Source organism: Vanellus vanellus, assembly GCF_965231255.1.
Source record: "Vanellus vanellus genome assembly, chromosome: 14".
Taxonomy (NCBI): Eukaryota; Metazoa; Chordata; class Aves; order Charadriiformes; family Charadriidae; genus Vanellus; species Vanellus vanellus.
The window spans coordinates 7,826,662-7,970,840 of record NC_138919.1 but is presented as its reverse complement, the minus strand read 5'-3'; the positions used below and the strand labels follow the sequence as shown (position 1 = coordinate 7,970,840).

Here is a 144,179-nt window from a genome sequence, read left to right as displayed (position 1 = left end):
TACTTACCATAAATGTGAGACAAGTTCATGTGTGTGGTTTTAAGTGATTAATACCCAGGGAAGAGCAATTTCCTGAATATCAGGCAAATTGCTAAAAATTTCTTAAGGATGACTCGGACATTGAAGATAAAAGACCTAACATTTCATGTTGCAATTTGCTGTTTCTTGGGCATGCTCTGATTCACCTCTGTAGAATACTTCATATACTATAGCTTTAACTTGACATTTCTATCACGACACCAACAATTTGCTAAAACAGTGATTTCCCTCCACACTGAGTATCGCTAGCTCTTAAGTCAAATGTATACTGTCTGCTTCCATCCCTGCTCTCTGTCTCAATTATTATTTTTATGAAGATAAGAAAATCCCATTTTTACCACTGGAGAGTCAGGCTGCTTAGGTCACAAGATTCTCTTGGCTTAATCCTTTAGTATGAATCATGAACTTTCCCTAATAAGTACTGGCATTCTTCAGATGATCAAGCTAGCTTACTAAGGTTTCCAGAGCTTTCCACATTAATTATCACCACGCTTAAAGTATCAAAAGCAGTAGCTGATTAAGAATTATTAAGACTGTAAGTTTTTTATTCTTACTTTTCCTTTCTGTCCTCTATTTCTCACTCTTACATGGATTGATACTGTAAATGGCAATAATAGAAGTCAGTCAAAAGAAAACAAAATATGAAAAAGATGTCAAGACTGAAAAATATGTGACAAATTGGGAACAAATTCAGTTGCTTTCTACACTACATGGCTCAAAAATAAGCTAACAAATGCCCACAACTCCAGTTCAGAAAAAGCTTTTTTCTCACATTTAATATCAGAAAATTATAAGATAACCAGACTAATAGCAAGCCTCTACTCTGCAAATGACTTATAACCCCTGCAAAAGAATCATACGCTCTACTGAGAAGTCATAGTAAATGCTACGTGATTGAATAAGTGTTCTGTTAAGAAATAAAAATGAAGACCCTAAAAAGAAACCACTTCTGGACACTTAAAGTAGAAACAGAATATTCACTCTAGATTCAGAGCACGGAAAATTGCTGAGGTAAGACTGGACTCTACTTAAAGTACTTTAAATCTGGAAACATGAAGAACCTAAGTTTTTATATTCATGAACCAAATTTAGATACCAAATCTAGTAAAAGTGGAACAAATACGAACCTATTCGGTTTAGCTACCAACAGTATTTTTGTATCTTTTACCAGGATTAGCACATCTGAATAAAGATTGAGTAAATTCCTCAAACAGTGATTTAAGTGTGGCACAGAATGACAGGATAAAAGTATATTTAATATTTGGAAAAATTAAGGAGGTTTTTACTTAACTGGCACTTAATTAAACAATGTGTATATCTGGGCTCATTATATATGTATGAATAATAGGACACACCCAAATCATACTCAAAATCACTTGGGAACTTTTATGAACACAACAAATATTTTTACAATAGCAATGATTAAGCCTGAAAATAAAAGCAGAAAACCCTGAAAGAAAATCAGGAGTGAGTCAAAATCACCAGTGGTCACTCTCATATTTATCATCAGAAGTGAGTCAAAATCACCAGTGGTTACTCTCATATTTATCATTGTATAAACTGTAGTACAAGAATGCAGGCAAGAGGAAAAGAAAAAACAAGATGAAAAGAGCAAACAATATGAAGAGAGACACGTCTTTCTGTCCAAAGCTGAGAAATTTGAGAATACTACTAAAAGTAGTATTAAATAGAAAATGCTTCTTTGAGCACTAAAAAGAATTAGTTCTCAAAAAAGAACTAAAACCAGTGAAGTAACATTCTAGTTTGTTTCTCAGAAATATAAAAAATACCTTTGAAATCAAATTTACATAGTGTATTTAGGTATTTACGAATGTTAAAAATAAACAAAAATATCTTAAAGGTTCAGTACAGCCCTTTTTTGCGGCATGATTTATTGACATACTTGAGCAAGAGAGTAGCTGAACCTGAGTCTTACTTCCACAGACTTGCATAATTTAGCACCCAAGTATGGGAAACGACTTTAAGTAATACCAACCTGATTGAGTAAACTATTTGAAGACACAGCATACTGAGCATTGAATTTAATATTTGCTATGTACTTTATCAGATAAATAGAACCTTTCTCCAGAATGTAGGTGTCTCTGCAGAAAGAGTAAAACATTCTCTAGTCCTATTAACTGTTTTTCTAGCTGAGTATGAAATACAAAAGTTGTGCAGAAGATATAGCATGGATGGATAGAGATCTATGTCATTCTTGTCTTTAAAAAAAAAAAGGGTTCATACTGGAGTAGGCTTACTCAAACATTATTTATCAGACACAAGCTCAAGCCACTTCAGTGAGAGCTAGACATACATAAGCAACACTTCCAGAAAAAATCTTTAATGTACTGTCTCCAGACCTGGTGAAAAACACTGCAAAGTCTTATAAACACTTCATAATATCATGCAAAATTTAAACTAAAATTTTAGGCTACTACTGTGATGCGTATTTATAGGAGAAGTTTAAAGTTTTCCAGAAGCTGTACTATTTGATTGTTAACTCTTTTTGTCCTGTTCCACACTACCTCTGAAAATATTTGAATATGTTTTGTTTTTATGGAAGTGTACAGACGTGCAAGAAAGCCTGTTTAACAATTCATATTAAAAAAAAAAAAAGCTCTGCATTCACAAAGCACAGTAGAACATTTTAATCTAATAAAGTGTTGCCCTACTTTCTGATTTGCAGACCTCAAAATAGGAATTTAAATATTTTACTTCAGCACTGGGGCAAAATTACATCCTAAGACAAAAACTTTGAAAAAGTTATCTTATCGGGGTACTCCTTCCAATCCTACACTAGAAACTGTAGAATGAGAAACTGTTACCGGACATGATAATGTACATGATGTGAATTAGTAATAGGAGCCATATTCAATTACTATTGTACAATGGCATAAGTAAGCGGAAAAGAAGACAGAAAAGAAACTATTTCCAATGTTGGGTTTTTTTTTTCTTTGGATGAAATGAGCTTGCACAGAACACAGTGTTACAAAAAAAATGAGCTAAAACTATAAGGCCAGAGTGCTGGCATGGCATGCTCTTACGAAGAATCTGTCCATTTATGGCTTCCATATGCTGTACAAATATAAAAATAACAATGTATCTGAGCAAAAAATACAACTTTTTATTTATGAAAAATGAATTATTGATAAAACTATTTTCTGATAGCACTATAAGCAAAGATGATAAAAATAAAGGTAAGAATATAGCAAAAATGAGACAATTTTGAATGCTAGACAACTATAGAAATTACTTCCTAAAAGTTCCATCAATTACTATTAAGCATGCCATTCTTTATGACTCATCTTTGCTCAGATAGCTCCATAATGAATCCAATGCCGATCATCAATTAATTCTTCATATTCTCGATGTAGGACTATATTAGAGTATAGAAAACTAGCAATCTGAATTGTAAAATTTGGAAAATTACACTCTTCTGTTGAGTGTAGATATACACACAGGGCTTACAACATCTTTCGCTTCAGTCAGCAGCTACTGTTTGTTTTGTTTAGCCTCTCAAAGGGACAAGGGAAGGAGAACAATATATTTTCTCTGAAAAATACAGCTCTTAATATATCATTTCTACTTCCAAGTATTAAATTCAACCTAGTATACGCAGTGATCAATAGAAATGAACTTTATGGGGCAGGCAGCAAGTCAGTAAGGCAACAGCAATGAAACACTAACGTAAGTCACAAGTACTGTTGGCGGATGTTCTCTGTCTTTCTACCCTAAGGGTTTTCTCTTGCATGATGTACTAGTAGCTTTACATTGTATACCTCACTGATTTTTTTCTTATATATTAAAATGTATTACATGCATATGTTCAGCAGTGGCAATTATGTAAGTTTAATGTTCAAAACTTATCCCTTTTAACTGTTTCCTCTTCTTCTAAGCTGTTCATGATCTTCATTTAGATATCTTATTTATTATCGGATAATGCACACGTACATGCAGAATTCTTACCACATCCCACCGTTTAAAAATTCAAAAAGCAACTGAGTTAATTCTTTCTTCATAACAAAGAATGCAGCATGTTATTTTTATGTACTAGGAAAAAAAACGATAAAGAGGAAATGAAGCAGGGGAACAGAAAAACAAAATAAGAAATGAAATCCAAGTCTGTAATGCAGCAATCTAATGCCAAGAAACTGCTCCAGAGAAACTGATTAACTGCCAGCTTTTCTACCTGTTGCCAAGAAAACATTGCTGTGTTCACTGATCCTGTAATTAAACCGAGTATGTTCTGAAACAACTTCTGAATTGTGCCATCTTCTGTAAAGGGGGAGGGAGCTTCATTTCTAATATACACCAATAGAAAGATGGTTCTTCTCTAAAAAGTAGGTAGAAGGGCAAGCTTGGTTTAATCATGTACGCACATTCTTTAAAGAAAAAAAATTAACATTTGGAAAGAGAAATCTTGTTGCCTACAGACCTTTGGTGCGAAACAGAGGACTATAATTTGTGTCGTTCAAAATACTAATGTGCAGGGCAAAAAGTCTTAATTGCTATTCTTTAATGTCCTGTAATACCAGGAGTCTTGCTGACTCCTGTTGTTTTCTTTATCAAAATTTAAAAAGTGAGTTCTTAATTCTAGTGCTTTGTAGTATTTCCTTGCTAGGACATTCAATATTTAAGTTATGACAAATACCCATGCTAGTTAAGATATTTGTATACAAGTATGTCAATAAAACATCAAATTACACAAGTATATTTCTCCTCCCACGTTTTAACTTGTTCAACCCAATCTTGTTTAACCAAGATTTCGTAAAGGCTGACTGTAACGTACCAAAATTTTCTCTTGTACACCACCACTTAGACGATTTCTACAAAGGAGCCAGGGAGAAAAATAAACAGATTCCAGAGTATAATATTAATGGCTATCAAGCTCCACTATTTCCAGTTTTACTCATCAGGAAAATGGAAATTATTTAACTATTAAAAAAATATAATGTAATTCAGAGTGCAATACAAAACAAATTCTAAGACAGGGATACACAATGTAAGAAAGAGTTCTAGAAAATAAACATAGCTTCACAGACAAGAATAATATTAATCACTGTTGATCTTCTCTACAGTGACTGTAGATTGACCATTAGCAAGGAAGGTTGAGAAAGTTGGCTGAGGAGAGTGTGTGTATGCTTGAAGGCCAAACTGGAAAAGAAAAATAATAAAGAAAAAATTACAGATAGTCCCCAAAGATGTCAAGTCAGCACCTCTCACGTGTGCTAGCTGGTATAAATTTTGAGCTAGTCTGTTCATTGCTTAGGAACAATCCCATCTTCAGGTCAAGGAAGTAAAACATACTCTGTTAAGCACAACACTTCCAATCATACCCAAAATTGATCTTATGGACTACGGGTGTCTCTGCTGGAGACCTAACCAAACACAGTTTTTCATTCCTGTGCTGGCCAGAGGTTTATCTGATGGCACAGAAAAGCCAGAGCTGAGAATATTCAGCCCACGAAGCATTTTAGTTACAATCCCTTCACTCCTCTTCATTGCTATATCTCTGGGACAAAGAGGGACTTGAGGGGACATAGAGCTGTTGCTTTTATTTGGAGCTAAGCTGAGAAACCTTTTGTACCAGAGGCATTCTCTAACTGTCAATAGCATCTATAACTGAGCTCCAGCCACTGCGTGACTCCAAGCCAGAAAGAGAGCTACTTCCAGAGGCATCTCAGACTTTAGGAAGGCTGAGCCCTGAAAAGTTACTTATTCTGAAAGTAACTTTCTGATGACGACACAAGATCTAAGAGGACTACGCTGAAAATTTACATACTAGTACCTAAAATTACGTGGGATGAGATGTGGTCTGTGAATCACTCAAGTTAACAGAAGAATGTTTCCTCATTAGTGTATGGAAGTATTTTTCAACTTTTCATAATGATTTTTTTTGTTCTTCTCACATAAATGAAACTTTTGGAGTTGAGGACTCCAGAAGACTTTATCTGTGTTGTTCTCAATATCTTTTTCTTTGATCCTCTTCCCCACGTCTTGCATTAGCAGCTGTCAGAACGTGCAGGTTTAGAGCTGACAGATTCACTCTGGAGCAAACAGCTGAGCATAGCTGGCACCCACACTCCACTGCATTTGGAGGTGGTGTGTTGCTTTGTTTTTCTTCTGTTTTGGCTTGTTTAGTTGACGAGTAACAGCAGAGTCATTCACCAGAGAGAACTCTGCTACTAACCTACCTCCAAAACAAACTCAGAAGCTGAGCCAGGTCACTCTTACTTTCCTGGCTTGAATGCGTCCTGCTCTCTATGGCTGATAATATCAGCAATATCCACTGATACCAGTGGATGTGAATATGCCCAGGTGGCACATTAACAATCATTGCTTCTATTCCTGACATCAACTAATTAATTCTTGTACTTGTAAGCCAAGATTTGCTTTTTCGACAGTTTGTTTAGCAGAGAATGAACAGTTAGCTGTTGGTGCTGATTCATTCTTCATCACCTGTTATTTCTCAAGCTGTCAGCAGTGACTCCAAATGCAACCCTTTCACTGTTCAGCAGTTTTCAGATTTTCATTCTTCAGCAGTTCCACTCGCTGCGGACTAAGCAGCAAAAAATTATCTATAGTGTTATGTCTCATTACCTAATCAACCACTTTTTTTGTAACCCATTCTGACCTTAGGGCAAAATATTAACAGGACAACTCCCAGGACGAATAACCCAATAAGTACATATTATGAAGCTCCCCTTGTGGACATCCCTGAGATTATGATTCTATAAGGCTCTCTGGTGCCAGTGTGCCTTAGGTGTTCTCCAAGATCTCTACAGAATCTTTCCTGCCATCTGTTTATGGGCTTTATCTTTTGTTTGGCTGTGGGTTTTTGTAATGTTGTTTTTCAGGTGGATGAGTTCCCTGACTCAGCTCCGTACTAGCCCACGGATAGTTATGCCAGCATAACACAGCAAAAAGGGTGGCACAAGAGTTGGAGCGGAAGAGAGCTGCACGAGCAGCAGGAGCGGAAAAGAGAGACTCTCTAAGTTTGTTTGACCAGCACAGTTTCTTTGTGTGTCATCATTACCTGAATTCAGTAAACTACTCAAATACTCCATAGTAAAAGATGGAAACCGCATTCTGTAAAATCATGGAAGTTTTCAAAAATGTGCTTCACAGGAGACAATTTGCAGGTATAAAGAAACCAAGCCAATTTTTAAAAAGATGACTGGTGTGGAGGTGCCTAATTTAAAAGATAATAGCAGTTCTGAAAGGCTAGCAGGAACAACAAACAGTAGTATAGCTGCTTAAAAGGCTATGGCAAAACTCCCACTTTTCCTTTTTAATAGCAGCATGATACAGTCTATTTCCAGTGTCTTATAACATTGAGATCATTTTCTATATAACCCTCGTGGTTATTTTAAAAAGTCTATTGCAATAATACTGTCATGTGGTTTATGAAAACTGTTCTTTCTGTTCTAATGTATAGAAGAAAAACCTGTACAGCTACACATTTAAAAAAATAAAAAAAAAGGTAGTAAAACCTTGAGCTTTTGGTTCTAAGGCATTCAAAAATATCAGGACTTCAGGCAAGCTTTGCAACAGGTAAAATTGTCTTTGAGACTGAAAGACACACCAAGCTTTTCTAGAGTGCTAGAGACATTAAATCATCTTGCTGTGAGCCAGGTTGCACACCACCCATTGTTTTATTAGTCTTATGGGTTAAAATTCATTGATTGTCACAGAGAGTTCTGAATTTCTTTTTAACTTCAATCTACAAGTTACTGAGACTAAAACTGTATTTTCTCTATGGGTTTTTATTTTATGTATTACCACATACACTGTTTGGAATATAGCAGTAAGAAGTGTTTTTTACATACTCAACTCAAAAGCATTAGTTTATAAGAAAAGATTTGACACGTAGCATATAGGTTAGTTCAACTGCTTACTTAACCACATTGATTGTGAAATACTGAACTCAAACCAGCTCACACAGGATTTGTTTTAATTTATCTCTGTTGGAAGAAATAAAACATATAATTTAAGCCAAATTCCAATGCTTTGCTCTGAGTTTTACTAGTGCATGCCATCTAAAATGTACTAATAATGCCAAAAAATAAAACACTGAATGTTCCTCTATTTATCCTCCATGTATCATTTTCTCGTGTTGGTAATCAGGCTCTAAAGTGATGGTAATTAAAATAATCCAAAACATAAGTTTTTCAAAGCTACCTTGCCCACCTTTGTAGTGGGGGGTTTCTTTGTATGTACATGAAAAAAAAAAAAAAAAAAGTCTTGTCATGACTCTTTTTTGACCTACAACTCCCTTATTTTTACTGAAGACTCAGAAAGAAAACTGTGGTTTTCTCCCTAGATCTCCTGGTAATTATGGCAAAAGCATCTGTTTAGAAAGATGAATATGCTTCAATTACGAAAAAGTAATATTGGCACACATTTTTTTTGGACCTGAATTATAACGGATTAACTATTACATTTAGAAAGATTTCTGGACTGTTACAGTAAATGCTTCTCTGCTCAGTGGATTTAGATGACAATTTACTGAGTAAATCTGCATGCTCATTCAATTACATTTGTAGAGTGAATTACAGAAACAAGTAAGTGGAATTCTTTCTGGACAGTGCAAAAGAAAAGGTCTGTCTTTTTTTAGTTGCTACCACATACACATATTTCACATGGGCTTTGTAAAAATGACTTTGCCTTCATAAAATATTAATTGAAAGATTTTTCTCAATGCTTTCTATCAGTGTATGAAAAAAAGGCAAAAGAAGCAGGACTATTCCTATCGTGATTCAGGTGGGATTAATTTGCTGTAGATGTGCAAAAAAAGTTGTTTGTCTAAGTATACGCTCTCTGTGCAGCCTGGGGAAAGAGAGAAGGCAGAAATACTGCCATCTGGAAGTGCCTGTTTTTGAGGGGGGAAAGAAAGTCCCTATTTTCTACGGACTGACTTTGAGGGGCTCTAGAGTAACCAGCCGAGACATAACAGCCAACTTTTGAAAAGATGGGGTGAGAACATTGTCACAGAGAGATTAAAACTTCCTCTGAGTTGAGCAAGGATCAGAACAGGTTTTGGTCACAGAAATTACCAGGAAACTGGTCCATCAGGGATAGATGTTTGAATACATACACTTCACAGCTCCAAAATTAATGTATTTCTTCTTAATTGGCAGTTTCCTAAAACCAACCCTACAGAACTACAGACAGCTGCATACCAAATGTAAGCCTACAGACAGTAAGCCAATTTGTATTATATAGCATATCATGCAGTGTTGAAGACTATTATGGCAACAACACCGCTACTACAGAAATCTTTTTAAGCATAACAGTAGCAAGAAAATTATTTTAAAGTAATGTTTACTCCTCAAGTTTGCAACTAAATGTAGCTTTCACCTGAATGGGCACGGGGTAATCTCACTGCACCTCCCCCCAACAATCACATGAAGGCTCACTGAATCATAGAATCATCTAGGTTGGAAAGACCTTCAAGATCATCGAGCCCAACCATTAAACACCACCAAAAACACTACTAAACCATGTCCCTACACATCGCATCTACACATCTTTTAAATACCTCCAGGGATGGTGACTCAACCACTTCCCTGGGCAGCCTGTTCCAATGCTTGACGACGATTCAAGTACACAATTTTTTCCTAATATGCAATCTAAACCTCCCCTGGCACAACTTGAGGCCATTTCCTTTTGTCCTATCACTTGTTACTTGGGAGAAGAGACCAACGTCCCCTACCTCACTACAACCCCCTTTCACACAGCTGTAGAGAGCGATAAGGTCTCTCCTCAGCCTCCTTTTCTCCAGGCTCAACAGCCCCAGTTCCCTCAGCCGCTCCTCATAAGCCTTGTGCTCTAGACCCCTCACCAGCTTCTTGCCCTTCCCTGGACACGCTCCAGAATCTCAATGTCTTTCTCATAGTGAGGGGCCCAAAACTGAACACAGTGCTCGAGGTGTGGCCTCACCAGGGCAGAGTACAGGGGCACAATCTCTTCCCTAGTCCTGCCGGCCACACTATTCCCGATACAAGCCAGGACGCTGTTGGCCTTCTTGGCCACCTGGGCACACTGCCGGCTCATATTCAGCTGGCTGTTGACAAACACCCCCAGCTCCTTTTCCACTGGGCAGCTTTCCAGCCACTCCTCCCCAAGCCTGTAGCGCTGCATGGGGTGGTTGTGACCCAAGCGCAGGACCCGGCACTTGGCCTTGTTGAACCTCACACCATTGGCCTCAGCCCATCCATCCAGCCTGTCCAGGTCCGACTGTAGAGCCATCCTACCCTCAAGCAGATCAACACTTCTGCCCAAATTGGTGTCATCTGCAAACCTACTAAGGGTGCACTCAATCCTCTCGGTCCAGGTCATTGATAAAGATATTAAAGGGAAGTGGCCCCAGTACTGAGCCCTGGGGAACACCACTTGTGACCGGCTGCCAACTGTATTTAACTCCATTCACCACAACTCTTTGGGCCTGGCCATCCAGCCAGTTTTTTACTCAGCAAAGAGTACACCCATCCAAGCCATGAGCAGACAGTTTCTCCAGGAGAATGCTATGGGAAACGGTGTCAAAGGCTTGACTAAAGTCTAGGCAGACAACATTCACAGCCTTTCCCACATCCACCTTGTCACAGAAGGAGATCAGGTTAGTCAAGCAGGACCTGCCTTTCATAAACCCAAGCTGACTGGGCCTGATCACCTGGTTGTCCTGTACGTGTCACGTGATGGCACTCAAGATGATCTGGTCCACAACCTTCCCCGGCACTGAGGTCAGACTGACAGGCCTGTAGTTGTCCAGATCCTCATTTAGGCCCTTCTTGTAGATGGGTGCCACATTTGTTAACTTACCTTACAAAAAAATTGCTGAAAAGTTTAGACTCACATTCTTCACAAGTCAAAAATGTTCCTTAACTTTAACATTAAAACTTTTTCATTAGAAGTATACAAATGAAGTACCTACCACAGAACAAGTGTGATTTTAAATGCATACTTGCATATAAATAAATGAAACCAAAATTATTGGCAACAGTAACACCATGTTTCCACAGTGCCAGGCTTGTGCACAGTTTAGAAATCTCACATTACTCTTCATATTAGTATTGTAAAATATTCAAATGGCACTGCTCATCACTACAGCCACATTTTTAGTCTGGTTTGCTCTGCTGCCTTAAAACTCTGCATGGTCCCAAAGAGAAATTTCAGTCTAAGTAAGTATCTTTAAGAATGGCACTTTCTTTCTACTATTTTAGAACTTTAGGACTATGCTTGGGTTTTTTTTAATTGCAAAGCTAGAAGTGTCTCAAATACTCTATGTCATTATTTTATCAATAAAGCTGATCAAAATCAATATGCCAGGAAGCCAGCAAATATGCTTTTAAGTACCAATATACCTCTGAAGCCTTAGGTGTTACTCCTGGAAATTACAGTCTTGTGTGACAATAATGCTATTTTAAGATGCACCACCTTCTGAAGGCAGCCCTGGACTGATTCAAGAGAATAACTGTGATTACTTATATATATGCACTAAAAGGTACCCAACTATTCTAATCTTGTCCAACTGTATCCATTCAGACTTCATCTTTCATATAACACAGCTAGTTCTCTATTGATATTATCTTGCTGCTTTTGTAAACTTTGACACATTTTTTTTACTGTTCTATTTTCTTCTTGACAAGAGTAGCTCCTTTATTCTGTTTGATAGAAGCAGAATGCTATGACTAACAGTGCATGAATTTAACCACATTCCCAGAAATATCAATTTCAAGGACTTTTATATGTTAATTTGATAATATACTCATTTCTATGCATACTGCACATGTTCAAGGATAAATAAGATTTCTAATAAAGAAAGTGGATAGAACTACATGATATGAAAATTGCTAACAGCTGGAGGGAAGGTGCAGTAATGACAACTGGCCATCATAAGACAATGTAGAAACAAGGAAGAGGCAGGTAAAAGGTTATCTGTCCAGAGACAGATTCCCTTGAAATACAAAAAGCCACAAAAAATAATAGGACAGGTAAAGAAACATAAATGGATTTTTAAAACAAAATTCCAAGCACTATTGTTACAGGATAAGCACAAGGTAGAAAGCTGTCAATAAATCATCTAGACAAAAGTAATTGGATAAATATTAATAAAACTATGCATATTGTGTTATGATATCTATCTATTGTAGTAGCATTTCAGAAAAAAGGAAAATACGTCCTCAAAATATCATGTTGGTTTTAATATGAGGTAGATGTTTTTTCAGTATAGTCAAATTTAAGGGTGCTGATTCTGGTTCATGGAGCAATCAAGGTGTGGCGGCTGTTGCAGATTACCACTTCCCTACCAAAACCAGCAAAATAGGAAACATGCATATAGTTCAGCAGATCCAGTTGTGATAAAGTAAATGGAAGTTAATCAAAGGTAACCAGAATTCTTAGAGGAATAGCATCCATCTCTATATTCCACAAGAATACTCCATGCTGTACAGGAGCACTGCATTCTCTTTTTATAGACACAGGAAGAGCCAGGAGATGCCACTGTGAAAAAAACACTTCTTAACAGGGAAGTCAGAGTTCCTGGTATCAGGCTCTGCACACAAAGCATGACTGTCGTATGAAGATGGGGGCTGAAAAGTGATCTATACAATGAACATTTTAGATTTTGCGCAGCAAGCTTACAATGCAGATTCTGATGGGTGAGAAGAAAATATAAAGAGAGAACTAGAAGACTGAAAACTTGTCCTACCAGACATGAAGAGTTACAGAGACGAGGAACAGCCATGCTGAATGTTAAGTGCCTATATATTGAACATCAGAAAGGGCAGGTGATGAGTATGCCTACTATAGATGCTGCAATGGTAAACAGTCTTCAACCTGTGCCATACAGCATGTGTACCCATTACCAAACCTTGAAGTTAAAAGCCAATTTTACTGATTTAGACTACCATGTCAGAAAAACTGAAACAGCCAAGGCAGGTGCTTTTTCTGTTCAGCTATGTGGGAACAGCCCAGGGTAGACAAATAAGCCTGGGGCAGAAAAGTAAGGATGGCAATCTGAAAAAAAACATAGCAAGATTTACCCCACTGTATTTAGCATAGCATTTATTTCAAAGTAGTTTGAATATGTCATGGGACAGAAAAACTGAGATTATATAGCACGTTAGTGCTGGAAGTCTTTTGAACACAAATGCTTCATTTCCTGCTGAGTTATGTGGGTTAGTTTGGACAAAACAATTATCTGCCTAAGAACAGGATAAGCTACAGGGCACATACCAGCTTGTGTAGCAGCTCATGTTCCTGAAATTTGCTAATGCCAAGCAAGTGCCTGGGAATCACCTTCCTGAATTCATAAAGGCGTAAAACTCTTCCTACTGCTCTGAGAGATCAAGATAGAAAAAAGTGTCAAAAAAACCCATCCTCTTATATGCAAACACTGGTTTGCTGAAAATATAAGATAGCAAGAGCATACAGTGATTCACAAAGGCTCCAGGACTTCTTTGGATTACTGGGAGTAACTTTCAGCAGCAAGTCAGTATTTCTCAGTAAGCATTCTTGATTACAGTCATGGCTTTTCTCTCTCTCTCTTTTTTTTTTTTTTTTTTTTTTACACTTTTTGGACCTTTTCTATCTGGGACAACATTTTTGTATTTTGTGAGCTTCCAAGGATGAAGGTTTTATTTCTTTCTCTCTCCCAGTTCTTGTGCGAGTAGGACAAATTCTTTGGGAATGAATAGAAGCTATTTGGCCTACAAAACTTGTCCTTTTTTGGTTCTGTCTTTCTCACATGATGTCATGCAGTTATTTTTCTGAATGACTTCAATGTGTTCGCCTCAACAAGTCTGCTATTTTATTAATATTATTATACTTTTCATCTTTTTAAAAGGAAAGTTCCACCCTTTCATTTAAAAAAAAAAAACGAACAAAACCCCCAAAACCAAAACCCCCATATTTTTCTTTTCTCTTTTTCCCTTTTGGTTTTTCATAATATCTGGGAGATGCATTATAAAGAACATATAAGATTATAAGCACTACATGTGTTCTGTAAAAATCAACTCTGCATCTCCTGCTACAATTTCTGTATTGAGAATCTCTGATAATATCAAGCTGACTGTAAATAATTAGCAGGCATCTTACATAATTTCAGTCTTACAATTTTTCACTCTGTTATTGTCACTGTCTTTCTACTCCATTACACTATTTCATTGTTATTAAGAAAGTATGATTATATTTGATAGAATTGTAGTAGTAGAAATTAAAGAAAGATTCCCTAAAAAAAAAAAAAAAATTTTGTAAAAGAAAGGATTCAAAAGAAAAGGAATTCTAAAGGAATTATAAAGACTTCTCTAAAGCAAAGAATTCTGCGGTAACTGGAAATATACAAACTCAACAGACCCTCTCACCTGGCATCACAAGTGAAGGGGACAAATTCCAGATTGCTAAAATGGAAATTTGGATTGCTAAAATAGAGTTTAGCAATCTGGAGTTTGGAACAGCCGTGTTGGACAGCAAAACTGAATCTGATAAGCAGATAATTCATGACACTGACTACCTTTTCTGCCTAGCTTCTTGGTAAAACAAATCTGCATAACCTGATTGTTGGCTTCTCAGTACTAAAATAACTGCAAAGTATTTCCTGAGAACCTTGAGGAAAAGCATTGTGGTTGTATCACGGCACTTTTTCTCTACTAATGAGAATTTATAATAATATTTCGTCCCTTGAGCATATATTGAATTTAAATGGCTATTGTGTACACGTTCTGTTACTTTATGGTGGATACAGTCAGAAAATACCCCAGCAAGGTATCACAGAATCTACGCTAGTAGCAGTTCTGAACTACTGAAGAGATGTGTCTTTTCCAAAGCAAGCACTCCGTTTCTATCGGATGGCTGTTTTTGAAGAGGAAACAACATATATGTAGGTGACTCAGAACAACTCACATGGCTATAGACTACAACACTGTGGAAAAGCGCTCGACTGGAAAGAGTACCCAAGATGACTCTACAAATCTGTCCCTAATATCTCCAATGTACTTTGTGGCATTGCTTTAAAGATGGCATGTGTTATTTATTTAGTACTTAAAATACTTACAAATATTCAGTTGCTGTTGGCTTATTTTCCCTTTCTCTACTTGAGCCCTTGACATACCACAGCTGTTCAAAGGTGCATTTTTAATCTTGAAATTATTTTCATATTAAAATTAAATTCAAAACCACACATATTCACCCAATTTTTTGGTGTTTCTCACTTTCTGAAAACCCTATGCAACTGAAATATATCCAGTATGAATTTTAAACCATTTTGACATCAAAGATATATTCTTCTATACATCTGATAACTGATGAAATTATATGCTTTTGCAAGGTCTCTTAACAGTTTTAAAATTTGAATAATTTAAAATAAAAACATTCAAATTAAACGCTCCACGAAATCCTGACTAAGCTCCAGAAATCTTAAACAAGACTTTTAATTCTTTTTCCATAGTCCCGAATCACATGTACAAAATAGTGTCCCTCTGTTGGGACTTCTGCTTTCTGAAACTCTTTGCTTACCTCCATTATTGGCTGTTGCTTTATTTGTATTATCTATAGTGTGTGCATTTATAATACAGCAGGTAAAGACACTGAGGACTACTGGTAATTAAACACGAGAAACAGAAATCTTTGGGCTTCTTTCATGTTCTTCAATACCTGTCTAGGGAAAGCCCAGAAGAAATCCACATTAGAAAGGCATAGAGGAAAGCTGTTAAAGATTCTGACTAGGCAAAGAAAGGACCCAGAAAACCTAGCTGCACAAATATTTGCACTATGGGAATGTGGTAAGTGATTCAATCTCTCTGATTATCAAGATAAATTCTGTTGTAACTGCCATTTCTCTCATTCTCTAAGTTCTCAATGAAATTCAGCCAGCTGGTTAAAATCTAATCTTTTCCAACAGAGATTCTCAGATTGTGGTCTGCAAGAATCACAAGATGCTCTATGAAATAACTACAATTTTTTGTTTGTTTCTTTTAAACTTATGCACTTTCATTCCCACTCATGCAAAAAAGAAAACATCCCACTCTGCAAGGGATAACATAAGTAATGGAATCCAACATTTACACTATTTTTTTCATTTATAAGTCAATGCTTTATGGCAGCAATGCATGAGATTGTTTATGTATTTCTTTTTCCACTAAACTGAGAAATTCTGCTTTATGTTTTCTTCATGTATAAAATACAACTCTCTTCCCCACTACCATAAACTCCCGTTAACATACAAAAAACTGCTTTACTACTTACTGGAATATATATCAATCCATTTGAATATTTATGCTGTGGAGTAGGGGACAATGGAATAATTATTCACTAAATGGAACGTTTGAAAAAAAGAAAGAAATCAGAAGCACAGAAACCCCTACATGCTTTCATTTCCTCTTCTTTAGTTATATTTTTCAAATATATTGACCGTACAAATCAACTGATATAAGTGACAAACTGTGAATTTCTTTAAGTAACATGTTATCTATTAGTAATTTCATATTTTTAACTTATAAATCATCTTGCTCTTTTCAGGAAATATACTGTTACTGAAGAGATGTTTTAACCAAAATATTTATGCAAGACAATTAAAAAGAAAAGTGGCAAATTGAAGCTGATACCTTTCTTCAGTCTTCTGTAATTTCCAGAATCATTGACTCTGATGAATATCCATCTTTCTTAAGTCCAAGACACTTAAAATGTTAAGCATTCTCAACTAGAATCTTTCATGGGAATTAAAAATTGCTTAACATACAGTAGCCATTTTGCAGAATCTCACTTTTATATGTATACTAAAATGGAAAAAAATGTGAAACAATAATGAGAATCCTAACCCACATAAAAAACTCACAAAATTTCATAGCAGAGAAGAAAGCGAGGTGTTGCTATTATTATACTTCATGGTACAGGTAGGCATGAAGAGAATTTAAAGCATGAGAGCCGGTAATAATTTCCATGATTTTGAAGAACACTATGAGAGTTATAAGACCTATTGATTTAATAGGTTTCAAATACAGAGAACAAATACAAACAAGACAGTAAATTCTTTAAAAAATAAAGGTAGTGAAATACAGCCGAGAATCACAGGGTGCAGCGGGATGACAGAACACAGACCAGCTCAACAGCTCCCCTGGAAGGGCTTCCAGAAAAGCAGGATGCAAGAACCTAAGGTAATCAGTAGCTCTGTAACATTTTCAACTTTTCCTTATCTACAAGAAAAAAGGGAAGATAGTGCTTCCAACACTACCATGTTGCAGGGAATTAATCTCTCTACCACAGTTTCCATCTGCCTCTTTCTGGGGTTAATGTTCCTTCTGAGTCCTATTTCTGGCAATTAAAGAGGGTACACCAGCCTAAAGTAAGCTTTGGTATAGCATGTTAACTATAATGGTTTTTATTTGCTGCATATGAACATGGTTCAGTAATGGTATCCATATTCTTTGGAGGATTCACCAGTAAATACTTCAAATATGTGTTACAAATCAGTCCACAGATGTTCTCTTTGCTGTAAAGACAGCATCTTCTCTCAAGATGTTAGCTTCTGATTGTAATACCACTGCCACAAAACTCAGACGGTTAACAGTAATGTTTCTCCCAAACTATTTCATATTGTCACTCATGCTTAATAATGGACTCACGGAGAAATTCTATAAGAAAGTGAACATGCCCAGCAGTCTAAAGTTAAATTCAAGGCAACAGGAAATAGAGAAGAAAATAAAAAGCAAAGGAAGATAGAATATTTCATAATTTTAAAAAATGGGGGGGAGGGGACAGGAGGCAGAAATCAATAAATCCTTGATCTGTGCAAAAAGAATAATATGTAAAAGACCTTCACAATGCAAACTGCATGATCACCCATTAATTCTCAGCAGGTAAATACTGCTCTAGAAAAATCAAAGGTAACAGCCTGCAGAGTGTGGATGAAACTGTTAAACATGAAACTGCAAGTCAGATTATGCATCTGTAAAATAACGTTCAGGTTATTCCACAATTTATTTGTAAGAACAACCTTAAAAATTAATGTTTGCATTTTAAGATATGTATTAGAAGCTGAAAACAAATGCAGCAAGACCTCCACAATTTAATGTTTAAAATGAAAAGTGTAATGAAATTTGCTTCCACCTCCCTATTGACAGAGAAGACAAAATCTCCAGGATTCTGGACCATGCGGATTTCATACTAAATGACAAACTGGACTCAAGTTGAATCCAACAAAAGCTAAGTAGGCTTCTTTTCAAATAATGTATTTTACGAGGAAAGTGAAACAGTTGATCTCGTTCAGGTAAGAAACACAGAAAGCTAGACAGTAATTGGTGCATGCCAAGAAAAACTAAAAAGCAACTAGCTTTGCGCAAGCATAATCAACTTACTGGTTTTCAGAAGAAGAGCCATCCTGGAATCTTATTCACTGAAATCAACAGCAAAGTTGTTTGCTCTAACTTTGGTTAGAGCAGAATATCAAAGCTAGAGTCTGTTCCAAGCCAGAAATGTACCAACACAAAGTTGTATTTTTACTGAGGTAAACAGAATGTAACAGAAAAAGGTGGTATTTAGATCCAGGCTTAAGGCAAGGAAAAACTTTAGACAAATGTTTGGCTATAGCTACTATGAGAACTGGAAGAAGTAAACTCACAGAACTCTCCCAAGGTAGAGAGAAAGAAGATACAAGAAAAACACAAAAGCGTAATCAAGCACTTCACATACATTAGTTTTAGACTAGGTAGAAATTAAATTAAATTTTTGCAAAAACCTCATGACGTCACCCATGACACGCTAAATATACAAGTTTAAGGAGTAAAGTAAGTAGAAGTAAATGTACTTGTATTCTTTTCTCTATAGCTATATTTCTATAAGTAAACCAATTATTTCAAATAGTTCAGTGGCTGCTGCTATCGCTGGCTGTTGTGTTCATAGTAATTTGGTAAGCTACTTGCTGCAATGAAAGGTGATGAAGTAATGCTTTTGCTTTTAAGTATTTCCACTATCACCCCTAAATCTTTTATGTACTGGAATACAGGGCTCTTTCAAAGACCTGATGTTAGAAACTTAAGTAAAGCAACATATATATTTGAACAGTGCACAAATGCATGCCAGTATTATATATCCAACATGTTTAAAATACATGGCTGTAATCTCTGAAGAGAAAGGAAATACTTGAGCAGAATTTAAACCCATACTCAGATCCACCATTCCATAACTAATGACGCTTCTATTGGGTTTAAAATAAGTGTTGGAAACTGCAAGATGCAAAGGATGCAGCAAACTCACCAGAGTTTAATTATGGCACTGGAATAACTTACCAGAAAGTCAGCTACCCAAAACATTTTGAGTTACTAGAAAAATGAGAGACTTACAGGAACTGAAAAAATTGTTAGCACAACTGGGGAGAGTTTTTAGCAGACAAGCAAAATACTGAGGAGCATGCTAGAATCCCAGAGGTATCTCTACCAGTTTGTCATACTCATTATGACAGCATTATACATATAATACTCATTATAAATCAACAGTAAGGAAAAAATAACACTTGATTTACAGAGGATATTTTTCTACGGTATAAGCTTTGCAAAGATTCAATATGCTCAGGAGATAAATATAACCAATATAAAAAAATTGTTTAAATGTAGATTATTTAATTTTAAGTATTATTTTTATATAAATTAAAACGAAAGCATAAAATAAAAAGTATCTGGAATTAAAAGGTAGTGATTTTTTGGGGCCTTATTCTCTCCTTTATGGCACTTCATATAAATATCCATTTCTGTGCAAACTATAAGTAAAACTAAGATTGTCTGCTCAGTATTTCAGACAGTCATTTGCACTAATTTTATCTGTTATCTAACAGACACTGAAGATATCACAGGGGGCGAGAGGTGACTTTTACTTGTTGATCCCCTTTGCAAGTTACACGTTACTTTACATGTGCGTTTCTGTGTACTTATGAGACGATTGGAATTTGCTGCTCGAGATTGCAGTTTTGTCTGAATGATGAATTCTTTCTGCTCTCAGTTTAAGATGTAAGCACCAAGACTGCTTAGTCATAGTGCACTGAGGAACCCAGTATTTAAACAGAGTAATCATAAATAATTAGTCACCAAAAATGTTAATTATCAAAGATGATTAAAGTCTTAGGAAGGTCAACATTAATCTGATGTTCCCAGTGAATGACTTCCTTTAATTACTTTTTTTTTTTTCAAACATCTGAATTCTTACAAAAATCTTAAATTACAAAATCATTAGTTAGTACTTATTTAATAACATACTACTACAGAATACAGTTAGTACTTATTTAATAACATACTACTACAGAATACAGTTAGTACTTATTTAATAACAACTACTACAGGAATTACAGAGAGACTTGAAAATAATTCATTCATACAGCTACTTTACTGTAACTCATGTAAGGTGGTTCACATGTAAAGCTGATACTGTAAAGAAAAATCTCTAATTTACAGGTACAAAGAAAGTTCAGAACTTCCGCAATTCAGTGGTTTTGCAGAATCCCTTGGACAGATTTATGTTCCTTAAACCATCATAAACACATATAACTATCACGTCCCATAACCCTCTTAATAGCAGGTGAAAAGGCTGAGTAACTGCAAATGTTTTATAACCATTAACTGTTGGTAACATCAAATAAGGCCAAACTTTTACACACTGTACTTTTTTCATGCTAGCCACATCTACAGCTTAGGTCCGTAACTTTTTATGCTAATTCCTCAGAACAAAAACTGGGGGAAAATCTACTGCAGTTCATTGCTAAGCATGTGAAATTAAGCTGCTATTTGTTAAATTTTAACATACAGAGCTGTGAACTGCAATGACCTCAAAGCCAACATTCCTTTGGTTCTGCAGCCCTGTTACAGGACACACACTACCAGCTGAGTTGCAGAGCAGACAGATAGATGTAGTAAACTCTTTAACCAGCTTGCCAAGAAATTCATCTACTGGGGCTCTCCAGCTGTGGCCAAACACTTCAGATACAGCTGTCACAGTTTTAAGATGTAACATCTTTTACAAATTTTTTACCATCTTCAAGTCCCAGTAAGTGAAATGGACTTCCTGAGCCAGTTAGGTTCAGTTGAATCACCTTCAACAATCATTAAAGGTGACCAAATTCATTATGCTATCAGGTCTACATTGAAAGGGGGAGGGGATCTCCTCAATGCTTACAAATATCTAAAGGGTGGGTGTCAAGAGGATGGGGCCAGACCCTTTGCAGTCGGGCCCAGGGACAGGACAAGGGGCAACAGGCACAAACTGGAACACAGGAAATTCCATCTCAACATGAGGAAAACCTTTATTTTGAGGGTGACAGAGCACTGGAACAGGCTGCCCAGAGAGGTTGTGGAGTCTCCCTCTCTGGAGATATTCAAACCCTGCCTGGATGCGCTCCTGTCCAACCTGCTCTAGGCGAACCTGCTCTGGCAGCGGGGTTGGACTAGATGATCTCTGAAGGTCCCTTCCAACCCCCACCATTCTGCAATTCTGTACCTGCAGTCTAGTCACATTAAGATTTCAAAGGGGATAGAGTGTACCCAACATCTCTGTGGAACTGATACGCACATACTCCATGCAGAGAGAGGATATTGGAATAATTAGGGAATAGAATTATCAAAGATTTTGCTGTTAAAATCTAGCAAGCAGAAATCATACTAGGAGTTATGCCCAAAAGGGTTAAAACTTGGTTAAATATGTAGATTTTTCACAGAAATAACAAAAAGCACATGCTCAACAGACAGGCCACTTTCCTGCCAACTTCAAATGTCAATTCCAAGCCTTTGGGTCATTCCAGTATTTCAAAGCAAAAAGGTGCCAGACCTTTGTTTTTTAACAAGGATGATACAGAACACTGGCCCCTAGCTTAGTTTTTTTAAAAAATTAAATAATTAAAAAAAAAAAAACAAAAACGTTTACCATGTTTACACTGGAAATAGAAAAGATTTCTGTTCTATGGTCTCTCCTTTTTAATAGTTAATGTATTATTAATGTAAATCATTCTACAAATAAAGAATGGGTCAAAGTTTATTTTCTAAGTTTTGGTTGTTGTGTTTTTCTGCAGTTTTTGTTGGGTTTTTTTGTTGGTCTGTTTTGTTTGTTTTGGTTTTTTGTTTTGTTGTGGGTTTTTTGTTTTTTGTTGTTGTTGTTTGTTTGTTTGTTTGTTTGTTTGTTTTTTTAAGGTTTGCTACAGTATTCAGAATTAGCTAAACTAAGTCCCAGGCTATCACATCTGGATATTGGGTACAGCAAAATAACTTCTAGGAATACTTATTTAGAATATTTGAATGCTCAGACTAAGTACCAAAACATTAATACTGCACAATCTGAAACTTACTATTTCTTTCATTCTCAATTATATTCTTAATATGCAAAAAATATATTTAATGTTATGAGATCACAAGCAGACATAATAAAATGTACACTGATGTAAAATTGGAACACGTAAAATTGCCTCAGTAATTTTTTTGTTCTAAATACTCTACTGTACATTAATTACCATTCTTCACTTTTCAAAACTCAGTCAGTCATTTGATATCTGAAAAGTTTTTAACACTATGAGTCTTAGCTGATAAGTTCATACGTGTGTCTGGAAAAATCTAAGTAAAGCAAAGTAATTTGAAAATGGTCGACGCGACAATGCAAGCGTGGATGATGGAGCTAAGTCAATACAATGACTTGGGTGCTCACATAAGGGGTTTCCCTTCACTCTGGCCACACATTCTCATTTCCTTGCCTTGAACCAGCACCTCCTGACAAGACCCTTGTCAGAAGGACCCTTCTGATCTTTTTCAATAAGTTCAGGGAGTGACACAAAAAAAAAAAAGAATATCCTTACAGAAAAGGAAATCATCTTCTGCCAGATTAGTTCCCTGAACTGGTGTAACAGAGGGGCAGGAATCCAAAGCCAGGATCAAGATGACTGTTCCCAGCTCTTAGGCTGGCTCAGCCAGATGTGTAAACTGCACACTAAGGGTATCACAAAACCAAGCAGAAGCAATGCTGTTCCTCAAAGTACGACCAATGTTGAAGTTAGAGCAGGTTTCTCTGGAACATGTCCAGTCAAGTTTAGATTCCAACCACACCAGCCTTTTCTGGGGAGAAAAACACTCTCAGTGTCTCCTTGCATGCCTTGTTCCAGTACTCACTTCACCTAGGTGGTCCTCTGCTGGTCTCTCTCCAATTTTTCAGTATCTCTGGGGAGCCAAAACCAGATGCTGTATTTAGATGCAGATTCACAAATGCTAGTGACAAGGGGAATAATTCCTTACCTTATCTTCTGCAGAGCCAGTTGTTTCATCACAGAAGCCAGCCAGCTTCGTCAGGCACAGTTTCCATGAGCACCTTACCTTGAGACCTATGTTTACTGTCATAAAACTAAGCTATAATGCTGATTATTTTAAATGTTTGCAGTCCAATAAGTAACATCCATATTAATTTGAGATACACGTTCTAGGTTTGTAACAGAAAATTTTAAGCCAGATTCACAACCTTCTTATCAGTTATCTTATGAGCAAACACTGAACTGTTTAAATCAAACCTAGAAAGATATGGAATAGGCTTTTGTTGCACCAGTTTTTTCTCATGTTTCTGATTCACAATCAATGTACGATTCTTCTGTTCAGAGAAGTACTGGCTGTATCATTTTAAGATTTATATAAAGCAGCTGCTGGCTTTGTAACTAACCGTTCTACTTAAAAGTTGTGTGTCAGTTCTCACTTTTCATATTTTATTCCTCTCTAACACCTGTTTACATACTCTGCACATAAGCAGCAGTCAGGTGAATAAATATAGTGTGAAACGCAGAATGCCATCAGTACAGCTTGTGGGTAAAATACTGAAAACTGTTAAAAAACTACATTTGAAACAGCTTATCTAGGGAAATCTATCCCTGTACAAAGTATGAATCCTGGCTGTGGTTATGAAATTGCTGTATCATTAAATACCTCAGAGGATGTGAAGTCAACCATATGCTGTCAGGGCTGAGTCATGTGTATCTCAGACGTGGGATTGTGAAAAATGTCCCACCCTACCAGCTCCCAGTCAAGAGGGAAAATAAAAGGACAATGGGGCGCCTGAGCCAGACAGCAATCAATTCACCCAAACTCCTCCTGCAAACCAGGGTTAGGAGCTATGGAATTACCCAAAAAATGAAAGGAAGATCAAATATTACCACTGGACCTCAAAAGCTAAAGCATTTGGGAAATGCCATGAATCACAGAGAAAAGAAAACTTGTGCATGGAGACGGAACAGTGAGGCATGCTTTGCTAACTGTAGGCCAGCCAAGTGAGAAGGAAATTGGCTTCAGAATTCTGACACAGACATGCATGCAACATAACTTAGAAAAGTTATGTACAGAAATGGATGACATGGAGTGCACAGACTATGCCCAAAACAACATTCAAAACTGAGAAAGGGAAGCGTACACAGTATATTTAGTGTTTTCTCATCTGTATGATATTTTGTGTCAGCTAATATAAAGAATCATTGATTTTATCGAATTTTTACATCTGTGCTTGTCTAATTCAACAATCGCATGTTTCCAAAAGATGAACTGTAAACCCTGAGCAAGTAAAAAGGGGGCTAAAGATGTGCTTAATCTTTCAGAGAACCTAGGGACACAGCTGTCAGTACTGATCCTTGGGGTGGGGGGAGCATGTGCAAGTAGCTACTAAAGTCTCATATTTACCAAGGAATAGAAGACAAATAATCCTGACTGGAAACTGAGCCAGAAAGAAACCTGCTTCCAGCTCTGACCAAACAAAACTTAAAGTACATGGGCTTAGAGAGCTAGAATTGAAACAAGGCAATCCAGTGCATTTTCAGCTGATGGGACATCATTAAGCCTGTGACACGCCTGTGTTTCTTCTCACTACAGCATTAGTTGAAAATTGCAAGTCAGTTGTCTAATTTTCACTTTCAATAAAAGACATAGTTACAATGATTTTAGAAAACACTCCATGCAGTCATATCTACAAATGGCTCTTCACTACCTGAGTGCTCTTCATTAAATAACTAACAAAATTTGAGCTGCTATTTGTTTATTGCTAGCCTTCCTGTGCTCTTAGCCAAATACCTGAGGTATTTCCTAATGAAAATGCATATTCTTCAACATACTGTAAAATCACACCCAAGCTACTAAACTGGAATTTCAAACCATTTGTAGCTATACCAAAAATAAGATGAGGAAAACATTCAGAGCAGTTTTCTTAACATTATAGGTAACTAATACTGACCTTGACTTCTTTACTCATAAGAATCATTTGACTGCAACTTTTCAGGATATCATTTGCATTTTTAATATTTTCAACTCCTCTTCATTACTATGTATTCCTAATGTGCTCTTAGGACAAAAGTATGAGGGTGCATTGTCATTGTCTTCTTATTTTCTGGGTGGAGAACCACAAGCAGAAACTTTGGAAATCACACATTAGCACAATGTTCAAGTTAAACCACGGCCAAATAGCTTTGACTGCTATGCACTTCAAAGCACTGGCAAGCCATCACGCAGTATTCTTCCAAGCTTTGCTTGATTTCCATAGTGGTGAATCATGACCATAAAAGAAGCTGTGTGAATGTGTTGGGTTTTTTTCTCCACACAGGAAACAATAAAACATTAATTAAAAATAAGGTCAAGAGAGAACTATAGAACTGTTCTTCAGCGAGATCTAAGCGGCCAATTTTTTCCACCTGGGACACCCAGTCAAAACATTTGTTATTAGAGGCGCCCACTGTGCCTCACATGCTAAAATTCCAGGTACAGATTTAACTCACTCCTAACTCTCTGACAACCCTCTATGTCACCAAATCTGATGAAGTTTGGCGTAACTCATTCCAGAGCATTCTATCATCTCTTGGGCTTATTACTTAGAAAAAATTCAAAGTATGGCAAAATCCTTATCACTTAGCTCATAGAAAATTAAATGTTTTGGAAAATTAGACATCAAAGCTAATGAAGGAAGTATTAACATATACAATGAATTTGCATTGCCACAAATTCTGATGCAGCGATTATGAAATCTTTGTCTTTTCCTTTGAAAGGCATTTCAAGGCTGTCATCAGATTCATATTAACTGAGAAGATCCGCATGTCCTCAAACAAAATGACTCATCTGTCCAAACTTTTAAAAGCAAACCATTCTTTAAACTGTATGGAGAAAGAAAAAAAAAAAAAAAAAAAAGAAAAGACAACTGCTTGCAAAAATCTTGATTTGTAAAATACTTCTCCAGAAAGATTTCCTCTACAGCGTTTCACTTTTTTACTTACAGATATAAAACCGATTTTTATTCCAACTATATAAAGGAATGTACTTATTTCAGTGTAAGACAGGAGATGCTCTATTACATCCCAACATCATACCCCTTCTTAAAAGAAAAAAAGAACTATGTAAAGCACATACCCATTTAATTATAGTAAAATAGCCTAGTCCTGCTACTAGTGCTCAGAATAGTACAGGATGCATTTTAGTTTTTTGCTTTACAAATATCTATTTGAGAATACATTTGAATTGGAGACTTGAATCTCAAGGCAGAAAAATGAGGAAAAACAAAGCTGAGTGAAATATGAAGTTCAGACATCTTTTGGAACTCTGTGTTCATTTAGAAAAAAAGCCCTTCACTTCAGGGTGGCAAAGTCAACACCTGAGATCTTTCACCAAATTACCATTTTTGTACACCAAAAGCATGCAGCAACAGTAGTTGCTGTGTACTAACTTTCAAAAAAAATCTGTCTTAAAGGACAGATAGTCAGGTATGAGAATATTATGAAGTTTAAGATCTTTGTGCACCTTCTTTAGTAATCCAACAAAAGGATGATTCATCTCAAGGATGAATTGAAGTTTGCAATAAAAAAACCCAAACCTTTCCTTTGGAATATTTCTATCTGTTTCTTAATATTTTAATTAGTAAGAATCTTAGAAGGACATTAAAGTTTCACTATTCCAGCCACAAACTCTGTAATATCGAGTCTCACAATGCAATAGTAAAAATAACACCAGGAATTTAATGGATATGCATGACATCTTCTGGTATTTTGTCAGACAGTGTAACAGAATGCCTGTAATTCCATACTGTGAAATGCCTGAAACCAACCAAAAAACCCTATAAGATGGGTATTTTCAATTAGTTATGAAAATTATCAAAAGTAAATCATAACCAACAACTGCAAACAATTACTATGTAGGATCAAACAGCAATGAATTGCATAGTTTCATTTCACAAAGAGAGGCATTCTGTCTAAATTGTTCACACAAATCTAAGTAGATGTAAACACCGATTTTACCTATTACAGAAGTAAATAATGTTAGCATATTGTGCTGACAGTAAAAAAAAGTAATTGGCCCAGTAATGACATGTAGAATGTTGTGAACATCTAATGACAAAATGATTAGCACACAAGACACTAAAATAAAAATAAACAAAACCAAACACTAAAGAGCGCTCAAAATGAAAAAAATTGTAGTTTTTACTCCAGTTATACTAATGATGAAAACGAATGTTGGGAGTCTACCTACGACAAATTCATCTTTTACATATTTACATTAAAAACATCATAACATAAGGATGTAAACTGCAGAATTTCTATCACCTATAATTTTTTTGTGAACATAACAAACCGTATTTGTGAGAGATTAAAAACTTCTCTTTCAATTAGTTAAGAAAACAGCTCAATGTTACAATAAAAATTATGGTTAAGAAAAATGAGATAAATGAGTTGGACATAGCAGAGTTACTTCATAAGATTATATACAGTATGCTGCCATATGTGTTGCATGTCACCTTTTAGCAGTAATAGTGTGTCCTTCTTAAATTTTAGACAATGCATTACAAAGAGAGGGTAAGATTAAAGCGTTGATCCTTCTTAGCAATGGAATCCTATCAAGATATAATTATGTCAAGTAGCCTAGTAACTAAACAAAGGCTGTATAACACACATTTGTTCTGGGTAAATGTTTCTGAAAAAGAAACAAATTCATCTCTGTTTCAAAACAATTTACACAAATTACAGCAACAAATGACTTGGTATAAAAAAAAAGTTATATAACCTAAGGTTTATTTGCAGGAATTAAAATTTCTTAGATCAGTATCTTGCTAATCTGTTGACATAATTGTCAATTATCACTTATCTAAACTCAATGGCGAGACACAAGAATTACAATTCTTTCAAACTACTATTTCATTATCAGAAATAAGAATGCTAGGTAGATGCAAGTTGAACCAGGCCTACATGTTAACAGTTTTTGCATCTGGGAAATGTCTTATAGAGCAGCCTAGCAAAAGTAACTGTAATGGTAATAGTACAAATGTGGGTAACATCTAGCTTTCTTTAGTCTCACTGCCCACACATCAATAATTCCTTCTCACAAACCTGTCTGCTTTCAGGCAGCCAGTGCTGCGATCTGAAGTTGTGAGCCCACTACTGGGCAGATCACCACCTTTTCTACTCTTTCTGCACCTGGACAAAGCTTAACTCAGCCATCCTTCCTGGACTGCTGCGGGCAGGCTTGTGCCACACCTGCAGCTAACCCGGGGTTTCAGAACCTCACATTTATTCTGAAATAACCTGGCAACAATCTAGACTCTTCAATTATTTCTTTCAGCCACTCATGACCCACTGATTTTGCATCTTGACTCAGGAGAGATTACACGGACTTCTGTCAGAACAGAACTGAACAGATTTTTTGTTTATTTTTTTAAGGATTAATAACATCGCTGTCAAGCTCTGGAATAATTAGGGAAATTTAGCTAATGGAGGTGTAAAAGAATAAGACACAAGTTGTGAAAGCCAAGTGAAAGAATAAACAAGAAGCTTTTCTGTTTGGAAAAAAGGCCATTAGGAAAAGAATTAAACAGCAAAAAAGTAATGACAGAGCATGTGTGTTGATGTATTTCATAAACATGCTACTGCCTCATTCTCCTGTACTGCAGATCAAGCATTGCTGACACAATCATTTCAGAGTTTGGTTTTATTTTGGTTTGGTTTGGTTTAAAGTGAAGGCAGCAATTATGGCATTGCTTTTGTTTCTGAAGCATGTCTATGCTGTTTTTTTAACCAACAGATGTTTTCCTATTCTAAGAGGCCCAGAATCAGTTATTTTATTTAAATTGGTCCATTCACTTTAATATACTTTAGGACTCAGACATCCTGTGGATGCCAGATTACCTACCCTCCTCATCTGAATTTATTTAATATTTTTCCCCCTTTCGTTCCACCTCATTTCTTCAGAAATAGTTCTTTTTAATTTGCTAACCAGCAGCCAGTTATCACATTTATCCAAAAGATAATAGAGCAACAATGTGAAGTTAGACAAAACTTAAAAGCTTATTATTTCTCAGTTTTTTCAATTAGATAAAGTACTTCAAAACTGTACATTACATACAGGACAAGTGTCTGCTTTCAGTGGACAAAGCTTTGTATGAATTTCTCTTCCATACAAACCCACTAATCCCAGTCTAATTTCTAGGAGAGCATTAAGCAACCCTTCAATTAGAATGCTTAGTTGATATCAATAATTGTATGAATACAGATATTGCTTTGCAGATTCTAGCACCTGTATTACCTTACTTTCTCGTAATTCTCAATAGCTGATAATATGCTGGCATCACTTATTAGTTAGTTGGTAAAAAGTTTAGGCATGGAAAACTACTTATAAGCCCAAGACCTGAGTTATGTTATTATTGTCTTTCTTCTTGGGAAGGAATCTGAGGAGATAATACAGTTCAAAATACACCAGATTGTCCCAAATATGTACTGTCTCTGAATAGAAAGATCTGAAAAAGATTAAGATATCAGTTCCTGTTCTACACAGCCAGTGTACACCATTTGTCCTACAAGTGTTGCTGTACACCATCTACCTGTAACTACAACTCACACTGCAGATGAACATGCATTTGGTTCCCTGGAGATAATCATTATCTGATGACTTTAAATTATTATTCTGCAAAAATAGCAGGAAATACATTTTCTGAAATATCAGTTACATACATGAAAATACTGTAATTTGGTTTAAGTACAGTCTTACAGTTTGTGCAAAGAATAAGGCCTGGATGGGCAAAAAGATTTCGTGTAGTTGGATGCTGAAGTCCAAAACTCTGCCGTTCCTTTTAATCACCTGAACAGTAGGAACCCAAAGTTATCACCTGGACAAAGTTCCCTGTGCATCTAAACATTTTTCAAAAGAACTCAAACTGAACATCAATGGATCAAAGGCAAATAAATAAATGAATAAATGCTTTATTAAGTATACACTTCCCGGGAGGGACAGACATAAGGTCAGCAACACGGATGAATTCTGGACTGATCTTCCCCTGCTCCTTGCCAGCGTGTGATGTTTAGGTAGAGTCTGAGTCAGAGAGATGAGAACACCCACACTGATCAGCTCTGACCAGTGCAGAAAGACAGCTGTCAGGGGTCTCATTTGGGAAATACTAAGCTTTTATTGTGAATTGGCTATAGCTAATGACAGCTTTCAAGTTGGTTTTCAGAGTGACTGACATAATGACAATGTCTCTGTTGATCTCTGTGGAACCATGAGTGATCACCAAATGGTAAATTTTTTGCACAAAGACAGATAGTAAGAAAAATAAAAGAAAAACAGATAAATAAGTAGACCACATATATAATCTACCCATTCATCTGCTAGTTCTACTCACAAACCTGTTTTTATTAAATAACATTTAAAGTAAGCATTAACCTAACAAACAGCCTTCAGTAGACTGAAGTTCTACAGCTTCAGTTCTTGTCTAGATTAAGAATATTCAAATTTAAAGATCATAAAAATATAAAAGTAAAGCTGTAACATTTCAAATAAAATATTTCCTATTTCCAGTGGACATGTATCCATACAAAATGTGTTTGCTGTTGACAGGAGCTGATGAGAACCAAATGGATTTAGCATTCATTTACAATTGTTTCAAACATACAGAATACAGAATATTATGCCAAGATCAGATGAGAACAGAAAAGCTCCTTAGAAAATACAGCTGTGCTCAACAATTTCCATTAAGTTGTTTTTTGGCACCAGAAAGATTCCTATGACCCAATTTCCACCTGCTTATTGGCTTTATATACCATCCAAAATAAAGTACCAAATGGGAAACTGCTAAGTAAAAGGTAACAAAACATGATTTTTATAACAGTTTGCCATGTGTATGACATTATTTCTCCACTTAAGAAAAAAAATAATTATGGGTTAGGAAAGTGATGGAGACTGTGTACATTACAGTTCTTTAAGAACTGCAAGTTAGCAGACCAACAGATTCTCGTTTTGACAATTTATAGCAGCAAACAAATATTCACAAAAAGTTATTATAATTAGCATATAAATTCCAAGATTTATATATCCCTGCTTGTAGGTTTCACATAATTAGGAACACAAGACTCAACAATTCAGTAACAGGTAATGTAGACACAAATATTACATTCAAAGTCCTAGATCATTTTCAAACAGATGGCTTCATAATGGTTTGGTTTATTGAAGTAAAATTTTGCTTAAGCTTGTCAGGGAAAGATCATTTAACTGAAACCCTATTTAATAATTTCTAATTGTATACGTGCAAAATAGTTCAAGCTAACGGATGGTAGCTTAGTAAAATTCATGCTGCAAATGTGACACAATATTGGCAAGTTTAACAATGGCAAAGTTATAACATTTCAAACAGAAAATTTCCCCAGGAGGTAAAAATTGATGTCTTAAAATTCTGGGAAGAAACACACTGGTGACTCTCCCTTGTGTATAGCCTTTCAAAAAGCTTTATCTGTCTCTCTCAGCCCCCTAAGAAATGTCAATAATCAAATCCATTCAAGCCATTTAAATTGCACCTGTTTGCAGCAGGCTTGAACTCTAACTTGTTGTCTGAAGTTGATTTAGTTTCAAAATATCTCATTAAATACTTTTATTTATTGGCCCAGTCATTTTGAAGATCTATTGGTTTACATGGGCCTGTGCAAAGGTAAAATTAAGCTCAACCCTAAATATTTGTGGTTTGGGTGTTTTGTATATTAATTTTGTCTTTTTATTAAAATGCACTTAATAAAAAGCATTTATTTACTTAGTACATACAAAGTCCACAAAGATGCACTTTAGAATTTTTAAGTGGAAGTCAAAGAAATTAAAGTATCCTTTCGTGAAAGAAATATTAAAACCAGCATGTGCTTCTAGTAAAAATTTTCAGGAAGGTCAAACCAATGAATCTTTGGAAACCATGGACTTAATGTCCTAATTAGGTCATCCTACAAAAAGTTACAAAAAGTAACTTTTTACATCCTTTGGCTTTTCTGCAAGTGAGGATGCTATTTTCTTAATTCCCATTTATTGATTACGTATTTTGATGCTTTAATAATTGTTAAGAATCAGACTGTCAAGGAAAACTTGCTTTGTACTTAAAAATTATTTTAAATAGGTGGTTTAAATACACTTTCCCTGCCTGCTACCTTAAATCAAAAGGAAAGCTTGCTATCATCTACACTATCACGCTAACGTTTTAACTGCACTCACATTTTGATGTGTTATCATAAGGGAATCCACGTATAACATTCCGAATTCACAGTAGTGAATTATCAGTCACAAGGTCCAACTCTGTTGCATGTGTCCACCCATAAAATCAAAATAATTTAGTATTTGCATGGGTTAAAGGTTAGTCTGATACTTTTTATTTTAATGGGAATAGCTCACCTAAGATATAGCTATTTCCTTTACAGAAGATGAACAATTCCTACAGTATAGTTTGTAGCATCTTCTTATTCACTGATCTTGGAAGGAGTCTTGATCCCATTTATGTGATCTGCACCAAAGAAACTAACTGAATATTACTTAAAAGAAAAAAAAAAAAAAAAGGTATTTCTAAGTGTTTTTACTTTATATTAACAAATCTCCTCTTTGTATATTTAAGGAGAAATAACCTCAAACTGACGCAAGCATGTTAGGTGCAATTCTGTTAATCAATTAGTCAATCACGCTTGTTCCTTCTATCCCCCCTTTTCTTTACCTCCAAGGCTTCACAAGGTGTTCCAGTTACTTCCCATCCACACTCCATTTCCGGCAACGTCTTTTGTCCCACTGTCACACAAGGGTCCAACGGCCTGGCACTAGGACAAGAAATATTTTTTTAGAAGTTCCTCTGATAGTGAAGTCACATGCATGTCCACATACTACTACTTCTGTCAGGTTTCAGTGGGTATGAAGAACAAAACCTGAAGCTTGAAGTAACCAAATCCCTCTGTTTACCACAACAGTACAAATCATAGAACCATAGAATCATAGAATGGTTTAGGTTGGAAAGGACCTTGAAGATCGAGTTCCAACCCCCCTGCCATAGACAGGAACACCTCCCACTAGACCAGGTTGCCCAAGGCCACGTCCAGTCGGGCCTTGAACACCTCCAGGGATGGGGCCTCAACAACCTCTCTGGGCATCATATTCCTATACATTCAAGAATAATCTATGTCAAGGCACAGCCTTCTTACATGAGCATAAGCAGATATTGGGGCGGTTGAAGTCCTACATGTAGACCAGGGCTTGGAAACCTGAGGCTGCTCTTACCTGTCTGCAGAGGGCCTGAGCCGCTGGTTCTTCCAGGCCAGGTGGCCTATAGCAGACACTCACCATAACATCACCTTTATCTGTCCGCTTTTTAATCCTAAACCATAAGCTCTCAATTGGCTCCTCATCCATCCCAAGGCAGAGCTCCATGCACTCCAGCAGTTCTCTCACATAAAGGCAACTCTCATGCCTCATCTTCCCATCCTGTCCTTTCTAAAGGTCCCATATCCCTCCATTGCAACACACCAGTTACGGGAGCCAACCCACCACGTCTTCATGATCCCAACAAAATCACAGCACTGCAACTACGTGCAGATCCCTAACTCATCTTGCTTATTCTCCATCCTGTGTGCACTAATATAAAGGCACTCCAGGAAATCAACTCCAGCATGTTGAGTTTCTGGAGAGGGTTTGGGGGATTTCTCCATAATGGTGTCTTGTAGGCACTTCCTTGCTTACATGCAAGCGTAAGCATGCAAGAGCAGCTCTTCTTGCTCTTTTCAATATTTTGTTATTCATTCTTTAGAATTAAACAATGACATCCAGAGAAGGCATAGCTTGTTTCTTGAAAAAGGTAGTATTAACAGTACACAGAAAAAGCAATGCCTAGCTGACTTCCCTATTTCTCTACCTTGATTTCCTGTGGTTTTACTTACGTTTATGACATCCCTGTCTTTCCAAAAGCCTTTCCTTAGCAGACAAATGATTAAGGTGCCTCTTTGCTTTTATGATCTGTTACAAATTGCTTTTCTTTGCATTAATACTGATGTACAACAGTCTGCAAAATCTAAAGGAGAAAGAACCAGCACTGTTTACTTTGTTTTACTATGTTATGTTCTTCCCCTGCTACTAGCGTAGAACAGCATATACCGTCTGGCTTCTCCTGTACTTTACCAAGAATAAATTGTTATTCAGGTTTTTCACAGTATCTTAGAAGGTACCAGACTTTCCAGACATCCATATTTCTCACTGACATACTATAGATGCAGAAGCACCACTACTGAGTCAAAAATTAATTAATTAATTCAGAGACCGAATTAAAATCCTTGACTGTGAGATGCCACAGACTTGAGCTTTTTTACCACAGCTACCACTTCTGATTAATTCCCGTTTGGGCACTTTGGGTAGTTTCCTCTCAAATAAATTGTCATTTAAAGGTAAGATCAGTTTGCTCTGACCACTGCTTTTGCTCTGCAGCTGACGGGAAAAGAGCTGGGTAGCTCCAGGAGACCTGCGCTAGTGTGAGATGAACCATCCTCCAGAACGGGTTGTTCCTGCTGAAACTGATGAAGCTTCAATTAGGTGTTTCAGCTAAATTAATCCTTCTCTTATATTTGGAATACGAGTACTTCAGTCTTTTATTTAGGAGTAGATGTTTAAGTGTTTCTCATCCTTAGAAACAGCAGACAAATTAATGCAGGAAGAAAAAGTCTGGCAACTCATTTAGACAATTTAAAATTTTGAGAGAAATACAAACTTTGCCCATCCTAAAGCTTATCCATGCCTAACATGGGGAGGCTCCTGGGGAGCTGAGGAAGGGTTCACAAATTTTGTAACCTCCCTCTCATCGGCAAAAATAATAGCTGTTACTCCTGCCTTCAGGACAAAGGAAATAATGTGAAAACTAAATTGTTCACTTCTGAAATTGAGATCATTGTGTACACAAAGATTCTACAAGCTTTTAAATAGAAGTTTTAATTACACTATTTCTGTTTATAGAGGTGATTTTCTCTTGCAATAATCTAAAACTGCAATTCAGAAAAAAAAGTCAGTTGAAAGTCAGGAAACTATAAATGCTGAAGTTAGTCGGCACAAAAATCCCTCTCTTACCATACACATTCAACATTTATGTCACAGAAAAGTATTGTTAAAGTTTACACTGTAACTGAAAAAAAAGCATAAGTGACTTACGTATGTTCAATTTGGCTAAATTATTTTGGACCATATTACATTCAAGTAATGACTTGCTTGAGGTGCTTCTATTATAGAGTTGAATACTGCACTTTGCAGACAATGCCTATAATACATGAGGAATTATATCCTGAGCAAGTTAAAAATATTGTTTAGAGTTTGCTACCTTTTTTTTTTTTTTCTTAGCTCCAGAGACTTTTTCTGTATACTCAAAGAACTCTCTCTCTGCATAAATAATGTATTTTATGAGTTTCTATACTGCGTGGTCTCTAAACCCCAGACGCTTTCAAGCCACCTTTATAAACCTTCTCCTGGAGATATCTGGCTCACCGACAATATTCTTAGTTGACAGAATGTACGTGAAAAAAAAAAAATCTTTACTTTTTACTTAGAATTCCTAATAAGTCCAAACAAAGCACAAGATAAAACATTCTTTTGGAATGAAACAGAACAAATTTAGTTCAAACTTAAAAAGAAAAAATTAATCTTGAAAGTGAAATTAATGTTGAAATTTTTATTTAAAAAGTAAAACTATAAGAATACAAAGAGAGCCTAAATGGAAGTTGAAATAAAAAAAAATAAATTGAGGCATTGTTTCTACTTTGGTATGCTCTCCATTCCACACACAAACTCAAAAGCAAAAAGAGGAGGGCAAATTAGATTGCTGCAAGGAGATACTTCTACTCAGGAGAGTTCAAGAAAAAAAACAAACCAATGAACCAACAACACCCCTCACTACCACCCCCCCAAAAATATTCAATTTACCCCTATATTAAATATAATCAGAGCAACACAAATAAGTAGACTGGACCTTGGTCTATCTGTTATGGAAAACCAAACGCACCAGATATGAAGTGAAAGAAATTCCTATGTCTAACAATGCTGACCACATGAAAGAGGATAATGCTTTCTCTTTGTGCTTACATGATGTTTTAAACTACATCAGGAAAATATATGAAGAGAACTGTAGCAGATACTGAATGTCACTGGAAAGCATTTTTGCATATTTACTCAAGAAATAGGAAAAGTAATGCCTTTTCCCACAAATATACCAAGATGAAAAGGGTATGCTGTCCCACAGATCTCCATTCCTACACAAATACTCAGTATTAACGAAGAAAACTTGGACTATTATTTCAAAGAATAGCTATTTACTTCATTTCCCCTGTCTCCTCCCAGCTGGATTATTCCTGTGTGGTATTCAAGCTGCATAGAAAAACAGCTTCTGTATAGCAGTGTAACTACACAGGTTACATTTACAGTGAATATTTAGCTGCTTGAACTTAGACATGCTTTCATTGGTTACTGTAGTGAAAACGTTTCAAAAAGTAAGAATTTGTCTTTTTTGCCTAAGGCAACTTCCCAGAATCAACTTCTGTATGAAATCTCTTACACAGTAATTAATTTCCACACGCACAAGGACTTAGTACACATTGTTCAAACTAATATTCTCACTGAATGAACATACGTTTCTAACTTCACCCTCTCTGTTGGGATTTCACAATACCCGGAAAAGCTGTACTATAGGTCTTTTCAGGACAATATAAGATGGGGGGGGGGGGGGGGGGGGGGGAGAGGGGGAATCATTCCATAAACTAAGACTCTATAACATAACACCATCCTTATGCATTTAATTAGAACACAGAATAATACAGTTTAATTATAACACTGGGGAGGCAGAGGGGAGAGAAAGGATCAAGACGGTAAAACATACTATTTCACAGTGAAGACAGATCCTGGAATGACTTCAGAAAGACAAATGAGGCAGAGTATCTTTAAGTATGTATGGTCTTTATCTGTCAAATGAAACTGAAGAAAACTGTCATACCCGATTTTGTCAAACACTTACTAACAGACAGAAAAACACTTAAATTCCCATGGATTGTTTTTATGGACAAAGTTTACAACATCTTGGGTAAGTACTCATTAAATTCATGTAAGTAATGATTCTTTTCATATGTAAAAAAGCCTCACATAAAAACACAATATACTCCTGGATCTTAACTGAATTCAGTCTCAGAGTACTAATATCAGATACATAACTATTACCTCCATATTACAGATGGAGAAACAAGAGACACAGATGGGTTAAAACGAGTTGCCTAATGTCACACTAAAAATTGGTGGCTAAACTGAAAACTGAAAAAAAAAAAAAAATCAGATTATCCAGTGCTGTCCTACCGGAGGGGGGGGGGGGCGGAATTAACTGTCTCATAAATAACAGAGCAGCTCAGAAGTGTTTCTCCACTTTGCCAACATTGTGGATAAATGTTGGCAGTGTAAATGTGTGGAATTTGGCATAAAGCCTCTCTCCTTACAATGTGTCATTCATCCTCATTTTTGGCATTTCAGTGGCTGTTCCTTTTAGGTGGCTATTAAAGGGAAGAAAAACAGAACAAAACAAAACAATAGAAAGAATACACTTATATTACACTAATGAAACATAAAAGTTAAGCAAAGCATCCTCTTCTAGCTTTGTAGCAGTAAAACAGCTCTACAATATCAATTAAATGCTGCGGTCAGTCCACCCCTGGGACCTATAAAAAAACTTTTCATTTTAGTTTGTTGGGAAAATGTGAAGTTCTCTGTGATATGATTTTATGGTAAACTGAAAGAAGAGAAGTGCCAGTAAAATACCAGAGCAATCACTCTATATAGAGCTAGCAAAAATAGGAAATATTGTACCGTCTCCCCTCATAATGCTGTAAACCTTCACAGGTTCACTAAAGAACTATCCTCAACCAGAAACTTGAGCTAAATATGATACTAAATTAACATTTAGAAAACTTTAAACCTATGTGGGTTTGAGTGGCTGAGCTTCATTCTATGCACTGTCCAGCCCCACACAAATCAATGTCCTGAGATATACCCCAGAAGCTGTATAACGAGTAAGTCAAAATCAGAAGAATTTTATCTGTCAGGAAGAATGTCAGAACCCTCTCTGAAATTCACCAATATTAAGTATAAACTAATGAAAATATTAGCTTAACTTAAATGAGCTTTGCTAGAGCAACACAAGCATAAAAATGCAGACTTTTCAGGAGGAAGGTTTTATCCAGCTCATGGCTAAATATAGGTACCCCAGAAAAAACCCCAATGTTTAATCTCTGAGATTGGACTGATTTTCTTTAAATACAAACTAAATCCACACAACATATTATCACCACAATGGGAAAAAAAATCTGTGTTTAAAGCCACCATTATCTGTACTAATTATGCAATTTAGCTCTTAATAAATATTATTTATGAACTATATGCATTGCCATAAGACACTTACTTATTTAAGTGTCCCAGCCATAGCTACTTACATATAGTTCCAGCAATTAAGGAAGATTTCTGTCTTTTGAGAATGAGATCGCGTTGCAAGAACTAAAAGCACTGTGAAGGCAAGTAGGGAATCCCTTAAACTGGATCTTATTACACAGTAAGTTTGAAAATACATTTGTGAACTGTTCAGGGTAAGTTTTATGCTGCTGTATAACCCTCCACAAAGCAGTGGAAATATAAATTAACTAAATGAGAATAAGTCATTCATATTTGTGACAAAATCTGACGTAAGTGCATATAAAAACACAGACCAAAATGCTTGCAGATTCCCACCAACCACGCATTTCAGTGTTAAAATGCAGATAAATATCCCAGGATGGAATACAGACAAATCACTCTGTGAAGAATTACTATAGTTTCAGACAATTGATTTCTAGCAGCTTTTCAGCTTCCAAGTTTAGGATTCTGTAAAATATAATATTCAGCAGCACGTACTGCATGAGAATTGGACAGTGTACAGGGGAACTTCTGCAGCTGCTTAAACTCTGAGGCTTGCATTTGTAGCTCACAGTCAACTCAGTGCTAAAAAAAATAGTCTTTCAGAGCATGAAAGGTGTGAGACAGTTGCAGACACGTGAGAGTGAGCTGGATCCCAGAGAAGTGCATGAACTGGCATGTCTGAATATGATTAAGTGTCAAGCAGTTTTACAGTGATTTAAACAGGGCTCAAACTTCAGGAAATGAAGGGGGAGTGGGAGACCGTGCTTTTGAATGTGGCATAATATTACTTAATCACTAAGCCAGTACCTACTTCTAATGAAATATAAGTAAAGCACTCAAGATTTTCAACTCAACTATGTAAATTCTCCAATTATTCTTCTGTTTGGATATTTGGAATTTTATAAGGGTTGTTAAGTTCCCGCTTTAGTTTTATTATTAAGCAGATGCCATGTATCTATGATTATGGATGCTTTTACTTATTTATATTACCCATTTTTTCCATTCCAGTTTCCAGTACTAATTTCAGTTACCTAACAGCCCGCCAGAGCATGCTCAAATGAATCCACCCACCAGGATCAGTGGCATAGTTCAGGTTTTCTCTCAGGATCATTCACTCCAATTTCTATTCCACAGAAAAAAGTCTGGAACACGGTAGCACTCTGTCAGTTTGTTATCTACAGTGATAATTCTGTGCTGTTTGCACTACAAGCTTTGAAAATTCAGTGTGTCAATTTTTTTTATTTTGGATGTGGATAGATCTCAGTAGGGCTCTTCTAATCTATGGAGTAAACATCTACGTTAAGTAAATATCTAACCTCTGTTAGGTTCAGAATACACAGAGCCAGAGCAGCAATAGAGAAAAATAGAAAAAATGTAAAAGCTAATGCAACAGTGCTGCAAATTTTTCTCATCTACTAAGAGTCCCTGTATTTCCATTTCACTACAGTAAACATTTTTACTTTCTGTCTTTCTATGTTAGATTACATTAAACTTGGAAACCAACTCCCTCCTCCTTAAACAAAACTTGAAAATGACCTCACCATTTTGCCAGACACAACTCTAAATCTAACGTGCAAATACATTTTAGCATTAAAAACAAACAAACAAACAAAAAAAACACCAAAAAAAAACAAAAAACACCACCACCAAAAAAAACCCCAAGTTTCCTGAGCGTGAGTTAGCTAGCACTTAAGTTACTCAGAACACTATATGAGTGTCAGCTTCCCGTTATTTTTTCCCAGAAGTTTCTACAGTTGAACTACTAGCAAATATAACTTCAGTCAGACTTACAGGCCAAAAAGATCATTTACTCTGTTCTGTTTCCCACAGTATTGAGATGCCAATGCTTTGCATTATTCCTCCTGTTCATATCATACACCCATTTGATTGCAGTCATGAAATACTTACATTTAGAGCTAGACAACACGGTTTCATATTTTATTTTTAGAATGTGCCTTGCAATACAATCAAGTCCCCCAAAATCAGAATGGAATAGAAATTGAATATTCTTTTCAAAGAAGGCTGCTAAGACAAACATGTCCTGTTGTAGTGATGCCTCTCTCTCAAAAATCCAGTAACACTCAGTAATTACCTTTAAACTGAAAAATTAAGCAGAAAACTGAAAAACTTAAAGAGTATATACATGACTCTTCCAGCTATCCCAAAGAAACATACAGACAGTAAACCTAGCAGGAATGCTTGATATGAAAATATTGATCACTGTTACAAACTGAAATTAAATGCTTAAGTGAGGTGCCCAGGTTCTTATTAAGAATGTACAAAGAAGCAAGAAAAGGAATTCGTATAATACAAACTATTTGGTTCTTTCATCTTCCAATATCTATTCAACTAAATGCTTGTATATTGTTTTTTAGCATTAAAACATGTAGATACTTTGTAAAGGTTTGTGATATAAATATCACGCTCTTGGCATTTAACAGAAAATCTATGGGAAATAAGTAGTAACTTAAGCTTCTTAGACCAGTACGTGCAGTTACAGACATGTGAGTGACTGTGTATTAATTGCCCCTAACGAGAACAAGACACCTAAACAGAAAGTATGATTCTGCTCTGTAGGACATCTATATCCTGTGGTCCAGCTGAGTACTCAACACTTGGACTTTGCACTATTAATACAGATGCATGTTGTACAACAAAACATGAAAACACTTTTATCCTTTATGTGTCATGTTTAAATGTTTGCTAGTCATTTCCTCATCAAAGGGCATCACCAAACACTGCCTACGTGAGGTCTTATTTGCATAAGCCTTTTCAGTTCTATTTAAGATGTACTCAAAATTCTAACAATTAACTTCTCATGTTTACCGATATCCTTTGTCCATTTTCTTTTAGTGTATTTTAGGAGCTTTTAGGTTTTGTGTTAGCTCTTCAGCCTCCACAGAAAAATCTCTTCTAGTTTTCTGTAGCTTTTATAATGTTTGACAATGTACTGTTCTTCAGGCTGTTATATGAGCAGTTTGGCAATGCCTCCAGCCTTGGCTTGCAGAAATTCCTTTGCACTGGTGGTAGCATGGCTGAACAGCCACACATTGGTTCCACAACCCTTTGCAGTATGTTAAATAGTCACCATGCCAGATTATTAATTTTATGTTCCATTTCATGTAAATATTCTGCATGTGGAAATAGAGTGCTCTATCCATTAATACATGGAGATTACACAGATTGCCTGAGTCATAAAACAGCCTGTGAGAGGTAGAGAGACTGTAATTTCAAAACACAGTGATAATTTCAGTTCTTGCAGAGGGAAACAAGCTGAAATCTATTTGCCAAAAATGAGTAATGTAGATCTAAATACTGATTACAGTTCACAAATCTACCTTAGACTGTATGCCTATATTTGAAATTGTACTCTATGTTCAGTATTTTATCCCAATAATTTATTCCTAAATATAAAGGAAATATACACACAATTACAACTATATGTACTGTAAACATTAAACATTTTTCAAAGAGTTCTGCATGCAATAGTACAGCTGTGTTTATGTGTATGTTTGTTTTTCAGGAAAGTATTCAAGGAACAAGAAAGTGTTTGATTTCTTTAACATGAGTGAGCATTTTAGTAAATAGATGAGAATGTGGTAGCCATAGTTAAATTTGATGTGCATTAACTTAAAGTGCTGATGTATGCATGAGAAGGAAAGCAGGGAACTACCTTTATTTAAGAAAGAGGAATTCAGAACGTATCACAACTCTGTCTCATCTGAGCTCCTGTAGAAGCAAAATACAGAACTTTCCAAATTCCTTATTTAAACCAAAAAAAAACCATCTACACTAGATTGAAAAGCATCTACTGATAGAAAATCTTTTGTTCCACTAAAATACATTGGCCTGAAGGCATGTTTTGGCAAGACAGAGTAAGAAAGCCTGCTTTTTAAGATACCGGAGCATGCGCATAAATGCTTGTAGCTCTTGCTTCTAACACACATACCCTAAGATTATGTATCATATACACAAGAAGAAACCAGACAAATTCTCTTCTAAAAACACAGACCTGAGTCTGTGTATTCATCAGGTCTTTGAAAATTGTCAAACTACAACTGGGAATCCTCTCATAACACTGCATTCCTTTTTTGCCATGAAAAATCATGCACATTCCTCAGAAGAGTGCTATTTTCTACTGTTACTTATTAAACTTATTTTATATGTTGGAGTAATAATTTTAGAAGTATCTCTTTCACAGATTCCTTCCAAGGCGAAAAAATAGCTCCACCTTGCTAAACTTAGAGTACTACTAGAATGGAAATATATTAAATTAAGCATCATTCTATTATTTAGTCTTCTTATACACTCAAACAGTTTCTTAAAGTTTGTAGCTGCTATTTTAAGGTTTTTAAGATAAGCTACATTAAATTTAGATTTTAGTATGAGCTAGAACTCGTACACAATCAGCCTATTACTACTGTCATCACAAGCGTTTAAAAACGTCTTTCAGAGCAGTTGTAAGGAAAATAAGTATTTGTTAAAACTGTAAGTTTAAAATACTGTTTCATATTTAGTTTGTATTTAGTCTAATTCTTCCTGCTCTTTCCTTAAAAAAAAAAAAAAAAAGGCAAGGCATAACAAGACTAAAGGGTACTAAACAAGTAACTCTTCTACTGAATCTCCATTTTACTTTAGGCACATCCTTCATCAGACTATTATGCAACTAACAATCTGTTAATACAGTGTTCCTTTCTGTACACTTGGCTTTGTTTTTCGGCAACAGGACTATGTTTACATTTACATATAGTTTATAAAGTTCTAAGCCGAAGGCCTTTGAACGGGACCATGGTAATACTTGGTGTTTTGTACCTGATGTACTACACATGTACCACATTAGGACAGGTTGGTTGTTTGTTGGGAAGGAGTGGGGTGGTTTGCGCTATTGCTTGCAGACAAAGGTCAAAAATCTCCTGGATGGGACTGTTTTGCTGACATGCGAGATGAAGCACAGGAAGAAAAGATGATTCTGTTGAAACCTACTGATAACTTATCTCAAATTTCATGGTAGGCGTGTATTAGATGATCAATTAGATGTTAAATTCCTGTTCTTGGACATTATTCAAACCAAAGGTATAAGTCTCAAACATTCCTCCGAGCATAACTGATAACTGCAAATATACATGAGAAATTACTATAAGCACTTTAGAACTCCTTAGAGTTGCACCCTCTATGAGATCGAAGAATTTACTTCAATTAAAAAGCAATTAAAGTATTGAAAATACAGTGATCTGTTTCAGGAAAATGGAATATTAAACATTTCAAGCAGCACCTCCTTTACCTCCTAAAATTTACCAGTATAAACACTCCCCATTAACTTCTTCACAGACTAGTCATTTAGTACCACCATAACCATTCCTTAATCTATTTCAGTAACAACAATTAGAAAGCCCAGGCTAGTATGGCACAATCTAGCAGAAAGGGTTATTAGTCTACATGTGAGGGACTGCAGTAACATTGAGGTGAAAATCTCTGGCAAATAATCTCTTTGTAACACTGCATTATTAGTTGAAAACAATATGCTTATCATATCAAATATTTTTTAAAGGCGCTTTATGCGTATCTATTAAAGCAAAAACCATCTTAATTACAAGTACAAGGACCCTATAAATCCCAGCCTTACCCACCATTTATTGCTCCTCATCCAATGGAAGTGTGGCAGTATTTTTGTAGAGCACACAGCTAATGTTAGGTTAGCATAAGTTTAAAGCTACAACACTACAATACAGACAAGTAAGTGTTTATTCATTTACTAAATGTACTGTGGAGTAACTTGAGGAATCTTCTTCAACATAGGCATCTGGTCAGTTGGCAATAGTCTAAAGACTTCAGAAGCCAAGAACTTTTGATTACTGGAGTCTTGCATATGCTCTGAAGCTGGATTGTCTGCATTATGTTTAATTTTTTACGGACACCATGACAGAACTCAAAGGCTTAAAGAAAGAAAGAGTTAGAACATTTATTTTTTTTTTTCCCCAGATCACTGGAAGTTTTAGCTTTCTACCTCTCTCTTGGTTTCTCCACTGGATGGATAGTTAAATTCAGTCCTCCATCTAAATCGTTTGAAGCCTTAAGCTTTTTACTCCAAAGCATAAGCTCAAAACTGAGACCAAAAACAGGTTATTGCACTGCCAGCAATCTTAATTATACATGGGATACTTCATTCTCCCTTAGTCTTCATTCTCTCTTACCTGTCCCTGTTCAAACCCATGCTACAAGGACACTCACGCTCTTCCCTTTTACTCTACGCAATTACCTTTTTCTCCATATTTCTTGTTTAGCAGCAACTTCCTGTACCCCATGCTGTCAATCCGGTACATTCTGACACAGTTCAATACTTCTCACACATAAATGCTTGAGACAGATTTGAATTTTTTTACTTTAAATACAGTTCCAACTTGCTTTCTGATGCAAACAACGAAGCACTCAATCACCATTGATAAACAATCATTATCAAGTTTAAGTTTCAGTCATATAAACGCATTCTTATTCCTCTGAAGAGGCAGGGTTTCAGCCCACCTACCTCATTTGCCTGCTGAGATAGGCTTACCGTGTTTCTCCACACCATTTCTTCAGACTGTCTCATATTCAGGTTTACGTTCCCGAGTCTTCACCTTTTCTTCTCAATGTTACTCACAAAATTCCCTCATTTTCTTCAGCCCCTACATCCAGCACTTCTCTATATTGTTGTTTGCCGCTTCAAACATCCTCCTTAGCGTCCCCACCACCCCGACCCTCACGCAGCTCCCAACTCCCCACCCCACAGGCCACTGCTCACCTCAGCGCAGGCAAGGACAACCTTCCACAGGACACCCAGTTACAGTCAAGCCCCTGGCCATTTCCTGAAGAAAATATTTCACTCCAGTACTACAAACAGGGAGGTAAAGCTGTCTGGTTTACACAGTTGGAAGCAGAAATAACCCTCACGGCGGCAGCAGCCCCTGGCCCCACAGGGCTCACCGCTCCCGGCTCCCGCCACCCGGCGGCGCGGGGACCGGCCCCGCCCGCGCCCGACCGGCCCTGAGGGGCGGCCGCGCCGCCACAGCCACAGCCACAGCCACAGCCACAGCCACAGCCACAGCCACCGCCGCCGCCGCCGCCCCGCCGACAAACCCGAGGGACAGGAGAGGGTCCTCCCGCCCCGGCGCATTTTGCAGGGCGCTGAACCAGGCGCAGCCATCGCTGCTCCTCCAACTAGAAAGCAAAACAATGGCTGTAAAATTGAACAGATCCATAGGTGTGTCCCCCACACCGGGGAGAAAAAGGGAATGAAAGGGGAAAAAAAAGAAAGAAAGAAAGAAAAGTAATTCAAAAAAGTAATTAAATCAAAGTACTACACAGATGCATCTGACTTTTTACTGGGCCGAGCCCTAGCCCCTGGGCAGCTGGCCAGCTATGGCGGCCCGTGGCGAGGCAGCCAGGGCCACAGCTCCCCCCACCCCGGGAGTCCCCCAGCAGCACACCAACACCAACATTGAACCCAGGAACCTACGCAGCCCCGCGGACTAGCGACGACAGCTTTGTTTCTCAGAAACAAATGCCTTACAGATCTAAAATATATGCACATATTTCAAACATACGTTAGGAAACAAATGTGGATCTAATTTAAGAAGCTACATTCTTTCCCTTCTAGAATTAACGATTCATTGAAAACGAAGAGAAGTGTACCAAATCCCCCACAATAATGAGGTTTTGTGCAGTATCAATGGGAACAGTTCTTTCTTAGGACACCATCCGCCACTGACCCCTGAAAGTTCTCCACCCAAACTTAGTATTATAAACATTACAGCCCCACATTCACTCACATTTTATTAGCTTACCTAGGTGTTAACTAGCAAAATCAAACACAAGACTAGAACACCACTATTTTCTGAAAAGGTATTAATTACAGGTAGAGATAAATAACATCCTGCTCCTCAACATGACAATTTGGGAAGGGAGGAAGGTAGAAGTAGTGGGAATATCTATTAACCTTTGTAGTTCAAAGAAGGATATACATGGCCTACTCTGAAGAAACAAGTTTTTAAGGGATCGTATTGTAATGCAATTAAGACTTACATTTTCCCTGCAGATATGTAAGCGTTGCTGCTTGAGAGTGAAGTCAGTATCATACAGATCCTGAAGGCCTCAAGGTAAAGACTTCATGTGGATTCTCTTCAGCAGCACAGGCCTCTATAGCTCCTGAGCAGGCTTCCATGCCTCGACCTCTGACAATCGCTTTAAGTGCTTTTGTATCCTTTTGCCATCATGACTCTAACCTCCCTCCCAAATCATGACATGTCAGTTCTTCAGGATACACAGTTAACAACACCCCCCCCCAACATTTGGATAGAACATCATATAAATTACCTGAATCATCTCCAGAAGAGATGAATATTTTATACAACTTTACTTTTTATACAACTTTATACAACTGTTGCATATATTGTGAGAACTAAATTCGCAGTTTATTTGTAGGTGTGGATACTCAAGGTAAAAGCATTTAAGTATTTACTCCTAAGGTCATGAGTCTCAGAGAAGAAAAGTCTCTGGATCCTTGAGAGCAGAAGAGTTCTGTTCCTAATTTCCCCTTGCATCACTAATAATGCTGTCTTTCTCACATTTTAGAGTGAGCATATGATGATCTGGCTGCTACTAAGAAAACAACAACTTAATTATACTAATTCTGGTAGTATTCCAAGGTTAGAAATAAAACATTCGACATTTAACATCTTTAAATTCTTTTCCCCTTTGCAATGCAAGTTCAAGATAGCTCTCACAATCATTTAAAAACTCATAAATTTTTGGCATACCTTCAAACAGGTTATTGCGTTGTTTACATGACAGTGGTTCCCACTCTAATGTAAATACAATTTGATGAAGCCTTCTAATATTCCACTCTTCCGCCGCAATGGTTTTGAACTCGCTGATTTGTGGAACTTCCTTCGCATCCCCTCACCCCCCTTTCCTCCCCTCCTAAGGGAAATGCATAGCTATTTAAAGCTTGTAACAATAGACTTGCTTTTCTTCGTTAAATTTAGCAAATATCTTGAAAGTAGTCCATGGACCAAAAGGGTCTGCTAATCACAGGCTGACAAAAAACTTGTTATATTATGTTCACTGAAAATATTTCAGAAGCTAATAAATAAAAATGAAGCAGTTCCTAAGAAAATGTCTTTAATTTTCATTTTATGGAAATACATCTTTTGGTTTTACTTCCATGATACAAAAATGTTAAATATCAAACATTTTCTGAAATCTACTAATGCAGATCCTTTTTTAAACAAATAAAGGGCTGGTGCAGTTAGCAGGTTTGTCACAGGTACCAAAAACATTTTTACAGAAACCCCACAAGCTGGGGAAAAAGGAGGGAAGAAAAAGATCAAGACTTGAGTGAAAACAGCAATAGATGTGAAAACAAAGAAAAACTACCTCCCACCAGGAAATTAATGTTTGAGAAACTTATAAGTTACAGGTTTTTGAAAGGTATGTGTAAAGTTGGTATTGAGATGAATACTGGCTGCATAGGGGGTGGGGGTAGAGAATGGAAAACTAAAAAAGATGTCCAGATAAAGTAACTGGTAGAAAGCAGTATGCGAAACTGCAGTTCCACCTGTTTCAAGAATGCTGACAGCATACTGATATTGCCTGAAAAAATAGCTAAAGATTAGGAGATTTGTGGTAACTCCCCTCAAGCACAGGAAACAGCCTAGCACGAAATCATAGAGTGCCAGTTCTTTTTGTACATTTCATAGCCAGCATGCCAAAGTAGGTGACAAAAATACATTTAGTCTTGCTTCTTAAATCTAACATCATTTACGACAGCAAGGACTTCACATGATCAACAACAAATCATACACTAGTTAATATACACACAAATAAAATTGACAGTGATTGTTCAATAAACAGTTTAAAATAATTAAACTGATTTTAGGACACATACTGCTCTGTTAACACCACTTTATTTAAATAAAGTATGGCTTCCAAGAGGTGTATTCTTGCAACTGCTTTCAATCAATTCCACTTGTTAAGGCAGTTGTTTCCTACCATGTTTCAGGAACTTCAAAAATTCCAGTGGAACTACTTGTAAGACTTCCTAAAAGACAGAGTCACGGAACAATATATTAAAGATTTAAATATACAAACACTGAAAGGAATAAAAATTAAATCAAGAATATTTTGATTCTTTCAAAGCGTACAGAGACATATTTTCTCCTCAAGAGCGAGGCTCTAGATACAGTACTCGCAAGTCAATATTTACAAAGGGAAACCAAGAGACTGTTTATGAGAAGGCACTGAAAAGAAGGAAAAAAAAAATGGTTAATGTTTCTTACCCAAATGCTAAATATTATATTTTGCAATTAATTAATATTTTTAATCCAAGTAATTCTGGCTTTGCAATAAACTGGGATGATAAATAATACTATCTTTCCAAGTGTACTTCCAGTTATTTTTGTTTAAGGCAGTTAATACAGTGAAGAATATTCCCAGCCCAAATTAATGGGAGAAAAAGAGGAATCACACTAATACCAATAATGTATATTTCCATAATGCCAAATACAAAGCATGAATTTTATACTTGGAATTACAGTAGACAGTCTTGTCCTTTTGCATATGCTTGCATGGCCCAACCACCCTACTGAACTACAAGAAGAAAGTGATTTCCAAGCACAGCTTTTGAATCAGCTAATAAAGATTTTACTCTACCAAATCAGAAGAAAGGATGCTTGCTATACAAAACCACTTTCTGGATAAAAGTGGCTAGAGTAGATATCAAAATGAACTTAATATTTCAATATAGTTCAATACAGGCAGTGCTCCAGATGACCAATAATTAAGATATGACTTCATTTTTTAATAGTCTAATCTATTTCTGCAAGAAATTACTAACAAAAGTTGAAATAGAATCAACAATAAATAGATCAATAAAAATAAAATCCTTTGAGGTTTAAATTCATGTGACCTAAGGTTACTTAAGTAATCACTTTTTTTTTTGGAACAGGCAGCAATAACTCACACAACATAGCAAAAATATTAGGTGAAACATAGTCATCTGATTATCACCTGCCTCTGTGTAGTAAGACATACAGTTCAAGGTACTTTGGCTAGAAAATATGTAGGTATTCAAGTCGGCAAACACCTCTTTACATCAACCGTAGGTGAAAAGTCTTCAAAGAACAATAAAGGCTACAGTTACAAACACCACACAGAACATCGCAGATACTAATGTATATATCAAAACAGTTTTTAGAAGAAATAAGAAGATTATTTGGGTTTATAATTTGTATTAGAAACACTACTGATTTTTCAAGCATTACATTGTGAGTTCTAAACCAGAATTAAAAAAAAAAAGAAAATTTATAAAATACAGAACAGAAGACAATAAATTTTATCTCTTGGGCAAATCCACAATTTGACACTTTGACAACAAAAACCTACTATTTCTGCTACTTTTCAAAATCTGCATCTCCTGACAGCGAGATTCCTCAAGCTTCAACAACTAGCAGTCTATGAAATGGGAATGATCTGCTTACAGTCCAGCGAGCCTTTCAAATAAGCAAAGGCTTACTCAGAGCATGTGGCAGACTGCAAAAACTGTTAAGGGTGACTATGATCCACCCGTCCAAAATGTTTGGAAGGGATTTTAGACACACTCACTTTTCATCACCATCTTGCCAAGTGTTACCAGAAAAAAACCCACAGCTAAGTGATTCATCAATGCAAAGCACCCAGAAAGCTACAGGGCCTGCATTAGTTGAAGAGCGCAGGAGATCAGCTCTTGTCTGGCATCTTACTCCTTCATTGAGGTGTCTCAGAAAGTCAACACATTCTCAGGAAATGTTCTGGAGAGGAAAAGGTTTCAGTAGAGTTGCAGCCTGGTTATTTATACCAAGGGATATAAAACAGCAGTCTGACTGGTCCAAAATGCACTCAACCTAAACCAGCCCTGTGGCAAGAGGTGTGCCAGAGGAGTGCTGAGGGGCAGGCAGGTAGACTGTCTAGTTTTGGCTTAATTGTAGAGGTAAATAATATTCTGACCAGATTGAGAAATCCCGTTGTTTTTCCAACTTTCAGAAATATCTTCTTCCTCTGGTTGGTCTCAGGTGGGGTTTTGTTTATTTGTGGTGGGGTTTTTGTGTGTGTTTTTTTGTTTTGTTTTGGGTTTTTTTTTTTTAAGTTTGGCATTTTCTGGGGTTTTGTTTTACAATTTCTGTACGATGCAGTCTTTGGTTTAAATAACTTATTGCAAAATAACTTATAACAGTGACTTATTGCATTACATTCATAGAAGTCCAGAAAAGTTAAGACATTAAAGAAAACAACTTCAGTTTTGTTCAGGCCCAGGGTAGTCCCAAACAGAACAGAAAACCACGCGCACTAACATTGCTCTTACCTGCTGGAACTTGTTCTGTCTTGATCTTTTTGAACTTTTTGGCTCTCTTCTTCCCATCTGGAAGGGATTCTGCGCAGGAGTCTGTCTGATCGTATGCTGAATCTTGGCCTTCTCCCTCTTCCATATCATCAGAACCAGTTTCTTCCTGAATAGGACTCATGCTTCTTTTTCCCACTGTACTGGTACCTGTAAAACTGAAATGTAGAAGAAATATGATTCTGTACAAGTCAAGAATAACTATTATATAGGTACTAGCTGTTGTACATCAATTAAATGCTTATGAAGGTAGTAGAATAAATTGTAGTAAGTGGTGTACCATGAAATTACATTATCTGGAAGATCTCACTTAACTATAAAACTCCGTAAGTTGGCTATCTAATCCAATCTTACGTAGATGAAGGTGTTCATTCTTTGTACTAGAGATGTCTCGGGCTTAGCTGCTATTCGGATGAGATCACTCAACTCAAATGTAATTAAAGCTGTTCTCTATCCCTGCTTAATTTTAATTTTTATACTCCTAGTTATGAAAGCTCTTGCAAAGCATTCTCAATAGACACTAAGTTATATACAACTGGTAAGCTGCAAGCACACATCTTGATATTGAAGGATTCTACATGCTCACTTCATCCTCCCTCCTGGAACTACATGCAGTTTTATAAGCATTTCTGTTATATAAAGGTAGAGAAAAAACATCAAGCTCCATATAATAAACTTTAAATCGGGCCTTAAAGTGAAGAGTCCTACCATCCAATGGGCTGGTAAAATAAAAAGAACAAAAAATCCACACTCATTTCATAGGTAGTATTTGAATGAACCCTGACTAATACAGTATGAAAATGAACTTAGAGATCCATTTCATTCAGCACACATTGAAATAACACTGCATAGATTCTCATTCAACTGGAATGCTATTGTTAAGTTTCCTTGAAAGACAAATGTCAATATTAAAATCAAATTAGCATGAGTATAAGAAAGAATGCAACAGCAAAGGGGCTAATTAAAAAAAAAGTTTCCCATTACACTTTTAGATATATGAATATCAGCTCTTTAAATATCTATTTTAATGCTCTTTTAGAGCAACCAATTAAAAAAAAAAGGTAGTTTTAGAATTTAAAACCTTTAGTTTTTCATTAAGGACTACGCAAAATATCTGTATGCATCTAAGCCATGTTCTAGTCTTTTATTTAAATAAAAATTAATACCGAGTGATAAAACAAAACTTTACAAGCTATTTTATTTTTTCTTTCTAATCAATAATAGTAGGGAATTATGGTGTTTCAACAAGGTTTCAGCTAAAGGACTGTTAAATTTGGCTGTATAGTTTTGGTTTTGAAAGGGAATTTTTTCAGCTGAACATTTTGCAATTTAAAACAGACTCTGGGATGTCCAAAGGCAATAAACAAACATGAAACATATGATTACGCCTCATGCTCTTACTTCCACATTAGGAGAACAAACACCATTTTCTTTGATGAATAGCTGGTTTTTCCTCCAAATATTCACACACAGAAGGCCTTCTTGCATGATTACTTACAAATCATCACTTCGAGTCACACCACAACTACCATCAATAAAAAGATATAAGCCAAAACGCTGGACAGAACTGTTTATCCTACACACATGCTTCAATATTGTGAAACACGCAAAAACTATGTTTGCAAAGAAAAAAGGTCTAGTGAAGAAACAGCATTTAGAAAACAAAAACCTACTATAATTTTTTTTAAACGTTGTTTAGAAAAGTTTATAAGAATTCTACGTTTGGGAAAGATATTCTGGAAAATACCTAAGGAAGAAAAACTCATGAGCCATAAATTACGATCCCAGGATTTCTTAGATACATTATGAGCACTTGGGTCTTAGAAGGGAACTTTCACTCACTGTAGGAAGACGTTCCCATTTTGAAAGGTCTTATGGATGAATTTATTCTTTTTCAACTCTTGAGATGTTATTGCAAATAAAGAGAAACAAGTTCTTGACCTTCAGTGTGCATTTAGCTATGTACCAAAGTACAAAATAAAGATTAATTTTAGGCCTTATGTTCTTCCTGCAGATACCTTAAGGGGAAAAAAAAAACACCAACAAACTAGCAGCACAAAATCCAAAATGTAGGTATTTTATAATCAAGAACTGTTGACTTCTTGCTTTATCGCAAAATATTATTTTTATTTTACATTCATTAATTGATTGCATGGATTCTAGATGGCTAAGGGTTTATTTTTATGTGTCTTATTTTTCTTTGACCTAAAATAAGATTCAAGGACTACAGTGACATTATTTATTCACTTAGCAATAGTAGCAAATCAGTATGGTTGTATATAAAAGTTAGGGCATTACTCAGAGAAAAGTTCAGTTTTCTAATTATACCAGCTATTTTGGAATATGTCCATATTTCTGTCTCAATTTCCTTACTCTGCTGAGAAACAACTAAACAAAGTGGAAGAACTGAACAAACTAACAGCTATCAGTAATTGTCCAATTCAGATATCCTTATTTAGGATCCTCAACTGTTTGGATATCTGAGCCATTTACAGACAGAGACTTACATCATCCATTAATAAATGTAGCACTTAGGTTTGAGAACATATTTGTACAACAGTTATCCAGGCAAGAATTTTGGGTTGTTTTTTTTTCTAAAGAATATGTTTAAGAAGGTTCTGAAATTTCTTTTGTATATTGAAATGAAGATGGTTCTCACTTTTACAATAAAATTGCTAGCCAATTTGGGGTGGGTTTTTTTGGAGGGGACACACACACAACACAACGACAAAAACCAGAACCACAAGAAAAGGCTATCGTACATTGCCAGTTGGCAATGTATGAACACAATACAGCTTTCACATCAGTCAGTGATGATGGTAGGTGGGATTCCAGACATCTTCAGTGTTGGTAGTTTTCACTAGTCCTTCCTCAACCTCTCCCTTCTGTTGACCTATTTTAATGCCAGCCCACAGGCAAACCTGACAAGGATGAATCCCACTGGGGAAGGTGGTAGAAGCAGAAAAATCGAGATTTTATTCTCAATTTCTATTCCTATTAAGTACAATCCTGATCAACAAAGAATACAGTTTTTGTTAAATTCCAGCAGCGTGACTAGCAACATTAGTACTAGATGAATCAACAGGATGTGGAGGATTTCTATCTCACTCTACTGCCAGAAAGAGCACAGACTCCACCTGATTAAACTGCCCATAAACTTTGTAATGTCATTTCAGCTACTAAATAACAGCAATTCAACTAGTACTATGGTCATTATTTTGAAAGAATCAGCAAGTAGAGGGGGCAAAAGGTGGGCAAACAATTATGATGATGTAGCATTAAACATATTCTGTTTTTTAAAATCAGGACATGCTTTTCCAAGGACCACTTACTTCCATGACAACAGAGCATCTTGAATTGGCCTGGATACATACAAGCCTCCAAGTTCAAGTAAATGTCATTTAAATGAAAACATAAACCCCATATTTTCTTGCCACTTTGAACAACATTGCAGGGTGGTGGGGGTGGTAGTTACTGACTCATCATAAAAATCAGTCATTTCAGCCTAAGAACAGGGGAAATCTCCTGAAGTAACACTAGAATACTGGAATACTATAATAATTTGCTTGTAGTTTTTATTACCTATATCTCTAATGACTCAGCTTTTCCCCATTCTTATCCTTTATTTATTAATAAGCCACATAAACAACCATTTCTGTGAAAAGCAAAGAAATCATCAGTAGAAATACATGAACATGTAAAAAAATGTGACAAACTGACTTCAGGAAAATAAAGACGTTCAAGGAAGTGGTGCTACAAACAGTACCCTGACTTGATGGAAGATGCAGCACTCCTGGTTTTAGCTAGAAAACTTGTAAGGCAAAATAACACATCACCTTCCTGTATTTCATACTAGTGTACATCTTTTGCCACTGGTCTTATTTTATTTTACTCATTCCCAGATGATTCAGGAAAATGAGATTAAGTAACTACAAGTAGAGCAGGATATATACTTTTACATAGAACGTACCTTATTTGAGTTTTCATGCTATGATTTAACACTATTTTGCTAAGGAAAAGATCTTAAATCCATACATTTAACAGTCATGGCAGAGCTGGCAGGCAGCTATCTGCTAAGCACAACCTAGCTAGTACTGTATAATACACAACAGGCCATGATCAATCCCTTTCAAGATTGTATTCTGAATAGTGAACGGCTTTGGAGAAGGGGATCTTATTAACTACTTTAAGTTTTGTCAAATGCACCAGTTTCTCCTCTACTTCTCCATCTGACATTAATAATTAGGCATATTGCCATTAAAATAAATTTTGAGATCTAACAGTAGTAATAAGTTTTATGCAAGTGGTATATTTTAATTATAAGTGATTTTACCATGTGACTGCTATTAATACTATTAAACTACCTTTTCTGAAGAGTAGTTCCTCTATAATATGGGACTGTAAGTTTTTTAGTAAGACAGGAATTAAAGAATCTTTGTTATTTACTTATCAATCTGTCAATTTAAGACAAAAACTCCTTACACGAAATACCCAACAACTTCATTACTGAATGAAAAAGTAGCCAGGATATATTGTCATCATGGAGAGGAACAGCTATTCTGCAGCTGTGCTCCCTGGCAGAAACTGGTGCAGTAAGCTTATTAAATAATAAATAAATAAAGGATGTAGTAACATGAAGCTATTATAAGAGATCAGCTGCTAGATACATCACAGTATTGAGTACTCAACTACATACGATTCAAATTAATCTGGACAGGTATACACACATATTTAGGAACATATATATTTGTCCTGATGGCTTCATATAAATATTTATGTTCTATTTTATACTAAAATTATTATATATAAATATTTTTGATATATCTTTGACTGGAAATAAAAGGAAAATGTTCATCCTGAGTGAACTGAAAGACCACAAGGTTTGCAGTTCCTTGTTATACCTAACCAGATTACACTTAAGAGGAAACACTTACAAAAAATTAATTGACAAGAGAACACAATCTAACTAGTAACAAATAAAAACAAAATTAAGAAAAACATGTCAAAAAATCTGCATGAAAGGGAATTTGGGACAGAACCAAAACACTTAATTAATGTAATAACAAAACAACAAAAATTCATGTAACATCAATTACAAAGGAAGTTCTATCAACAAAATGAAGGCTGCTATCCAAAGATATCAAGGTCTTGATCATCCAAAACCAAGGTTGCTTATTCTGGAATTTTACAACACTAGAAAAAAAAATTCTCAAGGAGATTAAGTTCTTAGGCATACAACTCACTGCAGTGTATCATAATTTTAAGGAAAGAATTTACTGAAAATTTTATTCAACAATTTTCCAGGACACATTTGCAGTAGTCCTCAAACTTCTTTGCAAGATAACAAATCAGCTTTCCGCATGTACTGTTTTCCAAAGCGTATGTTAAAAGAATAAGTTGTCTATAGTTCAAACCATAAGCTGCCACTCTTGCCATCTGTCTAGAATCCGTGAAATACCAACATTCATTGAGGAGAGATACTTCCCCTACTAGAAATAAAATGAGGACTTAGTATTTCTTTGCAGTAGACTCACGATGTGATAAGTATTTCAGACTGTTTAATAGAGACTTAATTGTAGACCTAAACCTTAGCCACATGTAAACTAGTGTCAGGGTAATCTTTAAGGCTCCTCATCTCTTCACAGCATGCACTCCCAAGCTTTCCTAAGTACAATAGTTCAATTAAATTAACTTCATTCGATACGGATTTTATCACCAGGTTCATCCATATGGGTTTTAGGGATCAAACATGTCTATAACACATTTAGAATTCCACCATGACAAAAGCCATGAAAATTTGACAACTAGCCAAAATACACACCTGCATTTAATTTTGCAAAGTAGGCAAATCATAAGCTTATGTAAGTGAGAACAGAACAAGTTTAGTATATTTGTTACACGACAAATAACATTTACAGGAGGATATGAGAGCTAGAACTTATCATAGCATTCCCAAGAAAGATAAAGGAGATAGACCTCAGTGTTGGTTTTACAACCATCTCATTTGTCTGTCTAACCAGGAAAAAAAACCACCAACAAAACAAAAAACCCAAAAAAAACCCAACAAAAAAAACCAACACACACACACCCCAAACACCACCTTACATGTAACTCATGCACTCCACTGAAATTTATTTTTATATAGAATTGATGGGGGGGAGAGGGTGGAGGAAGAATAGCAATAAATTGATAGGTTAATTATATAATTATATTAACACAAAAAGACTCTTCCCATTCACAGCTATACAGATGACTGAGAAAGAAGCCTCTTCTTACGATTATATCCAAAACCTGTCATTAATACGAGAGGGTAAAAATAGAACAAGAAATACGCACAACATGCTTTACCAGAATCAAAACCTGCATCTCCTGACTTAATTTTGTTCTCAAATAATTAAATAAAACCGTTTCCAAGTTTTACTCCAAAAACTTAAAGCCATGCAAGTATTATCATCTGCCTTCCTGTTTCTGAAGCATAAAGACGACTTCATCAGGACTGGTCAAGATGGTAATTTATAGCCTTCTCTGTGGCAGTATTATCACCATGGAAAGTCATCCAAAAACTAAGATGGCCTTTACAAGGCTATAAGATGACAGCAAAGTATCCAGATGATACAAGCCATTCAGAGCTGTCAAATGAACAAAGAAAATAATTCTTTTATTTTGATTATTAGAAATGGTGCTGCTACATCAAGCTCAGAAGCTGCAATTTGTCCTGCCTTCACGATCCCAATATTTTAAAAATTTGTCTAATCACATTTTCAGCAAATTATCTCTGCTATTTTACCTATGATCTTGTGACAGCTGACGTACCACTACAGATTTATACACAAAGAAATGTGTACAGGAAAAGAAGTCACCTATCGGTTAAGACCTACCTGAATTGCTAGACTTCCAATAAAAATGCAATAAAAATACACGAATTGGCAATGCAGCAAAAGTCTCACCTGTTAACACAGTAGTATCGACTCGGGGAAACGTAAGGTGTGCACTGAGTTTTTAACCGCTTTCTCTCCATCTCTTTCCAACTATCTTCTGTACATTTTCTCTTTGCCTGTTTTTCTTCGTGTTTTTTCTCAACATATTCTGCATATGTCTGGATCCTATAACTTTCAGCATACCTGCTGGTGTTTACAGCTATGGGGAAGAAGAGTGATGTTACACACAAAACACTGTTAAATGACAGCATGCCCTCTCCTGAAATAACTTATTTTGAAAAGCAGAAGGCAGTGAGCTATTTGTTCAGTTCATATAAACAACTTCTAGTTCCATTGTTAGCGATCAGAAAAAAAAAAAAAGAAAATGCTGTACTCTCCTAAATTCACATGGTATGTTTGAATTAGATATTCAAAACTCTTCTCAGAGTCACACTTCATACAAAAAGGGTTAAATCTACTTAAGACTTTTCTTTCAAATTAGAAACCATCAATTCTTCAGTCGTAACCCTCTTCCAGATTGCTAGTTGGCAAGAAAAGATTTCCTGGATTTTTTCCCTTTTAGTCTCATTACTTAACCCAGCAGGTTTATTTTGCAACTCTGCCAGGAAAAGACGACATTTGCAAAGCCTTTGCCAAAACTCTGTTTGATTGCTGTGAAACATAAGCTTATTTGAGCTGCATTTTTGGTTGCACAAGATATCCGTGGAAGCAGCACTTAACTAATACCCAGCTGTTCCATCCTCGTATCTTTCTAATGTTTGGTCTCCATTTAACTAAAAGAGACTGCAAGTTCAAGGTAGAAGGATTTTTTGTCAATGCAAAATTAGAGTAACTTCAAAAATAAAGAAAAAACTTTCACTGCCTTCTCTCAACAACAATTTACCAACATTCCTTCAAATCCCAGCATTTTCACAGCTCTCAGCCTTTAGTCTGCAAGCCAAGCTCTGGCCTCAAGCCATCACTACAACAGATGAATCAGCAAATTAAACTGACTGTCAACTGGTGTCCTCTGCTGTTTTCAGCCTAACTCACTGAAAGAAAGTATTGTAAACCAGCCAGTAAACCAGTTTAAATATAAGAAAAGAAACCAACCCAGATTGTTTTTCATATACTTGGGCTGCCCATTTTAAAATACCATAATTGTAGTGGAGACAAAATCCTGATTTTATTATGTACTTCCAACCTTTTTGTAGAAGTCTCAGATGTGTACCCAACTTCCTGATTCTAGTTGAAGTGTTGTCATCTTGAATACAGGTATTCTGTATTAACTCTAGCCCAAGCACTAGAAATAGCAAGCTCCAACATCACAATTCAGAAAAGGTGAGGCAGATGGGTGGATTTGGGTATTTTTCTCTTTCCGATCAGATCACCTATTCTGCATGTTGGATATGCCACTGTTAAATTAATTACCTATAATACCAGTCACAGCATATAGATGTTGCTGCTGCAAAGTCCTTCAAATGTACATAAAACTGGGCAACAGCTTTGTCTATTTAATTTTAATCCCAAGAATAGATACCAGCAACTACGATTAATAGTCTCAAGAGATTGCTGCACGAACCAAAGAGATGTTATGCATACCTCCTTTCACACCCCTTATATTTGTTTTGAACTGTGAAGTTACAGGATCTGTTTGTAAGAATTAGGAGTATATTTATTGCCCATGAAGTTATGGTGCAGGCATCACGAATGAATTAATAACGCTCACTGGACTTACTGCATGCCAGCCAACATTCCTCAGGGTAAAATTTGTTTAGTTAAACTCAAGCATGTTTTTACTTGCTAAAATCAAGCACATAGTTACCATGGATCATCTGATAAATAGTGATTTGTTAAAACACAATAACCATTTCACATTATTTGTTTTGCTATAAACTAAGAGCCAAAGTTATGGCTCTTCCATTTAATTCCCTGACAAACCCGAGCTGTATTTAAGGAAAAAAAAAAAAAAAAAAAATCATCCTTACGCAGCCTAAAGATAATTTTAAAATAAATCTGTGTGAGAGCCAATATTTTTGAACAAAGACAACTCTGCTTTCCTGAAATAAGGCCTGTATTTTATAGCAACCCATTCATATTACACATACACGCACAAACATATGCATACACATATATTTAATATAAAAAATTATATGCTGAATATATTGCTTCATGCATTCAACAACTAAAATGAAGGCATGTGGAGAATTCTATGGAGCCACACAGATAAATCAATCTTGCACGGTCTTGAACTGAAGAGCAGCTCCCTCTAAAACTTTAAAATACATTTTCTCTGATGCTTTTTTGATGAATGCTGTCCATATTGCCAAACAAAGCAAATGCACTTATATCGCTCTGCATTGCCAATAGAAGAAATGCATTGCTAGAATGCTTTGTGAATTCTAACAAACTAAAGAGAACTTAGGGGGTTTATTTACTTATTTATTTAAACAAGAGAGAAGACAAATCTTTCTGTGAGAAACCTGACCTAGCAACCAATACCACATGGCTGAATTTCATTACACTAGTTGCAGCCATAAAGTTAAGTTTCTGTCTTACAGTAGAATAATAGTAATTGCACATTATTTTAGGAAAAATATTTCTAGAGGATGGCATCTTCCCTATCTATTAGGCAAGCTGTTAAACAGGCTGACTGATGTTGAGTGTTCCAAGAGGAATGCATACAAAGATACTCTTTCACCAAGTCCTTGCTCTTACTCAGAGCAAAATCCTGACAGGTGGCCACTGACAGTCTTAAGTCTCTTAATAAATAGGCAAATATTTAAGTGAACTGTGTAGGTAAAAACCCAGGAATACAGAAATAAAATAAACAAACAGAACTACACAGATTAAGGCTGCCATAGTAAACACTCAAGTTTAAGAAATACTAAAGTAAAAGTTCACCTGTGAAGTCTTAAAGGGACCTCCGTGTAGATGCTGTGGTAGCCTTATCTGATCGTGTACTACTGAAAACATGGGACTGCTGCCTCACTCGGATCGACAGTGTTCAATTTGTGAGTAGCTAATTCAGTACTTTGTTTTATTCTCGTTACTCATTGTATGGTTCCACAGCCTTACTTACTGACTTCTAGGGCTATTCATGCTCCATTTATAAAATCAGAAGTTTGCATGTGCACTTTTTTCATCATGGCATTGTCCAGTGTTTCAAAGTAAAGCTCATGAGCTGAAGCAGCAGTGCCTATTTTATAAACAGAAAGCAGAAGTAAAGACACAACATCCCAAATCAGAGGGTATCTTTTAAATTAACCTAAATGGAATAAAATTGTCCACTACACAGAGCACTCAATCAGGGTCAGGTTCCTACACAGCAAATGTATTGACAACATATTCCCAGAGAAGTCATAAATGAAAATTCTCCAAAAGAAACTGCATGTGATCATGTGGCCTGGGACTTTATCAATGTATAAGCATAATTCACCTATACTATGTTAAATATTAGCAAAATTGGCATTGCAATATTAATGTTTTGGTCTGGGGGGCGGGGGGATTAGCCTATATGCATGTTTGAGACCTTCAAGCATACCTGGACAGTTTCTGCTGCAAGGCATCACACTGTAACATACAACTAATTAGTTGGACCAGAAATTTTAAACGCAGTTCTCCAGCCTCTCCCACTAGGATTATGAAAGCTACTGATTGTCGCCAGCATTGACTCAATATAAAAAGTATTGGGCACACTCTCTGTTGGCTTTCTCACCGATTAGCCAACATTTCTGCTGATTTCTCCTACCCTCTCCAATTTGTCTTTTTCCCAGTTTGGTCTTTTCTGGGTATGTCTTTATCTCATATTAGTCTTGCAATCTATCATAATCCTAACCATTCTTCAATATTAAACTCACTGTTCCGTGTTTTCTCTGGCAAGGCTGTACTCCTGCCTCCTTTTTTTAAATTGTTTGTCTCTGCTACCATTAGGCACCAGTTTTCCCCGACTTAACCAATCTACATCCCATTATCCATTTCGGGTTCTTTATCCCAGTTTTTCTTCATTCAGGGTATTTTTTGTCAGATGCATTTTTCTTTAGTGTCAAACCTGTTTATTTTCAAACCTGGTTCAATCGCAGCCCCTTCACTCCACCTGAACACGTAAATGAATTAGTTCCCAATCTCATCCCCATTCACTAGTTCCTTGGGCATCCCTTGCCTAAAACAAGGAAGCAGAAGTGGCAATGGGGCTGGAACTGTGCGCTGGTCTATGTAGTACTACAAAAGACCTTGGTCCACCTCCAAAAGGACCAGCACACCCCAAACAAGCAAACAAAAACATATTACAAAAATTACTGTATTAACTTTTTTTTTTCTTAAAATAGCCTGGTTTGAAACCCAAAATAAAGAATGCTATGAAGAACAAGGACAGCACCAGGACAGCTTTCCCTCCCCCACCAGACTAAATGAACAGTTTTTAAAACTATGAGCAATCTTTAGGATTAGGAAGGAGGCAGGCTATACTGACTCCTACCAATAAATTACTTTATTTAGTTTTCCTTCTTAATGTTTCTTCACTTGGAGTAAGTCCATGTAGTACCCCAGAGTTAATTATGAATAGCACTCATTCAAATAGAGAAATACAGCGCAGATTCAATCTTACAATCTTTGTGCTTTCTTCTCTCCCACTACACATGGAGAATGAAGCTCTAAATTAGCTGCCTACTTTATTGCATTATTCAGTGATCTTCAAAATTTCACAGATATGTAGGAGAATCTAGAAGACTATAAAACAAGTACGTTTCTTTAGCAGGAAAGAAGCGATCCTGGGAATAACTGCCCTATGTACTGTGTTACTCTTAGCCCTAACAAAAGAATAATTTAAAAACCAACTAAACATAGTGGATTAGACCATTTTCTCAATCTGGTTACAAAAAAAGTTAGCTAAACTGTGTTACTTTTGACAGCTAGAAGGTCAGAAGGATTCTTGTATTTCAACAGAAAAACCTGAATGTTGGGTTTTGTTTGTGGTTTCCATTTTTGTTTGTTTGTTTTGTTGGTGGTGGGTTGTGGGTGGCTTTTTAAATTCTTTTCATCTGGAATGCTCCTATCAACTCATCACCAATCAGCTGAAGAGCACAGTGGAGTTTTAGGAGAGTAAACCCATCTAACACTCGTACTGTCAAAACTGATCTAAGGCCTCATTAATTTACCAGGATAAGACACCTACATATGACAGACTGGATTCTTTAAAGCCTTGGTCATCAACCCACACTAGCAAGGCAGCTATTTGGTTGAGTTGGGTGTATTCAGCATACACTTTGCTAAAGCTTTTATTGAGATGAAACCTTATCCTGAAAATAGTTTTCTCCACTTTCAACAGAAGTATCCTGCACAGGTCTACTTCTAATAGAGTCAAACAAATATTTCAATTGTGACTGAAGAGAGTCAAAAATAACTGCTAATTCAGCTACAGAAAGGCTGACTGCCTGCTTTCCATTTTCCATAATAGCTGTGCTGCTGCATTGAAACCCTTTTGCACATGCCAAGGTAACTACAGCAGACTTGCCCAGCATTGCTGAATGAAGTGACACTTCATCAGTTTGCTTCTCAAGATCCTTGTCCTCAAGGAAGGTTAAAGAGAAGAAAAACCCTCACTGCAGTTTATTGGAAAAAAAAAAAAAAAAAAAAGGTAGAGAATTAAATAAAACAAGGTATCAAGATCTCATGAAAGACCCTCTATGATCATCCTGCAGTGAAGCATCTTGAAGGAAAAGTCTTGGTTTGCTCTGAGGTCACAGATGATTAAAATTCACTTACAATTTCTTTTACTGATAAAAAACATTTAACCATGGGGAAGTCATAGCCTAATTTTTTGAAACCTATAATGCAGTGTAATTTTGGATGCCAGCATTACTTAGAAAAATTCAAAAGCACCGAAGAAGTTAAAAACTATTTACTTAGTCAACATACTTCCAGAAATATAACTACAGTTGACTGTCTCAGAGATCAGCAGAATGATTTATTCTGTCTTTTATTCAGTGATAAGGAAAGCAGCCTCAATGTAACTATCAGAAAGTCTCAAGTTTCTTAGTACCAGTTGTAGCATTCAATCATAAAATATGTGTGTTCAACAAGTTTTCAATTATTTAACATGCCTGTTTTTCCCCCTTTCCCAAGGGAATTTATTACACTTCTGTATATGCATTGCTCCTCCTCAGTTGCCCAAATATTAAACAGGTTGGACGGTACTATATTTAAAAAGCGCCAAGTCTCAACATTTTGTTAAAGAACTTAAGTTTTTATCAATTTTACCAACACAGACCACCTGTTCAAACTACTCTAAGAAAATATAATTATTTGAAGCCATCTGCATTGCATTTACTAAAATAAAACAATCAATACTTGACTGATCATTTTCACATACTTAGAAATTTAGATACCTAAAAATTTTTGTTTAGGAAAAAAAACCCAACCAACACTGAGGTAAAATACTACATTATCCTTTGGCATCCATGAAGAAAATCTCAACTTTGTAAAAACCAGTTTTGCTCCAAGACATAGGTACAGAATTAAGTACAAAATGTTCAAGGACAAATCACTATGCTAGGACAACATTTTTCCAAGTCACAAAATATAATAACTTTGTTAGTTAACTCCATACCTAATTTCACAAGTTGCATACTGACTTCATAGAAACACAAATTAGGGTTGGTGAAGATGTATTTTCTTGCTCCAAGGAATTTGTGTACTAGAGTACGATGGAGAAAAATAATTTAACAATTTGAAGAATCCATAGTCTCTAAATTATATTTGATAATAGCAACTATTTGCAGGCTGCATCAAAACTGAAACTCCAATTTGTACATGCTGCTGACCATCCCTTTCTATTTTCCTCTCCTGTATTAGCTCAAGATACTGGAAGGTGCCTATACAGATTCTAAAATAGACTTTTACAACAGACTGTTTTACAAAGACTGTCGTCTCTTTTGACTTCTGAATCCAGAGCAAGATCAATGTGGTGACACCTTGCCAAGGAGGATGGAAAGTTAGTCAGAGAGCAAACCAAAATAAGTCTTTGACTCTCCATATTGGAGAGAATGGGCAAATGAACAGGTGATCTGAAAGAAAATGGTTTTACAGAAGAAAGAAAATGCCAGAGCATGGCAGAGAAAGAGGAAGACTCCTTAGACAATGTTTTAAACTCAAAAAATTTCTCTCAACAAAGAATACAGATGATAGTTTACTCCACCAAGATATTTCACACTATGCACATGTATGCAGATTGTTATATATATTATACTTTCTTAAAGATGCAATTTTTTAATTACTGAAAGAATTCAAGCCACTTAACCTCTGCACCCTGTTCAAATACCTAGTCATTGAAACAAAAGCCGTGAAATGTATTAACCCATTTCAAAAAATCTAAATCAAATTAAAAGGTAGACAGAAGATAGAAGGTAGACTAGAATATATCAACCAGTAATTCATTTCCTTGTTATAGTCAAGATTGTTGAACACAAGTAGCAACTGACCATATCTCATACCCTATATTTACTAGTACAGAAATGCTTTTAAATCAACACTGGAGAATTTTAATTTCCAAGAGTACTAGTAAAGTGTTCAGATCCATTAATCTACAAAGTAAACATGTAAAACATACAGATCACTTCCTTTCTAGTCAGATAGAAGGTCTTACTACTCAAAGCACAGAGCTCAGATCTGAAAGACTTTTTTGAAAGAAACAGAACCCACGGCCTGGTTATAGAGTTGATTTCATCGAACACCTTGTTACCAAATGGGAGAGTCCCATTCTTTGCTCCAAGCCACTTGGTCCCATGCCCTCCTTTACAGTGTTTCTGGTGTTTATTGACCTGCTAACGAGCCAGTTCACCTCAGTGAACCAGCAGGAATTTTCCTTTATTATTTTTTCTGGACACAGAACCAGCGAAAGAAAAGCAGTGCGAGCTCACTGTTGGACTGGGGCAAGAGTCATCCCCTTTATCTAAACACGAAGGATTAAGATTGGCACAAACCACTAGTTATCTTTTAATACCAGCAAATTAAACATGTTGGGTAAGGCTGAGCAGTTGCAGGAAGCACACTCCTGCAAAATCTGATGACATTTCTGACACTTGCTAAGAACTTCAGAACAAGAACTATCGAACTGAGCTTGGAGACATCCTCATGGCAGTGCGGTCCAGAAGACTGTTCAAGATTAATACAGACATTTGCAATTGAAGCATCTATTAACGCTCCACATGTCAGGTGCTTCAAAAAGAACTATCCAGGTAAGGAGTTCACCCATCAGATACAGTTTGCTACAGGAATGACTGAACCCCATTTCCAGAATTAACATATTCACTACTGCATCCAAAAAGTGTCTTAATACTGTCTCCATCTAAAATGGCACCCCAAATAAAACTAAATCTAACTTTTCCATTTTGATAACCCTTATTACCCATGAGAAGTGCAAAACGTACAGACTAACTGCTCAGGTTTTCCTAGTGAAAGCATTTCATTCAAGTCCTTACATAGCATACAGATAGGCACATATAACAAATCATTATGATCTTTCGAAAAATTATATGCCATTTCAAGGTAGCGCATGCTTTTAAAAAAATCCACCTTGCGTGGAAAAAAAAGTAAGAGCACACATCTACAAGGTGATTATATCTTATACAATTATTACAACTATTAGTTTCTCATCTTAAATGTCATTTTGATGCAGCACAAGAATTCAAGCCACTCAGAAATTAACATGAGAAATACAAAGCCACTGATGCAAAATTTAAACCAAGCTTTCCTAAAACATCAAAACCTTGTGGATCTTAAGCAGCCAAAATTTGTTGGGGGGAAGGAGAGGCATAATCACACAAAGCTAGAGAAACTGTTTGAGACTGCACTTAATTTGAATAAAAAGTAAACCAAGAGTAATGGCTGGGATTAGACATGACGCACTATGACTAAGGCTTCCTTGGTCTACATCAAGGAAGTTTCCTGCTCAGAGTAAGTATCTGACATGAATTTCACATTGTCTTATTGGTGAGAAGACAGTCAAGTGAAATATAATTTTTCAAAGAATCTGGGTAATACAGTAGATACCACCTGCCATTTCCCCAAATTCAGCGAGAAGAGACCGATACACACACAGTCTAAAAATCCATGTATATATTTTTAAATTGTGGTATGCGTTCCTGCTAAGTAGAAGGTTCTATAGTAAACCTTATAAAACCCTAATAAACCATAAAGTCCAGCCCTGTCTCAGAAACTCACAAGTTCAGAAAGATTAATGATTTAAACAAGAACCATTGAAAGACCATCACAATTTCAGCTGCTGCACCTGCTTTAGTCCATTGCTCCCCTGCTGTCTAAATACATTGGCCTACTCAATGCCTAGAGGAAGAAGATATCTTGCACACAGTAAATTCTATATGAGCTCATGTATCAGGGCACTAACACATGGAACAATTTAACATTATTTCAATGCTTGCCATTTATGAGAAGCAGTTGCTTTTCACATGTAATTAAAATTTCAGGTTAAGTATATTTATTGTCTTTTAAAACAGCAGGAAAAACATTCTCAGGAAAATTCTCAAAATCACTCTTATGTCCAGTGGTCTCAAAATATTTTAGAAGTTGCTCATAATCAGTACATAGATGCTATTAAACTGCACCTAAGCCTTACGTAAAGAGAATTAAGAGCAAGTGTTAGCTGGTAAGGGAAAATAAACCAGTTATATTTTTGAAGTACCACTGATAACCTTGTCCATTATCTCCATTAATGTATAGCTATGTCAAATGTCTCAGAAGAGACACCCAATTTGACTTTCAAGCACTTTAAAAAATCCAACATCCCACGTTTTAGAAATTAACCCACCCTCAAGTAGCAATGATTTTTAAGAGTACATTTTAGATGGCCTATAAAGGCTCCACAAGTACAAAGGCATCGAAAGAAACCTCCCTTTAAGGGTGCATCTAGGTTCTTTTTAGACCAGCGACCTAGAGAGTCACAGAAAGTTGGCTGCCAACAAAATTCAAGGAAGCCATGAATAACAAGATCTTATACTGATACAAAGCATTAACTGAGGACTCACAAACTAGTTAACTGCCCAGAATGGTTGAGAGACTGAAATGGCTGAAACACTGAAATACTTCAGGTTACATCAATTTATTCATTAAAATAAAATACTGGGTTTCCTTTAAAGTTAAGACAAGCTGAAGTCTCTCCCATCTTCCCCACCATTTCCAGACTATTTGTATGAAGTCTAGACCCCTGTAAGCCAAGAAGCATCGAAATAGTACGTATTTCATACTAATCTTTCCAGATGAAAAGCCAACTTTATAAATATACGAAGCTGAACAGCATCCAAAAGCAAGCTTATCTAGCAAGCTGAAAGTTGTAAGAGCCAGAAGTTGTACACCGAAAGTTCATTCTGAAGTTTCTTATAGTTATCAACTGTAAGAGCGCACATTGCTTTATCTTTTGTCACATGCTTTAAAAGCACGTGCTCCGTGTCTGACAGAAATGCTGTCATGTGTGTACTTCATGTACATGAAGTACAATTTGGCAACAGTAAGTTCTGTCTCCCAGATGTCCAGCTAAAGGAATATCAACCATTTAACAAATTCTTATTAATAACCTGCCTTGAACAGCAATCCTCAACAAAAAATAGACCGTGTTTATTCTCCATTATTGTTTTCAGGTGCTTGTTACTTGGAAATCAGTTTACAGCAGAGCATATTGCAAAAAGTCACAAATTGGAGCCCTCTAAACCACCACTTCCACAAACTCGTCACAGGCTTTAACATGCCAACGTAGCAGTTCAACAGTGATAACTGACACAGAGAACACAGCCCACTAGAACTCAAGAACAATCTTCCCCTGCTAAATAGGCAGGTACAACTTGCACAGACAGACATTGCAGGCATTGAAGTCTGTGGTGATTACAAAATGGTTAACTAAAATTTTGTCTTGATGCAGCTTCCACTTCAAGCTGAAGTTTATGTTCTAATTGTAATGATTTTATAGAAGAACCAGCCTTTTCGACTCATACTAAATGAGAGAGTCTGCCAATATGCGAGTCGCATGAATAACCAAATAAAATGAAGATATTTGGACATTATTACAAGCAGCAAAATGAGAAAGTTAAGGGATTTGCTTCTTATTTCCCGAGGTTTCTGCTTCAAGTGTTTTAAGCATGCTATATTCAGTCTGAAACATAGGAGCAGCTCCAAAATTGCCTATAAAAATACTGCCCTTTCCCCTACTTATTTTTTCAGAGGGAAGTACATGGAAGACGGAACAAGTCTTTTTATACTCTGCAAAGATTCATAGGTCTTTCAGGGTAACATTTGAACAATTAAAGAAGTGGAGCGTGCATTCTTCTGGGCCACATACACACTACTGATTACCATGTGAAATCTGAAGAGCTACTCATTTGTTTAACTCAGCTCATCAGATTTATACTTTTTAAACAGAAAAGCAGATGGACTAATGTTTTATCAATCAGTTTTTGACTAGGTCTTAATGGTTACCATCCATGATATTACATAACTCAGGAACACCGTTTTAAAGAGCACTGGGTGATGTACAGATACATTTTATTACCCACATATTCAAAATGGATATCTATGCATATTAACATGAGAAATCCAACGTATTCCCAGGATGCAGATGAACAAGTTTTTAGCCCATTTAAAACACATGAAGACGGGAAAGTTAAAAGCAACAGAAACAGCATAGAACAGCTTATACAAAGCATCACATTTTAAGAAATCTGTCATTTGTTTGATGTAAAGGTTAAGCATGAAAATTAATTCTAATTAATTATCTGAAATGTAAAAGACAACTTGAAAAAAAATCCTTTCCTCCAACCTATACCCCCCCCCTTTTTTTTTTTTTAAATCAGGTAAAAATTAATCTTGAAAAGCAAAACTTTTCAAAGCAGCATGGAAAAAAAACCCTGTAACTTAGGACACAAGACCATCACAATTTTAATACAACCCTTAGATTCAGTTACACAAAACTAGTAATATGGAAAAATCACATATTTCAAATTCTGTTTTAACACCTACAAGGCTGACCAAAATAAAAAGACATTGGAGAAAAGTTTTTAAGAAATGAGTCATATTCATCAACTGGTTGTCCTGAGTATGTACATCAAGGCATGACTGCAAATCAGTCTTTAAATGATCTGCTGTTCAATTCTGTAACTTTACATTAGTTCAGCCAAATAGTCAGTATTTGAATCACTGCTGCAACTGAAAAATAAAGACACCTCCCAGATCTGAACTGACTTTAAAAAAAAATTTGGTAGACCTAGAATCAGTTAACACTCAGATTATTACAAAACTGATCCTATATTCATAGCTTTTCCCTACACAGTTCCCTTATTAAAAGGGATGCAAAACAAGTCTGGATATTTTTACAGTGCTTAGACTCATGTATAATGCAAATATGACCACCTCATCAATACAGGGAAACTTCCATACACTCTTCATGTTCTCAATCAATTTATCTTCCATAAATGTTTTTGTTGCACATGTGTGCTTTGTTAACTACACATATTAATATCAGCTCAAAGCCAGAAACATCTTTAAGAGGTAAGCATAAACGTATGTCTGCAGCAACATCTTGCATTGTATCATATTGTTTGACAGTTCTCCAAGGCTTTTTATATAGTCCAGAAGACGCAGACATATTTATATAAACAGGCTAAAAACCAGGCCACGTAATTAGTTTTTCCTAGGTTCTTCACTTAAACACAGCTCACTAAATCACAAGTACAAATAGTGACTTTTATTGCCAAAGCAGTTTATTAAAGAATTTAAGATCAGGAAATAGAATAACAGAATTGATTTTATGAAGTATTTATTACAGGAAAAAAAAAAACAAACAAGAGGTTTAAGCGATTTTACAGTAAAAATCGCACAGCTTTTTGGTAATTGAGGTTGCTATAGTTTACCAGCTTGTTTTGCTGACTGCTTTCAGTATATGAAATTTTACTAACCTGATTTCATAAAAATCTATGGAAGTCTATAATCACCTGAGCTTTCAAACAAATGACTTGCTTCCTAGTACGTAGACCACAGAACAAGCCTGTTTGTCAAAGCATAAAAGAGACACACACACAGAGCAGTGCCAGAAAGATTCAGTTTAAATATTCTGCAGACATTCAGTTCTTTCCACAACATGTAGTTGCTGTAACAAAAAATAAATAAAAAGAAAATAGTGGTGGTGAATGTGTATGCCAAGCATTCAGACAACTGGTGAGTAACTGAGGTGATGGTAGTGGGGAAGTTACTGTAGCTGCATCTAGGAAGGCTTTCAGCTTATGAAATGGCATAAAACACATGTTTTTTATTGAAAACAAATAGTCTTGCAAGTCCCACTCAGAGAAACAAGCAATCAGCTTGAAAAAAAGAGGGGAAAAAAAAGCACAGATACATAAACTTACAATGACCTATAAATATTTTGTACATCAGGGCATCTGAAATAAAAAGCAGAAAACAGAACTTTGTTGCATTTCATCACAAAAATCCTCTTGGAAAGGCAAAAAGGTGGAACAATTCCAACCCTTTATTCAATTTTTTTTCCTCAGTCTATACCTCATACATGGAGGCCAAACTCTGAATAAGATCAATCAGGTCTGAAATAAAAAGCTTCAGACACTTCAGTTAAGTTGCTACTTCACAAACATATCATTTGTGATTGCACAGTTCAGAGTGCATTTTTACTGAAGACAATTTAGATTAAGGCTTATTCCCTCCAATCTTGTAACATATTTGGTGCTGCATGAATAGTATTTCTGTCAAACCTTTGCTGGTGTGCTGCTATCACCACTAACTATAATACATACAGTTTACAAATCATGAATGCTTCAGAGGTAAGAAACTAAGACAACACATGCAAGAAGTGCTAACAACGCTTTGCTGAGTTACAGAGCTAGCTAAAGTAGGGCCACATTTATTTTGACATAATTCTTTATCTGGAACTTCTCACTAGAAGTTATATGGTCCTTATATCTATATATAGACGAAGAAACAATGGCTCTTGCTGCTAGGGAGCATTTGCTGTACGGAGACTGCTGGTAAGCACTCAAAATCCTCTGCAGATGTATGTATGTATGAGGAAGTATGATAAACACTCACAGGATGTTAATAAGGAGTTAGAGAGATGCACCTATTATGCAGCCAGAACCTGAAAGCTGCTTTATTTTGAGTTTTGTAAGATACATGATGGTGATTTCAGTGAGGTTTTCTAACTCGTTTTTTTTCTTTTTAGAACTTAATTGTGGAAATTCTGGCAGGATAGCTCTTAAGGGCAACAAAATCTCAGCCACTTAATCAAAAGTGCTATGTATACTGCTGTTCTCACTGGCTGCACAGCATTTGATGCAAGCATTTGAGTAAATAGGGATGACACTACCATAACATACCCCAAATAATCATGTATAATGGTCCACTTCCAGTCTCTGCGCTCAGCAGTAAGTTTATGGGTCACACCTCAAATATATGCCCAGCAGAACTACAGAAACCACTAAGAGCTTGTGGATCCAACTACAATTCCAAAAACAAAACCACCAAAAAAAAACCCCCAAAATACCCCAAACAAGAGCCAAAAAAACCCAAAACAGCAACAAAAACAAGAAAACCAAACCCAAACAAAAAAAAAAAAAACAACCCAAAAGGCCCCACACTCCAAAAAGATCGGTTTTCCTCATAACTGGAAGCAATATTTTCAGTAAATTCAGAGATGTTGTTCTATTCCTATGTTTTTTACTTAATTCTTGATGATTTCTCAAGAGTGTGACTTATTCCATATTTTTTCTTATGATACTTAGATAATGTTTTGCTCTATGCTTTCAGTCAGCTTCTTATACTGGAAAGGGTTCTTTCTAGAGTACCTAGCACAATTGTAAATGGTAAAATATTGCTGTCCTAATTATGTGAATTAGGAATGTGGGTTCACTAGGAGTGTTTATGTAGTCATGCACAAATTTTTTTTCTTTAAACTAATCCCCCTCCTAAAATCCAAACCAAGAAGCAATATATAAAAAACCAAACCAAACCCAAACCAAATCAGCTTTAGAGAGAAAAGTTAAGCATGTATACTTCCATGAACTTTTTTCAAAGCTAAGCTTAAAAGTTCAAATGAAAATTAAAAAACTAAGGTCTGGAGAGATTGCATATTATTAATACACAAACTGTAGACACGTTAGCAGCCCAGTCTGTGGTAGACTATTATTTTGCATGTGTTCTACAATACCCCAAAAGGCTTTCCACTACACTTGTTACTTGCAAACGTAAACCAAACCAAACATGTATATCAGTCCAAAGCATATTTGAGGGCCAAGACCATAAAAGCGTTTGATAGCTCTGCTTTGTGCAAAGTAACAGTAAATAATCTCAAGAAATACTGCATCAAATGAAGAAACTAGCATTACCTACAGGTTCAGGTACGTGGAGGCTCATGGAATGAAACACAAAACTGTCTCAATCAAGTCCAGTTTGGGCTCATTGTCTTTGCTGCAACAGATGTGCTGCTACTATAGAAGTTTAGTTCCTCCTATAGCATCTGAACCAGGTCAGTAGTTCTGCCATTAGAATTACAGACCCTGTTGGCTCAAAGCATTTTACAGGAGCCAGTTGAAGTCAAGTCTTAATACTGAAGTAAATTCAGAAACACTTACCTATTTGCACTTGTTCTGGCTGGCTCAGTGATACAAATGCTGATGTGTCATCAATCCATGAAACCTGAATGTTACCTAGAAAATGCAAAAGAAATTATTATAAGTATTTTTGTCTTAAGCTTAGTCACAGATTTTCTCTGATGTGCCATGACATAAAAGATAGTCAACTAAGAGAAACTTCACCTGAGAAGGCCTTTGTCCAATGTAAAGGTGCGTAGTGCATACACAGGTGTACATGAGCCTGGAACTGTTCAGAAAGCAGTGACCGTTAGGGCTGCGTATGCATCCTGTATACCCTCAGACCCACTAGGGTAAGGACCAAAAGGAGAACGAGACACATCTAATACCTTTTTCACTCCCAGAGTATTCTTCTGCTTCTTCATAGAGCTTTTTTTTTTTAAGGGGAAAAAAAAAATAATCTTGTAGCAATTTAAGTAACCTTTGGGTTTTTTTTTAGTCCTCCTTTCATATGTTCTATATAATTCTACCAAAAAAAAAAAAAAAGCTGCCCTTTTTTTCTGGGAAATTTCAGCTCTGTACCAAAATAAAGAACAGCTCTTTGGGTTTTCAAACCTATCCGTCCTTCAGAACTACAGCATATCCTAAAGACACAGCATGGACAAGCTCCAGTTACCACTCACTGTTCCTGTACTAGTGTAGACACCCAAGCTAAGAAATTCCAGTAGAGCGGGGCAGGGGGGAACACAGAAGGTTGTTCATACAAGTGGAGAACTCCAGTTATTGGAACACACTAAATCTTCCAACTCTGGTTTGTTTGGATCAAACTATACACCATTTCCTGAATGTACAATGAAAACTAAGTAAATAAAGGACAAATGCACAAAATCAGGGACCTCATTTGGAAGCTGTGACAATGGAACTGTGACTGGAAGTAAGTTTCTCCATTCATCAAGCAGTTAGTCCATTTTCTATGTGAATGGCTTGAAGTGTCACATTAGCACTAAAAGAGCACATAATCAAGCAAAAGTAGAGGAAAGGATTCCCATTCCAGACACAAGGTCCTATTATATTCTGAAATCCATTTACATCTCCTGCCCTCATCTAAGTGCTCCACTGTTTGTACAATTCAGATATTGAAAATTAGTGTAATTTTTTTCAGGCAGACGAGGAAATCAAGTTATATATAACGTTACACCACCATTTAACCTTCAGACATTACAAGGTTAAAAACAATGAAGCAAAATGGCTTAAAACGCATTTTATTTTCAGATGGTTAATCTATTTAAATCTAATTTAGCCCACAGGTTACAAGGTTATAGAAGTCTCTTCTGAAATCCAGCCAGATAATAAACAGATTTTCTAATTATAAAAAATAAAAGCCTAGTTAGATTTAGTTTGCATGCTATACCTTTGATTAGCCAGCTATTTAGGACTTTAAGTTATAATCATTTTGATGGTTGCCAAACCCATAATTAATTCAGTATGGTTTCTGACATTTCCCTATACTAAAAGGCTAAGGCTGCTATTAAGAAGAGCCTACACTGAGAAGTTAAACGTTAGAATTTCTTTAAACACTTTGTAGGGCAAATAAATTCAATTGCTAATAACTCAGTCTTTGAAGAACGTAGATCTTTGCCACCTATGGGTAAGGGTCTTTACTGTAGGAAGAACATGCTCTCGGCAGGACACTTAACATTTCACAACACAGGAAAAGCCCAAGCTGATTTGCGATTGCAATTCAAAACTGTAGTGCATTTGGTAGGACCCCCACACCAAGCTTCCTTTAAATATTAGAAATTACTGCACAATTTAACACTGTTCCAAGTGCATTGACAAGTTATTGCTCTGAATTTCTTTGAGTATCAAGTCCTCCCCTTATGCATTACTAATTAGAAAGTTTTCTAAACAATCATTTGAGATGTCTGAGACCATACTCTTCTGTAATTGTTTGACATGGAAGTGCACTCCATGCTCTGTCCCTTTCCTACATATATGGTTAATTAATTTCATATCTACCCTGAACAGACCAAAAGAAAGATCAGAATGAAAAATTCTCACGAATATCTTGCAATTGTGCCCTTAGCATAAAATATCAAAAAGGATCAGTGATGGAGTAAAATCTCCTGAAGGAGTTCAGCTACTACTCAAATGGACTTTGGTGCCCATGTTTTCACTAAGTACCAACTAAAACTAACTAAATAAAAATCTAGCGATTGATGGCACATCATTTCAGTATCAGATGCTTCAGTATCAGATTGCTGCAGAAAGGCTGCTGCACTCTAAATGACTTTGGTATTTTAGATAATTAAGGGTTTCAATACCTGCCAACATATGCTGCCTTTATACTCAGATTTATACATTTTAAATGTATAACTTTAAGAACAAATCAAACATTAAATAGTGGACACTGAGCTGCAATCTGAAGAGAACTGCAACAAATGCTCTTATGCAATTCTCCATGCTTAAAAAATACTCTTTTCAGACTATGTCACATTTCATTATTATCAAGAAATAAGAATTTAAGAGAGATAAGATTAATAAATTGGATCATTCAGCAATCTTGCTAAGCACTCAGTAAATACTGTGAATTTCAAAAGTATGGTGAAAGGGCAATAAAGATCTGAAAAGCAAATGCATCCGCATTTGAAGGACAATATTTAACAATCAACATAGCCGCATGCCAACTTACTGCAAGGCTAATCCAAGTAAGCCACATACAGCAATGTAATAGAATACCAGCTCTAAAGAAATAAAACAGGAGATTTCTCTCTCTACACTTCAATAATTTGAGGAACACCATTGTCAGCCTGTACGATCCCTTGTCTATTTACTACTACATGCAGTGTCAAACAATGTCACCTGCCTAAAAAGGGTAACATTAAGTAAAGAATTATCAAGTGAAATAAAACATCTTTAGCCAAATAGGAGTACATGAAAATCTGATCTGTTGCTTCTGAGATGAAAGGCTCAAACTAAAGATGCAAGTGTGCCTCTAGCTCATGAGTCCCTAAGTTACAGATTGCTAGAAGATAGGAAAGTAGTTACTTTGGCTCTTTTCTTATACATTGCCTAAACAACTGCTAGTGGCAATTAAACGCTTAGGATAAGTATTAGGACTACATGAACCTTAACTAAAGCAAAAATGTTTATTAATATATACTACTTTCTGACAATTAAAAAAAATTACCACAATGATAGAATTGCTGAGAGTTTCTGGACACTGACTGCATCAGACAACAGAAATAGTTGAAGCTTTTAGTCTACGAGCAAGGGTTGAAGCATATATTAAACACAAACAACATTTTCCTGGTGAATAATTGAGAAGGGTTAACAGAGCTTCCACCCTTCTGGCAGGAAGACGGGGTACAAAGAAAGCAAGAACAGCTGAAGGAAACATAGGCATGAGAAGGAGGAGAAAACGCCAGAAATGCACAGAGAAAACTAGGATTAAAATTTAAACACCCCCCAAAAACAACAAAAAAAGAAACAACAAAAACCAAACAAAAAACCCCAGACCACAAAAAAAAAAAAAAGAAACCCCACACCCAAAAAACCCCCACAAACCAAAAAACTAACACTCAAAGCTCACATGTCTATATGAACACGAGGTCAGGAGAATACTCGATATATGTATCGTGTGCTAGAAGTTTTCCTTAAACTAGACTGTTCACCTTTGAAAGGGACATTTTTCAAGCTGCTTTTTTTTTTTTTTTTTTAATTAAAGTTAAACTGGGATTGCAGTACAGCAGTTAACATGAACAGGTGTCATAGTGTATGGAACTTGTAAATGAGTCCAAAAATGTACTTGAGAGTCACTTAAAATTCACCCATGTAGTACCTTGGACTTCCAGAACAAGATTTAAACACACAAAGCGCTGGTTACATTTTAAAAGTAATTTATGCATCTTCAAGATCATTATGACTCCATGAACTACATCGGTGTTCACCTCCCTGTTAAAGACAACTCTCATGTTCTCACAAAATACAATATATAGGTTTGACTCCACTCACTTGGACAATTTTTAGGTACTTTTTATAATACTTTTTAGCATGTCTTTTAATCAAAGAGATTCCTTTAAGTAGAAGTGAAGGCTATAGACAAAAGCTGCATTCCAGCAAATACTATTTTAATACCTTCATATATCACATCAGCATGACCAAATAAACTACACAAATTTAAAAAGTTAAAGAAAGTAAGTGTTTTAAGAGACTGCATAGTACTGCAAGTACTTGTACACTGAAACTACATTCACCCATGAGACTATAAAAACATCTTGCATGAACAGGTGTCCACTTGGTATGCATGCAGTACTGAAAGACTTCAGAATCATGAACACTCCTTGCAGAGTAGCAAACGTAAAACATTTCCAAGTCTGACACTGCAGCCCCTTCAGCTGTTTCACTGCTTTCATTAGAAGCTTCATGGAAGATTACAACTCTGCTTCAATACTTACTAGTCTAAAACAAATTCGAAAGAATTTTTCTATAAAGTCAGATTAATGTTGCTATTCAATTTAACAAATTATTTTTAATCCAGGTAAAAGCTTAATTTAAAAACCCTTTTGTTTAACTGGTGTAATAAATTGGCATAATTCATGTCTAATACTGCCATATTTTGGGGGCTTTTGGGAAATCAATTAACCTCACATTGCTGTCTGTCTGAGACACATAACTGTCTCTGTTCAGGTACAACTGGAAAAGCATGGGTTCTCCTCAAATTTTGGAAGGAACAATCTGAAGTTTGTTTTGAGATACCAGGGCAATAAGACCTAAACCAAAATATAGATTAAGTACCACCCAAATACCAGGAGTTTGTAAACCCAGGTATGAAAACATTCAGCTCCGAAATCTGGAGAAGTGAGAAATGGGAATTTCAAAACTGATTAGTATTTTAAGATGTGTTAGTGTGACCCCTGGTGGTAATGATCTGTGCTTATGTTTCACACCAACACTGAAGAGGAGGAGTTGATAAAATAAAAAAAAATTATATGGCTGAGTCTTTAAAAGCCTATAGAAAAAAACATCCAAATTGTGTTGTTTCTTACCCCTGTAATAGCAACTCTAGAAGAATCTCAGTAACATTCTACATTCCCACATTCTAGATTTCCCAATCAGGAACATTAAATCCTATCCAGAATTACACTGGTACCATGCTGCAGTACAGATCAAAAAGTCAGAAGGAACTGAGTGAATTTTATACAGGTCCAGAGACCCCGCACAGACTACCAAGTCACAATTCCAGGTGAAGAGGAGAACGGCATCATTCTGTAAACTAGTGTAGTTAAGTACAGCAAGTACAGGAATGACAAGACTGAGTACACTGAGGTACCTCCATCCTTCTCTGGTGATTAAACCTCCTTATGGATACCACAGCAATTATTTCAGTGGAGGTTAGGTTCAGGTTTGCCCTGAATTCGTTTGCCACGCTACAAACTCTGACTTAAGTCATTAAATGTGGTGCATAACAAGTGACAGGACAAGAGGAAACAACCTCAAGTTACACCAGGGGACGTTTAGATTGGATATTAGGAAAAATTTTTTCACCAAAAGGGTAACCAAGCATTGGAACAGGCTGCCCAGGGAAGTGGCTGAATCACCATCCCTGGAGGTATTTAAAAGGTGTGTAAATGTGGCGCTGAGGGATGTGGTTTAGTGCTGGACTTGGCAGTGCTAGGTTAACAGTTGGACTTGATCTTAAAGGTCTTTTCCAACCTAAATTGTTCTATGTTTCTATTTGAAACAACTGCAGTGCACTGATCAAAACTAGCTAAACTGACATCTCTTCATTTGCTTGTCTCCAAAAGGGGAAAGGTGCATTTCATAATAGAGAGCCAACTAGTCACTTGTCTGCTTAAAAACACATGTGAAAATATGCACAGTTTTTACAGCGACTGTACTCCAATGGACAAAATCAGTACTGGGACTTCAAGTAAGACTTGGGGCAGGAAAAGGGAAACTCTAGTGCCAAGCAGAAAATTTTTTAGGAATAGGGAAATTACAAATGCAGTCATACATGCTCTGCTTGGAGCTGCAAAGATTAATGTAATGTAAAGCAAAGATTTTATTTTTTTAAATAAGAAAGTGATCCCCCCAATAAACACTTTCAAACAATTTCTTTTTTTTTTTTTTGGAAGTGATTTCTCATTAAAATCCTTCTTACAGAATTTGAGGAAGACAAGATGCATAAGCGTATCTTATACGTAACATTTAATAAGCTACTTTCAGTAACATAATTATTGCAAGCAAATATTTCTCGAAAAGAATGGAAAAAATTATTTTAATAAGAGTGATAATTTTTGTTTTAAATTAAATGTTTTAAGAAATGGAAAGAAGTTACCTCTTTAAAAAAAAACACACGCAAACAAAAAAACCCCAGCAAAATAATTTAAAACTATTTGCAAGCCAGAATATCTCTTTTGAAGTGTTACCTTACCTAGCAATAAGAAACGAGAAACCAATCTGTAATAAAAATCTTGGAAACAACGTCCAACACAGGACTGTAGGAAAGTTCATTCTTTTTCTGATTTAGGGATGCAAAGCAAGAATTAGGTATCAGGAGATCGCTGATCTCTGATTAATTAGGATCTCCATGTCCTCACATCATATACTAATATGCAGCAGAAGCAAAACAGGACTACCAGTCCCCAGTTATTAGACAGCTTTTTTGTTGTTTCTTCTGACTTGGACGGCATTCACAATCTCAGAATCAAATTGGCTAATTTCAAGCTTGCTTGCCTAGACTCACATAAATTAGCTTCTGGCTTCAAGCAGGCTGCAGAATGAACCTTATTCCCAAAATCTTGATCTGCCATTCACACCAATCCCCACTCCCTTTACCCACCTATATAAACTCTTACCTCCTCCCAGGAGAGGCTGCAAATAAAAGGCTCAAAGGGCCATGATATTCAACAAACACCACATAAGAAAATTTCTAAAGAACAGTTTGTCAGGGCAGACATTTTCAACACATCACTACAAAGTCCACAGGACACCATTCAAAAATTACAGAAGGAAATTCATCATTATCTATACTAGGAGTAAGTCTGCATCCACAAATTAAAAATAACAAACAAAACAAGAGGTACTTGCTAATGACAAAGAGGGGGAAAAAAATGTATAGGGAAGAATAGACTATACCACTCACCAAAGGCACTGAAAAGCTGGTAAAGGTCACTAGTCTTCCACTCTTTGGGAAAAGTAACATGAAGAACATGATCTCGTTTTGGCTGCACTGTGAAACAAAAAAACCCACATTTTTTAAAATAAGAGTCACTACTCGTATCTTTAGAATATCCTAAAAAAGTTATCCAATATGGTCATGTAGCTATTTTTTTTTCTTTCCCACTTTTTTTTCTTAAATAAGAAAACAGACCAAGATCTAGGAAACTACCTCAGATGCCAACAAAAATGCATGAAATAGACATACTAAATCCTACTAGCTCATCTGTATAAGAAATTGAAACAGCATCACACGCAGTGGGAAATGCCCACAACCCAGTCCTTCCTATCCTTTGCACCAAGTTTAAGGACAGAAGGAAAAACCAACAGCCTCTAAAGCTAGAGCTGGAGCATCAAAAAAAGTCTTAGCAATAATTCAATGTTGCCATTTTTCTGTCAATAAAAAAAAAAAAAAAAAAAAAAAAACTTACTGTGAAACAATGTTCAATTCAGTTTTTATGTAACATTAGGTACAAACTAGAATATACACACCAACAGACTTTTTTTCTTAATTAAAAACTACACCAGGAAAAAAAAAATAGCATATAAAGGCCAACATCTAAAGAAGTACAAAAGAAACCTTTGGTGTACGCTGAAAGTTATTTGGAGCTTTGTGAATTTGAGAGAGAGAATACAAGTCAAACTGCGGGACAAGGTAGGAGTACAGCAGAATTATCACTGTACGTCTGCCTTACTTTTCACACTTCCCCCTACATATCTGGTTTTGGTCATCATCAGAGGCAAGCTACTGAACAAGATGGACCTTTCACCTCGCCCAGTAAAGATCACTTGTACATAAGAGATCACCACAATGTACACGCGACTGAAGTTCCTTTCACTAGACACCTGTGAATTCCTGTAATATTTTAAAAAGAAGCAAGTGAAATACTATATTTTAAGGTGCAAAGATATCGAAATATTTTCCATTTTCATATGAAACTATTTACAAGTCATTAATTGAGCCTCTCCACAGGTATCTGCAGACATTTATGTTTTTATGCATGACACATTACTAGATCTTCCCTTGTCATTTTACTTTTGATGTTAGACAGAGGCTGAACCATTAAAGTGGAGTGTTCCACTTTATCATTTACCGCTCTAGTTTGTTAAAGGTAACTCAAGGGTTCACTACACACAGCTTTATATGATCAGATTTTAACTTGACCACACGGAAACGCTCCCAGGAAGAGCTTCTCTCATCCTTGGGTACAGAGATACAGGGACTGACTTTCATCTTAGTGAATCACCCTCCTGAATTCTTTTGTGATACAAACTTTTCTCATTTCTGATTGCCTCAGCTTTCAGCATTAAAATAGGAGAATTTTTCAAGGCAGATCTCATTTGTGGAGCACATGTCCAAATCGGACTATCAACCAATAGCTATTGCTACATGAGACTTTCATGTGTACTTGACCCCATTACACATGGGCAAACCCGTCAGGTTTTTTCCCCCACATTTGGTTAAGATGCAACTTTGCGCTGTTTACTGATTAAAGCCTTGTGGATTTTTAATTTCACAAAGGCAGTTAAGCATTAGCAATTACTACGATTTAGTTATGACTAATAATTACAGTAAGTGGTACTGTCCTCAGCCTTGTATGCACTTTATACTGGAAAGTATGTACGTTTCTGGGTGTAACTATTCCACAAGTAAGGCTTCATTTTCGCATGAACTTGAGAACTGTAGCTTTCAACAGCTACAGTGTTTCGTGAATACCTAGAACAGATTTTTATGCATTTTGGTTCTAACCCTGCGCAAAGGGTTAATGGAATTTTTATTCCCAAATAATTTTTAACATCTTGCATAAACTCAACAGAACACAACAGTTACTCAGAGGCCTCTAAAATTCAAGTTCCTAACCAAAATATGTCATGAAAATAGGACAGAGATTTCAAAATATATCTGTCTTCTAAGAAAGAGACTGTAGCATGAATGCAATTATAGTATTAAAATGCTAAAAACCAAAACCAAAAACTTCACAAAAGCACCATTATGCAAATATCAGCAGTAAAAATAACACAGTTGTAACTTGGCATCTCATAACTGAAATACTGAATGCTTAATGAAGTCAGGTGAAAATCAATTTCATAAGTTTTGTTTTGAGTTATTACTTGTTTTGCTCTACTTAGGTAAAGAACCTAATATTTCAGTTGCAAAGAAATGGAAGACCCTGTGGTAAGTTGTAACATGGTGTCTAATTAGTCAGTTAGCAGAACACATGCAGCTTACAAAAGGGTAAATTTTTCATTTGTCTGATAATATCAGCTGAAATAAAATTGATATTGGAGACAGGTATGCAGGAATATAGCCTTTTAAGATCATTGCTGTATACCCTATTCAACAGCTAAGGATTCAAAGGTTTAAGTATTAGCAATCCAGTAGCAGAGAATTGTAACAGTAACAACTATTTTCCGATGTTGTAACAACCTTTTCCTATTGATTAGGGAGAAGAAAATACTCCTAACCCTCCACTACCAGTTTATTCTTAAATTCACTTTGAATCCTCTGTCAAACCCCTATACCTTCTACCTACTCATGTGAGAACTATTTGATTAATATTCTGCTTTGCAGTCATTTTGTGCAGCAACTTCATTCTTTTTAAAGGAGTTTTCAATATACGGAAACAAAAGAAGATGATGAAAGTCACGTTCACATACTCAATGTTATCTGACCTAGCACGTGTTACCAAACTCCATTATTTCTAAAAAAATTGCACAAGCTAGCTATAACGCTACAGGACAAACAAACTGACAAACACACCAAAACTTATTACAGTCACCTAGTTAGCTGCACCTCACCTTTTTTTTTTTTTTTTTTTTAAATAAAGTCTTCAAGTATATCTACCACAGAAATGTGGCCTTATTCCTTACGTGGCTTTACTTCTCTGCAAAAATGCCCTCACACACAACCACCAACCAGACAGCTTTGCCAACGTACAATGGCATTTAAATCTCAGAATAGAAATGAAAGTTTCTAAAGCAGCCAGCCAAACGTGCCACCCTAGGTGTACTTTCCATTTTGAAGCTTAGAAAGTCTCCCCAATTCAGATTCTGCTGTAACATCTGCATCAGTCTGTTCCACAGGAGTGGCTTTCAGATAAAAGAGACAGACTTTCAGAGGCAGACTTTTTTGGCAACTCTTCTTGGCAAAGTATCAAAACAATCCTGTAAGTTGGCCAGCAATTGGAAGTAGCATCTTTACAGCTTAGTAGCTTTGGCATTCTCTCAATGACCCAAAGTATTTATCCATTCTTCCACTCAATATCAAATGGTTGGGGAAAGAAGTATGCAACATAATTAGATAACCATTCCAATAGATCCACCAAGCCAGAGCTCAGTGATCTGACCATCTAACTGCATTTCAAAAGTAAATATATGCCCTTACAGCATATATTTTCCTCTCCAGTAGTTACTTCTATCTTTATAGTACTGTATTCTGTTACTATTAAACTAGCATCCAGTCTGAGCTCTCCGATGCATGGGGTGGAAAATGTCTTCGCACCAATATTGCTTCCAGATGGGTATCATTTTTAAGACATTCACGTATCTGGCTTCACGGCATAAAATTAAGCTTTCATCTAGTCAAGGACTAAACTGACCTCCAGGGATTCACAATTTTGTAAGTCAAGACATCAGTGGTAACACACATCTGAAGCTTTGTCCCTCACAGTATAACATCCCATAACAGTAAGGACCTTTTTATTAGCAAAATCTGTTTTCATTTAAATGTATTAACAACTCATTACAGCCCTTGGTCTGTAACCTGAAATAACTTGAAACGTAACAATATTTCAAGTAATATTTTTCCATTTATGTAATCATAATCTCAAGCAGCAAAAGAATTCTAATGTTTTGATCGAAGTTAAGTAAAGGTAGTGCTGCATGCAAATTGTGAAGGAAAGTGGCCAGAAGACTTTCAGAACCACTTGCTATTCACTCGTTCACACTCTGTATTTACTGCCAGGGTGACGTGAGAGGGGGAGAGTGTTAAGACCTCACTTGACATGTTGGACAGTATGCAAGAATAGGGACCCAAAATAACCATAAAGCTGTTAACTTCAAACTCTGTTACAGTTAGTTAAAATAGTTTAATCTGTTCTAGACAATCCCCTTTATGAGGCAGATTCTCTGGTTGAAGTTGAAAAACTTATGGTTTTACTGTTTCATTGAAAAACAAAAAAGGGGACGCTTAGATCATTTGATAAGTGGCTAATAACCTAAATGCAGCTGATGTCCCATGATTTAGATATATGATATTTGATCTTCACGCTTCCTCCTCCAGAAAATTAGTCAGAATGGTACCAAGTTTACAATGAAATAAGCTACTTACAGTCTGGTCCTTCCAAATTGAGGTATGGTATGTCCATTACTCTCATAAGAAATAGCCTGAAGCAAAACGGAAAAGCACTATTAGCAGATTTCTGCCTGAAGACTTTTTAATAAGCTTTATTTCTTATAGTTTTTTACATGTTGCTTCTGAAGAAGCAGAATTAATCATCCCAATCACACCTTAAGCTATATTAAACCAAACAGACCCTCTAATTAAGTCCAATCCATTATCTAACAATCCAGATTCAAAAAGTTACTTGGCATCATGCTAGTAGTTTTACTTATTCAACAAGACAAGAACGAAAAAACCCCAAACTGTTACTGCTGAAAACAATTAAAACAAGTGGGGAAATGAACATTTAGAAAGTAGCAGCTCTGCACAATAAGAGCCAGTTACACAGTGGAGAGTGCAAAAGCTGTCATTCAAAATACACATGTAGTTTCCCATTTTCTGAGGACCGCAGCATGCTTTAGACATAATGGATTTTAAAACCCTAAAACTGCAAAAACAATTGTGCCCTCAAACCAGGACACACTTTAGTGGAAACAACCAGGATGAGTCTTTTGCCCTTTAACATATAACTGACGAGTTTCTCAAAACGTTCAAGAAATGCTTTCCATAAAAGTTCATATGCAGCTCTGAAAACTATTTCTGTCCAAAGTAAGGTAAGGAGCCTAAAATCCTGTCACAGGTATAGATGCCACATTGCTGTAACAAAACATTTGTTGTGTATACTGTTCACTGGAGGGTTAAAATAAATAACTTTTCTATCATAACTTCAAAAAGCTTCTAAAATGCTTATCAGATTACAGTTACAGTATTCAACTAAGTAATAACTGATAAAACAGCTGATAAAAACATTTATGTATGTAGACTGATCTGTAATTCTCTAGAAATTCTTTGTATCATACCACACTCACTAATAGTTTTTAAGAGTTTGACTATTATGCCCCTATGGTTACTTGTATTACTGAAAAGTCTACTGGAGTGCAGTTGACAACTCGTCGTTGTTATAAACACTAAGGAGAAAAAAAAAAAACAAAAAAAACCCCAAAAAAAAACACTGAGGAGAAAATGGACTATATGACAGGTTCACATGAGAGCCAGAGGGTCTTCAGAGAACTGGCACCAGTTATGATTCACACTGTCCCATTTAATTTCTCTTCCTGAGTCTCAGGGAAGATACAGTATAATGGGCACTGTGTCCCCCTGAGCACTGCAGAACCTAAAAGGAATTTTATTAATAAAAATTAGAAACATCGGCATCAGTTAACTTTAGAAACTTTAACAATCCCAGCACAGCACTAAGTAATGAAGACATTTTACAAAGGAGCCAGAGTTTCTTCTTATGTTTAGCATTAGGTGTAATACCCCTATAGCCTTGGCTTCATTATAGTTGTCTAAACAGGACAGGAGTGACATTTTGAGAATGAAGCTAGCTCCAGAACACAGCTTCCACAAGGAAACAGAGAAAAACATCCTTACTGTGACATCTCCTACAGATCTGGGGTAATACTGACAGGACATGCAGTGCTATTGCTCAAAAAAGAAACAAAAAAAGCCATCCACCCAGAAAACAACAGACAGGAGACACAGTGATCAGGCCATAAGGGTATCTTTTATGAGATTAAAGGGAGAAGGAATGCAAAGAGGGAGTGTGGGACATCTTCCAAGGAGGAATAGAAGGGAGGTGACTACATTCTGTCTCTGGTGGAAGACATCAGGCAGGATCATACCACCATCACAGAGCACCTAGCTGGGCAGAAAAGAACTTGCAGGTCTGAGATCTATGCTCTGCTAGTAAGGCGGGCTTCACTTCAGACTGTCGCAAGATGCTCAGATCTATTTATTACCTATGATTTGTGCTCATGCCTTCATCTGAAATGATGTTAATGTCACTGTTAGTACAAGCCACAGCATTCTTTGGACTCCAGTGTAGGTGATAAGCATAGCCTAAATACACAGTATTGCAGCTAGTCAGTAAAAGCAGTTTAGACTTCACTGGATGAAGGCTGTCCATCGAAATTAGCAAAATTTTTTAAAAAAAGGCAGATTTGGTTTAAGTCGAACTATCTGAAGAAAAAGCTTTCACAGAATTCTTGGAACCAGCTACTTTTTAAAGTACTCAAATAACTAGTTTAGTTTCCTAGGTAGCAGTTTTCATCAAGATGAAGTTTACTAAAAATACAACAAAAACTTCTGGGGAGAATATTAGTTAAGCTGCCCTCCCCCAGGTTTTATCATGTTGAGGAAAGCAATACAGAGGCCAACAGCAAGAACAGATCTCTCCCAAAAAAATGCATATACCTGAGATCACTTAAGATCAGTTTTTTATCCTCCGAGACAAATCCTACATTTATTTGTTTTGTCAAAGAACTATGTCTCTAAACAGCACATACACACACACACAATCCTTAAAGAGATAGTATAAATATTGATTTTAATATTAAGTGCACTTGAAGTATGTTACAGCAGTAACTGCATCTCTTAGCACTAACTTACATCACATGAATTATGAACACCGAGTTGCAGCATAATTCACAGCTAAGTATCCATAATTATGGTTGTATGATTGCCCACCTATCTGCAGAAAATTTAAACTAATAAGGTTGTTCTGTACAACAACATAAACCCTACTTTATACTGTTAACTAGATTTGTGAAGTTGTAGCCATGACATTCCTTTTCACGACATTAATTCACAACTACTTAAGCACTATACTGACCAAGCTAAAAAAAATTTTATTTCCTACATAGTTTAGAGGCTACAACCAGATCACATGGTCAGAGGTCTATTCCTCAATATCCAACTATGTCCTAGGAACTTTCAGGTATTTTGAGACAGCCACTTGGAAGACAATTGTTTCTGTGGCAAGTCAAGTGAAATAAGGAGAGCAAGGCTGTAATCATGCCACTTCACAGCAATGCACAGAAGTAGCCTCAAGTAGTGAACATTCTTCCTCTGCACTGAGATAGGATGAAAGTTTTCACAGCTGTGTGATGAACAGTGTAGAGAAACTGATGCAGCTAAAAACCAAAAAGGCATCTTTTAAAACCCAGATTAGTTTACCAATCCAGCTCAGGAACCAGTACAGCCATGTGTGGCTGAAAACACAAGGACAACAATTGTTTACTCCTATGTTGTGATTGAAAACTCATCGGTCAAACTGCAGAAAAGCACATTGATGTTCTTTTTCAACAATTTTGCAACAAAAATTAAATTAATATAGAAAAGCCAAGGAAGAAATTAACTGATTTGCAATATATGCCAGAGAACCTAGTTCTCTGGTGAGACATTTCCCACAAATATACCACAAAACCAAGCTATTTGCGCATATGTCAAATTTTGGTCTCTGATATTCCTTTGTATGAAAAAAAGTATTTCTAAGATAATTTATATTTCTACGGACCATCATGCTATTCAGCTCAATAAAAAATGGTGTTTTCATTTCTCTACATCTCTTTCACCCATATCCAACTACATCAAAAGAAAAAAAAAAAACAAAACATTCAAACAACGCAAGGAGATCTGAAATAAAGTTGCCATTAAAAGTTTGGCTTGCAGGTGGGGAAGAGGTATGGAAGAAGATAAGAGATGTTGCTCTAAACAAACAGGTCAAAAAATTTCAAATCAACTCCAAAGCATATAGCATAATATAGCATTTAAATTATACACATAAGAGTTTAGATATTACAATATAAAAAGCCCCATCATCTCAACTTGTAAGTGTTCATCAGGGATTACTCACAGCAGATTGTTCACATGATTTTTCAAAGATGTTGTGTATACAATGAAGCATAAAGATTACAGAAATGCATCTCTGGAATTCTTGGCTTATTGAGTTGTTTATCAAATAACTTACTGCATTATGCCTAAAAGAGCCAAACAACCCTAAGGCAAAGTCTGTTTTTAATCACTTACGCTCTTACAAGAAGTTGAAACCAAAGATTTTACCTACAGTCATCATTAACCTATATGAACATTAACTTATATGCTGGCCACCACTCCTGAAAGGCAAGCCAGGAAGTTCTGTAACTTTGCTGACATAATGAAAGAAGTCAAAATAACTACTGAAAAAAAGTATTACTGTCCTTTGAAGGCTAAGTCTGTAAAAATCAAAGCTTGATTTTTCAGTTTTAAATTTACTCCCACTACTCACATTAGTGATAAGTCTATTCAAACAAAGAACATTTCCAAAATCCTATCCCAAAATTAAGACTTGATAAGCAACCCAAAGAATCATAAAGTGGTCTGCTTTAAAGAACATTTTCAAGACTCTCTTGACAATAGTTCAAACTGAGAACACTGCTTCTAAATAATTGCCTTATAATAAACTACTCTGTTCAGCTCCTTTCAGGAAAAACTTTTGTGACAGACAGTATAACTTTCATTTGTTTAGCTTACTGTTTGCATGTTGTAGTTTGTGTTTTGCTTGAAGAACATGACTACAGCACAAAGGAAAAGGTTTCCTTGTTCTGACTGCTGCCCACAGGATCAGGTAGAACTTCTGGAGGAAGGAGGAAGATAGTTTTTTTTCTCCCCGGGAGGAAGAGAGGATGCTCAGCTAGGGAAAGCTTCTAGACCACAAACTAGAGAAAACTAGGTGTAGCAGGAAACTAGCTGGCAGCCCAGAGCATACCTGCAAAAAAGCCCCAGAAGCAACATACTTACTAGGGACCCTGAGATAACTACGGAAATTGCACAAGTCCTGGATGAAACTTACAGGTACTAAACAGACCAAGTGCTGGAAATAGCAATCTGGTCTGCAAGGACATACTGTACATAGCAAAAGACTTTGTCATTTAAATATCCAACAGCTCCGGCTTATGACACGTTATTAAATCTTTCCTTCTTTTTTTTTTTTTAAGTATAATTGAATAAACGGGGTTGTCTTATTCTGATTTGTTATTTTGCATTATAGTAAACAAAAAAAAAAGTTTTCAAAATACAAGCTGCCTTGGCCTGCTCACTACAAGCAAAAGGTGAGACAGTCTCGTCTCCAAACTCTGACTGAGGTGAGGTGGCAGATGTTAGTTAGAACATGGCAAAGCTTCTAAGATCATGTGAAAGTAAGACAGTGCAAGTCTTCCAAGTCTCTGTGATTTAAAAACAATATATAGCTTTTCTGAAACAAGAAGCCACAAGTTCTGAATAAGGACAGAATGGATAAGCTTCCTTTTTTTCTTGTAAACAGTAATTTTCAATTCTTGCTTAAAAAAGAAAAAAAAAAAACAAAAACAAACCAACCAAAACCTACACGCTGTTGTTCTTACAATTTTTTGGTAACTTTCCCTTTTATTACAGTTAGGCAGTGTTAACTCTGAAGCCAGAATAGACATGGCAGGCTTCCTCTCAAAACTTTGAAACGTCACTGTTAGAGGAATGTCACATTTGAAGTACATAACTTCATGAACTTGAAAAAGCTTAAATTTAACCTATTATTGTGACAGTTTTAGAAGTTTCAGTTTGTATTTGTTGCAGATATGCATCTCTAGAAAGAACTGAAAGCATTTTTGTTAATGATTGAAAAAAATAACCCCCTCAAACTGGCATCTACTAGTTGTCATGTGTATGTGCTGGTGTTACAGAAAACAACCCCAGGATAAATCCTATCTTAAAATGAAATTACACCGATCAATTCTATCATCACCTTCACATTCAACTCAAGTGGTCACTGCAGGTCCGTGTTCAATCTAAGGAATCTACATACAATTTGTAACATCTGCTAGAATATATGGAGTTACTGCCTTACATGCCTCAGTGTCACAAGAATCTCCTAACTGCTGTCACTATAGTCATTTGGTTTCCAGACCAATGAAAGCTGAAAGCCATTGATCGTGATTATTCTTTCATTTGTGTGGGCCATCTGAAGCTAAAATAATGACTTTTGCTAACTCCTATATGATAGGATTGAATTTGTCCTGAATTTAAACAAACAGACAGACTAAAGCACCAGGAGCTTTTTAATTTCAACTCTTTTCCCTTTACACAACAGGTTGTACTACCTTTAGAAGCTTCATAAGGTAAAATCTACTGATTAGACATCCAAAGAATCAAATCTGTGCATAAAGACTTCTAGATTTCTCAAGTCTTACTGCAATTTGTTCAAGTAATTTGCATGGAGATCTAATTCAAAAGCAAAATAACGATCATAACATCATCCCACAAACTACTAATCATGCATGTTTATTATTCCTTCTTAAAAGTGAGTTACCTGATAATGTTAATACAATAGCTTTGCCTTGTTTGGATTGATATCACAGTAGGAATATTTTAGTTTTTCCAGACTGTTCAGCATGCTCAGTTTTAACTATCACCAGTTTCTGAGTGTCCTACAACACAAAGAACAGCTAACCAGTTTTTCTTCAGTTCCACTACTCCCAAGGCTTATTCTAGAAATAATTTTCTAAATTGTAAACATATTCTCAACACTGGCATAGACAATGCCATTAAAGCAGTCCAAGTTCTCTTCTAAACGTCCTTTTACAGGTTAGCAGGAAGTAAAACATTCTCTTCAAAGAAAAGGTATTTACTTTACAAATCCTGGCCTCTTTGCAGCATTACTACCGTGAACCAGAACACCAATCAAAACCAAAGCGTAAAGAAAAATGCAGTTAGCCATTGATTCTGAAGCTAGAGATATCCATTCTAAGGGCACTGTTGCATTTCCACACTTTAGCAGGGCCTTTAATACAACAGCTACTTACTTGTTAAAAAAAGGTTCAATGAGTTCTGATCTAGCAGACACATGGTTTTTCGGAGGACTGAGGAATGAACCTGATGAATGAAGAAGAAATTCAGTATGTAATAAGCAGCTACAGATAGCACTAAGGAGAAGGTTTGAAAAAAACTATGTAGATACCGAGGAAATTAGCCATGGAGATGAAGCACAGTCCAGTAATGTAAGCATCATATCCTGCTTCATGAAGTTGTTCAGAAGCTGTATCATAACTTGGAAACCCTTCTGCACTTTCTGAGGAGAAAAAATAATTTGTAAACACATTATCACAGAAGTTAAAGGCAGCCCTGGATATTTACCCACACACTTACTTTGTCAGAGCATAACATCATTTGGCTAAGTTGATACTATTTTCAGAAGTTCTGATATCAGAAGTTCTGAAAAAAGCACGTTTTGTTTTGTATTTTTACATAAGAATAGATTCCTAGGCTAGAAACCCCTTCCTATAAAAAAAGCTATTAATTCACAGACCTACTTAGCCAAAACGGAGTATTAATTCTAATACAATGACAGCAGGATTCCCCACACAGCATTTTTCTTCCTGACTGTCTTGCATTTAAAAGAACAGACACTAGGGCTAATTGAAAACTCTACTATTAGCTTGTTTGCTAACCATCCGATCAACCTATGGTGAGATTTTTCAAGGTATTTAAATGATGAGGATGGAACTAAGTGACTAAAGGATCTCTTTGTTGACAATCATGCTTGGTGTTTATGTGAAGACCTTGAGAAATATCCCTTGAATCACCTCTGAAAATGGGAACCTTAACAGGCACTGCTCTGAAGAGACGTGTCCAAAAATGCCCAAATCTCAGTAAGAGAGAAATAAGTGCACATCACACTTCTTTCTTTCTAATTTAATTTTTTCTCACTCCCAACATCAAAATTGTTTAACCTCTGTAGCCAGCTTCCCAACCTCTAGAAAGCTGGCTCATTTTGCTCCAGAAGTTATACTCAGAATAAGATGGAAGAACAAAATTAATTGTTTACAAAGCCAGAATCATGACCTCATTACATAAGGTACAGACTGAAAAGTGAACTCTGTAATTCCATTTAATTTATTGCATTCGATCATAGCAAAAGCAGCTAAAACAATGCTGAAACGTACCTAGGATTTAAAACCGTGATAAAGAAATACTAGCATAACTTATACAATGGAAATTCATAAGCATATATACTTATATTTTTTAAAATGAAACTTGAGATGAAATTTTATATATAAACCTGGAGTAGCAAAACATCAGGCCTTTGTTCAGATGAACCTTTGTAATATTTATTTTAAAAATAAAGTTGTCAGATTCAGACAACATTAAACTATACTGGCTGAGCTGAAAAGGACATTTCTTAGTGCTTTTTTTTTTTTTTTAATAGATACACATCCAAAAGAAAACATAAATGAACAGTTAACAAAAGTATTCTAGTATTTTTAAACATGCTTTGCTTTGGATGTTCTGAAGCACATTAATCACTTCTGACTAAATATTAACACTTCCGAGTCAGTTAAACATTATGGTCATATTTTGCTCAAAAAAAAAAAAAAGTAAAATTATTATTTTATGACATCAGCAAAAACAGTATCTGACAGCTGCCAAATTATGTTACATCCTGAGAAGCTACAGAGGATATGCCACTAAAAGGTCTGCATGCAATTACTGTACACTCCATATGCACAGTATTACTTAGGTCTAGGCAGCAACAGCTCCTGCTCATTGTCCAAGACGACTGTAGATTATTCATGTCGTTATCTCTCCCGTTACTAGAAATAAAGCGTATCTGCTCTGCACATTCAGCAGTATAAAAAAAAAAATCACGCATCTTGTTTTTGATTAAGCCTTGAGACTTCCCCTTCCATCATACTCTACTGTTCAGTATTGCCCTCCCTTTTCTAAATCAGCAGCTTAAAAAAAATTCCAGAACCTTGAGATAAGCTTGCCCTTTGATTAAATATCGTCTCATTCACCTCAAAGCAAAGAAAGCTCTAAAAGAACTTTAATAATTTCTAGAACACACAACTAGTCACTACTGTGCAAGTTTTCTGTGTTTTATTTGTTCAAGTGCCTATTAGAGTTTACATTTCAGAATTTACATTTCAGACCAAGAACAAAAATAATCAAAACACTTTCTTTCCTCTGAAAGAAATAATTTCAGAAATAAGACCATTTTGATATAGCCTTACCAACTTTAGGAGGACTGAATGGAACCTCTTTTAAACGCTTTTCCAGTTCTGCAAGGGATGTATTATTAATGATCTCCTGCAAGAAAAGACTCCGTTAACTGCCAATGCCAAGCACATTTTCCCTGGAAACTGACATCAAATAGGGTAAAATGAGTATTTACTGCTGCCACCTTGTGTTCTCAACGATATATATATAGTGCCTTATTTCAAACTAATATACCAGAGAAGTCTATCAAGACAAGTTTTAAAAAGTTAACTTGCCCCACCTACAACATAATACCTATGAGTCACAAGCATTTATTAGTATTTTTCAGAATTCTTGATGATTAATTATGTCAAAGTAATATTTCTATTTGAATCTGGTTCCATGCATGGTACACACGGCAGGGGAAAAGGCAACACCGACAGCAAGGCAAAATATCCTAAATATTGATCATAATGGTTGAAGGCATTCAAGGTGACTATGGAAGCGTGCTGGTTGACTAGACATACCCGAATAGTTTTATAAGTGTAAATACTGCTGATTTAAAGAAATACAAAGCCAGTGAAAGAAGCCTGACAATCAGAAAGCTGCTCCTACACTTCAGTTTAGCTGAACTGCATTACTGAATCTATGTATGCATATATAAAATGTCACAAAAAGATACACAAATTGCATTTGAGCAGAAGCTCAAATGATGCATTATATTGGCATCCCAAAGCACTGTTTGATAACAATAGCCTAAAACCCAAGCATCTACTGTAAAAATTACAAATATCAACATAACTGTACCAAACGTAAAACTTGTGCAGGATTATTAGTTTTCAGAATACAAAAGCCTCTATTCTTACTACAGTCATATGCAAGACAAACCTGAAAAATATCTACTAAGTACATTTTAATGAGATTTTCTGTTTTGCAATTCTGTAAAGTCAGAGATGTATGCAGAAAGATAGATGCTGCTTCCTCAGCAGGTGTTTTAATTACTTCATTCCAAACGCACACAGGAAAGCAAGAATATGATCACTTATCTCAATGCTTCTTTGGAAGCATTAAACTTAAAACTGCAACAAACACAGAAGTCATTTGTACAAAAGTAAAATTTGTATTCTAAAACCTTTGTACGTTTAGATAAGGCATGAAGAAAAATCATTCTTTTACAAAAAAAGAAGGATCACAGAAAACATTGTTAGACATCTTTCTCTGAAAAGGCAATCCTGCTTTAGCAGGGGAGTTGGACTAGATGATCTCTAGAGGTCCCTTCCAACTCTGAAAAGTCCGTGATTCTGTGAAAACATTGTTAGACATTTTTCTCTGAAAATAGATCATTTGTTTCACTACACACTTAATGCAAACTTAGAATCATAGAACCATAGAATTGCTGAGGTTGGAAGGGACCTTTAAGATCATCAAGTTCAACCATTAACCTATCCTGACAAAAACCACTTCTAAACCATGTCCCTAGGTACCACATCTACCCTTTTTTTAAACACCTCCAGGGATGGCAAATCCATCACCTCCCTGGGCAGCCTATTCCAATGTTTAATAACCCTTTTAGTGAAAAAATGTTTCCTAATATCCAATCTAAACCTCCCCTGACATAACTTGAACCCATTTCCTCTCATCCTACTTCTATCTTCAAATCATTTTATAATATTATATTAAGTTACCTTAAAAGGTTGTGTACTTGCCATCAGTTTAGTATCCAATAGCCTAGAAAGAAAGAGCTAAATAAGTTGAAATGGAAGAACGTCCATTTTGCCAAATCCTCAAAAATGTTTTGGTGTATTAGCTGGGAAACAGCAGTTTTACCCCAGTGAAAAATTGCTCTCAGGTCTTAGAGCAGCCACAACACTCCTTGGCTTTGTTGAGCATGAAAAAGTACAGGAACTAAGCCATAGCAAGAGATGCAAACAATAAGTAGCAAATAAATCTTGTTCCAAACGCAGCGCAGATTCATAACACCAAACGTCATGCCAGAAACAAGGGGGTAACAAAGCTGCATCTTTTGCCAAGAAGCAGAACAATAGCACTGCTTTTCTGAGAGAGAGATGCTACAGAATACTTTAAAAAAATGTATTTATCTAGCTTGTTCCCAATTTAATTCCAGTAACAGCTATGTTACAGGGCTAGGACAAACAGTATCAGCTTGCTAAAACAATACTAAAATAGTTGAAGGTTTGAACTAAGAACTTACCGGGGAAAGACACATGATGTTACTTCCTTGAACTCACTTAGGTCCTAATTTAACATTAAACCAGAAGATAAAATCCAAATAAAATAATGGTTTATCAGTCTCAGAATGACAGATAGCAGTAGCTACAATTATCCAATCAGCTTCTAAAATTGAGATACAGTGACTGAATTCTCACCTCATAAACAGCATTACCATAAATACCACCTGCAATTGCATAGAACTACACTCTAATTATTTCTGATTTGTCTGTGATTTGCAAGAGAAACATTTTATCACCTCCAATACCCTATCCTATTATATAACCTAGACTACCTCTAATTCCAGCTGTGTTACCAGTTCTACTTACATGTTCCCAGCATTTAATATGTCAATGGAATGTAAGCAGCCACTCCAGGCGGACAGTTGACTGCCTACTGGTTTACATCTTCCAAGTGTCAAAAGTACAGGAACAACTGACAACTGCTTATTTTCCAACACCATCCAAACAGGTCCCAAACTCTTCTCCCATCTCACAGACAAGTCTTTCCCATAACACCCACAAGTCCTAGAGGATTGCAAGTAATATAACCATCACGTGGGCCATACTTCCAATGAGAACTTTGGCTTCTTCAGACAATGTCCTCAATGCCAATACATTGCCTAGTTTAACTTAATTGTTAGACTACTGCAGTCACTGTTTCATGTTAGGGAGCCTGAAAGTATGCTCACTCCAATTATTCAGACATTCCACTTCTTCACCCCAGTGAACATCATCCTGCTGCAAGATTTCTTATCATTCTATTAATTGTACTGTACTATATGAAAACACGTATTCCTGCTTTGCAAACTACAGGGGGAAAAATGCCACACAATAATGTTGAAGCTCCAAATCAGCATCTTAAGTCAGTCAGTTAAATTTACCTGCTGTTATCCAAGCAGGACTAACAGATAAGAGCAGAAACCACAATTCAATTCCAAAGTTTAATTTGAACATTTTAAAAATGTAAAGGAGAAGAGTTCAATCCAACTAAGCTTTCAACATGAAGATTTAAGAAAATAAGGCAGTTGCCCAGGAGTAAAAAGCGTTCTTTTTAAAATACTTTTCTGTTGTTCTTAGCAGGCTGTCATATGCTTCCATTCACAAGGAAGTTTGGAGATCAGACTACAAACAAACACGTTAGGGCATTTATTTCATCATCTGAACACTCAGAAGGTTACTTACATCAGGTAGGGGACAATAGAACTGGTGTATGGTATGCATAACATCCAGTAGCATATTGTGCCCAATAACAAGCTTGCCCTGTGAAAAGAACATTCAATGTTAGCTACATTTCCAGTCACGGCCACAGCAAGGGCAGTATGTGAAAAGCACCTATGCCAGGATGCTAGCCGAGGGCATCTGGGAACAAATGCAAATCAAAACTCCCCATCTGCTCTCTGCCTGCCCCACAGCCTCCTCCATTCTCTCAGAGCAGCCACTCCTTTTCACTCTGCTCCCAACCATTTATCACAGCCTCCAGCAACAACTTGAAATGTTGAGAAGAGGCACGAGAACAGCTACTTACAAGTTGGTTTCCAAATGTAATCTATTTAAGATTGAAGTCAATGATTTCTCATTCCACCACCTTTTAATTTACAACTTGTACAACAACTCACAATATATTCTTTACGGTTGTGATATACGATAATTCTTAGGGGCGTGATCTGGCTTCTCAGTGCAGAACCTTTCATGCCAGATGTTGTACAAGCAAGTTCCTTCTTGAAAAAGTATAAGAAATTTTTTAAATGTTAACTTTCGTTAATTTGACATGACAACCTTTTCTGCCTCCATTTGCTAGTGAAAACAATATGCATACATATTTTTTTTCTGCACAGTAGGCCATCACAAATACAAGAAAATAAATGGGCTGAAGGGGACATATGTAAAACTATAGCCTATTTTTACTACGTAAGTAGAAGAGAACTAGATGACCTTCCCTGATTAAGCTTTTAATTGCCAGAAAAAACATGCCAAAACAACAATCTTTTCATGATAAAGAAAAAAAGCCCTCTAGACTTACTTAAGAGAATCTTGTTAAGAACCCTAAGAAATTGGTTTTATTGATTCTTAGATAATGAGGTTATAATTAGTTTAAGAACCTACTTAACCTACCATACTCAACCATTGTAAAACCTGAAGTAACATCAACCTCAAAAAAAAAAAAAAAGAGAGGAGGCACTTTAACTTGTATTTCATCGTATCTTCCAAAACATAACAGTAAAATAATTCTTTCTTTGAATTAATTCTTTTTCTTACAATCAAAGGTACATTAAAAATCATGTCAACTTACAGAATTAGCAATGGCATGAATGACTCTGGAAAACCCTACTGCATCATTCAATTCCTCCTGTAAGCAAAGATTCTGACATTAGTGAAACAAACACAAATATTGTCAAAACTGCACCTGCCAACTGGCAGATATACCAGTTTGGCTCAAACTGTTTCTCAGACATAACCAAGAATGGACCACAGGGGAAATGTCAATATTTGGAAGACACATGAGGTAAAAGCAGGATGCTGCTGACAGAATTCCAGTTTTGTATGTAGCTCTAGTTCCCTGTAAAGCAGGACAAGTCACAAGCTATTGTGGTGGGTTGACCCTGGTCAGAAGCCAAACATCCACTCTACCTTTTGCTCACTCTCCTTTCCCCAGGGGATAGGGAGGACAGGAAAAAAAAAAAAAAAAAGAAATTCAAAAGAAGGCAAAAAGACTCGTGGATGAATATAATGACAGGTTTAGTAAGAAAAGTAAAAGCTGCATGCACAAGCAAAGCAAAAAGAGGAACTCATTCACCACTTCCCATCAGCAGGCAGATGTCCACCTGCTTCCTGGGAAGTGGGGCTCAGCATGCTTAAAGGTTGCTTGGGAAAATAAACACCATAACTTTGAACATCCCCTCCCAACCTCTTGCCCACCCCCTCAGCCTACTTGCTTTTGGGGGAGGGTGGAAGAGAGTGAGAAGGCCTTGACACTGTGCAAGCCCTGTTCAGCAGTAGCAAGAACACTTGTATGCTGTCAACACTGTTTTAGCCACAAATGCAAAGCACACCAACATATGGGCTGCTATGAAGAAAGTTAACTTCATCCCAACCAGACCAATACAGCTGTAGTCAGTTCACTCTTAATACAGTATCTTCAATAGTGCTCAACAGCTATTAGACTGCAAACAGCTCAACAAGATATTGAAATTATATATTGAAATCATATCTTCAGCCATATTTTTATATACATTGTTACAGGTTGAATCCTGATTGTTATTTCTATTAAATCAGATTGTATTTTTATGCTAACATTGAAACTGGGGAAGAAACATTCTTCACTTTGTATAAACAAAAATAAGAAATGTTATACAACTACAATACTATATAGTGTGAGTTACACATTTAAAACTGACTCAGATCAGTTTAGAGGAGGATCTGACTACAGCATCTATTTTATTTTCACTTAAGGAATTTTTTGTAACAGATTTTTCTTTTTCAGGTCTAGGGAAGTAATTTCTGCCTTGCATTATTTATCTTTGTTCAACCAGAAGTGAAATTCAATAAAAACATTCACTGTTATTTTAGTTCAACTCCGAATGCCACTAGTCAGAGTAATACACTATAAAGACTGCTTCCGAAAAATCTACTGTAGTAGTAAATTGTCCCTAACTTGCCTTTTGGAAAAAGACGTAATTTTAGTTGAGGTCTCTGTTAGATATCTGTTTCCCTCTTAAGAGGCATTCCGCATGCAAGTATTATTTGCTCCACCCAAGTAGACTTTATCTTGAGATATGTAAGCATAAATAACAGGAGTGTGGTCAAGAATTCCCACAATTCAAGTCTTACAACTTCTTGAAACTTGTGTTAGACTCAATAAGCAAAAATATCAAGTCCTATAAGCAATGCTGAGGGTGCCTGAATATACCAGACATGATCTTCCAGTCAACTTGTTACTGCAGTACTCGTGTGCAGCATGTTTCTATCAAGACAAGTCAGATGACATATTAATTGTGCAGGACATTTAACTCAGACAACTAAGAGCAAGCGCGTTTTGTACCAGAGTGCTACTCCAAGGACAGACTGTGAATCCAAATAACATGAAAACTTGCTTGAGAATTTCTGCAAGAGTTTTTGCAATTACTATTGTTATACAGTACTAATAAATGCAATCAACTGATGTTCCCTATTACTAGACCATGCTTCTCTGACACAGCAGATTCATTTAAGGAGGAATGCACTTCTCCAGAATATTGGTTCAGTATTCTACAATCACTCATTCTTTAAAATTTTGTAGAGGTCTTGCAACTCTTCTTGCTCTAGTGCAAAGCCTAAGTTATCTGGTAGAATTTGGAGGATCAATATCAGACAACAGCTACGGCCAAACAAAAGGGAAATACTACCAAACACTATCACGCAATTTTGCATAGCCGATTGAAGTCACGGATTCTCCCTCTCCCTCTTTCATGTAAACTAACGAAATGGAACTTACTTACCTGTTCTTTTGCTTGTTTCTGCTGTTCTCTTCTTTTTCGTTCTTCTTCATTTACCTTACTAATAACAATATATCTCTCCTTCTAAAATAAAAAAATTATAGTTTGAGGAATGACTCTGAGAAGTTCATATTTAAGACCACTGCAAGTTTCTGTAAATTTACATTGTCAAGAAAATTAACTCATACCTCAGGAGCAGTTACTTGGCAACAGGACTACTTCTATTGTAGTACCACTTTATCACCAACTCCCAAAAGCCTACTTCAGAAAGCTCTATGAGATTCATCCACCAAACGTAACTTTTACTAAATTCATTTTTTACTTCTGAGGAAAGGTTATCAGCATTTCTTTGAAAACAGTGAATTTCAAGTATATTTTGAAGCAGAGATTTGTACTGGGAAGTGAGGCTATAGCACGTGAGGCCACTGTTTTTCCTCCAAGATCAAGATCTACTTTTCACCAATGGACTGACTTTTCACCAATATTGAACATCAGATCCACTACATCTTAAAATACCCTTTAGTTGCCTTTTTAAAAAAAAATATATTAAGCCACACAAATACATGCTTATACTTCATATGTTGGTCAGATTTAATGTTTAGAAACTTGTTCGTTGTATTCCATTTAAAATGTTTTGCATAACAAAGCTCAAGTCAGCTCTAAAAGTTAGGAAAGTTGGTAAAATTAAAAGTTAGGACAGTTGGTAAAATTGAGAAATACAATTTCCTTTTAACAGAACAAAATTTAGAGGCAGTAACATGCCTAGTTACCTTATCTGATTCCAGAGTTTCAACATGGATACCTTTTGGATACCTACATCAAAACAAAAGTTAATATAAGTAGTTATTAATTTGGCATTTAGCTTATTGAAACCACAAGAGTGATTCAGTAATTTCATGTTTCATTATTACTGTAAGTCTTAAGTGCAAAAGAACTATTAAAAGTACACAGCTGTATACACATAAAGCAACACAGCTGAATGTTAAAAAAAATACAATTCACAAACACACTTTTCCATCCACAGAGAAGATGCAAGACTAAGTGTCAGACAAACATAACACTAAGTGCTATTGGAAGATATAGATATTCTATCAATATATTAAAAAATTCACATAGGAAAATTCTTGAAAACACCTCTCTCTCTTTCAGGTTGAGATCTCAAGCTCACTTCTTGAGATTCCATTTTATAAAGAAGCTTTATTTTATCCACTTCCAGTGTAAGTAACAGTGCACCAGATACTGTTGCAATACTGAATTAACTAAATGTACAAAAAACAATTTCCACTGTATTTTCCACATTTTTCTAGTGCAGTCAGAACAATTAAAATCTCATCTCTACAGCCTTACAGTTTCTCCTAAGGCCTCAAGGAATATATTTAGGCAAAGATAAGGGATAAAGCCAAGAAAGGAGAAGAGAATTACTGCTAGAATTGGGATTTTTAAGTCACCAGGAATGCTTGTACTTGGCATCTAATACAAAACCATAAACATACCAATACCTACTATAGAACTAGTAGTTTTTCAAGTAAAACTCACAATCTGTATAAGCACATGCACTTTCTGTTCACTAAAAACCTGTCAAGTTGCATTCATTACATAGTTCTAGGCTGTGCTGTTGTAATCACAGATTTTAAATAGGAGTGATAAAGTAAATACTAAGCTTTCAAATACGCCAATGAATCATTGCAAACCAATTTAATGCAATTTACCTTCAGAACATTATAAAAGTCTTCTCTTAAAGAAAAAAAATTAATCACCTCTGAGGTTCAGTAGACCAGATCTTACGCAGATTTCTTATCAGAAATACTAAAAATAGACAGTGAGGCAGTATTACCAGTAACTTACTTCCAGCTCAAGGTCTGATAAATTAGTTTCCTCTGAAATCTAAAATCAAAAGACACCATGTTACTAATACTCCACTTACAAAAGTGTTTCAAAGTAATAAAGTTCAGTTAAAGTCAGCTCCATGCTCATCTGTAGAAAGATTTTTAAAGCATAAGTCACTGCTACCGGAACCTATAGGCTTGGAAGGGTTTTACTGAATTCTGATGTTCAGTTGCCAAGCTGTAGAGGCATTTACACCTGGTAAATGTGGTACATATGTGGTACACCTGGTAAACACACACCAAGTACACTTGGCAAATGTGGTAAATACGTGGTACAGTTACCCAAATATCTTCTCATAAGCAAATATTCTGTAGTCTGAATACAGATACAGTGATGTTACCTTACCCCCAGCTTCACAATGTTCTAGTATTTCTAAATTCAATTTTTATTTTTCATTTTTTTAAATAACTATACTCTCCAAACATTTGGACTTCAAAGCTAAATACACTCTGGGAAGAAGACCCACTAAAAACAGTTTCAATACACAGTGTCAACTACGAATAACTGACAGATCAAAAAATTTGAGAAATTAATTTATAAAAATGCATATCCAAGGCTTACGGAACTCTTCAACAATGGCAAAAAGAGGCTCACATAAGCAAGACACTTCTTGGTTATACTTAAATATGTTGTCACTACATGCATAAGTTACAGCTCATAAAAGAGTATGACATCCATGTAAGTTACCACATTTTCTCAACCTTCAGAGATTAGTCAAATATAGATTTTGCTTCAGTTAACACAAGTAAAGATATTATTCTTCCTTGTCACCCCCCTAATTCTACATGGCCAAAATAAATACTTTTTTCAGAAGATATGTAATTTCAGAAACTGACCCTGTACATGGCTCCAGTTCCAAACTTTCATTTTCTTCATTCTTTAACAAATCTTCTATCTGTTCCCTGGAAGAAAAAGATTATTTACTTTTATAGCTACTGTTTTCTTTTTATGATGTTTACAGCTCTCTCCAAACGACAAAAAAACACTTTGTAACAGGAGAACTATTTCACAACTAGTGAACTAATAAAAATAGCTTCAACAGACGAGCATGTCACCAATTCTTTATGTTTTAGTTTCAACAACATCAGAGGATATTAAACAATTTTACTTACACTACTTTTTCAATGAATTTTTTCTGATCTTCAGGAATTGTTACAGGACACTTGGTGGCATTAGGAGAAATGTATGCCAGAGATCCTGCACCATTGGCCTGAGAACGTTTTTCATCATACTGTTCCCTTAGCTGCCGTTCTTCTTCCTGATTTAAATATGGAATTCCTAAAAAAAAAAAAAAAAACAACCAAAAAACAAAAACCAACAAAAAAAGAAAAAAAAACAACCTTTAAAAGCTCACCATAATTAGAGACAAATTAAGGTTGTATGATTTAGCAGAGACTTATTACCACCAAGCATTTGCCAGTGTTACACCCCTGAAGGCTCAAAACATATCCTTCCATTTCAGTCATCTGTTCTAGACCCCATTCTTTATCTGTGTCTAAACAGGCTTCCTTCTAGCACACACCAGATTAGCTGGTACCACTGGACTCTTAAGAGCTATATGCCTCATCTACACACAGCATGAGCCTGAGGACTGCAGAGCTGTATATCACAACCACAAAAATATTTAGCACTCCTCTTCCTTGCCATCTGCATCACTTTAATAACAGACTGAAGCAGCATCTATTACAATACGCAGATACCTTTTCAAAAATGTTACTACTGATCCACTACACAGCTACGTAACTTGTCATTCTATCTATTTATGTTTAGCCACCAAACAAATACAAACAACCAAGCACTTATCTAAATAGAAATTCTATTCTGTTGAATCTGTACAATGAATTTTTGGAAAGGGAGTAACTATCAGCACAACCGTAGATCAGATAAGAACTTCATGATGTATTAAGTGAGTATCATGAATGGCTGTCTTTTTGTTTTTGCAGAAAATGAAGAAAGATGTCATCATAAATTTTGCAGACATTGAAAGAAAGAAAAACAAAACAAAACAAACAACTTACCGTTGCGAAAAACTTTATTAAAATCAAATCCTTGGTTTGCTAAAAAATCTATACTTGAACTCTGCAACAAAAGAAAATAACTTTACAATTGGCAAGAGTATCTGTGGCATAAAAAGATCAATTCAGTTATTTTTACACTTAAGAAATTATACTAAGTCCAAAGTTAAGAGCAACCAAGTTTGTGACCCTAAAGAAGCCACGGTGAGCTTAGGCTATGCTACTTTTGTTATTTAATTTCAACTTCCATAAAGTACAAGAACAATAAATACACTAAAGGGATAAAGATGAAAGAACAAGCTATGTGGAAAGAGGAAACTAAAGAAAGCAAAATGCATTCCGGGAGAGCAAATCCGAGACTAGAAAAATTCTGGCATAGCCTAGGAAGCACTGGAAGTGAGATAAGCAGATAGGAATAAAGGATCAAACAGAAAAAGCAAGGAAGCAAGAAGCCAGACAAGAAAGTAAAAGAAGAAAAAAAAAAAATCTTGCCAGGTTTGGAACATTATCTCTGATTCCAGAAACCACACATTGTTATGTGTAACAAGATCTAAAAACGGAAGTCAAAGATACTCCCTTAAAGCTCATTTTTAGGGACTGCTCTTAACAGATGCTTATTTCTTCTATAAAAAAAAAAAACAACAAAACAAAACAAAACAAAACAAAAAAAAAAAACGAAAAAAACCCCAAACAACCAAAACACAGAAACTTATATTTATCTGCCTTTTAAGTTGTTAAAAGAACCAACCACTTTTCCCAATCATTGCAAGTCTGCAATGGTGCCGTTTTCCTGGAAATATTTTTTAGAAGTTTGCTGCAGGTATACTTCAACCAAACAAAATCAAAATTGTTTTTCTACTAACCTGACAGACAAACTTGACATCCGGTGAACTTCTGTTAAAGGGTTTTGGAAAAATATAGAAATTAAATGACTTCATTATATACCTGTAAAAAAGATGAGTTGCATGTCAATGCAACAAGCTTATCAATATTACTTCATAAATTCCTCAATTAAGAAAACAAGGAATAAGAGAATAACATACTTTTCTTCTGTGTGATCATATTTAAAAGTGCAAAGGCCAAACTGAAAGAGCAAAAAATCCATGGAATGCTGGAAAGGAAAGGAAAACTTTGCATGAGAATAAAAATTGTACACATTTGAAGATAACCAGGGTGCATACACAATAAATACGATTTCTCTCCACTTCAAAATAAAGCAAATCTAAATCTTCTTAACCAATGTTTGTTCTGTTGGTAGTTTTGAAGTAAGTACAGCAGAGTTGATTTCAACTAGTCTTCAACCCCATTTAATCATCTTACTATTGTCCAAAGATGATTTGTAGTATGCACTTCCATTCCATAAACACACAAGAACTGAGGGAAGTCCCATCTCTCTCCACCTGTTGCTCACACACAAGATATGCTGCATCTAAAGCAGCTGTCAGTCTCCTTCTCAACATTCATTTACATTCCCCACAGTGTGTGAGCAGGCTGTGAGGGACACTGGCTGGATATAGTTTTCAAATACACATAATAATACACTTAATATTCTTCTAATCCACGTGGCTAACATGATAGAAGTACTGGCATAATCACCAGGCACTTCATCATCATGTCCTTTAGTAATTTACAATTGTTGGATCAATACGGGAAAGGTTTTTATCACCACTGCAAGTCCACAAGAAAATAAACAAGCATTGTGGTCTCATTGAAAGACTCGTTTCTCCTGAGCGCCAAACACCCATTTTCAACACAAAGAACACATAGGATTATTCAATACTACCATAGAGAAAAATAATGGACATACAAACTTAGTCCTCTTCTCTTATCTTTGAGTATAAAGATCAAAAATCTCAATAAACAAGTTAATTTATTAGCTGGTAAAAGTTAAGTTTTAAGAAGGTGACAAGAATTTGGGGCTGGCTTCTGATACACCAGACCTCTTACAACAAGCAAGAGACTGACTGTGCCGGCAGAGCCTGAAGCTCACAAAGGCTTATATTCAGCCAGATGAACAGAATCTGGCATCCTCTACCTTCTTGCATACTCTTCAGAGACTGGTCTCTACTTCTATTGTCTCCTTTAGTGTTTGGAGTTGGGGTGGGTTTTTTTGCTTTTGGGGGTTTGTTTGGTTTTTAGTCACAGCCTTCTCCCCAGTTTTTGCCATTTGTTCTCAGTAGGAGCACTAACCAGTAATTCCCTTGTCCTACAATGTGTCTTAACAGAGTATTAGTAAACAGTGTTTATTGACTCCTTGGACACTTCAGGAAACAGCATGAGCTGAGATGCTTAGCATTTCTCTTTTCCGATTCCTTTATTTTATGGAAAAGGAAAAACAAAAAACAACCCACCAACAAAACCAAACACCAAACCCACAAACAACACAGTTTTGAACTTTTGACCCTCACACATCATCTATTGTCTCCTGTGGTCATCTGGCTATTTTTCAAAACTCTTTCCGCACCCTCCAGGCCCTTTTTTGTGTGTTTGTGCTGCAGAGAGACAGAGGCGGTAGTAGCAGCTGGCATTTAAGTTTTGTTAGGGACAGCACATGCTGGCAGGAGAAAGCAGTTTGGGAAGGCCCCTAGCCCTGATGTAGTTTCGCTGTCACTGAATTTCTCTTACCCAGTACCCCTTAGAACTGATAAATTTTAACACTCTCAACATCCTTTAACAAATTTTATGCAGCTACTAACTCTTGAATGAGGAATCGTCTGTCTGTCCTGACCACAACTTCTGCAAGTTTAATGCAACACTCTCCAATTCTTGTGTTAGAAGAGACACTGAAACAAGCAATCCCCATCTGCTCTATGCAACTCAATTTTACAGACTTCCATCATATTTCCCTACATTGTCTCTATTCTGAACTAAGGAGTTCTAAGCTTTTTCCAGCATTTTCATTTTAGACAAGGTAAATACCTTACCTTCTTAAGTTTCTGATACCTTTCTTCTGGAGTGTCAAAGCCATTGGTTAAAGCACTAACAGAAGGCCCATCGCTGATCCCTGAAAAAGTAAATGTATTTTGCTTTGGATAAGCTTTGCAAAATTAAGCAAAGAAATAAAACAACCAGTAATTTAAGAAAAATGTTTTCACTTAAAAGTACATGTTAAGACTACTTCAATTGAGAAAAAAAATTCTACTGCATACAAGTATGCATGTTGGCATAAAAGCCACCCAGTTTAAAGGTAGTTTTTTAACAGTAAAGCTCTGCCGCTCGGGTTCCTATTCAACAAGATAGTAACATTAAAAGATCTACCAGTAACATAATGTTCCTAGGCCTTTACAACACAATGCAAGATCAAAGTCAAACTAAAAATGGCAAAAGCGCCGTCCATAGATTTATTGAATAACTTAAGTCACCTTAAGCAATACGTAACAACTGTATTTCCATATGCACCACATCTAACACAGCGTAATCTTGACCCGTTTATGTTTCACAGTTGACTGAACTCCATATCCCAAAGCTAAAGCAGTTGTTAGGGCACCTCTCCAATGCACAGACCCTCTGGGTTTTACAAATGTAAAAGTTCTTACCGCTGTCTTTCCCTGTCCAAACACTTGCAGGCCCCCCCTTATTTATCCCAATCTCTTGTTTTCATGACACATATAAATTTTTCTTTTTTTTCCTGAGCTGCAGCTGAAAATCATTTAACGTGTTACAAGATTACTACGGGGAGGGAGTACAGGCAGCATGACACGTACCTTTATTTGACCAAAACCTTGCTATCGCACGTATAATAAGCAGTTTAATCATTTCGTGGTAGCTTTAGCTTTAACTATTTCAAGCCAACACACACACAATACGTCACACGAGCAAACCCGAGCCCCCGGGGCGCCGCACAGGTATTGCCGACAGCTCACAACAGGCGCGACTGTACCTGAAAACTCCCCATCAATGGCCAGGAAGTCCGACTCTTCAATGGCTTCATAAACTTTCTTTAGATTATCCTTAAAATCTGCGAATGAAGGGGTAAAACACACCTGAGACTACTAACGGCCCCCCACCGCAGCCCGCCGCCCCTCAGGTGGGCCCTGCCGCCCCCTCAGCCCTGGGGCGCGGGCGGAGGCCCGCCCGCCGCACCTCCCCCCTCAGGGCCGTCCCTCACGGGCGCGGGGACCCGCTTCGCCCCTGAGGGAGAGGCTGAGGCCGGACCCCGCCGCCAGCCTGCGGAAAGGTAAGCCGGGACACCGGGACGTCCTCTGCGCCGCCACGGGGTGCGACACGAGCGCAGCGCGCAAGGACGGCGGGTCACTCACTGCTTCTGACCACCTCCATCCCGCAACCGCACCGGCCCGGCCCGGCCCGGCGCCACCCGCAGCCTCCGCCGAGCGCTTCCGGAAACCGCCCCGCCCGCCCGCCGCACGGCGCCCACGTGAGCGCCCACGTGAGCGCCCACGTGAGCGCCCTCAGGCGGCGGGCGGGGCGGCCGCCATTTTGTCCCGGGGCGGCGCCTGGCGGCAGACGGTATGTCAGGGTGGCGGCCGTTTGCTCCTCTACTGGGCCATGGGCTCGCCCAGCCTGGGTGCGGTTGCCGAGGAACCGGTCCCAGAGGGAAGGTTCATCTGCCTAGGCGTGAACGGCGGCAGACTTGCCGTTACTGTTACTGCAGCGGACCGTTAGGCCTGGAAAGTGCCCCTCAGCTGCCTGCCGCGTCCTGGGCGGGAAAGGAGTCCCGAGGCAGCTGCTTGTCTCTGGGGTGCTTTGAAACGTGGTGGATGTTGGAAACACGAGCCTCGCCTTTCAGACTGGAAAGGCAGAAGTAGCACCAGTAAGAACAGAGGGATGGGGACTTGCTGAGGAGGTACCAGGAGGACAGTGGGGTACTGTCGGTGATTACGCCTTAACAATGAAAAGTCTGGAGGAAGTGGTAGGCTTGAAGTATTACGGAAGAAGCGTTTGCCTTCCTGTTTAAGCGATGAAACCACTTTCACACATCATTGTAGAGTAACTAAACGGAGCTCAAAGCCCAGCAAGATGTCCCCGCACCTGTGCTGAGGAAGGAAACAGCTGCCCAAGGTGTTGCACAAGAGCTGAAAGCAGAAGTTGTGGGCAAGGACAGTATGCAGAGCTTAGCGTGTGTGCTGCAGGTCTAGAGTTCACACAGCAGATGAAGAATCTTTTCCAGAATTCCAGCAGAATGAAAGCAAATGGAAAATCCTCCATAAATTGGGAGGTAATTCTTGCATAGAGTAGAAGATAGAAAATTATGCAGGGCTGGGTGGAAAGAGCCTTTACAGATTCAAGATTAAGTTTTGCCTTTTCAGTATAAGTTCCTATTATTATAGAAGTATTATGTGTTACAGATCAGATGTTTTCTACAACATGTATGTGTTGTTACATATTTAGAAGGAAAATTTGAAACACTTAAGGGAATCTTTATGGGGTTTTGTTAAAAAAAGAGTTACTTGGAAGGAGAAAAAATATAAAGAACTTGAATAGCCGGACTAAGCCAGTGCAATTATAGTTAGCGTTGCCTGGTGATAGTAGCCCCAAAAATATTTTTGTGGGGCAATAATCTACACTATAAACTAATACAGTTTTACCTTGTATATATTATTGTATGTGCTGTTTTTTTCTGGTGCAATCATCTTGGAAATATGCCCTGCACGCAGGATACAAAGTAATTTTTTACAATAACAGCAAAGTACTGTGCTGAATTAGGACAATTTTTCATCTCAACCAATTTCTGTCTGGTTGATAGTAGTCAGAGCTACCATTTGATACAAGACATATTTTCTCTTTGAAGGTCTAACGTCCAGTTAATCCCCTCAGATTTAATTTTGTGTTGCTTTTGGGGGTTGTTTTGTTTTTTAAAAAGACTACTAGATGATTTGTATTTGCATTTGCCACTATCATTACTAATTTCCCAAACTGCACAACTAGAGCTTGAATAGATGGGATTACTCTGCTTTCCTTTTGCTTTCTGAGAAGATCTGGTTTGGAGAAAAATCTAATTTTTGATGGTGCAGTTGACAGCCCAGGTGCCTCATTCTCTGGCTTTGTTCCTCTTTAGGAATACTCTTTTCTTTACTGTCTTGCTGCATACAATATATTGCAATAAAAGGGAAGTGCTATTTTATGTTAAGAAGAATTTAGAACTCTCACTATATTTATTCAAATTTTGATTGCCATTATTGTGTAGTTTTCCTTAATTAGTTTTCTGCTTGCAATTGTGTATGTCCAAAACTGTTTCAGAGGGCATACATTTTCACTTCTGTGTAGTTTCAGAAGACAGCATATTTGCCTTATTAAGTACCTGCTTGGTTCTCTTCCGTGTATGTATTAAAGCAACTGCACTTATGAATATGTAGTTTGTAATCAGAGTTCTTCAAATCTCTCATTTTTTCAATGACACTGGAAAAGGTTGGCTGCTTTCCAAATTACTGGGTGCTCTTGGGGGAGAGCAATACAAACAGCTAGTTACAAGACTAGGTTGCTCTTTATACATGGAAGTTTTATAAACTAGAACAAAAAGGCTACATTTCCACAACATCACATAAGTCTGCAGCACAGTGTGTATCAAACACTTTTGTATGATCTGTTACTTTACTGAACATTGAATATGAACCAAAAAAAAAAAAGTAGTAAAAAACTAAATTCTAGAACAAGGCCTAAATATTCTGGGCCACATTTTCACCTCACGTGTACTAAGGCAGATCTATGTGGACTTCCTCTGATGTAGAAGAGGTTTAATACTTTCATGCTGGGGTACTTTAAGGATGTGCTGATTGGAACTTAACTTCAAATTTTTAATTAAAACTACAGATAAACTTAAGTATGAGCTGGTTGGTAGATCCTTTAATAAAATAAGCCTTGGAAGCTAGTGTACGGACTTACTTGCTTGTCCATGCTGCTAGTGGAGTTTTAATTTGTATTTGTATTCAGACTAAAGCTGAAAACTGCTTTGGAATCCATAATCATTCCTATGATCCCTCAACCCTTAGAGCTAGAATCTTGCATTAAAAAAAAAAAAAAATCTTGAAATGGCACGTATGCTTAAGCATAAATGCCTGTTTATTGCATGTTGATATGAAATTTGTCTAGTGCCTTTAATGTATTACTGTAAAGAAGGCCAAAATTGGATCTTGATTGTTTTGTTGCAAATGGATCTGAGCAATAATACTGCAGTCTTGCTAACAGAACTCCACATGCGAGTAAAAAAGCAATACCTGGTAAGTAAAACAACTAAGTATGGAAGCGTGATATACAAATAGTGATTCCTTGCTCAAACAGTTGATGAACTTTTCAGCTACATGTTTCTGTCACATAAATCTGATTAGGATAGTTTAAATCAAACAGTACCAGAGCTATGTATGTGTCAGCACAGTAGTAATTGTTCTCTGGAGAAATTTGAATACTGTGGGAAAGGAAACAATGAGAGATTTACTGTCTTATTGAAATAGGCTGAAATAATTAAAAAGTTGATTATTTGGGTTTGGTAACTCAAATGTCACTTGAACTGGACTTGCAGCTTGTATCAAACTGGAACAAGAACAAAATCTTTTAAGAAAATGTCACTATTGCACAGTGAAAAATACATCTCAACATTACTTTCAAAAATGACTCAATTTTCTTTGTACTCTAGTCAAAAAGAAATATGGTAGGGGAATAGAGACAGATATAAATAATTGCACGTGTGTATATATAGGTATACTCTCATGTGGTAAAAATAGTCTCTGTATGAACCCGCCTGGTGCAGTATGCATTAGCATAGCCGTCAAACTAGCATCTAAAAGTCTAATTTACTTCTGATGGCAGACCTCTAGTTCTTAACTTGCAAAATAAGCCTCGGACCAAGTTGCTGTGAAGGGAGATGAGGGGGTGCGTACACACGGGCTCAGCAAACCTCGCTCAGTTCTCGCCAATAGGAGTGCGTGTCTTAAGGAAAACGCCAGTGTAGCGGCATTCCTCTCCGGCGATTTTAGAAGCTTTGAAATTCGAGGTTTAAAGATAAAACCGAAACGGGCTCTGTTTGCACCGACCGCACCCAGGAGCTCGCCGCCCCGGCGGCCGCCCCTCCCGCGCGGGCCCCTCTGGCCTCCCCGCCGGCCGCAGGGTCTGGGGGCGCGGTGCGAGCCCCGGGCAGGGGGAGGCCGCTGGGGCCCGCCTGCCCCCGGCCCAGACGGCGCCCGCCCGCCTTTCCCGTTAGCGGCGGGAGCCGCGCGGCCCTCCCCACCCGGCGGAGCGCGGCGGCGGGGCGGAAGCGGCGGGGGAGGCGGCCGGGCTGCCGCGGAGCCCTCGCCTGTGCGTGCTGCCAGGGGGTGCCGGTAGGGTGGCGTGCGGCCGGGCCCCCTCTGGAGCCGGGAGCGGGGAGGGAGGGGCTGGTGACGGTTCCGAGGTGGGCCCTGCCTTCCCGGGGGTGAGGGGGAGCGCCCGTCGCGGCGCTGCAGGCCCCAGCGCCCGGTGCCTGGGTTCTGGTGGCAGCGCGGAGGGGAGGAAGCGGGCTGGAGTGGGAAAGAGGGGGCAGTAAGCTATCTGCTTCTGACCCTTCTCTTATTTGGTGCAGAGGCCGAGTGGTGAAATATTTTTCCACTCGCAGAAACGCTGTTGCCTCTCTTTTCCAGGAAAACCAGGGAATGTTCTTAGGTGAAAACCTTGGTTTTGTTTCTCCTCTTGTACATGATGTTTCATGTTTGTCTTTTAGAAAGCCAACAATCTTTGCTTCGCTGGGAAAAGACGTGTTTGTAAGCAGTCTGAGGATCCTAGTTGCACTACTGGTTTGTGTTTCTGTACTGTTTGTGGTGTTTTTTTTATCCTTTACCAACTTGCATGCTTACCTCTTTGTGTTTGGTCGACGGGAAGATGGCAACTTTGTAGTAAGCAAGAGCCACATGGCAGAGAGTGTAACTGTGTTTTGGATTGGTAGTGCCTGAGGAGAAAATTGTAGTTTTTGATAGCTTCTAACATAGCAGGACTGGTACATACATAATCTGGATCAGTGTTTTTCTTAAGAATCTAGATACAGCAATCTGAGAGAATATAGTAGGAACATCAAGCAAATAGGTTTATATTTTTTTGTAAGCTTGGAACAATCTTCAACTCTTCTTGTTTGCGCATTTTCTGAAATACTAGCAAAGAGTAATTACCAGTAAAGCTAATACAATACAGAGTTCAGTCCTTCACTGAGGTGGCAAGCAGATCAGTCCCTCATGATTCTGAAGCATATGACTTTGTGGATTGATTATTTTTTTTTTAGCGTTGCCCAGCAATATGTAACATTGACCTTTGTTAGTAATGTTTTATTCCATATGCTTGGAGAGAATAGTGATGGAGTAAATTAGATCATTACGTTATACTGGTGTTTTATTTTTGTATTCTCTGATGGTATTTTCTAATGATAGTTCTTTTCATTGGTGTCCTTTAGTAAAACCTTGACTAAAGATACTGACAAAAGTAATCTGAATCATAGTCAGGGTTTTTGTTTCACTTTCATGTGTTATGTAACCCAGGAAAAGAAAATATAGGGAGATTGAGCCCAGCTGTTTACATCGAGAGTCTGGTTTTGATTGTAGTTTGCAATGAATATGTTCTTGAAAAACTAGAGGATCGTGTTCATTTTGGGGAGAGCTAAGTTAGTTAAGTTTAAAACCATCAGAGCGACAAAAGAATTACAATGGTAAATTATACTGCTTGCAATTCTAAACTTCTGTAGTAACTTTTTTTTAATGAAGTTTATGTTATTGCTTTGCAGAAGTAACACCTTACCCAGTTTGAAGATCTAAGAGAGCTTTCTGTATGCATAAGGCATAAAAGAAAATGGAAGAAGATAGGACTTTACAAGGTGAAGCAGAGAGGGCAAAAGTTGAAACACATGCTGCTCCTAAGATTGGTCGGCAGATATCAGTTAGTGAGTTCCTTTGCCACTGCTGTTACGACATTCTGGTCAATCCCACCACCCTGAACTGTGGGCATAGTTTCTGTAGACATTGCCTAGCCTTGTGGTGGGTGTCTTCCAAGAAGAATGAATGCCCTGAATGCAGAGAAAAATGGGAAGGATTCCCCAAAGTCAACATCCTACTCAGGTGAGTGTACTATGCCATTTTTGGATTTCTAAAACCACCAAAATTAGTTTGCTGCATATTTTCATAATTTATTGGTAATCTGAACTGTTGCAAGAACATTTAAATCCTGAAGTCTTTCATGTTCTGCCCTTGTACTGAATTGTTAAAGCGCATTTTCCTGCATGGAACTAAGGGGTGGGTTGGTTGGCTTTGTTTTGGGTTTTGTTTTGTTTTGTTTTTTCCCCCCCTTCTGAATTTTTGGGGGGATGGAGAGGAGGGATCCTTTTATAGTATTGAGACACTTGCATGTTTTAATACAACTGGTTGTTTCCTAATAATTCTAAGTTAAAATTATCTTTGATAATTGTGTAATTATTTCTGTAATAGGAATTCTTTTTAGGAAGAAATGTGATCTTATTGCAGAACAAAGCTAGAAATATCAATTTGCTGTCTTGAATTACCCACAAGTTCTTCTGTTAATAATATTTTATCTGAGGTTAATAGTATTTTAATAAATAGATGGTAGGATTGATGAGAGGCTTTTATGTTGTCTTTTGCTTAGCATTTTTGAGTAATCAAGGCTTGCCAGTAGCACACACAATTCTAGTTTTGTATAAGAAGAATTTTTATTGTTTTAATGTGATATTTTAACTTCCTCTATCTTTAGAAGCTAAGGAAAACGTTATTTGGAAGTAATTGATTTAAGCTTAACTTCACTAAATATTAATAACTAATGTTTTCTTTCAAAGATGACGGTCTTTTGTAGAGGCTAGAAAACAAAAATCCAAAAATTAGTCCCTTTTCTGAATGTTAAGCCTAAATGGTTGTAGTACAATGACAAATATTTTTCCCATTAGGGATGTTATTGAAAAGCTATTTTCTGATGCCATTGAACAAAGAAAAGAAGATATTCAACAAAACAGTGATGTAGCACGCAGCTTAGCAACCTTCCAAAAATATGGGAATGACCAGATCCCTACAGTTCCGAATACAGGAAGAATTAATCCTCGAGGAGGAGGGTTTTTCTCAGGCGTTCTGACAGCTTTAACTTGTGTAGCAGTAAGTTTCATCTGGTTGGTTTTCCATATTTACTTCACAAGCATGCAGTCAAATATACTTAAATTACATGCACATAAAAGGTCGTCAGCACAGAAGAGACTTCAGCTGAGCAGAGTGAAAAAAGTACCATTCAGAGTTGTCTGGCAGGAACTACAATTGCAATATACAGGAAATGGAAGTTAGACAAATTGGGTAAAACTTCAAGATACTTTCTTATAACCTGAATGTTCTAGGGTCCATAAAATGGAAGATTCTACATGTCACGCCCCTTAATGCGTGTTTATTTATATCGTTAATATATCTGCTTTGCAGGTAAAGGATCTCTTTTTTTCTTTTTCTTCCCTTTTTTTTTTTTTTTTTATTTTAAATCTACCTATAGGTAGTTCTACTTGGATATCACTGGAGTAGCAGAGAATTTGAAGAAGATCTTCTTGTCCACAAGCCAGTTGCTAAATGGACTGCTGAGGAAGTGATACTTTGGCTAGAGCAGCTAGGCCCATGGGCTTCACATTATAAAGAAAGATTTTTACTGGAGAAAGTGAATGGAAGGTGAGAGACCTAATTGTCAAGAACAGCTATCATTTGATTGGACTACTGGATAGCTTTCATTGGGGACGGTATATGGTGAAATGACCATGCTTCTTTCCATAGATTGTGGGAATATTCTGTTGACGTATCAGAATAAAATTCAGGGGAAGTTTTAACACTTGTAGTTGAAAACTTCAGTAGTAGATACTAAGCAAGTTAACTGAAAATTTTATAAGAACTTTTTTAAATGCTGACAATGCAGACTGAAATGATACTGAAAGTAAAATTCTACTAACGTATTATCCACCCCTCCCACCTTTTCTTTCTTGTGAAAATATGCATATGCTATATGCATTGTTGCATTCCACCCAAGAGCTCTAGGTTTGATTTCAGGAGGCCAGACTAGATCTGTGAAGTACTGAAGAACTGTGTTCAATAATAGCCAACAAGCTGATAAATTTGCATGCTGAAAGCAGGCAAGAGAAAACTTGAAAAGAAGGATATTTAAAACCCAGGCTCTGAGACGCAGTTGATTCAGAACACTTGATATGGAATGTAATCCAAAAGGTGATACCTTCTATCAGTAGCTTATTGTTTCAGTATGTAATTGCTAATTTGGTAGTCATATCTTTTTGGTGAAGAGGCACTGTTTACATTCTGAATTCTTCTGCTTCTGTAGACTCCTTCTAACACTGACAGAGGAGGATTTCACAAAAGAGCCTTACAGTATAGAGAACAGTAACCATAGAAAAGCTATTATGGCAGAACTGGAATGTGTGAAAACTTTAGGCGTTAAACCACCACAGAACCTTTGGGAATATAAGGTAAATTTTATATAAAGTCCATCATGTATATTAAGTATTTTTAAAATAATAACTTTAAAAGAAAATTCTCTTAAAGTCAGGAGGAATGTTAAGGTAGTAGAATTACCCTTGTAAAAACTGCTCATTTTAATGAACTGTTGTATTTGAAAAATGATGGTCAGAAAAATGTAAGAACTGCTACGTCCCTTTCATTTTATTTTTTCATTGTTTGAAACTTGATAATGTTATATTTCAGGCAGTAAATCCAGGAAAATCACTCTTTCTTCTGTATGCACTGAAGAGTTCTCCAAGACTCAGTATGTTATACCTATATTTGTTTGATTACGCAGAAGCTTTCCTACCTTTCATGCATACAATTTGCCCTACGCAAGAAGACAAGTACGAAGATATTGTCACAAAACTACTAGTAAGTGTTCAAAACATTAAATACGCTACTTGCTTTAGTTAGAAGCATTTTAAGACTAAGCAGCATAAAAACACATGATGTAATTATTCACCATTTCATCTCTTTACAATACAACTTAAAAAAAAAAAGTCCTACGAAGTCAGTGGTTCCTTGATTTTTGTTGTATGTGATCACCAGTGTTGTGACCATTGCTGTTAATAAGAATGATTTAAGGCTTTTAAGACTCTAAATCTGTGAAATTGTTTTTTTTGAAGTTCACATGACTATAGAAAGGCTGTTCACTCAAAATACCTGTATTTTAACAAATGGCATTATAAGGTCTGGCTGTCTGTGATGTTTTATTCTAATCTAATGAAAATTACTGGGTTATAGTATTATCTACCAAAGTATAGTAAAGATAAATTACTGCTTTCAGTGTATGAAAAAAAAAATTTTTTCAACAGAAGAGTAGTGGAAATAAGCCAGTATTGTGTGTGTTTAATAAGAAATTGATTAACAGTCTTTTTATCCTAATTTACAGGACCTTAAAGATCCTTCTTGGAAACAGTGGAGAGAATTCATTGTGAAGTACTTATTTTTGCCATACCAGTTGATAGCTGAATTTGCTTGGGATTGGCTGGATGTGCACTACTGGACATCAAGATTTATAATTGTAAATGCCATGTTGCTCTCTGTTCTGGAATTATTCTCCTTTTGGAGGCTCTGGTCAAGAAGAGAATTGAAGTAAGTCTTACTGAGCTTGTTGAAAAGGGTAGGAAGTACATGGCCTTATAAACAGAAAGTAACAGTCTTAAGATTTCACAGTTGCTCACTGAAATGACAGTGTCTAACCGCAACTCTGAGGCTAATAAGAATATGCGAATCTGAATTGCAGATATACTAGTATTCACTCTTGAATATCTTTATTTCTGTGAATACTTGAAAGGGTTTCCTACAGCTGGATTTACTGACCAGTTGTAGCAAATGCAGTAACGGTAATAAGCAGGTTCTTAACCATTGGGTAAATATTAACTGTTACCTTGAGAATTGCCTTTTATGGCAACTGGTATTAGCTGTCAGCTGAGAACTAAATACATAAGAATTTTGTCATGATATGCTTACAGTATAGTTATTAAAGGATGAGTCCTCAGGATCATAAGTAAGTTTAGTTACACTGATATTATTTCTGATAGGTGATCAAAATTGCTATTTTCAATTCCTGCTTTAGCCTTAATTTAAGCATATTAATATTACTTCATAATTGCTGTGATCTTTTATTTACAGGTTTTAGAACTTGCATAGGAGAAATTCTTGTTTTTATACTGGGTTTTCTCTTTCTCTGCCAGCAGCTAGGGGGCAGAACATGTTCAAAAGACAACAGGATACATGGGAATAATCTATGACAAATCTGGAATTTGACCACTTTAACTTGCTGTGCCTTGTGGTCTGAATAAATTGACTTAATGCTTCCTCATAGGAAATCTACTATTACTGTATTTTAAGATTTTTTTGAGCGCAAAATGATGTTTTACAGGCACCTGAGTAAGAGCTAAATAATTTAAGGCTGTAGTACATACTAGCTTTTCTTAGAATGGATAAAAAAAATCAAGAAGTTCCTCTAAGCTTCTCCCTTTCCTTTTTCACAGGACTATTCCTCACAGAATGTGGAGACATTTCTGGAAAGTCTCAACCCAGGGTCTTTTTGTTGCCATTTTTTGGCCTTTTATTCCTCAGTTTGTCTGCAATTGTTTGTTTTACTGGGCCTTGTACTTTAATCCAATTATAAATATTGATCTTGTTGTTAAAGAAGTAAGGCGTCTGGAGACACAAGTGCAGTGACTGACATTGGAACTTCTGAGCTGTTTAGCTTCTAAAACTGGACATTTGAAATAAGCTTTGCTTTTATTTTTTATATATGTGGCAGTGAAAGTGGTGGATTATGTTAATTTAAACATACAAAAAAGCCTTAAGGTAAGTTACTCTTAAACCAGCTGATTCCAAATCTGAGGATGGGCTTTATTATCTGAAAACAATTTTCTATTCAAAAGAAAAAACAATTACATTCCTGATTTAGCCATGTAAAACTTATACAGTCACGTTACCCTATTTTTCATCAAATCAAACTTCTTTATTCTGTCTTGAGCGTTCTGGTCTGTCTTGACCGTTCTGGTTATTTTCAAGCCTGCCTTAAAATTAGTGTCTTCTGAACAGCTACAGTGATTTTTTTTTTTTTTTTTTTTTTTATGATTTCTTTTTTAACTTAACATTTCATACTGGCAATGTGTTCCTCAACTTAAGTTTGCCAAAGGAAAGCTTTTCCTGGATAGACTTGATATTGAAAGTACTTCAGTGTTTTCAGTTTGCTTTACGTGGAAAGTTGTGACTGTCAATACACAGTCTCACAGTAGAGTTTGTTCCAAAATGCTTGCCGTTGAAGGCAAAGACTGCTTGAGTTTTCCTGTATTTTGGAAAATATGGTGATTGCCATTCAAAATTTTTTATTTAGATCTCTTAGACTTCATCAGTAGCTTCTTTAATGCTCTCCTCTTGAAGTCTGTTGCTAATTCTTAAATTCAGAGTTATCTCTTTAATTAAAAAGGATTATTTTGGAAAAGTAACCTGACACTGTAATTGCATCTTACTGCAATATAACGTGTATCTAGATCTGTGAGCAAATATTGACTGGAAAGTTATTTTCTCTAAACAGGATTGTCGTTTATTAATGTATGTTTTTTGACTGAAGCAGAAGTTAAGATTTTCAAGAGCTTTGTCCCCTTGCATTCTACATTGGTTTGTGGTTTGTTTTTTTTTTTCATTTGTATCATTAATATGAACTTTAAGTTTGCCTATGAATATTTTTAAAGATTAAAGATCTCTTGAAAACTTCATCCTACCTAAAGAAGTGTTATTATTATTTTTTATATTAAAGTACTCGTCATTAGATTTGACTTGTGCAAACTTGTTCTGTAGCCCTGCATCTTTAAGTAAGTTGAGGAGGGTGAAAGTAGGCATAAGACACTGCTGGTTCTTAAACTGCTAATTTTAGCAGTTTATGAAAAAGTGTATTAGCAATCCACGTTACTGATTTTTCTTCCTAAAAGGTTTCAAAAAACTATGAAGTGACCCTAGCTAAAACCATCTTTACAGCCTTAGGAGGTGTATACACTTCTGATCTTTGCAAACTCATGCTGTCCAAGATCAAACACTTATGGGAAAGGCAGTTGGTCTCAATGACTGCTACTTTTTTCATATTTCTGTCTTGGTGATGGTTTGCATTTACACTTTCAAATCTGGCTCTGAAGTTTTAAGGGTAGAACTTCTCCCTGTGCCCACAGGAAACTCAAGGTGTACACAGAGTAAGGAAAATTTCTCTAGAAAACTGTATTTAAAAAGTAAGAAAGAAAAAAAGAATTATATTAGCCATTTTTTAATACAGGTAGGACTACTTAAGGTGAATGAGATGCAAAAGTTTAATTAGGCTTCACAATAAGTTTAATACAGATGAGAGGGCTCTTTGTGCTGACACTGTCACTTCATGCATTTCTTCAGTTCAAAGTTAACAAATGTTAAGGTTAATGTTAGTGAAAAAGTTTGATTTGCATCTTATAGCCAGTGGAGGGGAGGGTGTGTGTGAAAAGTTCACAGTGAATGATACTATAAATCTGAAAAATCTGTGAATCTAAATATAATCAAAATTAATTTTAAGTCAGTTATTCCTTAATCTGATAAACTCAAATTCCTATTTAGTCAATAAAAAATTACATAGAACTAATGAATTTGCTTTTAGTCTGTGCACTGTAGAAGGTAAATAAGAGGATAAATATTTACTTTGGCCATTCTGGGGTGGAGAGGCTGAGGTGGAAAATCATTTGTTGTCACTAGTGACTAGAGTCACTTTAGATTTAGATTTAAATACATATGAAGTTTTCATGAACACTGATGTCGTATATCTAATACCTACACAAAGGCTGAATCTCACCACACATAAAGTCTGGCCACAAAAGGTATTTTGTATGATAGGGAGCTCTAGAAAAACATTTGGCAGCTTCACGGTCACATTCACATGCCATTTTTTGACATTTGTCTTCTAGTGATTCTGAAAGAAAACACAAAGTTTGATGTTAGTCTGAAGTAATTAAAAATCTCAAATGGAATACCAAGAATTGCTACCTCACATTCCATATTTGCCAAATGAATGGCTCTGACAATTCAAGTGCAATAGGAACTGTACTGAGCTTTCATAAGACTTAGTTCTTTTGTGTTCTTTAGACAGAGCTCTATGCTAGGACATCTCAGCAACAGAGAATATACAAGCATGGTTTGGTTTAGCAACAACTGATAATCAGTAGAACTGTCTCGTCGGGTGAAAATATAATAATCAGATAAAGACTTAAATACTCTTCTTCACGTTCTTTAATAATGGAACTCTGATAACTGATTCCTTTTTAAAAAGTGGCATGTGACCCTCCCTGCCTGCCCTGTTGCTCTAGTGAAACTTGAGTTTGGGAAGGTATTTTCCATTTCACATATGCTTTAATGTACTAAAGGATGTAGCATTAAAATTGTATACATGAAATAAGGGATGCAAAGATGTTCAATGTTCAGCTTAAATTGCCCACCTTTTATATTAAGGCATTCAGTAAGAATTTAGGTAAAGTGTGTTTAAGGATGATAAAATCCATGTCTGGCCATATTTGTTTTATAATTATGGTGGTGTAACTTAACAGATTTCTTGGCATGAACGTTTCTTCTTGGCATGAACACTTTCTTCTACAGCAATATATTTTGGTTTTGTTTTGCCAACCCTGAAATGTGTGGTGTTTCTCTCTGCAACTGTCTGTAAACTGAAAAATCCTTGATTATATTTTGTCTGAGTATTTAACATTTTGAAAGCTAGGCTGAATCTCTGCTTGAGATTTGTCTAGGAGCAGAACAAGTGTTCAGTTTTGTGAATAAACTCAAATTCTGTTATGAAATGGAAGCATTCTTAATGTAGGTATGTTGATGCTTAAACTAGTTACCCTGAGAAATACTCAATACCGTAAGTAGCATAAACAACATGATAGGATAAAAAAAAACAAACAAAACAAACATTAATTGAGAACGTTAATTCATTTTTTTGTTATTGCTCCAAACTTAATCTTCTTCATGGTACACTAGGGACTTTGTTTCAGCTTTGTTTCTTGATGACATGCCTACTGTCTTGGGCAGTATTTTAAAACGTTGTCAGCTTCTGCACTGGAACAGGAGCAGAACCTTTATAGCCAAATAGAGGTGGATTGTAACTTGACAGTTAAAGAGATAGTTTGAGAGACAAGACGCTTAGTACTTCTGAAGCAGAGGAGGAAATTAGCAAGTGGAGATTCTGCATGAGGTAGACACTTGGGCAAAGCGAAGGCTGGATGAAAAGGAGGAAAAGAAATAGTGTCAAAAACTCATTTGATTTCAGGTCAGGCAAATTCTAAATTGAGTTATGAAATGAATGGTTTTTGTGTTTTCTCTGAATGGCCTATTGTGTTGCCTCTAAACTATGGTAGTCAGAAACTCACACTCATTTTTGTAAACAAGTTTATATAGGGGTCTGCATTTTTGTGGTGCAAATAATAACCAATTCTCAAGCTGATTTGCATTCTAGGTAGTAGCATAAAATTACATGCAAAGTGACTTTGACCTAGCACCTGATTTAGAAAACAAAACAGACCCAAAACCTACAACAACAACAAAAACCTCTGCAAATTTTAGGGGCTTGTGAGAAGTTACGGTTTCAAAAAGTCTTTGAAGTGTATTGGAAAATATTTCCTAAAACTTTGGGGGTTGTGAACAAGTAATGTAAAAGAAATGCTGCTTTTTCCTGTTAAATATTTTTTGTTTGTTTGATATTTCTGTCCTCCTCATATTTCGGAGCAATCAAACAAGATTTATCAAGATGTGGTCGGCCATCTGTTGCAATTTATATACTAATTATGTAAATATTTTCAAATTAACATTTTATGGCCTGGACATGTTATTTTCATAAATAAACATACTAATCAAATATTTTATTACTTCAGTGTTTGAAATTGTAAGTTGTAATTGTGAATTCATTCATAAATTGCAGCTACTAGCGGTGGGCTGTGCAACAGATCAGTGGTAAGTATGCCAAAAATTTGTCCATCATAAACTTATAAATGGTGTGAAATATTTTCTACTAAGTATAAAAAGGATCCTTTTTAAACAATTTTAATTTTCTTGCCTCCTGTTTGTACTTGCTTTCCATTTGGAGACTTGCAGGGAGAAGCATAACGTGAGTTCTTCAACATATGTAAATGTCAAGTAAAAAGGGGGGGGGGGTGGTAGTTTTTCTGAAAGGGCAATAGAAGCTTGTAGATGAGAATTATGTTTGTTTATGTATAACAGGAGGTGGGGATTAAGAAGAAGAAACTGCATGCAGTTGGTTGGCACAGCTGTGCTTTCTGGAGGCACAACTTACCCTGGCAAAAAAGTCACAAAAGGAAGGATGCTAAAATAAGAATTTTACAGTTAATGAAGAAAATGTCTTTCTATGAAGTCAGTGAGACAATTCGGTGGAAGTAAAAAACAAAACAAAACAAACAACCCAAAAAAACAAACAAACAAAACCACACGCACACAAAAAAAAACAACAAAAAACTCTCCACTACCCAAAAATTAGAACTGTTCACTCACCACAGACAGCAGTGTTGTCTTCACATTCCCAGTGGTAACTTTCTGTCTTTGGGTGACAACCTGCTTGTTCTGCCTTACCATAGCAGCAGTCATGGTTAAAGCAGCACCTGAGAGTAACAGAGATGGGCTTGCCTTAATTCGTACTGTGGTGATTTATGGTCACATAATCTGGATGGATTTTATCAGCGTGTTTCTACAGGCTGTGAAATTATAAAAGTCAACATATGCGAATGTACAGTTACCTGCTCAGGAGTAAAGAGAGGGCAATTGTTTAATAGATCACCTGGAAAAAATGCTTGATACACTTCCTCATAGATGAAAATACAAGGAACCTTTATAAAGTATTCTCAGTTTTAAACACAGTAAACTATTATGTGGGTATGCCTCTCTCCTAGCACCTTCCAAGAAAAAGATTAAGTGCCAGAAGCCTGTCAGATAGTGAATGATGTGTTTTTCTGCCAGTTATTGATGCTGTTGTAACAGTTAGTAATTGGAAAGGCACAAGAAGATTTGTTAGGCTGTAGCATATTATCATAAATGTCTCATAGCAAAGTCCTTAGATGGTGGCAGAAAAGCTGCGGGCGGGTGGAATGTTCAGTGGTGAATAGGCATGGGTGCTGTTTAACGTCATAGTATAACTAAAATTGTTTGCTCAGTATCATGAGAAAATTTGGAAAATTGCCGAAAAAGATGATTTCAAAATTGTTCTTGTCATAACTGGGACAATGAATTCATAGACTTTCTATCACATTGTGGAACTGAACATACAAGTAAGCATTAATGGCATATTTTAATGCTTAAAAAAAGAATTACTCTTCTAGTCTAGAGTCACTGCAAACCCAGAATAGCAAGTAAGGAAGGTAACAAGGATCTGAAATTAGATAGCTTGTAGGTGTTTGCTGCAAACTATACTCTTTTTTTTTCTTTTTTTTTTTTTGTCTCAGTGGTAGAACAGGATGTATCGGTGAGGTCTTTGCATTCAGTCATTCAGTGTCCTCCTGCTAGCCTAAAACCGTCTAATATATTACAGTAGGCACATGATGTTTAGACGGTGTTTAGATTGCCTGAGGAATTTATGTCTGCAATAGAAAAAGTTAATGCTGTGAGCTCTCACTTCCAATTACTGTTTTTTCCTATGCTTATTAAATAATTAGTTGGTAACTCCACACAAGTCTCCATTTAAAGGTCCTGCAGTATGTTGTAGTTGAACAGCACATGCCCGTGAAGTAGCTCAATACATCCGTTTCATGCACAGAAATAAAAAAAATAAATCAACTTCTAGCGAGTCCTTGTAGCAGTACCCAGGTAAATAAACTAGCAAATATGCCTTCTTTTGCCATAGCATACTCTATCTTCGTGTGTTTACAAAAATTCTTGGAATTACTTTAGTCTTCTTTTAAGCATTTTAAATAAAAATAGATGCTTAAGGATTAAGGATTTTACGTTTTATCTTGTGAAAGCAATGTATGATTGTCTCTATTTGGAAGTTTATTTTTATAAGTGGCAGGCAAAAATCTAAATTGCAATAACTTTATTTGAATAATTCTATTACAGACGTTCTTACTTCAGATTAAGTATTTCTGTATTTTCACTTAACTTGTTTTCAGGCATAATTTTGAATGTAAACAGCCCACAACGTAGCTCAAAACTTTAAGAAATCAAACTTGGTAAGAATGTTTGTCTCTGCATTCAGTTGGTGCAATTCTTGATTCCGCTCAAATGCAGTAGAGTAAGGACACTCACTTCTGGCTTGTTCTTAACATTCTGTAGCTATTAAAACCCAGACCACAAATAGCTAACCATGCTTTGTGAAGAAGCAGCTTCTTACTACTGTGGGACTTTTACAAAGTGAAAAAATGGCCTATAATGAAAGACCGGCAAATTGCAGATTCTCCATACAGATGACCAGAACTAATAACAGTCCCTTCTTTTTGTATGTAGTCCCAGTCATTAAAGTAGCAACTGCATTCTACAAAATTGTCTTTAAAATAACAGATTACACATCCAAAAACTTGAAATATGTAGTCAAAGTTTGTAAAGGTTTTAGTTCTCATCACAACTAGAATCTTTATGCAAAAAAAAAAAAATCAGATTTGAACTTTCCATAAATTCTACCCTAAATGTATCAAACATTTGTTTTCCTTTTAATTTACAATATATCTGTCTGGTAAGTCAGAACTTGAGATGTCACATACAGTGGAGAAATGATATATATAATGATAAATTTGAAAATATAAAACCTTTCTTTAACTACTATAATCAGAAAATCATCTTCCTGTCAGCTAATGTTCAATTATAAATTAAATTGCTGGTAGTCAATATGATGGGATTTAGCACTAAATACAAAAGTCTGTTTTTAGAATTATTTTAGTAACAATTCATAATTCCTTTTATTCAGCAGATATTTTTCAGCAGGTTGACCTTTGCATAATTTTCTATGTATTATTTTGAATACTAATAAAATGGGATGGGTGGTAGTAGCATCAAGAGATTTTTCACTTGCAATTTTTTTTTTTTAATTTTTACTTTTAAAGATAGCTTGAATGTTTGAGCATTAAAGCTTCTCCAAGAAGACTTTAGTTCTTCAGCTCTTGGCCAAACAGCAGCAGCAAAGAAACTCAATTGTACTGTGAATCCAATATTAATGCAATGAGAGTTTGAGTTAACGGCAAGTAGGATTCATGTAGATCTACAGTATCACAATTTTAATGCTTCAGAGTTTCTTCACAGTCTGAGGTATGTTTAAACTCAGTTCCCTTACTGGTGTTAAATAGGCCTAATTCATGTTTTTTTTTTAGTCCTTTCACTCTGTCATCTGCATATATTCAGCACTTAATTACTCAAATAAGTAGTTACTCTTACCAGTCTACTCTGTCCTTGGGCCATCCTCTTCCTCCCAGGCCACAGTAGCATCCATAACGTAGGTAAGCAAAGGGAGATCGTCCTGTAGTACATCTAATGGCTCCGGCTAATTCAAGAATTCCTCTTCGATTTCTAAAATGGGCTTCCCCGAAAGTGCCTTTATAAACTGTGGAAGAAAAACTCTTTATTTTTTATTGAATCAAACATGCAGATATAAGATAGTTTTTATTTTTTAGACTTTGATAATGAATGTCAGTACTTGAAAATAATACAGATTTCTTTTTGACACTTTGGGGCCACACTGCTTGACCCAGTCCCTTTTTTACCCCAATCTACAGTGAGCAGAATACTGAACAACGTTCTGAGTAGCTGCAGTGGTTTCCTCCCATCGAGGCAGCATACAGTGGCAGGCTTTGGTCATTTCCAGTCTTAAAACTCGCAAGGGCTAGCATGTGTTCTGTGGTCTCGGTCCACTGATCTGCTAAGATTAGATGCTGTAAGTGTTGCCATATTTTCTCCTCATCATAACGTGCAATTTTGCCCATGTTGTTATTTTGTAGAATGTAATGCTTTACATTGGTTGTTCTAATGTCCTCTATGATGGGGGTCTGGTTTTCCTCATTTTTAGCAAAGAAGCCAAATAACTGGTGGTGGTGGTGGGGTGGGTGTAGAGCAGGGAAATGGGTGGGTGTTTGGAGTCACTTCCAGGGAAATTAGAAGGAGGGTTGCTTTTTTTTCTGTTTCCTTTTGTTTGGGTTTTTTTGTTTTTAAGGGATTCCCACCAGTATTTCTCCAGAACAAGACTGTATTTAGGAACTTCATTTTAAGCAATCTCGTGTCAGTACTAAAGCAGTAGGTCTGGGGCAGCAGGTAAATGTTGAGACACCAGATGACTTTTTTTAGGGCTCCATGTCATCCTTCAGGTTGAGCTAACGCATCAAAGACCTTTAATGGTAATGGGCAGCATTTCCTTGCAATGCAGGCTCTGAGCTATTTGCAGCAATTTTTAGGAAGTTGGATGAGTACAAAACAAATTAGTGGAAGGCTGCTGATTAGAGCTGTCGTACTAATTAAACTAATGATTTATTTTGGTATGAGGAGAACAGTTTATAAACCTTTACTTCCAGTACTGGATATAGATTGCAAAAGACATTAAGGTTTAATAACTGATAATATCAGTGAGAGAGACAGCAGAAAAAATATTTAGACTTTGTTATTGAAGGCTTTGATATTTATTTTCCTACAGAATAACTATATGATTATACAGTTTATATATAATCTGTATAATCATCTAATCTATTGTCATAGACTAACTAATAGACTAATCTATTATAATAGATCACATGATTAACTATAATCAGTTAATGGAAGATCTGCCAGAAAAATATTGTTCCCAGCACAGTTGAGTAACTTGAAATGCATGGGATGCTGGTGACCTCCAGCGCTCGTAATTTCACAAAACAAAGGGATTTAAGCACCTCATGAAATTACCTCATTAAGAAATACAATTGGTTTGTAGGTGAGAATGGTAAAAAAGCTTTAGAAAGAATGTTTGTAGCAAATTCTTACTTATGAAAATAGCTAGGCTTCCTAAAGCAATATTTAGTACTTTTCTGAGTGGCAACTACTCCCAGATCTTATTCCCTCCTGCTTTGTGGGCTCATGATCTAGGGAGAAGAGAGGATGTTGAAACAAGAGTGCTTAAACTTGCACACGCATCTTTGGCCATTGGTTAAAAGCAATTGCACCTTGAGGAGTTAAAAAAAGATTCTTTGTCTATGTAGTCGCTTGCAGTCTTGTTTAAAAACTGTTCCATTGGCACTAAAACTTCTTTGCTAAGATAGCGAATAGTGTCTATTGTGTCATGGCTCCCATTCCAGGATATTATCTGCTGTTTAGTTATATAGGTTTTCTAGAAAAAAGATCTTCTCGTGCTTTCCCAAGGGGTCCATAAGGTATACTGGGTGGACTCTTTGGAACCTGTAGTTCTAGGTGTCAAAATAACAGTCATGTTGTGGAACTGGCACGTGATCATCTCCCATTCTGTTGCAGCTCTGAATATATGTTTCGGCTCTGGGTAGCAGAAGCATCCATTTAACTATAACCAGACAATACCTTTACAATAGCACTGAAAGTGTTATCTTCTCTCCCAGTACAGGTTCAGTAAAATCCCAGCTGAAAAAAAAAAACCCTGCAATAAGGCTGCAGCATTACAAATAGCAACTGCTTATACTCTCAAATGTTTAGTGAGATTTGGCTAGACTCTTGCAGCTAGCCAGTAATGTGTGAAGGAACCATGTTAGTAGTTAATGGCAAAGCTGGGTTTGCTCTGCATGACATTAGTAATTCTGAAGAAATCCCCGAAGAAAGTGAAGAATTTTTACATTGTGTCTCGGTTCCTGGCAACTGGGGAAGGATGGTGTAGGAGAGCTACAAGACACGAAGAGGAAGCTAAGAGTTTCTAAGTCATATTCCTGATTTCATCAGAGAATTGTTTGCTAGTTTTGGACAAATGCCAGATTTAAATCCATGTTAAGTAGAAGTGTCTGCTCCCTGAAGAGCACAAGTATAAATCTGCAAAATGTGCCATGTAAATAACTTAAAGAAAAGGACATAAACTTTTTATCCTTGCAGTTTGTGTTTCAGCATCTGGACATCGAGGTATACACCAAGACTGTATTGTACTGTAGATACTCTGAACATGACCGAAGGAAAAGTCTCTGTCCCAACAGCTTTGTAACCTGAGTTTAATAAAAGCGACAAAAGACCATCCTAGAATACGTAGAAGTATGGAAACAATGAGAGTCATATCAGTGTGATGGTAGCATTAGTGTATTAGCAACATAATAAAATTTCCAAAGTATTTTATCAGAACTTCTGTGGAATACAGTCAGAGACTGAAGTGACATTCTGCATATTTCCAGATGTTTCATGATCAAGGTATGTTTTTAAATTTTTCTGTGTGGTTTTGTTTGTTTTTATGAAGACTTTGCATTTATCTTTATGGACTAGAGTATTCCTATAAGTTTGATTATGCATTCATGAGAGTAGTGTCGTCCCTCTATGTCTCATCTGTTTTTTGTTTTTATCATGCAGGTTGTGTGCAGCTCTATCAAACACAATATTGTGGGTGGGAAAAAAAGGGAGGGAACGAGATTGTGTTTATTGTAATTTCATTGCTTTCTAATGTGTATGAAAAAATCATTGGTTTGATATCTAGACGTCACAGGAAATAAGTCCAACTAAGTTTACAAAAATAATTTACAGTTAGACAATTTGAGTCTAGTCTTGTTATGACTTTTTATATTCCTGTACTATTTAATTCTGGTGTTTATTGCATAATAGGAATTGTAAGTTTGTTAATGTTTCAACTGTCCTCATTCTTGAAAGAAAACTTTAAAGACAGATATTTGGGAGAGGAAAAAACCTTACAGGCGATTAGACCATCAGCAAACTCAGATTTAACTGGATGTGATGTAGCTGCTTTAAAAGTAAAGGTTGGAGGGAAACCAAAACCATGCCAATCCTTAGGCTACTTTAGGCACCATAAATTAGCAGATGGAGAAAGAAAAAACCCCAAACAAATCTACCCAGTTGTCTTTGTGATTGTAATGACTGAGACAGAGAGATCAAAAGCCATGAAGTGACTTTCTGAAGACTGAAATTAAGTAAACACTAAAGACAGCCTGAGAGAAAGCAACAGTATGTAATCACATTATATTTGCATTGTGCTTGGTTTTAAAACTGTAATTCCTGTTGCCCAAATTGGAGCCCTGCCATGTTTGGAGAGTTTGAACTTCATCATACTGTCTTGGTTTGTTGCCTTTATAAGTTCTTGAGAGTTCAGATTGTGCTAAATGCTGTACATTATTATGTCTTTGCGAGATGTTTTCCACTATACCTTCCTACTCTCCCTTTTTCCTAGTTTTCTGACTAGATTACAATAGTATTTAATTATCCAGTCCCTTACATTTTCATATGCGTAGAGGGGAAAAATTTTTATTGAGATGCACAGCTTTGCATAATTATGATACATAACTACATTAATCATTAGCAGCTGATACAGTGTATGATGTTTTGTAGGTTTTAAATAATTTTTAAGCCATTCTTTCAGAGACTGAGGCTACATAAACATTTTTTGATGTTAAATACGTCTAAGATTTCCTACAGTGATATTTCCTTTGTCCAGTCATAATGCTCTAGTAGTTCAGAACTTGAAACTTTGGATTTCAGACTTTCTGGTGCATCTCCAAGATCTTGCCAGAAGTGGAAACCTTTGAACTGTATGCATTATTCTGTAATTCTTTCTTGGGTTTGTTTTTTTTTTCTTAGATTTTTTCCTCTTGCTTCATAAACCACCAGGAATGGCCTTTTTCACCTCATCTTGTTGCCCAGACTACTAATGTGCTGTCTTCACAAACTGTGGTCATAGGTAAATTTTCTTAAAGGATAAATTTGCCTGTTTTGATACCGTGGATCAAGCATTGAGAAACAGGTAAATTGCATTTCCCTTCCTCCTCACTGCCTACGGAATGGGTGACTGCGATGCCTGACTCAGAGCTATCGGACCAGAGCCAGGCTCTCCATAACGATCTCTCTAGGCTGGCAGAAACAGTGAAACAGTCTTTCATTGCTTTCCTTAATATTCTTTCTGAGGTTTGTGCCGTGCAAGGCATGAAGTCTGGAGGATGATCACAATTGCAGAAGGAATAATAGGGGCACGCTGAGGTCAGGAAGTAGAATTGGGGCAGTGAGCTTGGTGGGACCTTAAGTTGGCCCCATTATGCAAGCACCTTACCTTATGGTCTTTAATCATGTGATTGCCTTCTTCCCCCCCCCCCCCCCCTCCCCCCCCAGCCCTGGCTTCATTCTGTGCACAGAATCTGTTACAAGAATTAATTGAGGCTTTTTTCCTTAGGATCCCTCTATTTGCAAGATGTGGGTTAGTACATTTGCAAGCTGTGTAGGAATGTATGAAAAAAAAAGTGCAAGAAAACAAAAAAGAATCTCTTAATTAAGGCAGGTGAATGCTATTCTGGAAAGCTGGATTTTATCTTTACAGCTGTGACAAAGGTTCAGCACGAGGTTAGTTTAATCACTTTAAAACAATGCCTATGGATATTTACTAATAGCATGCTCCAGCCTGCTAAATATCCTGGGGTTGGAGTACCAAACTACTGCAATACTCATTGAGAATCAGGCTTTGAGTAGTTGAAGTTCCACATAATTTTAAATAGTTGTAGGTAAAATTGGGTTCTAACGTGCCACCACAGGAACCTAAAACTAGTGGATGCTTTTTTGTGTCATCCCACTGACCTATCTGAAAAAAGGGATGATATTATAGTTTCACAGAAGTGTGAAAGAAGTAAGTACATTCAGATGCTGTACTGATGAATACATCAGAAAACCTATGAGGAAATGGACTGTAAATTATTACAACTGGTCTTTAATACCGCTTAATAAATAGGACATAGGATACAAAAAAAAATAATTAAATACTTGCAAAGTGAGTAGTCAGGTATGAGGCAGGGGTCCTCTAATTACATTCTCACATCATAACTTATTCATAAAGGCTGACTCAGTTTTTTCAGAATAACCTGGTTATGGTTTTGGAGGCAATCTCAGCTCTAGCAGTTCCTAGCTGCTGAACTGCTCTGTAACTTAAGCGCTCTGAGATAGCTCTGTCATACCCACAAGAGCATGGGTAAATGTATTTGCTTTGTAGGAAGATCAGTATTACACGTGCAATCTGATTTTAAATACTGGACTTTTTAACACGCTTGCACACTACTGATAGACTTTTAAAACGTACTGTGAGACCCTCCAGCAGAGTTCCCGTGCTGCACATCTAAGCCGAGAAACGGGCGGGCTGTCAGCGCAGCTCCAGCCGATATCTCCGCGTTCACCGCTCCGCTGCGGTACACCCCGCGCCTTACACAATCTTTCACAGTATTCCCTTCCCGCCACCGTTTCTCCTAACGCTCTTTCCTCCCCGACCTTCCCCCGGACGCAACAAGCCCCAGCCCTCAGGCTGCGGAGCGCCCGGCGAGGGGCGAGCGCGGGGTCGCTGGACGGGGCCGCTTCCCCGCTGGGAGCGACCGGCTCCCCGCCGCCGGACCCCCCGGCGGAGCCCGCAGCGGCTCTACTCACCGGCCGCCAGCAGCAGCGGCAGCAGCAGCAGCAGGGGCAGCGCCGGGCGGCGGGGTGCCATGGGCAGCGCGGCGGGCGGGTGTGCGCGGCTGCCGGGGCAGGCGGGGGTGCGTCTCCGCGCACAAGTGCCTCGCTCCGGGAGCGCAGTGTGAGGTGTGAGCCGGGGCGGCTGCGTGCCGCCTATAAAAGGGCGCTTTCTGCCCCGAGCCAGGTGCCCCGGAGCCAGAGCTGAGGACCGCGCTCCGCTGTCCGTCTGGCCAGAAGGGAGGAGCCGCCGGGGAGAGCTGGGACCGGTCGCTCGGGCAGCCCGGCGCCGTCGGACACAGGCTGGCTGCTGGTCCTTGGGGAGGGGGCCCCGCTCCGCTCCTTCAGCACTCCGCTACTCCGGTAGCTGTAATTTCTCTTTGAGTTACAGCACTTCCCAGATAATTTAATCTAGATCCAAAGAGTTAAAATGGCAGTGAACTGTGTTGTAAGGTATTCTAGTGGTTAATTATAAGAGGTGCTGAATACATGTGCTGTACCTCTAGTCTGATTTGCCAAACTGTCTCCCGATTGCTACTTTTCTTGGAAGACTAAAGAACAACCAACTCCTAAACTGGCTATGGGTATTTGTAGCTTGATCAAAATAACTTTTTAACCTTCCTTCAACCAAGATACAGTATTTTTTTTTGCATTGTACAATCTTCACATATTTTTTCCATTCCCTTTCCAATTCTTGCATTATTTTGTAAAACCTATAACTAGATGCCATACTGCAATCACAGTTTAACACTCGCTTTTACGTGCTCATATCAGACCTTTCATTATTGCACTGAAACCAGTGTATTTCCTGTCAGTTGTTCAAGCAATCCAGGACCCCTGAAATGTTGGATATTGATCCACTGAAATGTGGGGGGGTGGTGTTGTTTTGTTTTGTTTTGCCCTTCTTTTTGGTATTATTTTATTCCAGGATATGGCCCCCATTGGATCCCATTGAGGCCTACACTGCAAGGATAAGGAAGGAGAGATAAACCCAAAGTTTTTTTAATGGGACTTTCCAAGAACTCGTTCTTGGTGACATCGCCTGACTATCAGAGAGCAGCTGGTAGGGTTTTTTTTGTAGGAAATGTTTTTTTCAGCAAAGAGATAAAACGTTTTTTCATGTGCATACTGAAGGATAGTTCTACTTTTGCATCAAAATGCTCTGAGTATTGTATCATTGCTCTTTTATCAGAAGTAGAGAATCATACGTGGTCTGATTTCAAAAGACAAAAAGCATGCACAGACAGATCAGATTTGTTTTTGTTATGCTCTCATTAATCCACGCTCTATGAAATGTTGGCACTGAAGTTACGGTAGCGTGGGATAAACGTGGAAACACATCAATTTAAGGTTGGATATTGATATGCCTTTGTGCAACTACTTGCAGAACACCAGAAGTAGTATGTGAGCCCAGTCAAAACTGTGCCTGGTGCTTGAAGAGGCAGAAAGGGTCGTGGTACAAACTTGACAAACCACAAGGAAGCAGGGTTTCCAGCTCGAGAGCTTGTATTCTGCAAAGGGACAAAAGTTGTTGGAGGCTTGTCTGACCGTGACTTCCTGCTGATCGATACCCAGTAGCTTCTGATGGGATGCGCTGTGGTGTGCTGCCAGCCAGGCTGCCCGTCCCTGCCCCTTCCGTCCTGCCAACACAGTGGACCACAGCTACCACTGTGCTTCCCAACAGAGATGGACTAGGACACGAGTGAAACAGGATCTGTGGCAACCATAAATGTTGTCAATGACCCCAAGAAGTCTTGGTAACGTACAAGTCATAATAGAAACACCACTTATTTGGGATAGATTTTTTTTTTTTTAATTTTTTTTTTTTAGATTTTGTTGCTACTGTCATCAACTGGGTCAAAGCAATTTTCCTATTACTCATGGTGTCACATCGCTAATTACTGTTACTCTATTTTCATATTGTCACTTATACTGCATTTGTTTACTGACTCTTCCGGTGAATAAGTCACACCTATTAGAACGTTTTAATAGTGTTCAACAGCAGTTTAGTGAAACTTCCAGTTGAACAGTATCCCATCCAGCATACCATTGGATATGACAATGAAAACAGTATCCAGGGAGCAATATGAATTACATTTCATGTTTATTCTTCATGAGACTGACTGATGCAATGTGTTGGTGCACTTGATGTTGGATTAGTGCAGTTGATAGGTTTTTTTCTGAAGAAAAGAAAGTAATCTTAAAACCATTGAAAAATCAAGTGAGACTGAAATGTTCAGACTACAGTTGCTTATATCAGAAAGCAGGCAAAGATGTGAAGTGAAAAAAACTGTGAAGTAAGGAATGCAAGTCAGGAGTTATATTTCCTATGAATTGTAGTTAAAAAGTTCAAAGGAGAACATCTAGTGAAATTGGGGTGGGAGGGGGAGAAATCTCATGGAAGGAAATACTTTATTGAGGGGGAGCTAGGGGGGAGTTAGGTTGTCCAGTTAATTGCCACGGCATATGGCTAAGAAAATAAACTAGTAATGGATTGGAAGTTAATATGGATTACAATGATGTAGTGATTTTTTTTAAAAAAAGATGATATCTAAAATTCCCTTTAAATTTTTAAATAAAAACTTATGTGGCAGTGCAGACCTGTCATATTTGCTTTTTGTAACATTCCTTTTCTTTTTGCTGAAGCATTTGGTAACTGCTATAAGTCGCATGTGACAAATGGCATTTTTCTTCTTACTGATTAATTCTTTCGTCAACTGGAGCTGTGCAGGGGCAGGGAGAAGCATTTGCTTTTCAAATACACTTTCTCAAACAAGGTTGCATGTGCTCAATGGTTGCTTTAATTAAGTTGGTTTTAAGTCTGAGGAATAGATTAATATAATTGAGACACTTGTACTGAGGAACATTCTCACAGCATAACAATATTATGGGCAAACTTGTTAAATTAGTTGTGAAAGCCTCGTTTCTCTGTGTCTGTGATTCTGTACCTGCAGGAAGATGATGGAGTATGTTAAAATGTTGATGGAAAGTGCTAGAATGGTCTAAGTGTGGTTAATGTAAGTGGAAGTTGTCCACTTTCTTGTGAGCAGGTGAAGGTAGTGATTTTGAGAGCAGTGTAACAGTATTTTACTGCTGACTAAATAGCTGCAAAGCTGTATTTGTGTAGTCATAGAAGTTGGTTCCATTAACACTTTTTATTTAGTAAGAGTAGTTATTTTTACTGAGAAATGAAAAAGCATTCACCGCCTACCTTGGTCAAATTTGTATATACTCCACATTTAGCTGTTACAAAGACCTGTAGTAACGATGTATAATGAGTATAGAAGTACTAGGGTCTGTAGGTATCTAAGCAAAGTCCTACAAAATTGGGATCCTACTACATTAAGCATGTGACAATTAAGCTATATGACATATTTACTGCCCCACCAAATTAATGAACTAATAAAGAATAGTGAAAGAAATCATTTTCCCATTGTTAGAGATGGGAATGGAGGCAAGGTGATTTGCTCAAGGTGTTATATGATGGCTGTAACAGAGCTATGGAATTGCACCTTGGTGTTCTGTGTCTCAGCTTAAGTCCCAGACTGGGGTCTTCTGTGGCACTGACTCCTGGAGGAAAATAAGGAAAGAAAACATGTGCCTCACTGTGAAGGTATCAGAATAATTAGAACTGAAGAGCTGCTTCCCAGCAGTAAGTCAACTGACTGTATTTACTTAACTGCTATACTTGGCAAATGTCCCTAAGTTACCACATGTGTTCTTAAACATTGGATTGGAACACAGGTTTGTCCTGGAATACATCCCTTACAAGTGTATGTTCCTTCAGATACCGAATGTCCAAGTAGTACACAATCAACTTCTTTATCATTGCTGTCTTAATAAAAAAAAGATTGCCTTACTTATTCAGGTATTTGTTTGGAAACATTCAGTGCTTTTCTTCCCATTTTTAGAAGTTTGGCCGGCTTTCTTCTCTTTCATGTCCTTCCAGCTTCTCTTAGTTCCTTTTCACAACCAATGCTTCCTGTTTACCAATGTTTTTTTTCAGCTCATAGTGTTTGGGGATGTTGTTCAAAAGACTATGAGAGTTATAAAGCATAGTTTGGAGACACAAGCTCCATGTGGAAGATTAGAAAATATTCTGCTAAGCCATTTTATAGTATTTTCCAATGTACTTGGTATTATCTCATATCTACTTCTAGCATACAGAACAAAATCCAACTTTGATTTAAGAGTATACCAGCCTATAGTATAACTTGTAATGTCTTTGGAAATAGTAAGCCTATAAGTAGCATAATATGTTCTGAGAGAATTTTGGGGACTGTGTTTGTAGTGTTGTCCTTTACATGCCCTTTGGCAGCGATGTTATTCTGTCCATTCTGCAAAAATACCGTGCTAGTGCATAGCTGCCCATAACAGACAGTTGTGTGCTGGAAAGGTTGTTATTACATAAATGTTCTTGAAACTGGTTTGCAGTTATAATGTATGCAGAGGAGCTAAATTACTCCTACAGTTCTCTTTATTCATCTGTCTTTTTTTGGTTTTGTTCTGTTCCAGATTCTACCCTTTCCTCCTTAAGTATAACGGCTACTAGCACAAAGTCCATCCTGTGCATACAAAAACCCAGGAAAATAAGAAGATTGCAAGTATGTTCTTGGAGTACCATGTATATACTGATGCAACTCTGCCTATTTTTATGATACAGAAATATATTGTCTGTCTTTGAACAAAGCCACAGACTGGAAGATTCTGTGGAAGGACTCTATAAATAATTTCTGGCTTGCTTAGCTCTTAAGTTTTGACAGTCATCTTTGCCTTCCAAGATTTCTTACACGCTGTAAGTCAAGTTCTATATTTCAGCATTTGCACTCAAAGAAAGACCCAAGGCCTGCTGCTTGTGGAACCTAGGGCTACTTTTTATTTTTATATCTAGAGAAGAAGAGTTGCATTGCTAAGTCTCTTCATTTTTGTAAAACAAAATTTGAAATCTTTATCATATCTCTGGAGGGATGTTTGGCTTGCTCTCTTTTATATAAGTTACATCAACTTGGATTCTTGAAATGGCTGATGTAATGACCAAGATGATGGGATAGAGTGACCTCTCAGCAAGTTTGTGGGTGATACCAAATTGGGGGGAGTGGCTGATACACTGGAGGGCAGGGCTGCTACTCAGATGGACCTAGTCAGACTGGAAAAATGAGCTGGTGGGGACCTTATGAAGTTTAGCAAAGGCAAAGCCCCGCATCTGGGCTGGCATAACACCATGCAGTAGGACAGGTTGGGAACTGACTGAATAGAGCAGCTTTGTAGAAAAGGAGCTGGGGGTCATGGTGGACAAATTGAATGTGAGTCAACAGTGTGCTCTTGCAGCAAATGTGTCCAGCTGCATACTGGGCTGAGGATCACCGGTAGGTTTGGAGGGAAATGATTCTTGCCCTCTATTTGACACTTGCGAGACTACACCTGGAGTTCAAAGTCTCATTTTAGGAAAGGCATTGACATGCTAAAGCAAGGCTAGTGAAGGCCACCTAACTTTTCAGGGGGCCTCTACCTCATGACATACAAGAAGCAGCTGAGAGAGCTGGATTTGCTTATGTTTAAAGACGATGACGGTGAGGGGAGGTCATACTGCTGTCCACTGTGTCCTAATGGAAATGTGTAGAAAAGTTGGAGCCAGATTCCTCCCAGAGGTGTACAAGAGGCAATGAGTACAAGTTACAACATGGGAAATTCAATATAGGAAACAATTCCCCCCCCTCAAAGGCTGTTCAAATACTGAAACAGTTTGCCCAGAGAGGCTATGGAAACTCCGCCCTTAGAGATATTCATAACTCAACTGGACACGGCCCAAAGCAATCTGCTTTAATGGGACCTGCCTTGAGCAGAAAATTGGACTGCAGACTCACAGCAGTTCCTTAACACCTACGTGATTCCATGATTTTGTGATGTGATAGCAGATAGCTTCGAACTAGCAGTTCCACCCTGCCAGAGAAAGAGACTCCAATACCACTTCTCCTTTTGCCTAAAGGTTTTCATGAAACTATGCCCTGCAGGCAGGGAAGGCAGTAGGCCTGTTCTACTGCAATAACAAATTCATTGATAATTATTTTTTCCACATATCACAACTAAGCTATGCAAATGCACAGGAGAAATCATCTGTACTGAATTCAAAGAGATGAGGCTTTGTTTGCCTACTTTTATTATCTAGACAGCTTTGTCATAAACAGAAGCAGGGCCCTTTTCATAAAGAACTACTTTCCTACCATTATCACTCACTGTTTGGAAATTCCATTTCTATGCCTTTGTCATTTTTGACCATTTCTGACTCTTCCAGATTTTTCCTGAGATGGAGGGGAAGCTGCAGAACTATATGCAGTATTCAAGGTGAAGACAGAACATGGATTTATGGAGACTGCATAGACTATGTTCCACTAAGAGGGAAGAGACAGAAATGCACATATTATGATTTTGTGTAACTTTTCCATTTAGTATGTCTACTGGCTCTTCATTGTCTCTAAATGTTTTTCTTTGCTTAAAAATAAAATGCACGTTTTCCCTACCTGTTTATTTGTTCACCTCTTCTTGTTTTGTTCTTCATCCTGTCAGTGGTGTAACACACTATTGGTCTGGTCTGTTTGTATTACAGCTTGCTTTCACAACCTTTCTGTTTGTGATGTCTGCTTCCTCAGCCGTGAAGAGTTTTATGGCAACTGGGCACTTGGCAGAGGATAAAACCCTTAAGTTATGTGTCCATCAAAGGAAAGGTGAGTAGAAAGTAGCCCTTGTTTGTTCCAGGCTAATCAGCACAAGAGCTATCTATCTTTAAACAGCTTAAATGCCACCCAGACTGCTTTGGGAACTGGGAAGTTACTGAACGTATTGTTGAGAGATGGAAAACCCCTGGAAGTAGCGAGGCACAGAGAATGTTGGGATTAGCTAGAGAACTTATGAGCAGGAAAGAAGCAAATATCAGAAATCTGGTAACTTAGGACATGTGGGATCAAAGAGGGGCTCAATGGTGTTGAAGAACTGAGTATGTGTCACTTGTTAAGCAGGCTCCGGATATCTTTCTTTGCTGTTGGATTGTCTCCCATCTTTACTCTTTGCTTTTGCAGTGTGGATGGGATGAGCAGTAATAGAACCAGAGAACTGTCAGCACTAACATCATGATTTGCTACACCTGAAATAAACCAGATACTTCCAAATCAGCCAACAGATGTACAGTTGTTTGCTGAGGAGTATGCATAGAGTGTAAGTGCACCACATGCAGGTGAATGTTCAGTAAAAGGTTTGCTTAGCTGCTATTGTTTAGCCATGAGCTGCTGTTTTGATTTCCAGTGAGAACTGAGGACTCTCATCTCAACAGAAGGCAAGATTTTAAATGCATTCTCAAATCTGGGCCATCATAACAAACACATTATTAAGTTTTCTATGTGGCCTATTTTCCACTGCGTTTGGAAGGCAACAAACGCCATGGGTACTATACAATATAAACAATTTAGAACAATTTATATATCCTGTAATTACGAAGACTTAAGCTTATGCTTCTTTGCAGTATCAATTACAGGTTTAAGAATACTTTTTTCTAAAACTAAGAAAGAGTTCATGATTCTATAGACTTTGTATTACCTTAAAAGTGATCAGTTATGGACAAGAGAAGACGCGTTCAGGACACTTCTGAGCAGAAGACTTGTAGACTCGTGGTCAGAAAAAGCTAAGAAAACAGTTGAGTCTGAAGGTAGCTGCTGATGTCCCAGTACCTTGTAAATATGATAGTGCCCAGTGAAGATGCTGATACTTAACTCACTGAATCTTCAAAGACATATAGAGATGTTGCATAGTTTTCATCATACAAATTTAAAAATAGGACATAAATGAGTATGGCAGTCTTAAGCCTTGGTTGTTCTTTTTGGTTTTATTTTAATACAAGGAAGATGACCTGATCCAAATGCATACATTTCTTCCTTGGTTTAAAAGAAAACTAATTCCTAATAGTGATACTGTATTTATTGAATGAGAGCCATCTAGAAAAACTCTTGTCTACAGGTCCTATAACTAATAAAGTTCATACCATCCTAAACACATAGAGGGGCTGTATGCTTTAAAATAACATGTATGAAGAATCTTGTTCCTATGTATAAAGGAGAAAAAGTTTTAACTGCATATAAGATGCCACCATAAAATTAACACATCAAACACCATGAACTCTCCCATCTGTACTAGCAGTGATGGAACTGTCATTCTCTTTGCAGTTACTGTACAGAGTAAGGGAGTTGGCTATGCTGTTTGTCATAGGCCTTCCTAACTGGCATCAGGATGTGCAAGATAGCAAGAAAAAACGGGAGCAAGGAATCAGTCATAGTAAAGCTTTAAAAAGAATAGTTTTCTCTTCAACTGTTAAATGTGTGACTTTTGCTAAATAGATTTAAATTCTTTAAAGCACTTATCCTAAAATATATATAGCATCAAGTCATAGGTGATCTCAAGAACCAGCAGTCAAAAGGTGATTAGTAACAAAGTAGTTCATTCCTCTGAGGCCTTCTTTGGTAACTTTATAGTTTCAAATTTCTGTTGTAGCTTTCACTGGTTAGCCTTTCAAAGTCTGCAGAAACAAACACGTGTATTCCCAAATAGCTATTTTACAGTGATTGCGGAACTCTTTCAGATGGCAAGCACTAAATACATTTTTACCTTTTTATGGTGTAAAACTTAGCACATTCTAATTGTGTCTCAGTTACTTTACCATAAGTATTTTCATTTAAATTATGCTGAATGGTAGAAATTTTGTCTATCTTTGGTTTTTGACTATGGCACCCCAAAAAATAGAAATAATACGGTGCTGCATACAAAATTTTATGCTGAGCATATTCAGATTATCTTTTAAAATAAATAGCTTATGCATACTTGACACTTTTATTTCACAGAGCAATACAGTACTGCATACATGAGTATTCTGAATTTTATGTGCAGACCACACATAAGATCTGCATACTTAATGGTGATTTGATATTGCTGTGAGAATCCTAACCTTTTAATTTCCTAATTCTGTTTGGAATTCTTTAATGCCACATTAATGTTTTAATGTTGCTCTATTTCCTCTCTCAGAAAGAAGAAAAGATAAACCCTTATTAGTTTATGCACCATGTAATCCCTAGGAAGGATTTGCCAGGAACAGATAATCTTTGTGTTCAAGTCTTATTTAGAATGGAGGGTCAAGGGGAAGCATACCCAAACTTAATTACGTAAGTAATTTTAATTAATATTTATTTTCATAGAATTTTTGAATTTTTGTTTAGATTTGTTCTTTTTGATAGCCACCAAAGAAAATACCTGTATAGTATTTATGTTAAAAACCAAAAGTCAGTACTGTACATCACACTTTCAAATGCATGGATGTTCAAGGATACTTGTGGGTTGAGATGCTGCTGAAGGTTCATTTTTTTTCACTTCCAATCAAGTAGTATTTTTAATTTATTAATTTTTGTAGAAGCAACAAATAGCTTGCCTATGGATGTGTGCAAGTGTATTTTGCATATGCATGCAATGAAGTAGAATTAAAGTGTAAAGCAAAGTAGTTAATTCTCGTAATGTCTTCATCTCTGATCCCAGGGAAAGGAATGTATCTTCCTTTGGACAGAAAACAAGTACTAAACAATATAAGCACTAAATTATCACTTTCTTTCATATAAAGAAAGAAATATTTTGTACCGTAGAACATATATATCATCCCCCCTTCGGTTTTCTGTAATCTGCATAATTAGCTGATTACCCCACAACTGGAAGGACTGGAATTAGGTGGGTCCTTTTATGATCATTATGACCGTAAGCTAAAGGAAGAGGAGGAGCTGCAGCAGTTCTAATTTTACTTGAAATACTGGACTTAGGAACCTATGTAAGAACACTGAGCAGCACAATCCCTTAGAAAAGGGTCACCATCAAAACAAGTGTAACTGCGTAGTGGCAGGCTGCTTCTTTTGGGTTTTATTTTGGTCTTCGAATTTTGTTTTTCATCATTCTGTTTTGGTCTTTGCCCATCATCTTTTCTTCTTCGGCTTCTTAAGTCACTTGTCATTTATTCAAAGAACTGAAGGTCAGACAGACCATCTCATCCGACTTGTATGCCACAGGCCCCGAAATTTCTTGTACCAGCCCAAGTAATTTCTCTTTGAGCAAGGCAAAGTTTCTATCCACTTAAAGCATATAATTACACTTAGAGTCACACTATTTTAGAAGATAAGGAACTTCCTGTTCTTTTAACAGGAGAACATCTTGTAAGGGGCCTGTGGATGGAAAGAAGTTGAATCAAGAGTAAGCACCAGAAGTAGAGATGGGAAAGCCTCGTTAGGGAAGGGTTTATTTAAAATTGATTGACTTACAGTAAGATGGGACTACACACATTTGAAATGGGTCATATTTTTATAGTAAAAATAAAATTTAATAAAGACAACCTTTTTTCCTCAGCAAGAAAAAGATGGTTTGTTTATTCATTAAAATATTTGTTAGCGGTAATAATCTGGGAGAACCTTTGAGAAAAGAAAGGAATGGCAGTAAATTCAATACTAAAATGTTTCAGCTGACAGAAACTTTAGTCTTGAGAAAATATAAATGAAGTGTCAGCAATAATTACTTCAGGTTAGGTTCTGTCCTCAGTTAAACCAGTACATTCCTACCATCTCTAAAAGATAACAAAGAAAAATGAAAAAAAAAATCTAATACCTGAGATTACTTGTTTACATAAAAACGTGCTTTCTTCTGTAAACTGCTGAATCACTGCAACAGCTGCGTAGGTTTAAAAAACTGAAAGCTTGATTTTACAAATTTAAGTGATGAGACCTAGGATAACTGAAGCTCTATACAAAGTCAGTGGCAAGGTGAGATACAAACCTGGAAGAGACTAGCTGCTTGTCTTGTTTTCTGTGCTTTAAAGTGTGCTAGTGCTGCTTATTCTATCACAAATAACAATGCTGTAGTTTTAAAGAAAGGCTGACATGCCCAAACTATACGTATA

At 36.7% G+C, this 144,179-nt stretch overlaps 3 protein-coding genes across 3 annotated transcripts; 1 reads left to right on the top strand and 2 right to left on the bottom strand.

Annotated features, from left to right (window-relative positions):
• Positions 1–48,660: 48,660 nt before the first annotated feature.
• PARN (poly(A)-specific ribonuclease) lies at positions 48,661–109,017 on the bottom strand. The gene is made up of 24 exons (XM_082490504.1): positions 108,953–109,017; positions 108,574–108,651; positions 107,618–107,697; positions 105,737–105,804; positions 105,557–105,638; positions 104,697–104,757; positions 103,791–103,956; positions 103,515–103,580; positions 102,637–102,675; positions 101,562–101,604; positions 100,795–100,875; positions 98,610–98,666; positions 97,502–97,579; positions 96,301–96,344; positions 95,774–95,816; positions 94,124–94,199; positions 92,071–92,181; positions 91,916–91,985; positions 85,209–85,264; positions 80,805–80,891; positions 73,700–73,774; positions 58,092–58,281; positions 51,109–51,302; positions 48,661–48,810 (listed from the first exon to the last, which is right to left on the bottom strand). Exons 1-24 carry the CDS (start codon positions 108,969–108,971, stop codon positions 48,758–48,760), a joined length of 1,917 nt encoding a protein of 638 aa, XP_082346630.1. The 5' UTR covers positions 108,972–109,017; the 3' UTR covers positions 48,661–48,757.
• Positions 109,018–114,406: 5,389 nt separating this feature from the next.
• On the top strand, positions 114,407–120,381 carry BFAR (bifunctional apoptosis regulator). Its single transcript, XM_082490808.1, has 7 exons — positions 114,407–114,718; positions 115,555–115,756; positions 116,136–116,305; positions 116,964–117,108; positions 117,344–117,514; positions 118,035–118,237; positions 119,140–120,381. Exons 1-7 carry the CDS (start codon positions 114,453–114,455, stop codon positions 119,330–119,332), a joined length of 1,350 nt encoding a protein of 449 aa, XP_082346934.1. The 5' UTR covers positions 114,407–114,452; the 3' UTR covers positions 119,333–120,381.
• A 921-nt stretch (positions 120,382–121,302) lies between these two features.
• On the bottom strand, positions 121,303–133,250 carry PLA2G10 (phospholipase A2 group X; the record flags this gene model as incomplete). Its single annotated transcript, XM_082490576.1, has 4 exons — positions 121,303–121,589; positions 124,178–124,284; positions 127,040–127,205; positions 133,190–133,250. The coding sequence occupies 4 exons, from the start codon at positions 133,248–133,250 to the stop codon at positions 121,444–121,446; spliced, it is 480 nt and encodes a 159-aa protein (XP_082346702.1). The 3' UTR covers positions 121,303–121,443.
• Positions 133,251–144,179: the final 10,929 nt, after the last annotated feature.

Excerpts from the sequence above, each read along its gene's own strand:
- PARN (XM_082490504.1), bottom strand. Across the intron at positions 100,876-101,561 it reads AAACTCTGGAATCAGATAAG|AAGGAGAGATATATTGTTAT; the intron begins GTAACTAGGCAT and ends TTTTTATTTTAG. Across the intron at positions 97,580-98,609 it reads TTCATGCCATTGCTAATTCT|GGCAAGCTTGTTATTGGGCA; the intron begins GTAAGTTGACAT and ends TTCTTTTCACAG.
- BFAR (XM_082490808.1), top strand. The coding sequence starts at position 114,453 with ATGGAAGAAGATAGGACTTTACAAGGTGAAGCAGAGAGGGCAAAAGTT. Across the intron at positions 115,757-116,135 it reads CAGCTTTAACTTGTGTAGCA|GTAGTTCTACTTGGATATCA; the intron begins GTAAGTTTCATC and ends ATCTACCTATAG. Across the intron at positions 117,515-118,034 it reads ATATTGTCACAAAACTACTA|GACCTTAAAGATCCTTCTTG; the intron begins GTAAGTGTTCAA and ends CCTAATTTACAG.